The sequence below is a fragment of the Artemia sp. Qi Xiang Cuo genome, chromosome 16 (genome assembly GCF_049724085.1).
Source record: "Artemia sp. Qi Xiang Cuo chromosome 16, ASM4972408v1, whole genome shotgun sequence".
Taxonomy (NCBI): Eukaryota; Metazoa; Arthropoda; class Branchiopoda; order Anostraca; family Artemiidae; genus Artemia; species Artemia sp. Qi Xiang Cuo.
Genome location: NC_142809.1, coordinates 36,258,523 through 36,402,701, shown reverse-complemented (window position 1 = coordinate 36,402,701; position 144,179 = coordinate 36,258,523). Strand labels below are relative to the sequence as shown.

Here is a 144,179-nt window from a genome sequence, read left to right as displayed (position 1 = left end):
GCAGTCCTTCGATTTTCCATGAACCAAAAAGCAGCATAAGTTTTTGCAAGAGAATCAATTAGGAATCAAAAGTAAAAGTAAAAAAAAGCAACCAAACTTATAAAGTAAAAAGTCTGGTTTGTTGTTGTTTAAGTTCATGGTTGATTTCAATTTATCCTAAACATATCAGCAGAGGTTTAAAAGGTCTGATCCACAGGGGCAGACGCTAGGCCATGTTGAGCGGCTACCAGGTTTGGATCCACCCAACCCCCCGCAATACTTCTATATCTAGTAAAATCGTCTAAAATCCCTAAAAAAGACATAAATCTCAAGAGAGACAGTTTTTTCTTGCTAAACATCTCTATCATGGTAGCAAAATCTCTAACACGACCCAGTTTACGGCTCAGCCATTCATGAAAATCCTGATTTTCTACATCTCAGAATTCTTTTATACCCAAACAAGCCTGAACGTATTTACCATATACCAGTCGTTCATCTTTCCCAATGGGCTTGCAAAACACTGAAATGATTTGCAGCTTAAACCATCTAATTCGTTTGATATACATAGCCCTAGAGTCACTTCACAGCATACACCTGTACTGTGATTTTGGCTGGATATGATTTTGGCAGATTTCTCCTACATTTTTCTGGTATCTGGGAAAATAAATTTGAAATTCCAGTTGAATTGACTGCCTTATTTCAGCTAACTGTGCATTTGTCCTTCAGAGTGTTTTTTTGCCAATTCTGTGTTCTTTTTGTCTGAAACTGCAGAAAAAGGTGTCCTACCACAAGCACTCAGGGAACCTTGTCTGTACACTGTAAACTGAGAGGATACAATCAGACGTTTCGTAAATCACCAAGAAACACAGTTTAACCAAAAATATATTGTAAATGTACACAAATTTCATGCTATTCTCATCAATCAATAATCAATTTGCACTGGCTAGAATCATTAATCAATGAGGTACAGCAAAGGAAGTACAAGTTACAAAATATTGTCAAAACTGATGCTAGTTATTGAGAACATAATATTTTGCTGGAGGCAGAAGCCTACCCTTTGGGATTTTAGTCTAATTAAAATTAAAGATACGAAGAAATGCTGGAATTCCTAGTAAGCTCAGAGAAATTTTTATGGATTTATTTTTAAAAATATCATTTCATTATCTATTCATTGTCTAGTTCAATCTTACGTTTCTCATTACCATACTCTATAGATGTCAACTTTTACTTCCAGTCTGATATTTTTGTATAAGGTAAATGACAAAGCAAAGAGCCTCTCCCTTGAAACAAATAGTTCTGTTCATAAGCTGTTGCTTGATTTGAAGTCACTTTATATTCTTTCATGCTTGATTTGAGCAGCTTTCAGAACTATGTTCATCTCTTGTCTCTGATCATTCTGCGTATCTTCTTCTGAATTCTAGTAGCATTCGATTTCAATTCAGCCAATCAGCCAGACCAGACTTCAGTCCTTTTCATGCTGCCTGGGATACTCTGGAAGGTGCCACTTGTATGTTTAGACGAGTTGGAAAGGCATTGTTGGTTGCTAGATAATTCTTATTTATTTTTATTATTACTTGTTTAATGATCCTATGCGGTTGGTGACTGGGCTAAGTTGGAAATGCATGTCAGCATTGTTTATTTGTACATTGCACTTAGCTCTGGCTTGGTATTTGGCAAGTAGCTAGTGAAGGGCAGTTGCCTATCGTTTTCTTTTCAGTATTATTTTTTCCTCTTATTTCTTGTTTCCTACATTCATGGCCATAGAGCCATGTGGCGGGTATACGATGATGTACTTGGTTACACTGTTTATATTTATTGCTGAATTGTTTAGTAAATCTTCAATCTTAAAAGGTTTTTTAATGAAATACATGGCGACCAGATTATGAAAAAAGGCATCTTCTTTCTGCAGCCAATATATTATGCATGTTTATCCAATAATTCTTGGCCAGATTGCGTATAGACAGTTTCGTCAGTGGTTCATAATAATAGCTATAATAAAAAAAAAAAAAATATGCAAACCCATAAATTTCAGAACTTGCTGATGAAACAGCAGGCATTCCCAATATTGAGCAGCAATCAATTTGCATCTGCTAGACCTCTGCTAGAAATTTTCGTGAGTAATTTCTTGGTTTTATGTTGGCTATTAATTTTGGGACAAAAGCCTAGTGTATACACAAAAAATCGATTTTGAGTCTTTCTCATTTGATTCGACTCGACCCTGTGACAGCACAGTAGATGAAGAGGTAGTTCCTCATTAAAGGTACTCTGGTTCAATCCCGCCTGTCACAAAGAAAGAATTCTTTGTTGTTTAAGCTTTACTATAAATTTTTAGTTTTTTTTTTTAATTGGGATGGAGGAGGAGCATGCGTAACTGTAAACCTCAGGCTGCTTGGAGCTGCAATGATTGTTAGTAGTAGTGATAGATGGACCTCTCCTAATCTTGACATAGAATTCCAATATCTCAGTCAGTTTTCTCATCTGCTATACTCTCTTAGATATAAACTAGTATCTACTAGTAAAAAAAGATTTGGAAACACTGGTTCTCGGCAGCCAAAACCTAATGCAAACATACTAGAATGACAAAACCTAGTATTCACATGTTGATTAGGTTGTGAAAATGGAAAGAAAACAGACTTTCGAAAACCTATTCGCAAAACTCTGTGTTCAATTACGTAAGTCTATTTTTCTCATTAAAAAAAGAAAAAAAAACATTTCCGATTTTCTTGAAAATTCAAAAAAAAATTAGACACTAGGTTTTGGCGGAAGACAGCCACTTTAACTGAACAAAATCTTATTTCATCAATTCTTTAGTTTTTCGAATGCTTTGAGCTTGATTGGAAAAAAAGATGGTTGGTCAGTGTTATGATAGAGTATCTATAGCAGTATCTGCAGGTCCTTTATATACACTGTAGTCCACACAGTTTCAGCCAAGTCATTTCTAGCTATTCAGCATTTATTTTGGAGCCTTAACGATGTTGCTAACTTATACAGTGCTTTAAGCCAAAGAACCAACAATGTCATAAAAATAATAATAAAATAAAATATAAAAATAAAAGTCAAAGAATTATTACTAGTTTAGAAAGACAGAATCTGACTGGACTATGAAACAAAATTGGCCAAACACCCTAATTCTATCATGCATTTAGTTGAGCTCTTTCAATGCATCCTGTGCTCTCTCAGAATGTTAGAAGGACATCTTCAAAAGCATTGCAATTGCTAGATACCACAAAACAATTGCAATTTACAATATGTCTCAATTTTTCAACCTGATACTTCCTTTGAGAAAGTCTTCAGATCGCCAACTATCATTTGACTAATGAATGCAAACATGTAAAGACTGTCCTTAACAGAACCAAAGAAAAAAAAATGAGAAAATACTGCTTGCTTATATTATGAATAAGCTTAAAATTTTCTAATGCTTTCAATTTGGAATCCCTTGTAAAAGAACAAGAGATCGAAGAATTGTGCAATTGAAGAACTATGATCTACTTGCTCACTATAGAATCTCTCTACTTAGCCCTCCCCTAGACTACTTTGAATAACAGATGAAACAATGTTTTGAACTTCACAAGACAAGTAGTCTCAATTCACAAAAAAAGTAGGGAGAGGGACACAATGTATTTTTCAAATCTAAAAGAGGGAGGGCAATGTTTCTTTTTTTATCATGAAAATACCAAAAAGGGATTTTGCAATGAACATACCAAAAAAAGAATTTTCAAAATATAGAAGGGGGAGGGGATTGACACCACTGTACCAGAATTTTGTGACATCTCAGCATCCTTGTCCCTATTAAGATGTTTCTATTGATCCCAAAAGTATAAAATTTGTGTCTGTTCGATTTGTAGAGCAATATTCTACCAAAGCTAGACTGCTTGAAGCAAGAAGTTGAGTCCTGGCACAGCAAAGAGGAAAATTTTTCAGTCACAGAAAGGCCTTTTGTACTGTGTTGTCTCTCCAGAAATAGAGCTCTACATTTATCTTTTAGTTCTTGCAATGTTGCCACTTCAGGAAGAAGCTTCTCTACACCTAGAATTCACTTTGTTTTGTAGAAACTCAACCAAGTCAACCTGAACTTCCTGGTTGACTCATTTTTGAAGAAAAATTCCATGACATCAGGCTGCTAAAAACCTTTAAACCTACCACATTGATCCAGACTTGAGCTTTCTAGGAGCCCAAGCATATAGTATTTGGTAGCCCCACCCTAAAAAAATAAAAATAAAAAAAATTACAAAGATGGGAGTGGATGTTAAAACATATTATGTATTTAAATACTGTCCTTGCTGAGGGACACGAAATATTTTCATTGAATGAATTATGACTATCCAGGGTACATTGTTCTTTAAAATAATCAGGAATAAGCAGAAGTATTAATTGTTAAATTAATGTTAGATAAAGAATAATAGAAAAGAAAGAAGAAAAGGGCTAAATAAGCTCTTAAATTATTGAATCCTACCTCTTCTATTCCAGGTATATTATTAACTGAAAGCTTTTTGAGTGAGCCTTGCAATTTTTTGTCATCTGTGGTAGCTGTCCTGTGTATGACCTTCTTCTTCCTCCTAGCAGTACCTGGTCCACCAATTCTCACCTGAGATTGAAGTTTTGCTAGTCTATCAGCATTCATCTGCAAAGAAAATGGTTTCTTTAAATATGCAACAACAGTTGTATTAGATGGGTGATACAAAGACAATCTAAACTAGATGCTTTACATTAACAGAACATAAAGGAATTCTCATATAACATTTCATCACAATCAGTTGGTGCAAAAACAGACAAATTCTTAAATTAGAAAAAAACATGACCCTGATGGTATTTGCTTAACTCTAATGACATCAAAGACCCTTATATTTATATGGTAAGACAAATATAAATACAATACCCTTATATTTATATAGTAGTAACAGCTTTTGATAAAATACAGCATCAACTTCTTCTCCTGAAACTGGAAGCATACAGAGTGCATGATAATATAGTTGCCTGGATTGAAGCCTTTCTTACTGGAAGAACTCAATGGATAGTAGTTTATGACACCACAGGTAAAACTGTTTATTCAGATGAAATTCCTGTCATTAGTGGAGTTCCACAGGGCACAATCCTTGGGCCCACATTGTTTAGCATGCATATTAACAACTGTACAACTGACCTGGAAAATCCATTAACACTATATGCTGATGATTGCAAGCTCCTAGGACAAACCCAATTAGGACCCTGATCACTCAACAATGCAAGAAGATTTGGATGAACTATCTAGATGGTCATCTGAGAGGGGTTTGCAGTTCAATGCATCAAAATACAAATTTCTGCATCTTGGACACAACCATAGACAACTTTACCATATTGGAGATGACCCACTTGAGGCTGTAAGTGAGAAGGACCTGGGGGTTATTGTTGATGAGGAATTCAAGTTCAACAGCCACACAAGCACAAGCTGCTAAAGCAAACTGAGCCCTAGGACTCATAAAACAAACGTTTACCACCAGGAAGCTGTGTGCGGTCAAGAAGCTGTACAAAGCTATTGTACATCCACATCTGGCATTTGGAATGACCCTGGCATCTCCCCATTATAAAATGGATGTTAAAGCACTTGAGTGTCTAAAGACACAGAACAAAGCTCATACCAGCTCTGCAAGACAAGTTGTATGAGGAATGCATTGTGTCCCTCTAACTCCCTATCCTATTCTATCAAAGGAAGAGGAGACACAATTGCCACCCACAAACTGCTTGAAAACGACCTCTCAAGTCAAGTTTTCTCCTCGTCCCTTGCAAGTACAACAAGAGGTTACACAAAGAAGCAGCAAGTCCCCTGTTGCCATTGACATGAGCACTGGCACTTCTTCTCTGTATGTGCTGTCCCTCAAAGGAACAGCCTCCCAAAGCCACCATCCAGTCACAAACCATAGATGCATTCAAGAAAAAAGTTGATTATGACTGGGCCAATACAGAGTGCAGGCTAACCTGGGATGCCAAACCATAGTCATATCACCAGCAAGATATTCTACAGGATGCTCATCACCACCTTATCTTACTGGACATGTGATTTAGGGTAATCTCAGGTAAGACATAAAGAGTCCAATTCACATGTCATTACCTTTGTTTCTGTCTTTCATTTCCTTATAAAACCAATTTTAGCCAACATCTAAACTGGTTGCACTTGTGGTGGAATATGCTGGTTCAAAAACTGTAACTTACTTCTAACTATGTAGATAGTTGTCTACATCACAAAGATGAAGAGGACAGGGTAGACTTTTTGGCTTCAACTTAATATCCAGCTGAATTAATATAGCAAGCCAAAGACAAGGAATGGGGAGAAGATTGACCTACCACTCAGCACTATAGCTTCTAATATCCACTAGGATAGAGCAATTTTCCCTTCCAACACCTTTATTATCAATTAAACCATGGTTTCATCTGGCAATAATTTAGGACCTGCTGGGACTCATGCAACTATTACAAATGATGATTCTGGAACAGTTTTAAAGACTCAGTGAACACTGGTGCCAAGATTTGCACCAAATGAACAATGAAACAGTTAAACTTTCTGTGGAACTTACAACTGTTTTTAACATCTGAGCACTTTATATTTTGTAAACATATTTGTATATTCAAAGGTCCCTTGTGAACTATTGTCTAAATCATATTGTCCTTTTTCTAAGACTTGTCTATATTTATATCCATGAACACATAAGATTCAATTATGTTGCCAATGCCAGTGTAAAAACCAATTTTAGCTTCAGTTGTAAGAGATTTTTGTCAACTTGAAAAGTAGTTGAGTTAAGTGAATAAGATTTTCAGGAATAGATCTCAAGCTAAACTGTATCCCAGAAAAAAATCATCAGGTTCTGTTCTGTGACGTTAATGCTACTATGAGTCATCATCATAGGATACTACTTTTTCTTAAGCACCAAGAAAAATATAAATGAAGTCTGATTGCTTGAATTGATAGTGCAATTTTCAAAACAGAATGATTGTGATAAATTTGTCACATGCCAAAATAAGTTGCACAACATGACACAAACATTCCCACTATCTAAGTGACCACACAGATGCTACCTACTACCTTTACCACTGATGACATTTGCAAGAATAAAAAAGCTGAATGCAAATAAAGCAGCTGGGCCTGATAACCTTTCCCCAAGGCTTCTTAAAAAAACAGCCCAGAACATATTAAATGCTGTTACTCACATCTTTGTATGTCAAGTGAAAGGAAACAACTACCCCAAGATTAGAAGCTTGCACATATCAAACCTACATTCAAGAATGGGAACAAGGATTGTGCAGAAAGTTACACATCAATAAGTTTTACCTAAATGATTTGCAATATCATGGAAGGCATTGTCAATGATGCTCGTTTTACTTATTGTGAAAGTATCAGATTATTTATTGACAATCAACAGGATTTTCATAAAGGTTGAAATTAACTTGATTCCTTCTTATGATACTATTACGAAATTTAGGGAAATGTGTAAACCCATAGACATTCTCCTGCTTGATCAAGTATAACACTCTTACCCAAATCTAAAATTAAGAGTCTATTAAGTAGTGGAGGATGTTGTTCTGTGGATTCAGGCTTTTTTTTTGTCTGGAAGGTCTCAAAATATTATGATGTATGATGATGATGGCAATATTACCTATTCAACAATGTCTCCTTGTCATCAGTGGTGCCCCACAAGGAATCATGCTTGAACCATCTCAGTTCAGCATGTATGTTAGTGATTCTTAACTATTTAGCTAAGTTGAAACTGAAGATTTTTCACCCACAATAGGTGATGTCATGATGATGATGATGAAGTGTTACTGTGAGGCCAAAACTTAACAATCCAAAATTATTGTTTTTCGATGTGACAAAGTGGTTTTTTCATAGGCAGCACAAAAGCACTGCCTAAACAATGTGGGAACAAGGTATTATTTTTTTTTTTTTTTTTTTTTTTTAGACCAGGGCACTTTGTATCCAAGGAGTTGTCATAGAAACTTCAAAAAGGGCTCAATCAATTGGAAATTGGAAAGGCTAGTGCCCTTTTTAATAGTCAAAAGCAATTGGAGTAAAACTAACACCCCTCTCACACCCACCATTTCCCCAAAGACATCCAATTAAAATTTTGAGATTTTGGCGATTTTGGTTGACATGGTTGCAAGATCCGGAAATTATGTTTTTAAGGATGACACTCCCCCCACAGCCCTCAGGGCAATGGTTGTAAGTTATCCCCTGGGGGCATTTAATTTTTTTTTTTTTTTTTTTTTTTTTAGAAAGCATTGTTGTAGAAACTTCAAAAAGGGCTCACTCAATTGGAAATTGAAAGGGATAGTGCCCTTTTTGATAGTGAAAAGTGATTGGAGGGCAACTAACCCTCCTCTCATGCCCACCATTTCCCCAAACATATCAAATCAAAATTTTGAAATAGCCATTTTGTTCAACAAAGTTGAAAGTTCTGGAAATTAGGTCTTTGAGGATGACAACCCCCACAGCCCTCAGGAAAAGAGTTGTAAGTTATGCCCTGGGGGTATATAAGGTATTCAAAGAGAGCCTTGTCATAGAAACTTCAAAAAGGGCTCATTCAATTGGAAATTGAAAGGTCTAGTGTCTTTTTTTAAGTCAAAGTGGTTGGAGGGAAACTAAACCCCCTCTCATGCCCACCATTTCCCCAAACACATCCAATCAAAATTTTGAGATAGCCACTTTGTTCAATGTAGTTGAAAGTTCTGGAAATTGCGTCTTTGAGGATGACAACCCCCCCAACAGCCCTCAGGGCAAGGGTTGTAAATTATGCTCTGTGGGCATATAGCGTTTTTATTGAAAGTGTGGTTGTAGAAACTTCAAAAAGGGCTCATTTGATTGGGAACTGAAAGGGCTAGTGCCCTTTCTAACAGTCAAAAGTGATTGGAGGGCAATTGGAATATCTAGTTCCTTTTTAAGCATCAAAAAGTGATGGACAGAATTTAGTCCCCTCCCCACAACCCCCTTTCACCAAGTGCATCTGATTTAAATTACGAGATAGCTAAATTTTCAAAATGGTCCAAAAAACAAGTAATACTGCCTCTAGGGATGACACAACCCCCAGTGGCCTTGAAGCAGGTTTGTAAGCTGTTTTATGAGGGTATTTAAGGTTTCAATTTAATGGACAATAATATAAACATCAGATTGTACTTATTTGATTGGAAACTTGGAGTTATAGTACCCTTTTTAAGAGTCAAAGTGATTTAAGATCAAACAGCCCCCCCCCCCCACCTATGCTGAGTATTTGCCTTAACACCTCCAATAAAAATTTGGAGATAAAAATTTTATTCTTTGTAGTTGAAGGTTTTGAAAATTATGTCTGTGAGGAAGACACCCCTTCCCCCAATAGCTCTCAGGGAAAGGGTTGCAAGTTATGCTCTTGGGGCATATAAGGTTCTTATAAAAAGGGTGGTTGTATATACTTTGAAGGGGACTCATTGGATTGGTAATTGTAAGTTCTAGTGCCCTCTTTAAGAGTCAAAGCAATTGGAGCACAGCTACCCCCCCCCCCACACACACAAACACTTTGTTTTTTCCTGAGATGTATTCAATAAATATTCTGAGACAGTCCTTTTATTCAAAATAGTCCAAATATCATAAAACAAGGCTTTTGAGGTTGATACAAACCACCAGAGCCTGAGGGTTGTAAGTTATACCCCAGGGGCATTTAAGGTAATTATGCAAGGGATGGTTGTATAAGCTTTAGAGGTGGCTCATTTGGTTGAAATTGGAAATTCTAGTTCCCTATTAAGAGTAAATAGTGATGGAAATCAAGTAGCACCCCACCCAACTACCCGTCTTTTCACCAAAAATGCATCTGATTGAATTTGTGCAATGGCAATTTTGTTTAAAGTAGTTCAAAGAACATATAACAATGCATCCAGGGTTGTCACAACCCCACAAAGCTCTTCAATAAGCACTTTAAGTTATACATTAGGGGAGTGAAGATTTGCTTTGATATGGGTGGTCGTATTAAACTCAGTTATGTGTCAATTTATATTAAACTGCAATTTATTGTTTCCTTTGTATGTTTCAAAGGGAATTGAAAGACTTCCCCCCCCCTGCACATCAATTAAAATAGATAACAGAGTCAAACTCAAAATGAGCAGAAATTAATGAGTAGGGTTCAAACTCCTATGATTTCTAAAAGCCATAATATAATTTGTGCTTTACTGAAAAAATTCTTTTAAATATTTTCAGTTTTATAACTTTAAGAAATAAAAAATTAATTAAGATTTTAAGGAATAAATATCAGCATAAGTATATTATACTGACAATGCACATTTTATTCAGTAAATTCATTTGCATTTTTTTTCATTAAAGTACAAATTACATTCTGGCTTCTAAAAAGCATAGGGCATTTTGAACCCTACTCATATTAATTTCTGCTCATTTTGAGTCTGACTCTGTTATTTATTTTAACTTCTTATCAAATGTAAGCCCTATATTTGCAACAGATGATGATGAGTCATTTTGCCAGTGCCATTTCAAGTGCTTGTAGCAGAAAATCTTCAAATAGTTCTATTTTACAATCTTGTTAGTCAGAATTAAGTTATATTACTGATGTCTATACTGAAGATAAAGATGGACTGTTAGTACTTTACAGCAATGTGGAAGCATCACAGCAAATATAGATGAGATAAAGATTGTGCTGTCAACTAGCCCTGAAGTGAGTGTGTTTGCTTTCATTGAAGTTAAACCAAAGAACCCTTTGGTGCTACTTACTGATGCCCAGGTTTACAACAGCTTCAAATCTTAGACATCCTGAAGGAAGAGGAATTGTCTTATGCATCACACCAACCATGAATGTAGGAACTCTTAATCTTGATTCTCAGTATGGGTAGAGCAGGTGTGAATCAAGATTGAGCAAAAGGGTAATCCTTTAATTATGGGATATATTTACAGAAATCCTAAGCTCCTCCTGTCAGACAAGTTCCCACCTAGCAATTACAAATTCAATAAATTCAGTGATGTTAGTATCCAATGCTAAGCTTAAGCAGTAACAGATAAAACAAAAAACATGCAGACTTAAAAATCTTCACTTTATTTGGTCAGTGAGGGGTGAAACTGGATGCTTGCAATTTGCTAGGAATAGCCCCAGAAGGTAAAGACAAAAACAACAACTACAGTCTAGCAAGTTAGCCAATGAACATCAGAATCACTCCATAGAGAATACAAAAAAAAGCCTATACACTGGCAAGAATACAGAATTAAGGCTGTTTCAATTAATGCAAATATATGTTACCAGCCTGCTATGTTCCAATTTCCAGCAAAAACTTCAGTGGTTGTTGTAGGTTATTTGAATTTTCCAACTGATTTAAAACTTATGCCTATTTAGCACCCCATCAAGGCCATCTACCATGAATTTTGTGTGTAAAAAACTGACATAACATGCCCCAAAATCAAATATTCAGTTTAACCCTCTGTATAATATGGCCCCCTCTCCCCTAAATGACAAATGTATTACCAAAGAAAGTTTTTTAACTCCTATAAACAACTAATTGAACATCTATATTATTTAAAATGATTTAAAAGCATAGATGAAAATAGAATGAAAGATGAGAATTCAGGTCAATAGAGTAACTCTACATTATATAGTAAGAATTTCACAACAGATGTTTCATTTGAGTTTTGTATAAACTAGGGCCATATCTGACACCACTAGCAGAGAGGTGGTACAGTTTTATCACAGCAGCAAATAGGGTAAGAAACCCAGCAGTCAGACAGCTAATAACTATTTTAACAATCAAGTTATCATAAAACCTCTATTACACCATATGGAAAATAGATTGCTTGACTTTTGGATTTTCCTTTTTTTTTTTTATTAAATAATTGATTAGCTTGAATACTTTAACCATAAACAATATTAGCAATTTTAGTTGCAGTGACAATAAACAGTACAGCTTAATCATGGACACGAAATCTTAAAGTAAAAACAAAGGATCAAAATATACTAGATTCAATAACTGACATAGGGACAAGATGGATATTCTACCTGATTTTTTGTATAGGCTATGCTCTTTTTAAACATCAAAGTCAATTAACTTATAAATGCAACCCACTACCAATGAACCCACCTACCCCTTGATGGTACCATATGTAGCCCAGAACAATCTAATAACTAGCCTAAAGAAAACACTAAAACAATGCAATTCTTACTTTTTAAGACACAGGAGAAGATAACTAGTTTAACATAGGAGCTAGACAGGTATAGAACCAGAGCCTTAATTTGGGAAAAGTTACAGTATTAGGAGATAAAAGCAATATATAACCTCTCTATCTAGTTGTTTGAAAGAAGTGAATTACAGTCATATTTAGTAATAACATAATGTAATGAATGTTTCAGTAAATTTTTTGTTGTTCATATTATTGACTTAGTAGTAAAGTAAACATACCACTTACTGCCTTTTTTATGCTCTTTTCAAATATAATGATCACTTTTACTGCAAATGAATTTTACCCCCACTCCTATATATACCAATTCATGGTATATATTTGCACATTAGGGGTGGGTGGGGGTAAAGTTTAATCTTACCTCTCATTTGCATCAGAAATAAATACCCCCCTAATGTGCAAATATATACCTTGAATTGGTATATATAGGGGTGGGGGTAAAATTAATTTGTGGCAAAAGTGATTATTACATTTAGAAAGAGCATAAAAAAGGCATCAAATGGTATGCTTACTTTATTTCTAAGTCAATAGGCTAATATGAACAATGAAAAATTTACAATGTTTCAATAGGACTAATCAAGATTAATGGATCAGGTTGCTGTTACACAAGCCAACAGTAAACTATGTTGAGGTCAAGATTGCTGTAAACTGTCAGTTCCTGTTGGCTGACAAAACAACCTTAGTCAAAGGGAAGATCTTCAGCAAGGGAAGATCTTCAAACAAATATAATTATTATTTTTGTTGGAAATGAATGAAAAAAAGGCATCAAGTGGTATGTTTACTTTATTCATAAGTCAATAATATGAACTGCCAAAGATTCACCAGATTTTGCATTGATGTCTGTTAAATTTGGTGTGTTTATGAAAGGCTCCTCTAGAAATAGGACAAAAAGAGATCAATTAATCCTCAATAAAAATACAATGCACAAAAATACAGCAATAGTTTAACCTACTATGTTTGAGTTTGAGATTGTCCCTAGTGTTGTTACCAGTACTGTTGGCAAAGGTAGCCCATTCAAAAGTACAAAAAATAAGAAAAAGGCTGGTCAGTCAGCTGAGAAAAAAGAGGGTAAAAATCTACTTTAGCTATCCTGGAAAGGGGTTAGGTTAGGAAAATGAAACTTGCAGGGATGGGTCTATAGGCTAAAGTATGGGTACTGGTGCATTATGTGGACACTGCTAAAGAAGTCAAGTTTGGTTAATGCCAATGAAATAAAATAGGATGAATATATAATAGTTTATAAACAAATTTGGGCTATATATTTGCTTATTAGGGGGTGGGGGGTAAAGCATACCATCTATTAAATACATAGCCTAACCTAGGTACCTTTTCCCCCCTTAAACCCCAAAAAACAATCATTTAAATACTGTAACTCATTGAGAAACCACAGCTTTGTATTCATTTATATATAGCAGTCTCTTGAGAATAGCCTGTTTGATGATTTTTTTTTTTTACTGGTTTCCTTGCACAATATACAGCAGTGTCCACATAATGCACCAGTACCAAAGTATGTCCTGGGAAGGTATTTTGAAGTACCTAGCTCTACTCCTTCTCCCTTGAGAGGCTTCTGAAATTTTCCTACACGACAGGTCTATCTATACCTATTGAAATTTGGACAAAACAACATTTTACCTTAATTTTCAGTTATCAGTTTCTTTTTCTCTGGCTCTAGTTCTGAAAATACAATTCCTGTTATTTGAGTAGAATTTTAAGCAGTATCACTAACTTTTTTTCAACATTTAGGAAATGTATTTGCATATCTTTAAAATCTTATAAATTGGGATTGAGCAAATGATCTGTTTTGCAAGGTTTCACTTTTATAACACACAGATTTTTAAAGATTATCAAAGGTCAGAACCCTCTAGAGGGAGAAAGAGTGGAGGTGGGTACTTCAAAATACCTTCCCAGGACATACTTTAGCCTGTAGACTCATCCCTGAAAGTTTCATTTTTCCTAACCTAACCCCTTTCCAAGATAGGTACATTTTTCACAAATCATATTATTGACTTACAAATAAAGTGAATATACCACTTGATGCCTTTTTTATGCTCTTTATGAATATAATAATTGCTTCTATCAGAAATTCAAATTCAAGCCCTTTTTGAGCTCTTGAAAATGACAAAAATATATAGGGTGTAAAAAGGCTTAAAACATCTGTTTTAAACCTACTGTTTCATAATAAATCCTTTCTTTAATCCACAAGCACTGACTTTCCACAAGTAAGTTGGATAAATGAAAATTGTAACAATAAATTTTGCAGGTACTCCTTTGATATAACCACTCTTTTATATATCTCAATCTCAATCAATATCTCAATCAAGACTAAATGAAAAAACCCATTTTGATGGGATGATGCAAGACACCACTGTAGAGAAATACAATGTATAGTGTGGTTTAATAGAGTATACAATATTTAAAGTGTTGTTTTTTTTTTGGGGGGGGGGGGAAGGTACCTAGGTTAGGTTTTTATATTTTTGTCATTTTCAATAGCTCAAAAAGGGCTCAAATTTGAATTTCCAATAGAAGTGATTATTATATTTGTAAAGAGCATAAAAAAGGCATCAAGTGGTATATTCACTTTATTTGCAAGTCAATAATATGATTTGCAAAAAATTATGGGTAAGGTTTATATTAACAGACTAATCAGATAGATAAAAAAAACACCATACCACTAGCATCAGAATTTCATTTTGAGTCCAAATATAACACTCATTTCTGTCACAAATTATTTTCAAAATTACTTCTAAGCTTCTTTAAGTTTCTTCAATTTTCCTGTTTTTTTCACAGAAATGGTGATTCAATTTGAAAAATACTACCACTAGCTTCAGAATTTCATCCTGAATCCAAATATGACATTCATTTCCATTGCAAATTATTTCCAAATTGCTTCTAAGCTTCTTTAAAAACAGAAAAACTTCTTTCATCCAAACAAACATTTATGGCAGCTACATATACAGTTTTATAAATATCAGATAAATAGCACTTAATGTAAACAAACTAATAACTCATATCTAACTCTTCATCATCACTTTCTGATGCACTAGGGGTGTCACTGACTGGTGCTCTATTGATTCCAGGGGGATAGAGCTTTGCAGCTTTAATCAAAAGATTATGAAGTTGGTCTTTTTGCTCAAAATTTTGCAGAAATATAAAGTGCAACACATACTGCTCCATGTATGCTGTTTGCATTTCTGGTCTTTTAGAGTGCATTTTGAAGTGTCTCCACAGACTTTCTATATTTTGGGTATGAATGGAACAGTCCTGTGGATCAACAAAATTGGCTGAATGATTGATTTGGTAATGAGTATAACCATGGCTGGACAATGTACTATAAGCTCCCAATTTATCACTGTAAATAATACTTCCAGGCTTAATATATTTTTTAATAACAGGAATTAAAGTTTCCTTGTTTCTTTGGAGGCCTTCTTGGCCATCAGTCAGGGGTACAATAATTTTTTTTGCTCTTTCTCTCTCTCTATTCCTCCAAAAACCACCAAGTGACCTAATTTATTTAGTGGTATAAATTTGGATTAGGCCCTGGCACTATGCCAGCACATCAACTGAACGCTGCCAACAAAAGGCCTGGTTGACTGCTGCTGAAGTGTTGCAATGTCGCCAGCATGCCACACTTGCACCAGCAGCATTGCAACACTTTGGCAGCAGTTAGCCAGGCCTTTTGTTGGCAGCATTCAGTCAATGCCCTGGCATGGCGCCAGAGTCTAATCCAAATTTATACCACTAAACAAATTAGGTCACTTGGTGGTTTTTGGTGGAATAGAGAGAGTAAAAAAAAAAAAAAATATTGTACCCCTGACTGATAGCCAATAAGGCCTCCAAAGAAACAAGGAAACTTTAATTCCTATTATAAAAAAATATATTAAGCCTGGAAGCATTATTTACAGTGATAAATGGGGAGCTTATAGTACATTGTCCAGCCATGGATATACTCATTACCAAATCAATCATTCAGCCAATTTTGTTGATCCACAGGACCGTTCCATTCATACTCAAGATATAGAAAGTCTGTGGAGATGCTTCAAAAACCACTCTAAACTTCTTATTTCTGCAAAATTTTGAGCAAAAAGACCAACTTCATAATTTTTTGATTGAAGCTGCCAAGCTCTATCCCCCTCAAATCAATAGGGCCCCTAGAGCACCAGACAGTGACACCCCTAGTTCATCAGAAAGTGATGATGAAGAGTTAGATATAAGTGATTAGTTTGTTTACATTAAGGGATATTTATCTGATATTTATAAAACTGTATATGTAGCTGCCATAAAGTGTTTGTTTTGATGAAAGAAGTTTTGCTTTTTTTAAGGAAGCTTAGAAGCAATTTTGAAAATAATTTGCAACAGAAATGAATGTCATAGCCTATTTTCATTCAGGATGAAATTCTGAAGCTAGTGGTAAGTTTTTCCCCCAAAAAATGAATAATTCAAAATGTTTAGTATATCTCAAAGACTGTTTAGTATTTCTCAAGTCAAATCACTGCTCAACAAGATTTAATATTTTTCATAGGCTATCAAATCACTGCTCAACAAGATTTAGTATATTTCAATTCAAATTGGAGCTTTCAGCAAAATTTAGTATTTTTCAAATTGAATCACTGCCATGACATTTCTGTGAAAAAAAAAACAGGAAAATTGAAGAAGCTTAGAAATAATTTTGAAAATAATTATTGACAGAAATGAGTGTTATATTTGGACTCAAGATGAAATTCTGATGCTAGTGGTAGGCCTATGCTTTTTTTTAGGCCTATCTATCCGATTAGTCTGTTAATATAAACCTTACCCAAAATTACCCCCCAATAGCCAAAGTAAATTTTACCAAAAAAGAATAGCCTATAAGTTTTGCTGAGGCTGCAAAGCTTAACCTAAGCAAGGTGATAAGCAGATGAGAGGTTGAAAGAAGACAAACAGCACATTATTGGTGCACTGGATGACAAACTCTTAATTTTAAGTAGATTGTTTTCTAAACATGTTTTCTTCTCAACAGGCCTAATTAGGCTATGTGTTATTGCAATAGGTCATCTCAGGTAAATACCCGTCAGAGGGGGAAGCAGTTGTTGAGGGTTTTAAAATACCTTCCTATGGGATGATTGAGGCTCAGGATTTATTCCTGAGTTACACTTAGGCTACCTTCCTTAACTACTTTAAAAGATGGACAAGGGGCTCTCATGCAGAATTTTACTAAAAAAATAGCCATTATCAGCATGGGCATAGGCAGCATATTGTCTAAGGGGGGAGGGGGCAGTCAATAGTGTGATGGAGTATTATCAACTGGTTTTTCCAAACCATCTGCTTTTTCAGCCATATCTAATGTAAATTTGAAGGTATAGGGGGGGAGCAGCTGCCCCCCTCCCTACACCCATGATTATCAGTTGATTCCCCATTCAAAGTTCTTGCCAGATAAGCCAGTGGAAGTACACATCTGGCATGCAGAACTTCAGCAATTAGGTAAGAGCGAAGTAACAATGAGAAGTCCAGACTTAAGCAAAGACGCTTTTACACTACCACATTAACTGAAGTGACTACTTACATTAGATAATATTGAGAATTTATCCTGTAAATCTGAATAAAATACCGGCCTCTCAAAATATTGCAAATGGCTGTGCAATGTGTTTCCTGAAGAAAATATTGAAGAAAGGATTTTGGGATAGATTGCGTTTTGAACTGCAGATCAAACAGTTCGTGGTAACGAACTGTAAGTAAGGAGCGACCCGGCTCAATGGTAACCGAAACTGTAGAAAACGGAATTTTTATACCAATATATACATCAAAAGAATCAGATTTTAATGCTGATTTAAAATATATAAGTTTCATCAAATTTAGTCCTACCTATCAAAAGTTACGCGCCTAGGAAAATTTGGCTGATTTTCGAAAAAAGGGGGAAAGACCCCCTAAAAGCTATAGAATCTTAATTAAAATCACACCATCATATTCAGTGTATCAGAGAACCCTACTGCCGAGGTTTCAAGCTCTTATCTACAAAAATGTGGAATTTTGCATTTTTTGCCAGAAGAAAGATCACGGATGCGTGTTTATTTGGTTTTTTGTTGTTTTTTTTCCAGGGGTGATCGTATTGACCCAGTGGTCCTAGAATATCGTGGGAGGGCTCATTCGAACGGAAATTAAAAGTTCCAGGGCCCTTTTTAAGTGAACGAAAAAATGGAGGGCAACTAGGCCCCCTCCCACGCTCAATTTTTTCCCAAAGTCACCCGATCAAAATTCTGAGATAGCCATTTTGTTCAGCATGGTCGAAAATATGATAACTATGTCTTTTAGGATGACTTAATCCCCCGAAGTCCCCGGGGGGAGGGCTGAAAGTTATGAACTTTACCCAATGTTAACATATAGTATTGGTTATTGGGAAGTATACGGACGTTTTCAGAAGGGATTTTTTCTGGTAGTGGGGGGCGAGGGGGGGGGTAGTGGGTCGGGGGTTATGTGGGAGGATCTTACCATGAAGGAAGTTTTCATGGGAGAAGGGACATTGCTATGAAGGGGGCGCCGGATTTCCCAGCATTATTTAAATAAAGATCAGAAATTATATATATAAAAAAACAAGTTTTTCAACTGAAAGTAAGGAGCAACATCAAAACTTAAAACGACAGAAAACATTACGTATATGATTGGATATTTGTATATGACCACTTCTAAATATTCAAATTTTATCATTAGATGCACTTCCGATGACAGTGCAATAATACAACATTACCCCCCTCTCTTTTATATACTTCCGTTTATATAAAAAAAACATTAACGGGTGAATGAACACAGCAGAAAGTATAAAACGAATCAAACAGTTCATGGTAACGAATTGTAAGTAAGGAGCGACCCGGCTCAATGGTAACCGAAACTGTAGAAAACGGAATTGTTATACCGATAGATACATCAAAAGAATCAAATTGTAATTCTGATTTCAAATATATAAGTTTCATCAAGTTTAGTCCTACCTATCAAAAGTTACGCGCCTGAGAAAATTTTGCTGATTTTTGAAAAAAGGGGGATAGACCACCTAAAAGTTATAGAACCTTAATGAAAATCACACCATCATATTCCACGTATCAGAGAACCCTACTGTAAAGGTTTCAAGCTCCTATCTACAAAAATGTGGAATTTTGCATTTTTTGCCAGCAGAAAGATCATGGTTGCGTGTTTATTTGTTTTTTTTTTTTGTTTTTTTTCCCCAGGGGTGATCGTATCGACCCAGTGGTCCTAGAATATCATAGGAGGGCTCATTGGAATGTAAATTAAAAGTTCTAGTGCCCTTTTAAGTGACCAAAAAAATGGAGGGCAACTAGGCCCCCTCCCACGCTCATTTTTTTCCCAAAGTCACCCGATCAAAATTTTGAGATAGCCATTTTGTTCAGCATGTTCGAAAATATTAAAAGTATGTCTTTTAGGATGACTTAATCCCCCGAAGTTCCCGGAGGGAGGGCTGAAGATTATGAACTTTACCCAATGTTAACATATAGTATTGGTTATTGGGAAGTATACAGACGTTTTCAGGGGAGATTTTTCCTGGTAGTGGAGGGGTGGGTGGGCCGGGGGTTATGTGGGAGGATCTTTCCATGAAGGAAGTTTTCATGGGGGAAGGGACATTGCTATGAAGGGGATGCCGGACTTCCCAGCGTTATTTAAAAAAAGATCAGAAATTAAATATAAAAAAACAAGTTTTTCAACTGCAACAGCAGCAACATCAAAACTTTAAACGAAGAGAAAATATTACATATATGATTGGGTTCACCCTCTAGTCAATACCTCGCTCTTTAAGCCAAAGATTTTTTAGTACTTTCATAAGAGCTATTTATTCCAATAAACGGCCTTTGTGATTAAGCGGTCATTTTTAAAGAATTGGAACAAAATTCGAACTTTCGCTTAAAGAGAATGGTATTGATTGACTAGGCGGCGAACCCCCTAATATACGTATTAAAAATATATGAATATAGAAGTTCGTTACGCAAGTTAATTCGTAAGTTACGTATATTTATTACTAATAAAACGTTCGTAAAAAAAATTAAACAAGTTTCGAGAAAGGCATTTAACCAAATAAAAGTAAATTAGTATACAAATTTTGTTTTAATTATTCATGTACGGTGAGCCAAGATCAAAAGCTGCATTTTTTCAAAAACGTTCAAAAATTAAATAAAAAAAAAAAAAGTTTTTTTTTAACTGAAAGTAAGGAGCGACATTAAAACCTAAAACGAACAGAAATTATTCCGTATATGAAAGAGGCGCCTCTTTCATATACGGAATAATTTCTGTTCGTTTTAAGTTTTAATGTCGCTTCTTACTTTCAGTTAAAAAAAACTTGTTTTTTTTTTATTGAATCTTATCCAAGAGCGAAGCTATCCAGTTTAAAATGTTAAAGATCGCCAAATATATCATGGTTGCAGCAGTAGGTGCACAAATATATCATGGTTGCAGCAGTAGGTGCAACCTAGTAAAAAGGGAACCACAGCTCATAGTAACCAAAAGTAGAAGAAGGCCTTTTTTTTAGAAGACTGCCTTGTGAAAACAAATTTCTATCTGACACTGATTCAGGAATGGTAACTATTGTTTCTGGTTAATCTTAAAAGCAAACTCTTGCGAAAACAAATTTATGGTAATTTCGAAAAAGAGCCCGAAACCCTTCAAAACGGTATCGAACCGAAATAAAATGTGTACATTGGAATCAGCATGGTCGAAAACGACACATAGGATAATTATAGCACTCCACCTTGAACAACAAGAAAAATCACTTTTTTGCATGGGTAGCACTAATGTCTCCTTTTTCTGTACCAGGACTAGCGGGTGACCAGAATACCATAGATAGATGTTTAATGGATCATTCAAACGGAAATTAAATTTTCTAGTGCCCTTTTTAAGTGGTTGAAAAGGTTGGAGGGCAGCTAGCCCCCTCCTAAAAAGGCCAGCTCACTCCAAAGTTGTCCGATAAAAAAAATTTTAGATAGCCATTTTGTTTAACATAGTTCTAAGGTCCAATGACTATGGTTTTGGTAATGATATGAAAAATTATTTCTTCTCTGTGGATTAGGGTCTCCTTGGCTCAAAGACTTACAGAAGTAAGTTTAAAGCAATTTTGTATTATGGCCTTTTTTCGGGTGAATCAATATTTTTTCTTCAGTCATTTTATTATGCATTAGTTCCCCTTGGCATAAACTACTACTACTACTAGCGATGCACCGCAGTACCAAGCCACCTGAGGCCAACTCAGCTACTCACGCTCTTCTTCCATCCCAATCTATTCAAAGCCTCCCTCTTTACACCCTCTCAGGAAGTTCCAATTTCCTTTAAATATTTTTTTATGACATCCTCCCACCCCAGACGAGGACGACCTGCTTTCTGTTTAGCCCTAGACGGTTGGGCGAAAAGAACAATATTCGACAATCTGTCACCTTTCATGCGCAGAACGTGTCCCAGTCATCTCAACCTTCCTTTCATTTTCGCCCTAGAAATTGGAATTGCGCCAAATATTTCATACAACCTACATTTTGAACCACTGTCAGCCAGCGGGGTACCGAGAAGAGTTCATAAGCAATTTCTCTGGAAAACAACTAGTAAATCTTCATCCGCTGTTCGGAGGGCCCATGCTTGAGAGAGATATTTGACCACTGTCATCACTGTACCTTCCAACATTCTAATCTTCGTTTACAGACTTATCTTCCTTTTCTTCCAAACTTTTTTTAACTGTGAAAAAACACCCTGAGCCTTGGTTATTCTACTTTTAACATCTTCACTACTCCCACCGCCTTTGCTAATAATACTACCTTTCTTAATAATACCTTTCTTATACAGTGGTTTAATTAAGGTTTTCCTAAGATCGTTAGGTACTTCTCCTTTTTCAAAAATCATATTCAGAATCTTCAGTAACTTATTTCTAACCTCAGAACCACCATATTTAAGAAACTCATTTACCACACTATCAGCACCTTGAGGCTTACTATTTTTTAATCCTTTTAGTACTGTCACTAATTCTTCCTCACAAAAAGACCTTTCTTCAAATCCAAGGTATCACAAATTTTCATTTTCTACTGTATCTACTCTTACAACTCCATCTCGGTTGAGCACATTCTTAAAATGTTCTGCCCATGTCTCTTTAAATCTTTCCTTATCACTAATTCTGGTCCCGCTCCTATTTTTAACTGGGACAAGTCCGGATTGACTACTCCCTCTCAATTTATTAACATCACAGTACAATATTTTACTATTATGCCGTCTAGCTGCATCTTCCAGATCCTCGGCAATTTTATCGATGGCCTCCACTTCACACCTCCTTAGTTCATATTTTAATGCTTTCTCCACTTTCTTTACATTCCTTTTGTTTTCATATGACCTATCACTCGGATAATTCTTATACAAAACTTTTCTCCTCTGTATTAAACATAAAGCTTTTTCACTAATATTCCTAGCTGCAGTCTTAACTTTCTTCCCTAAATCACCATTGTCAACTTCACAAATTGTTTTTCTAAAATTATTCCAACCATCTTCCAAATTGTCAAGACAATACTAGATGGTGATCTTTAATTTTAACATAAATAACAGCATTCATATATACCCTAGTATCTTGTATTGATCCTGCCAGTCTTCGGTTTACTATTGTATAATCAATAAGGTTTGCTGTCTTACCATCACATGAATACCATGTCAACTTATGGGCTATTTTATGGCCATACACCATATTGGTTATAACTATATTGTTATTCCTACAAAATTGTAAGTCTGTAGCCATTACTGTTTTCTTTTCCTATACCAAATTTACCTAGGCTAGGATACCATCTATCCCTATTTCTACCGACCTGGGCGTTAAAATCTCCTAGTAAAAACACCGTATTTCTTCACCTGTCTATTTGCTCCTGTAACTGTAATTAAAATTCATCTGAGTCAGTGTCGTTACTAGCCTAAATGTTTGGCGGGGGGGGGGGGGGCAAGAGATTGTAGCTACTGGCTGGCCATTTTTACCAACAGTTTTTTGTCAATATAATTAGCATAATGTCCGTTTCGAATACAATACGTAAAATTACTGCATGAGTCAGTAAAAACACTGCATATACCAACGGAGATTTAGATTTCGGTACATATCATGTCACTATTTTAATGCTGTTTATTTAACCAAATGGAAAGTTGTGGCACAACCTATAAAATCACGGCAGGAGTCGGTAAAACTGTTGCGTTTACCGACCAAGTTTGAAATTTCTGTAGGTGACATGTCAGTATTTCGTGGTCATTATTGAACCAAACGAAAAAATTTAACGGCGTCGGAAAAGTCGTGGCACAAAGAAAAATCTTTGCGCCACGATTTTACCGTTTTTTGGGGGGTGGGTAGGGGGGAGGGGGGCGTCCCCTCCCCCCCCATACGTGATGACCCCAGTCAATAGTATCTCCGTCAGTCGGTTCAACAGGGGCACATGCTGCTATAACTGATGCCCTGAACTTTTTAGTCATAAAATGAGCAATTATTGTTCTATTATTAATAATAGTTCTATTATTATTAATGTTCTATTATTCTATTATTTTAAAAAATCTTTGGCTTAAAGAGCGAGGATTTGACTAGGGGGTGAACCCAATCATATACGTAGTATTTTCTGTTCGTTTTAAGTTTTGATGTTGCTCCTTACTTTCAGTTAAAAATTTGTTTTTTTTATTTAATTTCTGAATCTTTTTCTTTAATAATGCTGGGAAATCCGGCGCCCCCTTCATAGCAATGTCCCTTCCCCGATTAAAACTTCCTTCATGGAAAGATCCTCCCATGGGATATGGGATAAGAGAACCCACAAGAGTCGGCGAATGCAAGGATGGGATTCCAAAAAGTGCATCTAAAAAAAAAATGTTATATATATGGGATGAAGAATCGGAATCGCAATAATGGTGGTTTTTCAAAGGATAAGAATCGTATTAAGAATCGAGTTCCATACCTACCGTTGGCATAAAGACCAAAGAATATATGTTTCGAAAAGATCAAAAACAATTAGGCTCTTTTTTAGGCCTCTGTCTTTGGGAGACTGACTGCTCAGCCTTATATTTTAGGTTCCTCTCGGCCCAAGGACTTATGGATGTAAGTTTCAAATTGATCAAAGAAAGAAGTTCTTTGGCTCATTTTCCAGCCCCCGTGCAAACTCACCTTCTATTAAAAATTGGAGGTTTCCTTAGTCCAGGGAAAGATCCTTGAAAACTTCAAGCAGATCAAATAGCCAAGATTAAACATGTCTGTCTTCATTTCATTATAAAATTCATGTGAGAAGAATGGGGATTTTTTTTTTGTTTAGGATTTTTGCTCATAGGTCTGCGATGGTTATTTTATCCCCAGACACATGTTTTTGTGAATTTCCAACTATTGTAAGTCAAATTGTCATTCGGAAATTTTGGTTTGACAATGTCAAGGGTAATCAATGGGTGTTCAGGGGTGTGAAAGAACAGGGAATGGGGGCTGATTATCTTTTGCCCGTTGAAAGGATGCTAGAGCTTTTCATTTTTAGTTTAATGAGCCCATTGACTATTTCCATACTAAATAACTGGAGGAAAAATATCTAAAAAATCAAAAGCAATGCATGGAAATCACTTTGCTCTTTACTAAGTAAAATAAGCAATTAGAATGTTAGCGTTGATTCTTATCAAGGCAAGTGAAATGGCATTTATTGAAAAGTAGAACTTGCAAAAATGTAATTTTTTGGGCCCTCTACATTCTACGAGCTGAATTACCAAATGAGCTTTCCAAAACTTCTAGAATGCTTTTGAAATTTATGTTACTTTTCAAAAAGAATTACAACTCGATGTAGCACAAAAATTTGAAAATAATATTAGGCTACCAACTTACATTATAATTTGCTAATTTGACCACTAAATTTTCAAGTAATGACTAGATTTGTTTCAATAATGTTGAATTAAATAAAAATAGTTGGAGCTTTCAGATTTTTGTCACTTTTTTTTCATTCGTCTTCTGAGTCTACTCCTCAGTAGGGACCTCCCCCAAGCCACTCAGCGCGTCCTCAGGTGGCGGATAGGGGAATACTCTTCAAATATGTAGGTTACCTCGATAGGAGGTGCGGACCGAGGGGAGACCTTGTCCCTAGGGGTCCATAATAAAAACTGGTGCGCCCTCGATAAAGGGCCGTAAAACATGTGGAGGAGGAAGAAGTCCCCTCAAATATGCACTCAGCAGGGCCCACCGGTGTGTTTATACGTCCCATGAGTTGCGAACCTTCTCCTAGTAATAGGTTAAATTGCATGGTGATACAAAACACCATCGTGGGAGGCAGTGTCGTTACTATCCAAAATGTTTTTTTTTGGGGGGGGGGGAGCTAGAGATTTTTCTGACTGGCGAGTCATTTTACCAACTTTTTTTTCAATAATTGGCATAATGTCCGTTTCGAATACAATATGTAAAATCACGGCACAAGTCGGTAAAACCGCTGCATTTACCAACCGAGACTTAGATTTCGGTACATATCATGTCCCTATTTGAATGCTGTTTATTTAACCAAATGGAAAATTGTGGCGCCATCCGTAAAATCATGGCAGGTGTCAGTAAAACTGCTGCGTTTACCGACCAAGTTCAAAATCTCTGTAGATGACATGTCAGTATTTTCTTTGTCTTTATTGAACTGAACAATGAATTTTAGCGGCATCTGAAAAATTGTGGCGCTTCGTGCCAAGATTTTATCAACTTTTTTTTTGCGAGTGACCAAAATATTGGGGGGGGGTGTCCCTCCTCCCCCCATTCGTGACGGCCATGGTGGGAGGACCCTCTATAGCCGTCCTGGAAAATTTTAAAAACTTTGGGAAATATTATCAGTTGGTTTGAATTGCACTAGTTTTACGATGTGTTTAATAGACTGTGAAGCAATAATTTTGTTCGTTTTAAGTTTGAACTTTGCTCTTTACGTCCCTCCTTATTATTTAACAAAACTTTGTTTTTTTTAATGATATTTGCCCGTTTTTAATGTAAATTTGATTTAGAAACTAAACTGCAATGATATGTTGGTTTTTTTTTCTGGAGGCGCAGCTCCCCCTCCTATATAGAATAGTTTCTGTCCGTTTTAAGTTTTATGTTACTCCTTACTTCCAGTTGAATCTTTTTATTTAATTTGTGACGGTTTTCAAATAATGCCGGGAAATGCCCCTCCCCTTGTAAAATGTCTTCTTGAAAGTTCTCCAGAAACTTTCCTTTCCATGGAAAATTCTTAACGTGAAAAATCCCCCCCCCCCTTGCAAAAATCCCACCTTAAAAATGACCGAATATTTCCCGATAACAAATACTAGGCTATATGTGAAACTCTTTTTTGGAGACTATGGGAACCAAAAGAAACAATGAATTGACGAATTGGAATAACTTGATTTAACTTTTTTTCTCAAATACTAAAAGAAAATGTAACACACATGAAGAAATTTTTTTTTATCCAGAAATTATTGAAAAAAAATCAAGCTCGAAATCGCTCAAATTTCGGCAGTTAGTCGCAATTTTTGTTGCAGTACGGAAAAAGCTTTGATTAAGAATCACCGTAGTCAGCCTTAACAAGTACAGGTTATTTCACATAATTATATAGAAGGCACAAAACATGATTGAAAAAAAAAATATTCCCGATTAGGGAATTAAACCCTTGACATCCTGATTTAAAGTTCACTGCTCTACCGATCGAACTACGAGTTCGGGTAATCCAATTTAATCTATTGACTTTTTTAGGACCATAGTTGCATAATTTAAAGCCATTTTCCCAGGGATTATGAAGGGTCATGTCATCACCAAAAGTATATTTATTGGACCTTTCAACTATGCTGAAAAAACTGCTATCTCAAAATGTTGATCAGACGACTTTAGGGGAAGGGGGCCTTCTAGGGAAGGGAGCTAGCTGCCCTCCAATCTTTTACTACTACTACTACTACTACTACTACTAACAACTCACCGCAGCACCAAGCCACATGAGGCTAACAAAGCTACGCACACTCCTCCATACCAATCTATTCAAAGCCTCCCTCTTTACACCCTCTCAGGAAGTTCCTATTTTCCTTAAACCTTTCTTTGTGACTTTTTCCCAATCCAACTACAGATGACCTGCTTTCCGTTTAGCCCTAGACGGCTGGCCGAAAAGGACAGTCTTTTACAATCTGTCATCCTTCATCCGCAGATCGTGCCAACCCATTTTAACCTTTCTCTCATTGTAGCCCTAGAAAGCAGGATTGAACCAAACTTTTCTTTTAGCCTAATGTTTGAAATACGGCCAATCAGCCGGGTACCCGGAACAATCCGTTGGCAATTTCTCAAGAAAAAATCTAGCAAAACTGCATCCGCTTTTCGGACCGCCATACTTTAGAACCATATTTGACCACTGTCATCACTGTAGCTTCCAATATTCTTCTTCTTCTATTTAACAGCAGGCAGGCTTTTCAGTAACACTATTTAGCCGTTTTCCTTTTGCTTCACTCTGTGGGCTACAGAGCTACTGGCTTGATTGCCTCATATTTATTAGATAATTTCAGATATCTTTCAGTAGATCTTTCGACTCTAGGAGTTCAATTATGAGATGATAGATGTCAATTTCTATGCTCTGTGTGCAGGTATGCTAGGCACGGCTCTTGTTGGCTAGGCTCTTGGCTGATAGTGAGATTTTGTGGTGTTTGAAGCATTTTAACACTTTACAAAGCAAGGTATGTTGTGCAGACGTCAGCATATTACATTCAAATAGGCAATTGGCAATTGTTTCATTATTAATATTACAATGCTTGCAAAGAGGCGACAGGGGAATTCAACTACTTGAATTAGAAAATTTATACGAGAATGCAAGAAAATTTTGTCCATTTGTTCCACAACGAATTCTATGATAAATTTTAGAAAGATACTTATTGGGAAAGGGGGAAAGGATAGGATTAATCTTATTAAAATTAATATCTGATAGCCTCCTTCGGTAAATATCTCTGATCGGGATTGGTCTCCCACTTGGCTGGTCAATATTTATAGTATTTTTTTGCTATTTCATCAACATTATGATTACTACTTATGCCAGAGTGGCTAGGAATATAGTGAAAATAAGTTCTTATGCCACTTGAAGCAATATTATCTATAATACTGAGACAATGTTAAGGGTCAATGTCCAACTTATACTGAGGAGCTGAGGCCAGCAACTCAAGGCTTGATAAAGAGTCAGAATATACAACAATATTATTTGAATTTGCAATCAAAGGTTGGTTTTCCTTAAGGTGTTCTAATGCCATGATTATGGCATTTCACTCAGCAGACATTATAGATAAATTATTATATAATCTCTCGCCCATTGCAATTTTTAGGTGAGGAAGGAAAGCACCACTTGCTACCTTCTCATTCATTTTTGACCCATCAAAAAATATTTGGAAGTGATTTTTATAGGTAATTGTATTAAGTTCAGCAATTTTTTTCTTGACAAAAGCAATGGGGGTTAAATCTTTATTCCACTTTGAGAGATCAGTATTTATTATAGGACTTGACCAATTCCATGGAAGGGATTGGGGGAAAGTGGGTGCAATAGAATTTGCTGGTACGGGAAACTTCTTCTGAATGTTGGCATACTCATCTGCAATGCTATACATGGCTGGATTTCTTAACCAATTATGTAGGGTATGTGAGCTATTTGATTCAATTTTTGAAAGATGTTTTGTCAATAGAAAGCTACATCTCTACCTTATTGTTGTTAATCCACTCTCCATAAGCAGAAACTTGGTGCTTGTGGGTTTCCTAAGACCAAATATGAGACGTATTATATCATTTTGTGTTGTTTCAATTTTTTGCATCTGGGTATTTGCACATGCACCATATACAATGAGCGCATAGTCAATATGGGGTCTTATATGTGATTTATAAAACTGGAGTAAGGTTTTCTCCTTACAGCCCCAGGGCGTGGAAAGACGTCTTTTTAGTATATTTGTTTTTCTATAGCATTTTTTTATTGTGTTTGAAATGTGGAGGTGGAAATTAAGTTTTTGGTCAAGCATAAGACCTAGGTAATTAATATGATTATCTTCTGGAATAGTTGTTTTATTTAGAGTTAGTTTTGCATTAACATGGTTTCACTTTTGGTGAAATTGGATTATTTTTGACTTGGTGGGTGCAATGGGTAACTCTGAATGTTGAGAGAATTTTTCAATTTGGAAAAGTGACTTTTGCACATTTGACTGTGCTATCTCAAAGGTGTTGCCAGATGACCATAGCACCAGATCGTCAGCATATTGTAGATTCGTGTGGGGTAGGTTCATGTCCCAGAGATATAGGGCAAACAGGAGGCAACTGAGGACTGCTCCCTGAGGTAGGCCTTTGGTTGTTGTCTTTTGGGGTGAAAAGGCTGAACCAACACAAACAATGAAACTTCGCACTTCTATGAAGGATTTTATAAAAAATACTAGCTTGGGGGGGTAGTCCAAGGTTTGCAAGTTTGTTTAAAAGGATTTGGTGGTTCACATTGTCATATGCCCCTTCAAAATCTAGGAAAGCTGCAACTAGGACATTATTTTTTGAGAATGATTCATTTATTGTATTTGTGAACAAAATGAAAGCATCTGTTGAGGAGTGGTGTTTCCTGAATCCAGTTTGAGTGTGAGGGATCATATTATTTTTTTCAACAAACCAGAGGAGTCTGTGATAGATCATTTTCTCCATTATTTTCCCCATTACAGGAGTAATCATTATGGGCCTATAGGACTCAGGGTTCTCTTTGGGTTTATTTTTCTTTAGGATTGGTAAGAGGAACGAACATTTCCATATATTGGGGAACATAGAAGATGCCCAAGCGTGATTATAACAATTTAGCAGTTCTTTTTTGTATGAAGGGGGGAGATTCTTTATCCATGTAGGGTGTATATTGTCATAGCTGCCACTAGTTTTGGTCCTAATATGATGTATTGCATTATTCATTTCCTGGATTGAAAATGGACTAGTTATATACTCGGATCCTGGGCGTGGTTAGTAGCTTTGGTTCATAGGAATTGGGGACATTTTGCTTCGATTATTTGATGTTAGCTTTTTAACAAAAAGAGTTGAAAATAGCTTAGCTTTTTCATTATCATTGTCATAATGGGTATTATTATGTATAAGCTCATACAGGAGTGGGTTGGGGGAAGTCTTTTTCCCACAGATGTCGCTTATGACTTTACGTATAATTGGCTCATGTGTTTCTCTGGAGAGATTATTTGCAAAATTATTCCAGTAATTATATTTAGCATCTATTATAGTCCTTTTTAGATTAGATTCTGCTTGTAATTTTTTTAAATATGTAGTAGGTGATGGTATTCCTATGAATTCTTTCCTAGGTGCCTTTTTTATTCTCCATTTATTTTGGCACTCACCTGTCGACCATACTTCAGAAATGTATTTAGGGAAGGTTTTATTGGGTATTGTCCTCGGGATAGCATGATTAGCTGTATTTACTAGTAAAGATGTCAATACTTCAGCAAATGTGTCAACTGTTGTGTTTGAAATGCATGAATTTTGGGTGAAACTTGTAATTTCATCATTTAGCTTATTTTGGAACATAGACCAATTTGCTTTAATATTGAGTTATTTGGAGGTATGTGGTAGAGTTTCAGCAGGTTTATTTAGGGAGCAAACTATAGCAAAGTGGTCAGTACATAGACTATCAATTTTATTTATATAAATTTTATTCAAAATATTTAATGGTTCAATTTGTAGGTCAATTGTGGAGAATCTGCCACTTTTGGGGTTGAAATAAGTATTCAGGTTTGGAGGGGTAGCAACAGCTAATTCATTATTATTTGAAGTCATATACTTAATCAGTTTACCAGCTTTATTTGCTGGTTTATTCCCCCACGAAAGGCTGTGGGCATTGAAATCTCCACAAATAATGATATTTTTTAACATATTAGAATTATTTATATAATTAAAGAAATCCATGGCATCTGTAGTTTGGCCATTAGGGTTATAAAAGCTTATTATGTAGGTTTTTATATTATTCAGCCAAACACTGATACCAATTGCATCAACATCATTTGCAAAATCTGGAAAATTGATGCCACAGAATTTTATATTATTTTTAATTAATAAAGCTACACCACCTCCTTTTCTCTTTGACGATCTATCCTTTCTCAGGATAGTATATCCCAGAGACTTAATTTATTGATTTTGGGTTAAATGAGTTTCCTGGAGGCAAGCAATATTAATTGAATTATTATTCATAAAAGATATTAGTTCATTTAGCTTATTTTCTCTGAGTGATCTCACGTTCCACTGGAGTATTGATATGTGTTTTGTTGGTGATTTATTTTTCATATGATTGTGCATCAATGTTTAATTTTGTAAAAAGTAAAGCAAGATCTTTTTTTGCTTGAATGAGCATATCATCGGGGATGTAAATTTTTGCCAATTCTGCAATGATTTTTGTTTTCTGTAGTTGATGTATGTTCATGGCCTGAACTGCATTACAGTTTAGAAGGAATAAGTATATATTTGGGGATTGCATGTTTGGTTGTGCATCCTGTTTGTCAGTTAAGGGATCAATTCCTGGTAGTGTTTCTGGTTTGTTTCTTCTTGGGAGGGGGGGCCAGGCTGACCTCATCTCACCGGACCAGGAGGCTTGTTGACTTGGTGATTCCTTCTGATAGGGATGTGAGCTAGGGGGCTTAGAAGATGGTGTTTTATACGGGGAACTTGATGCATTGGGGGCGTTTGACTTGGGGGTTTTGATTGGTTTCATTACGGGCTTTATTTGGTATTATTGGGCAGCATTTGCTTCCATTGCTGTAAAGGGGTATGGGATGGCCTTCTCTGTTGCTTTTTGGAGTGTTAGAGCTCTTTTCTTATATGCAGGGCATGGTGATTTATTTGTAGATTCATGTGGGCCTTTGCAATTGATAAATGTAGGCTGAGTGTTGTTGCAAGTTGTCAACTCTTTAGGATGGTATGCTTTACAATTACTACACTCTAGGAGAATTTCATTGCATTTGTTTGTTGTGTGTCCCAGTTTGAGACACTTCTGACACTGGATAGGCTTAGGTTTGTATTCCTTGTGTGGCTTGATTTGCCCAAATAGGAATAACTTTTCTGGGAAATTAATTTTTTCCTTCACTGTAAATAAGAAGGATCTACTTGTTTTTAGGCCATTAGAGTTAGGTTTGCGAAGTTGGGTAACATTTTCAACTGGGATTGTGTTGCCAGCCCTATCTGAGAGCCCTTCTTTTAACTCCTGAATGGATATTTCTGGGGGAACATTATAAACTACTATTTTTGTTGGTGATTGTTTTGGGTTCCATTTAGATGCAATAATTGGGGTATTCAGAAGGGATTTTAGGTTAATTATTGTGTCTGCTGATTTCGGATCTTGGACAGCTATTAGCAGAGATCCATCATGGTTAATATTGAGGGAGAACATTGATTTTAACAATTTGAAAATTGCAACTTTTATTGCAGTAATCTTTTTTATTTCAAAGGGGGTAGTAGGAGAAATTTTAAGGTAAATTCCTAAGTTTTGGGAGGGAGGATCTTCGGCAGGGAGAGGGGAACAGCTTTTGATTGGGGAGATTTTTTTTTCTTTTTTAGAGCTTCTAGAAAGGACCTCTTGAAACCCATTATCATCATTTATAGTGACATTAGCCCCTACACTGATCATTGTTCTATTTTCAGAATTGGAGCTATCATTTGATCTTTGAGATAGTGAGCTTGACCAGCCAAAATGGGTATCAGTTTCACTGGTATTTGGGGTGGGATCTGGGGGGATTTTTTTTGGAGGACTTCTAATCATTGCCTATTTGAAAAAGCATTAAACTAAAACAAAACTAAAACAAGAAGGGATAATATAATGATATCAAACCGTCTGCACTATACTATGGGGAAGAGAATCACCACAGTATAGCCCTGAGGATGATTTGAGCAGGATTGGTTCGGTACAACTGCTGACTAATTGAGATAATATTTAACAAGAAAATTTATTTTAAATTTCTTAAAATGTTGCTGTTGCCACCAGAATTGAAATGCAATATTTTCTATGATTATATTCTAATCTTGGTTTGCAGACATATCTTCCTATTCTTCCAAAATTTTATAGGTGTCAAAATATAGCTTCCACCGTCTTCACTAATAATACCACCATGGTAAGTGAATCTATTCACCTGATCAATCTCTTCGTTACCCAACGTCACCGTTTCATCTTCACTAATTCACTAATGTGCTCCTTAAGACAAAGCCCATAAAAATGACCCATATAAAGCGGGATAGAACACAACCCTGCTTAACTCCTGATTTAAAGTGAAACCAGCTGGTAACCTCATTTCTCGCCTTAACCGTAGCAGTTATATTCGGGTACATAGCACTAATTGCTTTAACGTATTTGTCTGGTATATCATACAAGGATAAGACCTTCGTTGAAGCTCTTCTGTCAACAGAATCAAACGCTTATTCATGATCTATAAAACTGAGGACCAAAGGTGTTTGATAACTCAGGCACTTCTCAATTATTAATCTGAGAGTGAAAATTTGGTCGATACATCCTCTACCCTTTCTAAGACCGCACTGCTCTTCTCTTATAACTTTGTCTACAGCATCTCTCAGTCTAAAAAGCATCATATTACTATGTAATTTGCTACTTACAGAGACCAGGGTAACAGAGAGAAGGGACTTGTACAAGGATTATCTTAGTGATAGATCAACTGAAAACAAGAGGATTGTAAAGAAAGTGAAAAAAAACATTAAAATATTAATTAAGGATGTTTGAAGTGGAGGCCATGGATAAAATTGCCAAGGATCTGGAAGATGCAGCTAGACAGCATAATAGTAAAATATTGTACAGGTATGTTAATAAAGTGAGAGGGAGTAGTCAGTCCAGACTTGATCCAGTTAAATATAAGATCAGGGCCATAATTAGTGATAAGGAAAGAGTTAAAGAGAGATGGGCAGAACATTTTGAGAATGTGCTAAACCGAGATTGAGTTGCAGGGAAAGATATAGAGGAAAATGAAAAAAGTTTGTGATACCTTGGATGTGAAGGAAGATTTGTTTTAAAGGAAGATTTAGCGACAGTACTAAAAGGGTTAAAAAACAATAAGGCTCCTGGTGTTGACAGTGTGGTAAATGAGTTTCTTAAATATGGTGGCTCTGAGGTTAGAAATAAATTACTGTTTACTACGAATATGATTTTTGAAAATGGGGAAGTACCTAGCGATTTTAGAAAAACCATAATTAAACCACTGTGTAAGAAAGGTGATAACTTTTCAACGTAATGCCTTAAACCAAGTGTCCTTTTCCCAGACCACAATGCCTTTTCTGTGATGAACAAATAAACATTCAAATAGGTATAAGTTCATTTATTTAGGCAGTGAAAACAGGTACAAAGGTCTAGATATTTCAAACACATATACAGCGATCGTAATCAGTAGATTTACTAAAGTATTAAAATTAAAAGTAACATATTTAGACAAAACAAAATAATTAACTTCCGGTTTATTTACTAGATTTTTTCTGAGAGAGTTCAATAAACAGGGTTCATTCAAAGTCTTATGATATAAATTTTCTTCTATAATCTTGCCTAAATGTAAACTGAATTTTCAATGAAGGTGGCAGTCTTCTCTGTCTTCTAATGGCAGAAGAACTGTTGAATTTATAGTTGTATACTTGATTGGTCTCATCTCACCATATATACGACGGATTTTCGACGTAATACCTTAAACTAGGTATGTTTTTCCCAGACCACACTGCCTTTGTATGACAAAATAATAAACAAGGTGATAAGAGTTAGTGTGGTAATTATCGAGGCATTTGGCACGGCCATGAAAACCTGAGACATAAAAATTACCCAAAAAGTGTTTTCTTTTATTGGCCTGAAAGTTAAATCATTAGATTCTTCGGCCATGGAACTTAAACACGCACAATATATATATTTATTTTAATATTGTTCACCAAAACTGGGATGTCAAAAATTGGCCAAAAATATTTTCTAATCTTGGATTGAAAACTAGATTCATGATTTCCTGAGCCGAGGACCCTGATGTAAACACAAATTTTTAGGCTTGGGGCCAAGTTTCCCTCAAATTGGCCAAAAAAATTATTTTTCCATCAGCTTAAAACTTTCAGGGATCGTTTCCGGGGTCAACGGGATAAACCTATGAAAAAATAGAATGTCTTTAGAGGGTTTGAAAAAAACGAACCACTTTTTGCCTTTGATTGATTTGAAACTTGCATTTGCTAGATTTTGGGACAGATGGACCCTAATCTACAAAATGAAAATAGATTTGAAAAAGGAATTTTTCTAAGACATGGTAAAATAAAACCTTTCGAAATGTTTTAGCCATATGACCAATAGTGGTCACATAAAGCAGAAGAAAAAAATAAATAAAAAACTAAACAAAAGAATAATTAAGGATCAAAAAGCTTTTAGACAGTAGCAAACTAAAAGCCAAAACTAAGGACCAAAAAAATTTCAGCTTAATCAGCGGAATCAAGTTCAGCATGGATTGGGTGATGCCACTTGCCTTTAAATACCTGAACACTAAATCATGGTAATTCGGATCAGCACCCTTAGAATATTCATCCTCAGCTAAGTTTTATTAGCAAAATCTCTCCATTTCTGTAGATGGTCTAAAATTCAAAAATGTAGTCTCAATCTGCCTCATAAATTAGGCCTGACGATATTTAATATGTCTATAAAACGTCCTTGCTTCTCAAACTGTTCTTATTATTCTTTACTACTATTTTCTGTATAGATTTTCACGTGGCAGGTCTGTTTGATATGATTTTTTTTGTGAATATTGGTCTTTAATAAAAATGAATTTTCTTTCTCTCTAAACTTTCGGAATATTCCGAGATATAAGGCATTACAAGCCATTATCGTGTTGGTAAAATTAGATGAAACAGGACTGTAACCTTAAAACCACGGCGTTTGCATGGATTTTGTGCTGAATTGTTGAATAATCGTTAAGGAGTTTCAATAGCGGGACTTTTTTGTTCTTGTTAATTTAACGGCAAATGTTAAACAAGCGGCAAGAAGAATGAATTCGCACTCTTGAAAATACATCAGTATAAAATAACTATAAAGTATAAAATACTTGCTTTGAAGGCAGCTTGCACCAATGACTATTCATCTTGGAATCAGTTTCAATTGTAGGTCCCAAATTGGAGTCAGTGTTCCCCCTATGCGTGCCCCTTTACTTAAACTCCACCGTGGGAAATGAGTCGATCTATTTGTCAAGCAGAACTTATTCAAATAAATAAAAACCAAATCACCAATCATGAGATTCAGACAATTCTGGCTGAACAGATTTTGAAGTTTTACCCTAATCACAGGAAAATTTATTGAGATGGATTTGTTCAGGGTGTGAGAGCTGGAGCAGGAGTATGGATTCCATCACTGAACCTTAACCTTTTTTCACCCCTTCCTTTGGGATCTTCCATTTTGTCAGCTGAATTATGTGCTATTCGCTTGGCCCTATATGTTCTCATAAATTATAGCATTGAAGAGGAGATTATTCTTTGCCTTTTTGACTCGAAATCGGCAATACTGATGCTAAAAAAATCAATAGAATTGCCAATGATAAGGACCTATTCAACATTAGAAGATAGCTTCTGATCCTCCAGGCTAAAGGCAACCAGATTTATTTCAAACATGTTCCAAGCGATAAAGGTATCAAATATAATGATACTGCTTATTTACTGGCAGCCAAGGCTTCTTTATTAAGCCCAAGTCCTCTCTCTGACTTCAATTCACCTGATATTATTAGGCATAGATCTAGTGTTAATCACAGTAGATTGACTTTATCTCCTTTTGTTACTAGATTACACACAGTGCTATATTACCTTTTGAAATCAGGTGCCTTTCTTCTCGATAGTATGTTATTAAATTGGAAGCTACATAACTCTCCTCTATGCTGGGTCTACTTTGCAACTGATGAAACTATCCAGCATGTCCTATTTGATTATCAGCCACTGAGTGTGGAGACTATTTTCCTTAGGAATATTAGCCATAGCTAATATTCCAAATACCTACACTGCAATCCTGAATTCTAATCTGACTTGACGCGTGGATAGAAAGATTTTTAAGGCATCTTTTGATATTTTAAATAAGAGTCTAATTGATTAGTGTTTATTATTGGATAATGAAGTCATTAAAAAGAAGGAGGTTATTCATCATTTGTTTTGGAGAGTAAGAAAAGAGCAGGAGTGAGCGTGAAGAGCCGTATTGGTACCGACCGGTCAATAGGTCTCAAACTGCTGAGGAAAGGTGACTCTAGTACCCGCACTTCCCACAACCCATCAATAGAGTTAAGAAGTTTAATTGGGATGATTGGCTTGTTTTAACCGATATGAAGACTTGGTTACAGATGAGGACAAGGGATTTGTAATATCTGATTATACTTTTTGGAGAGTCATAGGGGTGAAAGGACTTATGGGTAGTTCATTTACCCCGCTATAAATTTTTGGGACTGGAACTGGGCTACATATATGTCAATTAAGGGGCGGGCAAAGCGAAATACGCTATGATGTGACTAAGTATTTTAAAATGTTATAAAAATATACTGTTTCCATTAGATATGTTCAAACACAAGAACGTCACCATGTTTCTTGTCTGTGCTGTCAGATTATGGACTTAAGTCCAAATCTATCATCAGATTATAAATAGAAATCAATTTTTGATGATCACATTCTGTATTTGAGAATCCAGCATGTCAATAAGAAAGGACTAAAAAGAGAATCGCACAAAACGCAATCCTATCGCGGGAAATATTTAAGTTTCCAAAAATTTACCCCAATCTGCCAATCACCTTTAATCAGTTTTGTTTGGAAATGGAGGGAACATCAAATGTCCAGGAAAAAACTGAATGGTAACATTAATATTGCTGACATTATTTTCTAGGGACCTGTTTGCTCTCTTCAATAACCTTCAGTTTGTCCTCCATTTCTTTACTTGAAGGGTAGATTAGGGTAAAAAACCAGTATCCAATTGAGCAAAATTATGTAAAACTAATGCCCTCACACCTTGTTACCAAAGAGGAATTGAGAAGAATTGTATATATCAATGAACAGCTAAAAATCTAAGCTATGCATCAATATGGTAATTATTAAAATTATTTAAGATCAAACACTTGAAATTGTTAGTTTATTCACTTACCTACAAGGACCTCTTTTTGGAAATACCTATTATCCTATTCTGACATATATACCCTTTAAGTGTTTCAGTTTTATTCACATATTAACAGAGATCTGAGTTTCTCTTGATTTTAAAAATTTAACTTTTATTGCTTGATATTTAGCCTATTCTAGGCTATAGCCTAAATCACAAATATTACATAGGCCCTATAGTTATTTTTTTTAATTGCTTGTCAAAACAGAGACCACATTTTTAATTTATGCTGACAAATTATTGGTAGAGATTTCACCAAGAAGGTGGGGCTCTTGTAACTAACCTCTCTTTACATCATGCTGTAGTAATATAGGGTTGGTCCAAAAATCCATCTCTATTATTCCTGAATGCCAAAGAAAAGTGGTATTTCCTAAAAAGAGGTATTTTACCCTAGGCCTAGTTATTTGATTTTGATTTCAAATATAAAACAGTTCAACATAAGGTCTATAGTAAAATTCTAGTTTAGCTACTTTTTGCTATCTTTGAAAGGGGTTAGGTTAGGCAAATGAAACTTTTAGTAATGAATCCAGGGCCAAAAACAAGGAAACTGAAACTTTCAGGGATGGATCTACATGCTAAGGTATGTCCCGGGAAGGTACTTTGAAGTACCTACCTCCGCTCCTCCCCCCCTCTATATAATGGTAAATTACTGCACATTACTAGTTGCTTTAGCTCACATTTCATCCTATATTACTATCATAATTATAAATCACTGCTTACCTTACACAACTTAAGCTTTTCACCTTGTTCATTAAAATATATTCCAAAATCCTATTTTCATTTAACAATCCATTTAACTTATTTACTATCTAGCTGACAATCCTTATGGAACCCATTTTTGATGTCACAACTTTGCTTATCATAACCCCTTTAACAGTAGCATGCAGGTGCCATGGGGTAGAAGTCAACTCTGTGTTGATAAGCTGTTTAAACTTTATTAATTAGGGAAAGGATTTGACAAGAGATAGACCAGAAAAAAAATCAAATTGTTTTTAGAGGACAAATAATGTTATGAGAAGATGTTTTTATTTTTATAGGTCCATGCACTCATGAAGGGAAGAGGTTTTTAAAATCCCCCTTCCCCCCAAACTCAAAATTTTCTAAAATTCTACTTTAGAAGCTTTTTAAATATTTCTAAAGCACTAATTGATAGAGGGCTACAAAAATCAGAATTGACTTTAGAAGACAAGTTATTTCATGGGAAGATGTTTTTGAAATCCCCCCTCCCCAAAACTCAAAAATTTCTAAAATTCTACTTAAGAAGCTTTTTAAATATTTCTAAAGAACTAATAGATAGAGCACTACAAATATCAGAATCAACTTCAGAGGACAAATTATGTTTGGGAAGATGTTTTTGAAATCTCCCTTCCCCCCAAACTCAAAATTTTACTTTAGAAGCTTTTTTAAATATATCTAAAGCACTAAGACATAGAGTGCTAAAAACATCATGATCAACTTTCAGAGGACAAATTATGTCATGGGAAGATGTTTTTGAAATCTATCTTTGCCCCATACTAAAAATTTTCCAAAATTTTCTAAAGTGCTAAGACATAGAGCACTACAAACATCAGAATCAACTTTAGAGGACAAGTTATGTCATGGGAAGATGTTTTTGAAACCCCCTTCCCCCCAAACTCAAAATTTTCTAAAATTCTACTCTAGAACCTTTTTAAATATTTCCAAAGCACTAATAGATAGCGCGGTAAAAACATCAGAATCGACATTAGAGGCCAAATTAATTCTACAATAATTCCCCCTTCCCCCCAAACTCAAAACTTTTTCGAAATCCCCCTTTGCCCCAAACTCAAAATTTTCCAAAATTCTACTTTAGAAGCTTTTTTAAATATTTCTAAAGCGCTAAGACATAGAGCGCTACAAACATCAGAATCGACTTTAGAGGACAAGTTAAGTCATGGGAATGTGTTATTGAAATTGCCCTTCCCCCAAACTCAAAATTTTACTTTAGAAGTTTTTTTAAATATTTCTAAAGCGCTAAGACATAGAGCACTACAAACATCAGAATCAACTTTAGAGGACAATTTATGTTATGGGAAGATATTTATGAAATTCCCTTTCCTCCCAAACTCAAAATTTTCAAAAATTCTACTTTTGAAGCTTTTTTAAATATTTCTAAAGCGCTAAGACATAGAGTGCTACAAACATCAGAATCAACTTCAGAGGATAATTTATGTCACGAGAAGATGTTTTTGAAATCCCCCCTTGCTCAAAATTTTCCAAAATTCTACTTTAGAAGCTTTTTTAAATATTTGTAAAGCACTAAGACATAGAGCGTTAAAAACATCAGAATCAAATTAAGAGGACAATTTATATCATGGGAAGATGTTTTTTAAATCCCCCTTCCCCCCCAACTCAACATTTTTTAAGATTCTAATCTCGTAGCACTTTGAATATTTCCAAAGCACTAACAGATAGCGCGCTAAAAACATCAGAATCGCCGTAAGTGGCCAAATCAATTCTACAATAATTTCCCCGTGCCCCCACCCTCAAAATTTTTTTGAAATCCCCCATCGCCCCAAACTCAAAATTTTCCAAAATTCCACTTTAGAAGACTTTTTAACTATTTGTAAAGCGCTAAGACATAGAGTGCTACAAACATCAGAATCAACTTTAGAGGACAAGTTATGTCATGGGAAGATGTTTTTGAAATTGCCCTTCCCCCCAAACTCAAATTTTTCCAAAATATTACTTTAGAAGCTTTTTTAAATATTTCTAAAGCGCTAAGACATAGAGCACAACAAACATCAGAATCAACTTTAGAGGACAAATTATGTTGCGGGAAGATGTTCTTGAAGTCCCCCTTCCCCCCCCCAAACTCAAAATTTTCCAAAATTCTACTTTAGAAGCTTTTTAAATATTTCTAAAGCGCTAAGACATAGAGCACTACAAGCATCAGAATCAACTTTAGAGGACAAGTTATGTCATGGGAAGATGTTTTTGAAATCCCCCTTCCCCCCAAACTCAAAATTTTCAAAAATTCTACTTTAGAAGCTTTTTAAATATTTCTAAAGCACTAATAGATAGAGTGCTACAAACATCAGACTTGAATTTAGAAGACACATTATATATCACGGGAAGATGTTTATAAAATCCCCCTTCCCCCCAAACTCAAAATTTTCTAAGATTCTACTTTAGAAGCTTTTTAAATATTTCAAAAGCACTAATTGATAGAGTGCTACATACATCAGAATCGACTTAATAGGACAAGTTATGTCATGGGTAGATGTTTTTTAAATCCCCCTTCCCCCCAAATTCAAAATTTTCTAAAATTCTACTCTAGAAGCTTTTTAAATATTTCCAAGCACTAACAGACAGCGCACTAAAAAAATCAGAATCGAATTTAGAGGCCAATTTAATTCTACAATAATTCCCCCTTCCCCCAAACTCAAAATTTTTTTGAAATTCCCCTTTGCCCCAAACTCAATATTTTCCAAAATTCTACTTTAGAAGCTTTTTTAAATATTCTAAAGCGCTAAGACGTGAGCGCTACAAACATCAGAATCAACTTTAGAGGACAAGTTATGTCATGGGAATATTCTTTTGAAATCCCCCTTCCCCCCAAACTCAAAATTTTCCAAAATTTTATTTTAGAAGCTTTTTTTAATATTTCTAAAGTTCTAAGAAATAGAGCATTACAAACATCAGAATCCGCTTTAGAGGACAAATTATGTTATGGAAAGATTTTTTTGAAATCCTCCTTCCCCCAAACTCAAAATTTTCCAAAATTCTACTTTAGAAGCTTTTTAAATATTTCTAAAGTGCTAAGACATAGAGCACTACAAACATCAGAATCAACTTAAGAGGACAAGTTATGTCATGGGAACGTGTTTTTGAAATCGCCCGCCCCCCCAAACTCGAAGTTTTCTAAAATTTTACTTTAGAAGCTATTTTAAATATATCTAAAGCGCTAAGACATAGAGCGCTACAAACAGCACAATCAACTTTAGAGGAAAAAACATGTTATGGGAATATGTTTTTGAAATTCTCCTTCACCCTAAACTAAAAATTTTCAATAATTTTATTTCAAAAGCTGTTTTAAATATTTGTAAAGGGCTAAGACATAGAGTGCTACAAACATCAGACTCAACTTTAGAGGACAATTTATGTCATGGGAAGATGTTTTTGAAATCCCCCTTTGCTCAAAATTTTCCAAAATTTTACTTTAGAAGCTTTTTTAAATATTTCTAAAGCACTAAGACATAAAGCGTTACAAATATCAGAATCAACTTTAGATGACAAATTATTTTTTGGTAAGAAGTATTTGAAATGCCCCGTACTCCCAAACTCAAAATTTTCCAAAATTCTACTCTAGAAGCTTTTTAAGTATTTCCGAAGCATTAACAAATAGCGCGCTAAATACATCAGAATTGACTTTAGAGGCCAAATTAATTCTACAATAATTCCCCCTACCCCCCAAACTCAAAATTTTTTTTGAAATCCCCCTTTGCCCCAAACTCCAAATTTTCCAAAATTCTACTTTAGAAGCTTTTTTAAATATTTCTAGAGTGCTACAAACATCAGAATCAACTTTAGAGGACAAGTTATGTCATGGGAATATGTTTTTGAAATTGCCCTTCCCCCCAAACTCAAAATTTTCCGAAATATTACTTTAGAAGCTTTTTTAAATATTTCTAAAGCGATAAGACATAGAGCACTACAAACATCAGAATCAACTTTAGAGGACAAATTATGTTACGGGAAGATGTTCTTGAAGTCCCCCTTCCCCCCAAACTCAAAATTTTCCAAAATTCTACTTTAGAAGCTCTTTTAGATATTTGTAAAGCGCTAAGACATAGAGCACTACAAACATCATAATCAACTTTAGAGGCCAATTTATGGCATAAGAAGATGTTTTTGAAATCCCTCTTTGCCCCAAACTTGAAATTTTCCAAAATTCTACTTTAGAAGCTTTTTAAATATTCCTAAAGCACTAAGACATAGAGTACTAGAACCATCATAATCGTCTTGAGAGGACAAGTTATGCTATTTGGCGATGTTCTTGAAATTCCCATTACCCCCAAACTAAAAATTTACAAAAGTTCTTCTTAATCTTTTTTTTAATATGTCCTAAAGCACGTTGAGGTACATGGATTAGAAAATCATAATCAACTTAAGAGGACACATTATATCATAGGAAGAGGTTTTTAAAATCCCCCTTCCCCCCAAACTCAAAATTTTCCAAAATTCTACTTTAGAAGCTTTTTAAAATATATCTAAAGCGCTAAGACATAGAGTGCTACAAACATCAGAATCAACTTTAGAGGACAATTTATGTCATGGGAAGATGTTTTTGAAATCCCCCTTTGCTCAAAATTTTCCAAAATTCTACTTTAGAAGCTTTTTTAAATATTTGTAAAGCACTAAGACATAGAGCGTTAAAATCATCAGAATCAAATTAAGAGGACAAGTTTTTTAAGGGGAAGATGTTTTTTAAATCCCCCTTCCCCCCAAACTCAAAATTTTCGAAAATTCTACTGTAGAAGCTTTTTAAATATTTCCAAAGCACTAACAGATAGCGTGCTAAAAACATCAGAATTGACTTTAGAGGCCAAATTAATTCTACAATAATTCCCCCGTCCCCCCAAACTCAACATTTTTTTTGAAATCCCCCTTCGCCCCACACTCAAAATGTTTCAAAATTCTACTTTAGAATCTTTTTTAAATATTTCTAAAGTGCTAATACATAGAGAGCTCCAAACATCAGAATCAACTTTAGAGGACAATTTATGTCATGGGAAGATGTTTTTGAAATTGCCCTTCCCCCCAAACTCAAATTTTTCCAAAATATTACTTTAGAAGCTTTTTTAAATATATCTAAAGCGCTAAGACATAGAGCACTACAAACATCAGAATCAACTTTAGAGGACAAATTATGTTACGGGAAGATGTTCTTGAAGTCCCCCTTCCCCCCCAAACTCAAAATTTTAAAAAATTATAATTTTTAAGCTTTTTATATATTTCTAAAGCACTAAGAAATAGTGCACTACAACCATCAGAATCAACTGTAGAGGACAAGTTATGTCATGGGAAGATGTTTTTGAAATCCCCCTTCCCCCCAAACTCAAAATTTTCAAAAATTCTACTTTAGAAGCTTTTAAATATTTCTAAAGCTCTAATAGATAGAGTGCTAAAAGCATCAGAATCGACTTCAGAGGACACATTATATCGCGGGAAGAGGTTTTTAAAATCCCCCTTCCCCCCAAACTCAAAATTTTCTAAAATTCTACTTTATAAGCTTTTTAAATATTTCTAAAGCACTAATAGATAGAGTGCTACAAACATCAGACTCGAATTTAGAAGACCAGCTATATCACGGGGAGATTCTTTTTAAATCCCTCTTCATCCAAAATTCAAAATTTTCTAAAATCCTGATCTTTATGATTTTTCAATATTTTAAAAGCACTCGTAGATAGTGTGCTACAAACATCAGAATCAACTTTAGAGGCCAAATTAATTCTAAAATAATTCCCCCTGCCCACAAACTCAAAATTTTTTTGAAATTCCCCTTTGCCCCAAACTCAATATTTTCCAAAATTCTACTTTAGAAGCTTTTTTAAATATTTCTAAAGAGCTAAGACGTGAGCGCTACAAACATCAGAATCAACTTTAGAGGACAAGTTATGTCATGGGTATTTGCTTTTGAAATCACCCTTCCCCCCAAACTCAAAATTTTCCAAAATTTTACTTTAGAAGCTTTTTTTAATATTTCTAAAGCGCTAAGACATAGAGCGCTACAAACATCAGAATCAAATTTAGAGGACAAATTATGTTATGGGAAGATGTTCTTGAAATCCCCCTTCCCCCAAACTCAAAATTTTCCAAAATTCTACTTTAGAAGCTTTTTTAAATATTTATAAAGTGCTAAGACATAGAGCACTACAAACATCAGAATCAACTTTAGAGGACAAGTTATGTCATGGGAACGTGTTTTTGAAATCCCCCTTCCCCCCAAACTCAAAATTTTTCAAAATTTTACTTTAAAAGCTTTTTAAAATATTTCTAAAGAGCTAAGACATAGAGCTCTACAAACATCAGAATCAACTTTAGAGGACAATTTATGTCATGGGAATTTGTTCTTGAAATCCCCCCTCCCCCAAAACTCAAAATTTTCCAAAATTCTAATTTATAAGCTTTTTTAAATATTTCTAAAGCGCTAAGACATAGAGTGCTACAAACATCAGAATCAACTTTAGAGGACAATTTATGTCATGGGAAGATGTTTTTGAAATCCCCCTTTGCTCAAAATTTTCCAAAATTCTACTTTAGAAGCTTTTTTAAATATTTGTAAAGCACTAAGACATAGAGAGCTACAAACATCAGAATCAACTTAAGAGGACAATTTATGTCTTGGGAAGATGTTTTTGAAATCCCCCTTCCCCCCAAACTCAAAATTTTCTAAAATTCTACTCCAGAAGCTCTTTAAATATTTCCAAAGCACTAACAGATAGCGTGCTAAAAACATCAGAATTGACTTTAGAGGCCAAATTAATTCTTCAATAATTCCCCCTTCCCCCCAACTCAAAATTTTTTTGAAATCCCCCTTTGCCCCAAACTCAAAATTTTCCAAAATTCTACTTTAGAAGCTTTTTAAATATTTCTAAAGCGCTAAGACATAGAGTGCTACAAACATCAGAATCAACTTTAGAGGACAAGTTATGTCATGGGAATATGTTTTTGAAATTGCCCTTCCCCCCAAACTCAAAATTTTCCGAAATATTACTTTAGAAGCTTTTTAAATATTTCTAAAGCGATAAGACATAGAGCACTACAAACATCAGAATCAACTTTAGAGGACAAATTATGTTACGGGAAGATGTTCTTGAAGTCCCCCTTCCCCCCAAACTCAAAATTTTCCAAAATTCTACTTTAGAAGCTCTTTTAGATATTTGTAAAGCGCTAAGACATAGAGCACTACAAACATCATAATCAACTTTAGAGGCCAATTTATGTCATAAGAAGATGTTTTTGAAATCCCTCTTTGCCCCAAACTTGAAATTTTCCAAAATTCTACTTTAGAAGCTTTTTAAATATTTCTAAAGCACTAAGACATAGAGCGCTACAAACATCAGAATCAACTTTGGAGGACAAGTTATGTTATGGGAAGATGTTTTTGAAATCCCCCTTCCCCCCAAACTCAAAATTTTCAAAAATTCTAATTTAGAATCTTTTAAAATATTTCTAAAGCACTAATAGATAGAGTGCTAAAAGCATCAGAATCTACTTCAGAGGACACATTATTTCATGGGAAGATGTTTTTAAAATCCCCCTTCCCCCCAAACTCAAAAATTTCCAAAATTCTACTTTAGAAGCTTTTTTAAATATTTCTAAAGCGCTAAGACATAGAGTGCTACAAACATCAGAATCAACTTTAGAGGACAATTTATGTCATGGGAAGATGTTTTTGAAATCCCCCTTTGCTCCAAATTTTCCAAAATTCTACTTTAGAAGCTTTTTAAATATTTGTAAAGCACTAAGACATAGAGAGTTACAAACATCAGAATCAATTTAAGAGGACAATTTATATCAAGGGAAGATGTTTTTTAAATCCCCCTTCCCCCCCATCTCAAAATTTTCTAAAATTCTACTCTCGAAGCTTTTTAATTATTTCCAAAGCACTAACAGCAAGCGGGCGCAAAACATCAGAATTGACTTTAGAGGCCAAATCAATTCTACAATAATTCCCCCTTCCCCCCCAACTCAAAATTTTTTTTGAAATCCCCCTTTGGCCCAAACTCAAAATTTTCCCTAAATTCTACTTTAGAAGCTTTTTTAAATATTTCTAAAGCGCTAAGACATAGAGTGCTACAAACATCAGAATCAACTTTAGAGGACAAGTTATGTCATGGGAATATGTTTTTGAAATTGCCCTTCCCCCCAAACTCAAATTTTTCCAAAATATTACTTTAGAAGCTTTTTTAAATATATCTAAAGCGCTAAGACATAGAGCACTACAAACATCAGAATCAACTTTAGAGGACAAATTATGTTATGGGAAGATGTTCTTGAAGTCCCCCTTCCCCCCAAACTCAAAATTTTACAAAATTCTAATTTTTAAGCTTTTTTAAGTATTTCTAAAGCACTAAGACATAGAGCAGTATAAACATCAGAATCAACTTTAGAGGACAAGTTCTGTCATGGGGAGATGCTTTTTAAATCCCCCTTCCCCCCAAACTCAAAATTTTCAAAAATTCTACTTTAGAATCTTTTAAAATATTTCTAAAGAACTAATAGATACAGTGCTAAAAGCATAAGGCTCGACTTTAGAGGACACGTTTTTTCATAGAAATAGGTTTTTTAAATCCCCCTTCCCCCCAAACTCAAAATTTTCTCAAATTCTACTTTAGAAGCTTTTTAAATATTTCTAAAGCACTAATTGATAGAGCGCAACAAACATCAGAATCTACTTTAGAGGACAAGCTATGTCATGGGTAGATGTTCTTGAAATCCCCCTTCCCCCAAAACTCAAAATTTTCTAAAATTCTACTTTAGAAGCTTTTTAAATATTTCCAAGCACTAACAGATCGCGCACTAAAAACATCAGAATCGACTTTAGAGGCCAAATTACTTCTACAATAATTCCCCCTTCCCCCCAACTCAAAATTTTTTTGAAATTCCCCTTTGCCCCAAACTCAAAATTTTCCAAAATTCTACTTTAGAAGCTTTTAAAATATTTCTAAAGCTCTAATAGATAGAGTGCTAAAAGCATCAGAATCGACTTCAGAGGACACATTATATCACGGGAAGAGGTTTTTAAAATCCCCCTTCCCCCAAACTCAAAATTTTCTAAAATTCTACTTTAGAAGCTTTTTAAATATTTCTAAAGCACTAATTGATACAGGGCTACAATCATCAGAATCAACTTTAGAGGACAAGTTATGTCATGGGTAGATGTTTTTGAAATCCCCCTTCCCCCAAAACTCAAAATTTTCTAAAATTCTACTCTAGAAGCTTTTTAAATATTTCCAAAGCACTAATAAATCGCACACTAAAAACATCAGAATAGACTTTAGAGGCCAAATTACTACTACAATAATTCCCCCTGCCCCCAAACTCAAAATTTTTTTGAAATTCCCCTTTGCCCCAAACTCAATATTTTCCAAAATTCTACTTTAGAAGCTTTTTTAAATATTTCTAAAGCGCTAAGACGTGAGCGCTACAAACATCAGAATCAACTTTAGATGACAAGTTATGTCATGGGAATGTGCTTTTGAAATCACCCTTCCCCCCAAACTCAAAATTTTCCAAAATTTTACTTTAGAAGCTTTTTTAAATATTTCTAAAGCGCTAAGACATAGAGCGCTACAAACATCAGAATCAAATTTAGAGTACAGATTATGTTATGGGAAGATGTTCTTGAAATCCCCCTTCCCCTAAACTCAAAATTTTCCAAAATTCTACTTTAGAAGCTTTTTTAAATATTTCTAAAGCGCTAAGACACAGAGCACTACAAACATCAGAATCAACTTAAGAGGACAAGTTATGTCATGGGAACGTGTTTTTGAAATCGCCCTTCCCCCCAAACTCAAAAATTTCCAAAGTTTTACTTTAGAAGCCTTTTTTAAATATTTCTAAAGCGCTAAGACATAGAGCACTACAAACATCAGAATCAACTTTAGAGGACAAATTATGTTATGGGAATATGTTCTTGAAATCCCCCATCCCCCCAAACTCAAAATTTTCCAAAATTCTACTTTAGAAGCTTTTTTAAATGTTTCTAAAGGGCTAAGACATAGAGTGCTACAAACATCAGAATCAACTTTAGAGGACAATTTATGTCATGGGAAGATGTTTTTGAAATCCCCCTTTGCTCAAAATTTTCCAAAATTCTACTTTAGAAGCTTTTTAAATATTTGTAAAGCACTAAGACATAGAGCGCTACAAACATCAGAATCAACTTAAGAGGACAATTTATGTCTTGGGAAGATGTTTTTGAAATCCCCCTTCCCCCCAACCTCAAAATTTTCTCAAATTCTACTCCAGAAGCTCTTTAAATATTTCCAAAGCACTAACAGATAGCGTGCTAAAAACATCAGAATTGACTTTAGAGGCCAAATCAATTCTACAATAATTCCCCCTTCCCCCCCCAACTCAATTTTTTTTTTGAAATCCCCCTTTGCCCCAAACTCAAAATTTTCCAAAATTCTACTTTAGAAGTTTTTTTAAATATCTCTAAAGCGCTAAGACATAGAGTGCTACAAACATCAGAATCAACTTTAGAGGACAAGTTATGTCATGGGAATATGTTTTTGAAATTGCCCTTCCCCCCAAACTCAAAATTTTCCGAAATATTACTTTAGAAGCTTTTTTAAATATTTCTAAAGAGATAAGACATAGAGCACTACAAACATCAGAATCAACTTTAGAGGACAAATTATGTTACGGGAAGATGTTCTTGAAGTCCCCCTTCCCCCCAAACTCAAAATTTTCCAAAATTCTACTTTAGAAGCTCTTTTAGATATTTGTAAAGCGCTAAGACATAGAGCACTACAAACATCATAATCAACTTTAGAGGCCAATTTATGTCATAAGAAGATGTTTTTGAAATCCCTCTTTGCCCCAAACTTGAAATTTTCCAAAATTCTACTTTAGAAGCTTTTTAAATATTTCTAAAGCACTAAGACATAGAGCGCTACAAACATCAGAATCAACTTTAGAGGACAATTTATGTCATGGGAAGATGTTTTTGAAATCCCCCTTCCCCCCAAACTCAAAATTTTCAAAAATTCTACTTTAGAAGCTTTTAAAATATTTATAAAGCACTAATATATAGATTGCTAAAAACATAACAATCGACATCAGAGGACACATTATATCACGGGAAGAGGTTTTTAAAATCCCCCTTCCCCCCAAACTCAAAATTTTCAAAAATTCTACTTTAGAAGCTTTTTAAAATATATCTAAAGCGCTTAGACATAGAGTGCTAAAAACATCAGAATCAACTTTAGAGGACAATTTATGTCATGGGAAGATGTTTTTGAAATCCCCCTTTGCTCAAAATTTTCCAAAATTCTACTTTAGAAGCTTTTTTAAATATTTGTAAAGCACTAAGACATAGAGCGTTACAAACATCAGAATCAAGTTAAGAGGACAATTTATATCATGGGAAGATGTTTTTTAAATCCCCCTTCCCCCCAAACTCAAAATTTTCGAAAATTCTACTCTCGAAGCTTTTTGAATATTTACAAAGCACTAACAGATAGCGGGCGAAAAACATCAGAATTGACTTTAGAGGCCAAATCAATTCTCCACTAATTCCCCCTTCCCCCCCAACTCAACATTTTTTTGAAATCCCCCTTTGCCCCAAACTCAAAATTTTCCAAAATTCTAATTTAGAAGGTTTTTTAAATATTTCTAAAGCGCTAAGACATAGAGTGCTACAAACATCAGAATCAACTTTAGAGGACAAGTTATGTCATGGGAATATGTTTTTGAAATTGCCCTTCCCCCAAACTCAAATTTTTCCAAAATATTACTTTAGAAGCTTTTTTAAATATATCTAAAGCGCTAAGACATAGAGCACTACAAACATCAGAATCAACTTTAGAGGACAAATTATGTTACGGGAAGATGTTCTTGAAGTCCCCCTTCCCCCCCAAACTCAAAATTTTCCAAAATTATACTTTAGAAGCTTTTTTAATATTTCTAAAGCACTAAGACATAGAGCGCAACAAACATCAGAATCGACTTTAGAGGACAAGTTATGTTATGGGAAGATGTTTTTGAAATCCCCCTTCCCCCCCAAACTCAAAATTTTCAAAAATTCTAATTTAGAAGCTTTTAAAATATTTTTAAAGCACTAATAGATAGAGTACTAAAAGCATCAGAATCGACTTCAGAGGACACGTTATATCACGGGAAGATGTTTATAAAATCCCCCTTCCCCCCAAACTCAAAATTTTCTAAGATTCTACTATAGAAGCTTTTTAAATATTTCTAAAGCTCTAATTGATAGAGTTCTACAAACATCAGAATCAACTTTATAGGACAAGTGATTTCATGGGGAGATGTTTTTGAAATCCCCCTTCCCCCCAAAGTCAAAATTTTCTAAAATTCTACTCTAGAAGCTTTTTAAATATTTCCAAAGCACTAACAGACAGCGCGCTAAAAACATCAGAATCGAATTTAGAGGCCAAATTACTTCTACAATAATTCCCCCTTCCCCCAAACTCAAAATTTTTTTGAAATTCCCCTTTGCCCCAAACTCAATATTTTCCAAAATTCTACTTTAGAAGCTTTTTTAAATATTTCTAAAGCGCTAAGACGTGAGCGCTACAAACATCAGAATCAACTTTAGAGGACAAGTTATGTCATGGGAATGTGTTTTTGAAATCCCCCTTCCCCCCAAACTCAAAATTTTCCAAAATTTTACTTTAGAAGCTTTTTTTAATATTTCTAAAGTGCAAAGACATAGAGCTATGCAAACATCAGATTCAGCTTGAGAGGACAATTCATGTTATGGTACGATTTCTTTGAAATCCTCCTTCCCCCAAACACAAAATTTTCCAAAATTATACTTTAGAAGCTTTTTTAAATATTTCTAAAGCGCTAAGATATAGAGCACTACAAACCTCAGAATCAACTTTAGAGGACAATTTAAGTCATGGTAACGTGCTATTGAAATTGCCCTTCCCCCCAAACTCAAAATTTTCCAAAATTTTACTTTAGAAGCTTTTTTAAATATTTCTAAAGCGCTAAGACATAGAGCACTACAAACATCAGAATCAACTTTAGAGGACAAATTATGTTATGGGAATATGTTCTTGAAATCCCCCATCCCCCAAACTCAAAATTTTCCAAAATTCTACTTTAGAAGCTTTTTTAAATATTTCTAAAGGGCTAAGACATAGAGTGCTACAAACATCAGAATCAACTTTAGAGGACAATTTATGTCATGGGAAGATGTTTTTGAAATCCCCCTTTGCTCAAAATTTTCCAAAATTCTACTTTAGAAGCTTTTTTAAATATTTGTAAAGCACTAAGACATAGAGAGCTACAAACATCAGAATCAACTTAAGAGGACAATTTATGTCTTGGGAAGATGTTTTTGAACTCCCCCGTCCCCCCCAACTCAAAATTTTCTAAAATTCTACTCCAGAAGCTCTTTAAATATTTCCAAAGCACTAACAGATAGCGTGCTAAAAACATCAGAATTGACTTTAGAGGCCAAATCAATTCTACAATAATTCCCCCTTCCCCCCAAACTCAAAATTTTTTTTGAAATACCCCTTTGTCCAAAACTCAAAATTTTAAATAATTCCACTTTAGAAGCCTTTTTATATATTTGTAAATTACTAAAACAAAGAGCGCTACAAACATCAGAATCGACTTAAGAGGACAATTTATGTCATGGGAAGATGTTTTTGAATTTGCCCTTCCCCCCAAACTCAAAATTTTCCGAAATATTACTTTAGAAGCTTTTTTAAATATTTCTAAAGCGATAAGACATAGAGCACTACAAACATCAGAATCAACTTTAGAGGACAAATTATGTTACGGGAAGATGTTCTTGAAGTCCCCCTTCCCCCCAAACTCAAAATTTTCCAAAATTCTACTTTAGAAGCTCTTTTAGATATAATAATAATAATAATAATTTATTTTTGACCCACTAACAATTATAAAAAAGTGGAGTAACAAAAGAAAATAAAAAAGTAAAGACATACAAAAACAAAACACATGCAAAATAATATCAATATAAAAAATACAAATCAAAACAATCGCTCAAGAGGATGAAAAGGACCCACCCGCTTGCAGGCCTCATGTTATAACTTGGCGTCCAACTTACTATATGACGTCAATATATCAGTTGCTATAAACATTCGAATAATCTTACGGTTTCTATACCAACGAGGCAAATACAAAATAAATTTACAATAACGAAAATACAAAACTCTAATATCCTGCATATCACTATTATTAAAAAATGGGCGCTAAGACATAATTAGCGCATTGTAAAGCGCTAAGACATAGAGCACTACAAACATCATAATCAACTTTAGAGGCCAATTTATGTCATAAGAAGATGTTTTTGAAATCCCTCTTTGCCCCAAACTTGAAATTTTCCAAAATTCTACTTTAGAAGCTTTTTAAATATTTCTAAAGCACTAAGACATAGAGCGCTACAAACATCAGAATCAACTTTAGAGGACAAGTTATGTCATGGGAAGATGTTTTTGAAATCCCCCTTCCCCCCAAACTCAAAATTTTCCAAAATTCTACTTAAGCAGCTTTTAAAATATTCCTAAAGCTCTAATAGATAGAGTGCTAAAAGCATCAGAATCGACTTCAGAGGACACGTTATATCACGGGAAGAGGTTTTTAAAATCCCCCTTCCCCCCAAACTCAAAATTTTCTATAATTCTACTTTAGAAGCTTTTTAAATATTTCTAAAGCACTAATTGATAGAGGGCTACAAACATCAGAATCAACTTTAGAGGACAAGTTATGTCATGGGGAGATGTTTTTGAAATCCCCCTTCCCCCCAAATTCAAAATTTTCTAAAATTCTACTCTAGAAGCTTTTTAAATATTTCCAAAGCACTAACAGACAGCGCGCTAAAAACATCAGAATCGAATTTAGGGGCCAAATTAATTCTACAATAATTCCCCCTTCCCCCAAACTCAAAATTTTTTTGAAATCCCACTTTGCCCTAAACTCAATATTTTCCAAAATTCTACTTTAGAAGCTTTTTTAAATATTCTAAAGCGCTAAGACGTGAGCGCTACAAACATCAGAATCAACTTTAGAGGACAAGTTATGTCATGGGAATGTGTTTTTGAAATCACCCTTCCCCCCAAACTCAAAATTTTCCAAAATTTTACTTTAGAAGCTTTTTTTAATATTTCTAAAGCGCTAAGACATAGAGCGCTACAAACATCAGAATCAACTTTAGAGGACAAATTATGTTATGGGAAGATGTTCTTGCAATCCCCCTTCCCCCAAACTGTCCCACGCTGTCCTATTACAGTTCCAGACTAGCTCAGGCTTCATGGTCTCCAACAGAGGGTATCCCTTTTGTTTCAGGTAAGTTTTATGATTCTCAAACCAACCTTCTATTCTCTCCCTTGTCACCTTAGAATGTCCGCCGTGCACACTTTCTACTGGTCACGGAGAAAGTTCCGGGTGTCGTTTCATGAAGTTATAGTACCATCTTTTAAATATAGAGGAAAATGAAAAAGTTAGTGATACCTTGGATGTGAAGGAAGATTTGTTTTGTGAAGAGGAATTAGCAACAGTACTAAAAGGATTAAATAATAATAATGCTCCAGGTACTGATACGGTGGTAAATGATTTTCTTAAATATGGTGGCTCTGAGGTTAGAAATAAGTTATTGAAGATTATGTATATGATTTTTCAAAAAGGGGAAGTACCTAACGATTTTAGGAAAACCTTAATTAAGCCACTTTATAAGAAAGGTGATAAAAGTGAGTGTGTTAATTATCGAGGCATTAGTCTGGTCTCTGTAGGTAACAAATTGCTTAGTAATATGATACTTTTTAGACTGAGAGATGCCGTAGACACAGTTTTAAGAGAAGAGCAGTGCGGTTTTAGAAAAGGTAGAGGATGTGTTGACCAAATTTTCACTCTTAGGTTAATAATTGAGAAGTGCTTAAGTTTTCAAACACCTTTGGTCCTCAGTTTTATAGATTTTGAGCAAGCGTTCGATTCTGTTGATAGAGGAGCTTTAGTAAAGGTTTTATCCTTGTATGGTATACCAGACAAATTCATTAAAGTGATTAGTGTTATGTATGAGAATAACACTGCTGCGGTTAAGGTAGGAAATGAGGTTAGCAGCTGGTTTTGTATTAAATCAGGAGTTAAGCAGGGTTGTGTTCTATCCCCCTTTATATGGATTATTTTGATGGACTTTGTTTTAAGGAGCACAGGAAAGGCAATGGGAGACCACGGAATCAAATGGGGAGGAAAAAGTCTCCTGGACTTGGATTATGCTGATGATTTAAGCATCCTAGATGAAAGTGTGAGCAAAATGAATGAAGTTTTAGAGGTTTTGCGAGTTCAGGGTGCTAGTATTGGTTTGAAAATTAATGTTAGGAAGACTAAGTCACTAAGGCTAGGAATAAGTGAAGATGAAAAGGTGACGTTCGGTAATGAAAAGATTAATAAGGTGGGAAGTTTCACTTACCTTTGTAGTATTATTAGTAAAGATGATGGGAGCAGTGAAGTTGTTAAATATAGAATAAGTCAAGGCTTAGGGTGTCTTTTCTCAGCTAAAAAAAAGTCTGCAAGACTAGGAAGATAAGTCTCCAAACCAATATTAGAATATTAGAAGATGCAGTGATGACAGTGGTCAAATATGGCTTTGAGGCATGGACGGTCCGAAAAGCGGACAAAGCTTTGCTCGATGTTTTCCAGAGAAATTGCTTAAGGATTGTTCTGGGTACCCGGCTGACTGACCGTATTTCAAACAATAGGCTATACGAAAAATGTGGTTCAATACCGCTTTCTAGGTCTATAATGAAAGAAAGGTTGAGGTGGTTAGGGCATGTCGTGCGTATGAAGGATGACAGATTGCCGAAGACTGTTCTTTTTGGCCAACCGTGTAGGGCTAAACAGAAAGCAGGTCGTCCTTGTCTGGGGTTGGAGGACGTCATAAAGAAAGATATAAAGGAAATGAGTACTTCGTTAGCAGGTGTAAAAAGAGAGGCTTTGAATAGATTGGGATGGAGGAGGAGCGTGCGCAGCTGTGTTGGCCTCAGGCGGCTTGGTGCTGCGATGAGTTGTTAGTAGTAGTAGTAGTAGTTTTATCTTTTGACCAGACTTTTTAAGGCAGGGTTTGGCCTTGTCAATAATATTGACTTTCACGCTAGGGCTCCATTTTTGGCAGTCAGAGCGAACTCGACGATTTTTTCCTGTTCTGATGCACTGAAATAAATCGGTCCCATATGAATATGTTTTCTGTTGCAAGAAGCGTCTCTTTGCATAGAAAGCACCCGTGTAGTGCGCAATGCACAGAAAGCACCCGTAAATTCGACAGCTATAGTTTTGTCAATGGATCCTGGAATTTAGACACCTATCATTTCTCATCTGTTTTACATGTTCAGTGAATTTTCGACAGTCACCTATATTTCGACAGGGCCTGTGGCTGTCTGTCGAAAATTTCGTCAAGGTTACTACGAAATATACCCAAAGGGTATAAATTCCTTGATAGAAGTCGGTATTTACGACTAAATGTGGCCGAAGGAACATTTATAGTCAGCATGGTATTCCACTACGTTGAACATGAATTTCGACGCTTGGAACCTAGTTTTTACAATTCAATTTTCGTCGCCATTTTCATTTAATTATATAATGAAAGCTAATGTTCATAGAAGATCAGATGTGTCTCGACAAATTGAGGCTTATCCCAACTTTTTTGTTTTTGCAATGGATAACTAAATGATGAAAGTTTGAACATCACATATCTGAAAAATTGTCAGGAGCTCCTTTTCTTGTCGAAAACAGGAAACACAAAAAATATAAATACGACAAAGGGGTCTATGGCCAGTAAATAAAAACGAAGAAAAAACAAAAACGAATATTTCGCCCGTATCTAACAAGCCGTCTTCAACTTAGAGTAAAAAAAACCAAACCAAAACTAAAAAATATACATAAAACTAAAATAGACTCACCTTAAAAATATAATATACAATTGCTTAAAATTTACAACAGGAAACTGTCTGAATTGAATATTCTTTTTTATTTGGGTGTAGTGGATATATTATGTCCAAGTTTCGCATTGCCGAAATATACTGACGGCTGCAAAAGATGGCAAAGTTATCACGTTTTGAAGGAAAATTTCGACAGTGGTTTCAAAGTTACACTGTCCAGTCGTTGATGCCTTTACCCTACCAGCTGAAAAATTATCCCTGCATGAAAAGAAGAACCAAACAGAAGGGATTCTCGAAAGATTTTTACCAATATATTCCAAAATACTGGTGAAATATATGGTGTAGAATATCTTTAAGATTTATTATCTTTTAATTCTTCTTTCTCTGTTTAGGGGGATGGGACCCCTCCCCCACTGCACAATTTCTATAAGAAAAAAACCTGTAACTAGTGGATTTAAATACTCGAATACTTCTCATTTCAATTTCATATATTGTTGAAACCTTTATTCTGCTTTTTCAGTCATGAAATATAAAAATCTTAGCAACATACTTGTATTTAGTTGGTAATAATTGAACAACTACTCCGATTGGCAATTTGATATTTTGCAAGTGCTAGAAGCTCACTCCAACGGAAAAGATATGATTTTTTTTAAATTTTGAAAAAGTACTCTTTTGAAAAATTTCTTAAAAAAAAACTTTTTGGGGCACCAAAAATTTCATATTTTCGAAGGTACTCATGTTGCATATCATAAAAAAGCTTATTTAAAAATCTTTCAGTTGACACAAATTTCATGCTCTATCTTAATTGGAAGCTGAGATATTCCTTTTTAAAGATAATATTGTTTACCAAATGTACGTTTTTTTTTTAACTTTATTATTTTATAACTTAAAAGATGCACAAAAGAAAAATCAAACTTGGCAAATAAACTAATTTCATAGCCTATAATAAGTTTCTAAAATTTCATTTTGGTCTGCAAAGGTCGCGTGGTTTGCTGTGTTGATCTGATATGGAGTTTTTTTGTTCAAAGTTGCTGTGGAATTGTGCACCCCCACACATAAATTAATGTGCTCAAACAAATCAACCCAGTAACATGAATCATAATAACAATAGTCTATACTAACCATTTATTTTGCATGGACTGCATTTATCTTTAGGGAAAATTGTGCCACTATGTAGCATTATGACCAGTGAAATGGGAGACTACATTAATGGATTTTTGATAATCCTCAAGTCAAAAGGCTGTCTTGTCATTCTCTCTTGATAGTATTTTGGCTTTTTTCAGTCCGACATCGTTTTAGTGTGCAACATAGTGCAAAACGCTGGTTTGCTGTGGTATGATCTCTTTTATCACTTCGAAAGAGCACTGAAATTTTATATTTCTATTTAAATGAACACTTTCTTGATAGTATGTGACCTCTGGTTCAATAGAATCATCCAATGGTGGAAAAATGTATCTGTTTAATCTGTAACCAACTTTCTCCGAAAAAATATAAAATTTGGATTTTCCTATAGAACTTGAAACCTCCTGGAATGGGCTCTTTAATATGCTAAATATGAGGGTGCAGCTTTTATTCAAACTGTAGCCTACTCATATGAGAGAGATTTTTCTCCCTTTTTCTAAAATCACAAAAATGTTCTCAAGCTCATTACTTTTGATCGGGAATATTAAACTTACTGAACTCTGAATATTTCGAATCTCATTGAAATTTCTGTTTTTAGAGTTTTGGTTACTGTTAACATGCATAACTGCTTGAAAGAACTTGTTGAAAAAAAACTTGATTGTAAGAAGGCTAATCATTCTAATTGACATAAACATTTTTTTTCTGAAAAATGCTGACAACTTCTAAATTTTATATAAAGCGTTTGTTGAGTCCCCAAAAATTAGGTAGGTATGATGTTTAACTATTGGACGAGGCTATTATTTTTTTACTGTCAAGTGTGTATTTTGGCAAGACATTTTTTTAAACTTTTTTTTAGCAATTATTTTCATAGCATATCTGATCTTCTGTTTTGGAAAGAACAATAAAAAAAAACAACATGAAATAGTGCTATACTAATTAAGACCTAGAGATAGAGAGATTGGGAGGAAGGAAATTAGCCCCTCCTGCCAGTACCTATGGGGGGCCATAGAAACTTGGAGGTGGATTAAAATTGTTGTAAATTGAACTTTCTAGTGTCCTGTTCATGGGACAGAAACAATAGGACGGGACTTTGTACCTCCTCCAGTGTCAAATATGCCCTCCCGCCAGGCAACCCTGTCTACTCCAGTTGCACTAGGTCAACAGTTTTAGATGACCATTTTGATCAGAACAGTCCAAAGATCTAATAAGTGCAACTCTAAAATTGATGTAACCCCTGCAGCCCAAAGGGAAATGGTTCAAAACTAAATAATCTACTCATTGTTCACTGATAGGTTTTAGCAGAAAGGGTGGGCATGGCTGGTATTGGCATGGGGATATTTTCTAAGCCAAATTTTCCCAGAGCTTCTCAAGGGTACGCTCCTGAAATGAGTCATGTACCTGAGCACATCAAAAGTTTTCATGTGCACCAAAGTTTGCAAAACATGTTATCTGTGGTGTATCAGGAACAGTTTGGGCATCAAATTAAAACTTTCAGAGAATGGGGGCATGGGAGTTTGAAGGGGGGGGGGGGGTGAGAGGACTTTGTGGATTTGGAAGAGGGTGACCAGATAATCTTTTGTTGCTAACTGGTTACACGTTTTTGGGCTATAAGATCCCGTGGAACTTTTTTTGGGAGGAAATGCTGAGGTTTGTCAAAATACTGCATCTGCATTATTTTGGAATTTCAAGTGTTGGCGTCTAAACAAAGCTTCTGAATGATAGTCTCCCATGATGGTTGAAACATTCCAGGTTAACAGATTTCGTTGAAAATATATAAAAAACTCAGAAAAGTGCATTGTCAATCTTATTATTGTTTTGAAACCTACATTCGTTAACCCCCATGGCTAAAGGGACTCTGATCACAAAAAAGGTGGGGACCATAGCCCGCAGTCCCGAAGAAAATGAGAGAGACAGCTTTTTTTTGTATTTGCTTGAAACTTATATCCGTCTTTGAGCCATGAGGGCTTTGGAGCACAAATCTGTATGCTTAATATCGATTATTTCTTTATGTCTGTTTTTTTTACGGATTCCTTTAGTATATAAAAAATTTTAATATCAAGTTACATTGTAATCTGTTAAATCACAAAAAGCATAGTAGTCAATTGAACAAATATTGCTTGCTGTTACCTCAGCCCTATTGCAAGTACAGTAACTTGCTCTTGATAGCTTACATGCAACTCCCATCACCATCCACACATATCAAAGGCCTTACAACAGCCTTATAAACTTGTTCTCCTGAGATTTTTTAGAAGATTTTGCGAAGCTTCAGTCATCTAGAGGCAAAATTTTCTCATTTTCATAGCAAGTTTTGATCATTCTCTAAGAAACAGTCCAAGTAATGTCAAATTTTGGCTTTGGGAATCTACGAGTGGATAGATTGGAAAGTATTGAGTACAATAAGCATCCTGTCCTTTCAGTGCAAGTTACAGCTGCAGGCTTGTAAAAAATTCCGTGTTTTTGGGAAAAAACCTTTTCAACATATTTTTCAATCTAAAGCAAATTTATAAATACAGTTCAGCAGATGAGTAAAACTGATTCTCAGCTATCGACTGAAATCGAAATTGTTCTTTCACGTCGAAATATTACTGTATACTGGGAGAAAAATACCATACCAAAAGCTTGCAAAAGGAACATATTCATAATAGCAAATGTTGTTTTTAAATATCAAAGTTCTTTGAGAATAACGGTGATGATGGGGGTGGCAGCCTCTTTCATAGATGTTATTCTATCCTGTAGTCTTTTGTAAATGAGCCGAATTCAGCCTTTTATTTTCAGAGTGTTGTTACAAGCAACTGACACTTTAGCATAAAGAGTTGAGGGGGCAGGTTTAGCTCTCCCTCATTTAACATTTAGTTAGATGAGGGGACATTTAGCTTAACTCTGAATATAATAGTAAGAACAAACATAAATAAAAAAAAACAGCTTTTTCTCAAAAGAAAGTAAAGAATGGTGTTGAAATTTGGAATCCAAAGTCAATATTGTATGTACAAGGCGGAGGGGGGCTAAAATTCCTTCAAGACTCTTTATGCTAAAGATTCAATTTTTTCAATACTTAAGAAACATGATACAAAGTTCAAAGCTTGTATCATAATGCTTTGAGGCCATTTTGTTGCTCATTTAGTTGTATTTGATTAAAAAAAAGAAAAAGGAAAAAAACTGATCAAGCTTGAGCATTAAGAGCAGCAGACTAGAGGGGGAAGCCCCCCTAATATTTAAGGGGCATATCTGTTAGTTTCGAATTCCTACATTGTTCTTTACTTTCTTTTGAAAAACACTAGTTTTTTTTATTTATTTAGTAATGTATAGAAGTCAAGGTATTAGGGTTGCTAAAAATATAGAAATGTTATCATTGCTTGCATGGGCCCTCTTGACTTACACACACAAGCGTATGTCTATATATATATATATATATATATATATATATATATATATATATATATATATATATATATATATATATATATATATATATATATATATATATATATATATATATATATATATATATATTATTTATACTTATATGTATGTACTCAAGGAGGGTGTTAAACCCCACCTCCACCATTATGTGCTGTGATATTGCAGCCTAATTCCATTTATGCAAAGACTAAAATCAAATATCATATTTCCAGTGAAGATTTACAAAGAGCTTATGAATTGGAAAGTGTTGGGAAGAAGAATTTACTATCAGAAAATTATGCAGATGCAGTTGCTGATCTGAGTGAAGCATGTCAAATATTTTCGGAACTATTTGGTGATTTATCTGAAAAATGTGCTAGTGTCCAATTTGCATATGGAAGCGCATTACTTGGGCTTGCAAGGGAAGAAAGTGCTGTACTTGCTAATGAAGGTATTTTATGCAATACATTTTCAGACTTAAAAACAAGTTTTCATATAGAGGACTCAATATCTAAAGTAATTAATTTAAAAAATATGTTTTCCGAAAAAGAGGCTTTGCAGAGAAAAATAAAGTATCATATTAACACCTAAGATGAGCAGAAATAAGAGTTGTATTAATGATTCAAACTTAAAATGAACAGAAACTACTATCAAACAGTTCGTGGTAACGAACTGTAAGTAAGGAGCGGCCCGGCTCAATGGTAACCAAAACTCTAGAAAACGGGTTTTTGATACCAATAGAAACATCAAAAGAATCAAATTTCAATGCTGAATTAAAATATATAACTTTCATCAAGTTTAGTCATACGCATCAAAAGTTACGCACCTGAGAAAATTTGGCTGATTTTCGAAAAAAGGGGGAAAGACCCCCTAAAAGCTATATAACCTTAATGAAAATCACACCATCATATTCAGCGTATCAGAGAACCCTACTGCAGAGGTTTCAATCTCCTATTTACAAAAATATGGAATTTTGTATTTTTTGCCAGAAGAAAGATCACGGATGCGTGTTTATTTGTTTTTTCGTTGTTTTTTTTTTTCCACATGGGTGATCGTATCGACACAGTGGTCCTAGAATATCGTGGGAGGACTCATTGGAATGGAAATTAAAAGTTCTAGTGCCCTCTTTAAGTGACCAAAAAAATGGAGGGCAACTAAGCCCCCTCCCCCACTCATTTTTTTCGCAAAGTCACCTGATCAAAATTTTGAGATAGCCATTTTGTTCAGCATGGTTGAAAATATGATAACTATGTCCTTTAGGATGAATTAATCCCCCGAAGTCCCCGGGGGGAGGGCTGAAAGTTATGAACTTTACCCAATGTTAACATATAGTATTGGTTATTAGGAAGTATACAGACGTTTTCAGGGGGGATTTTTTCTGGTAGTCGGGAGGCTGATTGGTCGGGGGTTGTGTGGGAGGATATTTCCATGCAGGAAGTGTTCAGGTGGGAAAGTGTCTTGCTATGAAGGGGGCGTCGGATTTCCCAGCATTATTTAAAAAAAAAGATCAGAAACTAAATATAAAAAAACAAGTTTCCCAACTGAAAATAAGGAGTAACATCAAAACTTAAAACGAACAGAAAATATTACGTGTATGATTGGGTTCACCCCCTAGCCAATACCTCGCTCTTTAAGCCAAAGATTTTTTAGTACTTTCATAAGAGCTATTTATTCTAAATAACGGCCTTTGTGAATAAGTGGTCATTTTTAAAGAATTGGAACAAAATTGGAACTTTAGCTTAAAGAGCGAGGTATTGACTAGGGGCCGAGCCCCCTAATATATCTATTAAAAATATATGAACACAAATATTCTCCACGTATGAAAGTTAATAAGCGACGTGGTTATATTTATAACAGAAAATATCGCAATTAAATTCAAAGAAGTTCCACGAAAGCCGTTTAGTCAGGTACAAGTAAAATTAATATAAAATCTCGTTTCTGATAATTCATATACAATGAACCAATAATGAATACAACCAGATTTGTTTCCTTAATTCTTTGTCTTAAATGACACTTCTTGCTCCTGACCTTTGAATTGAGATGTCTTTGTGGCCTAAAATAATAAAGCAGAACAGCATAAAAAAAAAGAAAAAAAAAAAAAGAGTTTTGTGTTAAGAATCAATGTAACCATATTTGTCTTCCAAAATCTATTGTCTTCGTAAAAATGTCCTTGGTCCAGTTTGCTTACTTGAAAGTTTCACACTAGTTGGAGGAAAACAATGTCTAGTCCATTTGGGGTTTCACAAGTCATCACAACCCATTTTTCTCTTTTTGTCTTCGGTTCGTTTGATCCAATATACATGCCCAGTAAGTTACTTGCCGATCAGAGAAAAACTAATTGGAGCCACTGGCGATCCAGGTGGGGACCCGGCCCCACCAGGGTTTTTTCTGGCGCCCTCAATACTTGTTCTTTTTTCTGTTTTTCATTCTTTTTAAAATAAATTGGTCTATTTGGTCAATTGGCGCCCTTGTCACATTGCCCCCTCCCCAAGATTTTGCTTATTGGCGCCCTTGTCATATTCCCCCCTCAAGATTTTCTCTATATCCGCCCCTGATTGGAGCCCATTTTGGGCGTCAGAAGTCAGAGCAACATTTTTTCAGCACAGGCTTGTCTTCATTGACGTCCCCTGTCTTTGTCATTCCATGCAAGTCTAAACCGATCTGAGACAACAAAATTTGTTGGCCAGACTTTAGGGACAAAATGTCGACTCGACCAATGCTCAAAATAATACATGTCTTCATTCAGGTCTAGTTGACCCTGTCAACATACCCTGTATGTTACAAGACTAATAGAGATAAGCAAAATTTGGGTCCATTTTTGGGTATCGCCAGCATAGATTAGTTCCGAATTTATTTTCTATTCCAAAATTTAAGGCCCCGTTTTTGTTTGTCCCAAAGCTTTTAGTCATTTGGTCTGATTATGCTGTTTTGATAATCTGGATATGTAGTTTCTTATGATTTACTTTTGCCCCTACTTCTATGTAAAAATTCGAGGCCTGCTTGTCCTTCCCCCCCAGTATCTTTGGAAAATTTCAGTTCGATCCCCCAAGCCATTCCTGAGATAATGCGAATACGCTATTTTTATAACCTGGGTGCGGATAGTTTCTTTTGATATACATCATTACTTCACCAGGGTTCTAGTTCAACAGGGGATCTAGTTCTAGTTAAAGTTTTAATACAATAAAATTGGGGCTACGAGAGAGAGCAGGTGAGCAGGAGAGCAGGTAGGGAAGTAGTGGGAACTAGAACTTTCAATTTCCACCCAGTTTCCCCCATCTTCCCTATACAAGGTGGTCGGTAAAAAATTTCTTGGCCCTTTGTTGGGCCTGGTTTTAGTTGAACCAAGTTTTTCTCTATTTTTCTTTCTGTATTAAGGTTTCACTAGCACACGGACTTAAAGGTATCAGTTTCAAGCTGATTTTGAATATGTATGCTGCCTTATTTTCGTAATGGAAAGCATGCCTTACTTATGGGTATAAGCTTCAAGAAGAACAGGGACAAAGGGTTTTGGGTGGATTTATGAGCCCTCCCCCTAACCCTGCCTATTACAAAACGTTTGATCTTTCTGACCCAGAGAACAATTCTTCATAGTTTATTTATACTTGTAGTGAGACCATGCGATTCCGCCTCACCCGACATCTGAACAAAGCTTCTGAATTATAGTCTCCCACGATGGTCGGTCTTGTGTCAAACCTTTGGCGAACCTCAATAGCATTTGTTTCATCTGTAGCCAAATTTTCGAAAACCTTCAACTGGCTCCATATCTTGTTTAATTAAAATCCACCAGTTCTTTAACTGCCCTTTGTCTTCTACGCATTGTTGGTAAGGTTTGAGCAAGAAGTATTTGTTTAATGGGGGGATTGTCAGGGCGACGTAAAGCGTGTCTAAGCTAGCGAAGCTATGAAACTTAAACGTCACAATCGTCTTCTGACGAATCAGAGAACGATTCCTGAAAACTAGTGCTTTTTTTAATAGTCGAAAGTTATTGGAGGGCAACTAGCCCCCCCCCCCCCCAAGCCCATCATTCCCCCAAACACATCCAATCAAAATTTTGAGATAGCCATTTTGTTCAGCGCACTCGATTTCCCCCTAGAAAATTTGTTTTTGAGGAGGAAACTCCCCCACAAACCCTCAGGGCAAGGGTTTTAAGTTTTCCCCTGGGGGCATGTAAGGTTTTTATAGAATGCGTTGTCGTAGAAACTTCAAAACAGGCTCATTCGATTGGAAATTCAAAGGGCTAGTACTCTTTTTAATAGTTGAAAGTGATTGGAGGGCAACTGGCCCCCCACGCCCATCATTCCCCCAAACACATCCAAACAAAATTTTGAGATAGCCATTTTGTTCAGCGTAGTTGATTTCCAGATTGAAAATATGTTTTTGAGGAGGATACTCCCCCAAAACCCCCAGGGCAAGGGTTTTAAGTTATGCCCTGGGGGCATATAAGGTATAGAAGGCGTTGTCTTAGAAACTTCAAAACAGGCTCATTCGTTTGGAAATTCAATGGGCTTGTACCCTTTTTATTAGTCGAAAGTTATTGGAGGGAAAATAGCCCCCCCCCCCCACGCCCATCATTCCCCCAAACACAGCCCACCAAAATTGTGAGATAGGCATTTTGTTCAGCGTAGTTGATTTCCAGCTATAAAATATATTTTTGAGGAGGACACTCCCCCACATCCCTCAGGGCAAGGGTTTTAAGCTATGCCCTCGGGGCATATAAGGTTTTTATAGAAGGCGTTGCTGTAGAAACTTCAAAACAGGCTCATTCGATTGGAAATTCAAAGGGCTAGTACCCTTTCTAATTGTCGAAAGTTATTGGAGGGCAACTAGCCCCCCCCTACGCCCCTCACGCCCATAATCCCCCCAAACACATCCAATCAACATCTTGAGATAGCCATTTTGTTCAGCGTAGTTGATTTCCAGATAGAAAAACATGTTTTTGAGGTATTTTGAGATAATTTTGAGATACCTATTTTATTCAATTTAGTTTTTAGTTCTGGAAATTAGGTCTTTGTGGATGACAACTCCCCCCCCCCCACAGCCCTCAGGGAAAGGGTTGTATATTGTGCCCTGGGGGCATATAAGGTTTTTATATGCCACATAGTAAAGAACGATGTGGTCACAATGTTTTTTTTTCTCCATACCCGGGCACTTCGTATCGAAGGAGTTGCCGTAGAAACTTCGAAAAGGACTCATTCGATCGGAAATTGGAGTGGCTAGTGCTCTTTTTAATAGTCGAAAGTTATTGGTAGGCAACTTACCGTCACCGCCCCCCCCACAATCCCCTCACCCCATCCACACGAAAATGTAAGATAGCCATTTTGTTAAGCGTAGTTGATTTCCAGATAGAAAATTTGTTTTTGAGGAGGACACTCCCCCACAACCCTCGGGGCAAGGGTTTTAAGTTATGCCCTGAGGGCATATAAGGTTTTTATATGCCACATAGTAAAGAACGATGTGGTCACAATGTTTTTTTTTCTCCATACCCGGGCACTTCGTATCGAAGGAGTTGTCGTAGAAACTTCTAAAAGGACTCATTCAATTGGAAATTGGATTTGCTTGTTCCCTTTTTAATAGTAGAAAGTTATGGGAGGGCAACTCGCCCCCCCCCCACGCCCATCCGGTCCCCCAACACATCGGCACCCACTTTTGTGATAGCCATTTTGTTACGCGGAGGTGTTTTCCAGATAGAAAATATCTTTTTGAGGAGGACACTCCCCCACAACCCTCGGGGCAAGGGTTTTAAGTTATGCCCTGAGGGCATATAAGATCAATTTTGACGCAATGTACAGTTTATTATTATTATTTTTTTTTAAAGCAGGGCACTTCATATAGAAGGGATCGTGGTAGAGACTTCAAAAGGGGTTCATTCGATTGGAAATCGAGAGTTTTAGTGCCCTTTCTAATAGTCGAACGGGTTTGGAGGGCAACTAGCCCCCCCTCACGCCAATCATTCCCCCAAACACATCCAATCGAAATTTTGAGATAGCCATTTTGTTCAGCGTAGTTGATTTCCAAATAGTAAATGTATTTTTGAGGAGGACACTCTCCCACAACCCTTACGGCAAGGGTGTTAAGTTATGCCCTTGGGGTATATAAGGTTTTTACAGAAGGCGTTGTCGTAGAAACTTCAAAACAGGCTCAATCGATTGGAAATTCAAAGAGCTAGGGCCCTTTCTAATAGTCGAAAGTGATTGGAGGGCAACTAGCCCCCCCCGTGCCCATCGTTCCCCCAAACACATCCAATCAAAATTTTGAGATAGCAATTTTGTTCAGCGTAGTTGATTTCTTTAAAGAAAATGTGTTTTTGAGGAGGAGACTCCCCCACAACCCTCAGAGCAAGGGTTTTAAGTTATGCCCTGGGGGCATATAAGGTTTTTATAGAAGGCGTTGTCGTAGAAACTTCAAAAAAACCTCACTCGATTGGAAATTCAAAGGGCTAGTGCCCTATTCCATAGTCAAAAGTTATTAGAGGGCACCTAGCCCCCCCCCCACGCCCATCGGCCCTCCCAACAAATTCATCTAAAATTGTGATATAACTATCATGTTCAACGTAGTTTATTGACAGACAGATTATAAGTTTTTAAGGAGGACACTTCCCCACAATCCTCATCGCAAGGAATTTAAGTTATGCCCTGGGGGCATATAAGGTTTTTATAGAAGACGTGGTTGTAAAAACTTCAAAACAGGCTCATTCGATTGGAAATTCAAAGGGCTAGTACCCTTTTTATTAGTCGAAAGTTATTGGAGGGCAACTAGCCCCCCCCCCTCACGCCCATCATTCCCCCAAACACATCCAATCAACATTTTGAGATAGCCATTTTGTTCAGCGTAGTTGATTTCCAGGTAGAAAAACATGTTTTTGAGGTATTTTGAGATAATTTTGAGATAGCTATTTTATTCAGTTTAGTTTTTAGTTCTGGAAATTAGGTCTTTGTGGATGACAACCCCCCCCCCCCCCCACAGCCCTCAGGGAAAGGGTTGTATGTTGTGCCCTGGGGGCATATAAGGTTTTTATATACCACATAGTAAAGAACGATGTGGTCACAATGTTTTTTTTTTCTCCATACCCGGCCACTTCGTATGGAAGGAGTTGCCATAGAAACTTCGAAAAGGGCTCATTCGATTGGAAATTGGAGTGGCTAGTACCCTTTTTAATAGTCAAAAGTGATTGGAGGGTCACTAGCGCCCCCCCCCCCCCCACACACACGCCCATCATTCCCCCAAACACATCCAATCAAAATTTTGAGATAGCCATTTTGTTCAGCGTTGTTGATTTCCAGATAGAAAATATGTTTTTGAGGAGGACACTCCCCCACAACCCTCAGGGCAAGGGTTTTAAGTTATGCCCTGAGGTTATATAAGATCAATTTTGACACAATGTACAGTTTATTATTTTTTTTCTTTAAAGCAGGGCACTTCATATAGAAGGGATCGTCGTAGAGACTTCAAAAGGGGTTCATTCGATTGGAAATCGAGAGTTTTAGTGCCCTTTTTAATAGTCGAACCGGCTTGGAGGGCAGCTAGCCCTCCCTCACGCCAATCATTCCCCCAAACACATCCAATCGAAATTTTGAGATAGCCATTTTGTTCACCGTAGTTGATTTCCAGATAAAAAATGTGTTTTTGAGGAGGAAACTCCCCCAAGACCCTCAAGGCAAAGGTTTTAATTTATGCCCTTGGGCTATATAAGGTTTTTATAGAAGGCGTTGTGATAGAAACTTCAAAACAGGCTCATTCGATTGGAAATTCAAAGGGCTAGTGCCCTTTTTATTAGTCGAAAGTGATAGGAGGGCAACTAGCCCCCCCCCCCACGCCCATCATTCCCCCAAACACATCTAATCAAAATTGTGAGATAGCCATTTTGTTCAGCGTAGTTGATTTCCAGATAGAAAATATGTTTTTCAGGAGGACACTCCCCCACAACCCTCCGGGCAAGGGTATTAAGCTATGCCCTGGGGGCATATATGGTTTTTATTGAAAGCGTTGGTATAGAAACTTTCGATAAGGCTATTTCGATTGGAATTTCATAAGAATATTGCCTTTACAATGGTCAAAAATCATTGAAGAGCCCCTCGCCCCCCCCCCATGGCTCTCATTGCCCAAAACACAACCAATTAAAATGGTGAGAAAGCCATTTTTTTCAGCGTAGTTGATTTCTAGATAGAAAATGTGTTTTTGAGGAGGAGACTCCCCACAACCCTCAGATCAAGGGTTATAAGTTATGCTCTTGGGGCATATAAGGTTTTTATAGAAGGCGTTGTCGTAGAAACTTCAAAAAATCCTCACTCGATTGGAAATTCAAAGGGATAGTGCTCTTTTTAATAGTCGAAAGTGATTGGAGGGCAACTAGCCCCCCCCCCACGCCCATCTGTCCCCCAAACACATCCAATCAAAATTGTGAGAGCCATTTTCTTCAGCATAGTTGATTTACATATAGAAAATATGATTTTAAGGAGGACACTCCCCCACAGCCCTCAGGGCAAGGGTTTTATGTTATGCCCAGGGGGCATATAATGTTTTTATAGAAGGAGTTGTTGTAGAAACTTCAAAAACAGCTCATTCGATTGGAAATATAAAGGGCTAGTGCCCTTTTTAATAGTCGAAAGTGATTGGAAGCAACTAGCTCCCCCCCCCCGCCCCTCATTCCCCCAAACACATATAATAAAAATTTTGCGATAGCCATTTTGTTCAGCGTAGTTGATTTATAAATAGAAAATATGTTTTTGAGGAGGATACTCTGCCAAAGCCCCCAGGGCAAGGGTTTTAAGTTATGCCCTGGGGCATATAAGGTTTTATAGAAGGCGTTGTCGTAGAAACTCCAGAAAAGGGCTCTTTCGATTTGAAATTCAAAGGGCTAGAGCCCTTTTTAATAGTCGAAAGTGATTAATAATACTTTTGTTGTTGTTGTTGTTTAGACCAGGGCACTTCGCATCGAAGCTGTTGTCGTGGGAACTTCGAAAGGGGCTCATTCGATTGAAAATAAAAAGGGCTGATGCCCTTTTCAATAGTCAAAAGAGGTTGAAGGGCAACTTATCCCCCTTCCACTCCCACCCTCCTATTTGCCCATTATGTTTAAAAACTAAATGTTGCCTTAATATTAAATTAAAATGCACTGTGATAATGCTAATTCCCTATTAGGCATCTCAGCAGTATCCCAAGAACGACTGAGGGTATTATATTCGAACTTTCGAGGCTACTTCTGCTCTTAAAATTTAACCAAATCAAAATAGTGGAAGTGTATCCAAGCTATCAAAGAAAGTAAACGGATTTTTTTTCGAATGGTATCAAGTTTTCCATTTCGGGTCAACTAGAGGAGGTATGAAACTAAGTTAAACAGTACTATTTGTGTCCAGATTATTAAAAGGGTGTATTTTGTTAAAAATTTCTGAAAATTTTTCTCCAGCATACAAATAGCAGGCCAAACTATAAAGTCTTAAAAACGAAAAGATTTAAGGTGTTATTTTCTTTTTACCTGAAAAGACTATGCCAATATAAAACAAACAGAAATTAATTAAAAAAAAACTTTTTCCACAAAATAAGTTTTTCAAAGAAAAGTAAAGAACTCCATTAAACCAAAAATGAGTAAAAATAAAATCAAATAATCTACCAAGCTCGAAACTACCACAAATCAACATCGATAAATAAATTAAATCCAAAACGATCTGAAATTACAATAATTAACCGAGTCAAACTCAAAACAAGCAGAGATTAACATAAGTTGGGCGCAAAACCCCTTTGCCTTCCCAAGGCCAGAACAAAATTTGTACTTTACTGTAAAAATACAAATGAATGTGCATTATCAGTTTAATATACATATACTGATATTTAGTAATCAAAATGCTAAAATCATTTGATTTATTAAAGTTATAGAAGTAAAAACATTTATATTAATGAAGACTGTGCCATTTATCGTACTGTTTGGAGAGACCTCAGGTTGAGTCCCTTTTTTTTGATAAAAATATCAAGAAAAGGTATGTTTTATTAGAAGTACAAAAAACCAGGTCTTTGTTTGAAATTTAGGTCCGAATTTTTATTCGGGGTTTAGTTGTGATACCTTTTGTACCAGGAAGACACAAATAACACATATACATAAATGTATCTACATTTAAACTGTTCATATATTTAAACTGTTCGTCTCGGTCATCCCGAGCTGTGATCCGCTTGAATGTATGCATATACATATGCCATTTTAAAGTTCTAATCAGCACCTGTCAAAGTCACTGAACCAATTTGTGTGTCGTAACATAGATCGTATCAAAATCACTTGAGTCAAAAAATTGCCAGGAATCAGAGGCAACGCTATAGCGTTGCCTATAGTAAAGGACATAAGGCTTCAATGTTTTATTATTGTTCTTTTCCCAGAGGCACTTCATATGGAAGGGGATGGTCGTATAAACTTCGGTAGGGGCTCATTCGATTGGAAATCAGGAGTTCTAGTGCCCATTTTAAGTCAAAAGTAATCGGATGGCAACTAGCCCCACCAGCCCTTTTTTGCTCAAATGCATCCGATAAAATTTTGAGAAAGATATTTTGTTCAAAATCATTCAAACATAACAAAAACTACGGGGTCGACACAACCCCCTAGAGACCGTGGGCAAGTCTTTCGGGTTATGCCCAGGGGCCACATAAGATTATATTGGGTGGTCATATAAACTTCAGAGGGGCTCACTTGATTGGAAATTGAAAAATTCTAGTTCTCTTTTTAAGACTCAAAGTGATGAGAGGGCATCTAGACCCCCACGCCCTCTTTTCCCAAAATACATCCAATCAAAATTTTGAGATATCCATTTTATTGAAAATAGTCCAAAGATCGGATATCAAAAACTTCAGGGTTGACACAACCGTCCAGAGCCTGGGGCATAGAATGTAAGTTATACCCTGGGGATATATATAGTTTTTATGGAAGAAGTGGTCGTATAAACTTCAGAGGGGGCTCAAATGATTAGGAATTGAAATTTTTAGTCCCTTTTTTAAGAGGCAAAAGTGATCGGAGGGCAGCTAGCCTCCACCCCATTTCCACGCCCTCACCTCCCCAAATTCATCCGATTAAACTTTGAGATAGTCATTTTTTCAAAATTTACCAAAGGTCATAATAACATGACCTAGGTTTATTCAACTCCCCAGAACCCGAGGGTAGGTGTTGTAAGTTATGCACTGGGGGCATTTACGATTTTTATAGAAGGGATGGTCGTATAAACTTCGAAGGGGTTAGTTCGATTGGAAATTGAAAGTTATGGTTCCCTTTTTGAGAGTCAAAAGAAGTATGGATGGCAACTAGCCCCCTTACCAGTAGATTGTATCTATGGAATTCCACGAGACGTATACACCTTTTCAAAGAGAGTGAGTATCCCCTCAAATGGTATACACTACAGTTTGACGTGCACATTGCAAAAGCGGGCAAACTTATAAAGTAATCAAACACGTTTTGAAACTATAGTTGAGATTGTATAACACAATCAAACTGTTTTTTTGCTATTGATATCAATTTCACAAGAATATGCAGTCCAGTTTCACGTGGGCATTTTAAAAAAGCTGGCAAACCTATAAAGTGGTCAAACATGTTATGAGAGTATAGTCGAGATTGTATAAGACAACCAGACTGGTTTTTGAGGCAACACCTATTTTTTAGCGCCAATCAGAGACAGCAGAGGTTACTCCATATACAATAACTTGATTGGTAATTGGATTTGAATAAAAGGAGTGATTTACATTGCAATTCATATTAGTAAGAGAATTGATTTCAGAGAGAATAGTTTATTTGAGAGGATATTAGTAGAAAAAACAAATGGAACATTGACACTATTAAAGGTTGATGATGAAGCCGGCAGCAGCAAAGATATACGAGTACCAAACGTGGCTGTAGAAATAACAGGAGGCTGTAGACTATACCTATAATGGAACGATTTTTATGCTAGATACTTAATATCATTAAGCAAATTTAAACTGGTGAAGCAACTATGCTTTGCTGTAAAACTGAATATTGTGCATACCGATAAACTCCCGGCAACATTTCGCGCTCTAGTGAAGTATATTGATGAAAACAAAATGCATCAGTGATTATTATTGTTGTAATTATGCTCAATAAAACTGTTTCTAAATCAAAGGTATTTTTCTTTCTATAGTAGACTAGCGTATATTCGTAGAGTAGAAAAAAATTCTTGTTAGTCTGAAGTTGGTTGTGAGAGTGTTAGGACTCTAAAAAATGGATAGATTTTTGAGAAAAGAGCGAATCATGGGGAATCTAGTGTATATGGAAAAATGTTTGATTCTAGATGATGATTTTCTAGAGCTGTCTATTCAAAGGAAGATATTTCTAAGGGAATGCTTGTCGATATAATGAAAACTGATTCTCCATCATTAGACTTATGCATGAAGCTTTTACATTGTGGTCCAAATGCATTTACACAATTTATTGATATATTAATCACGACACGGCAAAATGATATTGTGGATATGTTTTTAAACACTAGTTTAGAAATTTAGGACTTTTTTTTTCATGAGACAGATGGTGTTTAAGGGTGACTTACTCCTCTCTATCTATCCTACTCAATTTGTTGTTGTTGGTAGCTCAGTTTCACTGTGGCAGTGAGAGTGTCAACACATGAAAAAATGTTCCATACATGTCCGCTATGCATGTACACATTGGGCAGCTGGTCATCATGTGAGAATTGTACAATGACTGATGAGTGTGATGAAAAGTGCAGATTATGCAACCCGTGTAAATTGCATAGAAAATATGCTGTACAAATTAAAGGTTTTAATTCCTGTCTTGAAGGGGTGCGTGACTCATCCTAGAGGGCACCTATGCTCGAATTGCCACTATGATAAATGTAATCAGTGGGAGAATACATATCCTGGTATGATCGGAAAGAATCCTAAGCGTCATTTTAGTTTATTGCTAAGAGATTGGTATCGTCGTGGTTTTAGATTGTTTTGGGAGGAGGAACCGGGACAGCGATTCAACTGTTGGAACAACAAAAGAATTTGGTTTCTACGTCATCGCTGTGAAGACAATGAGTATTATGATTATAAGCCCACTGATTTTTATTTGGCTGTGACGGAATGTGATTCACCACTTGAGGACACTGTTTGTGACATTGTTTCAAATAAGCAAATTGAAACATGTGAATTCTACAGAATGAATGAGAATAGTATCATTGACTATACAAAGAGATATGACAAGAGTGAAGTTACACTCTATTGTAGAAAATGCGACCCTGACATCGCAGCACATCAGGACCAGTATACTGTGAATTTAGATAATATACTTACATTAGTTGTTATCGACAAATACCTATAGCTAGTAGAAGATGAAATCTAAAGAGTAGAAAAGTCGTTTTTATCATATACATACATTTTCCATTTATTAATAAACAATTTCACATACATTTTTAGAACATTTTATTCGTAGGGCACTAAAATCAATACTCAAAACGCTTGCAAGTATACTTTCCACTAGAAAGCCGTTCAATCGAGGTAAGTCAACGTGAATGTTGATAAATGGTTTTTTAGTATAGCCATGACATCTGAACATGAAAAGGAGTAGTGAATGAAAGCCACATGTCTTAGTCCATAAATCCTGTATTCTTCGCTGATTTTGAATAATAGTTTTCCCACTGCTTCCAATAAAGTTGCTGATGTATGGAGTGTAGAATTTATGTGATAGGCCAAGAGGATCAAAAAATTCCATATTCTTCGCTGTTTGAAAGATGCAAAGCCAATGACCATTCTTCAAAGTCGATTGATTGCTATTAACCATGGTTAAGGTATTTTTAACACTTAGAGTTTTTTTCTTAAAGTTTAATGGTATGCAGTAGGACTTGTATTGAGATATGTCTGAGTCCGTATTAAATATGCTGGTTGATTGACTCGAGTTCAATGTGCTAGGTCTAGCGGAACACTACCGTTGGTTTTGATTTCCCAATAGGTTTCAAATTGACTCAATGATATTAGCGTGATACTCTCAGTCAAAGCATCGGCAAATGTACACTCTAAATGTACATTCCCTGTTCGTACTATGCTCATATCCTGGTTCCCCAACAAGTCCAAAACAATTACGCAATGAATTTTTGAAAACATTGAATCGGTTATTCCATTTTCCAATTGTTGGGAGTCATGATCTAGGGATTGCATGGTCAACCCATACAGAGTTCTATAGGATTTTTTGTCAAATGATAGAGTGTACAGTTCAATACCATCCACTTTGCACATAAGGCTAGATAGACCGAAAAAATCAAAATCATGGGGGGATTCAGTCCAGGATCCAACGGCACTGCCACTCTTCACAAAGGCCAAAGCCAATTTCAATGGGATTTCTCCATTGATAAATGATGAATCGGTATAGCTACGAGAACCGGTGGCAATGTGACGTTGATAGGTGATCATACGGAGGATAAGAAACTGAATTTTGCGGCCATTGGCTCTTGGCTTATCTCCTGCAAATTACACAGAACCCATAATTTGCTGTTTTCGAAGGTGGAGAATTGCCAATGTGATAATGACATTGGCATCGGGTGCTGTAGGAAGTGTTTTTCTCAAAATGAAATTCGATGGGGCTAGTTGCAACTTTATGTCAATCTTGACATTGAGGGGTAACCATTGGGATATATTGAATATCTCATGATTTAATTTTCCAACCAGATGATACTCCTGGCTCACTGCAGTAGTCAACTTACCGTCAGTATCAACACCTGATCGATATTCATAGCCCAATGATTGTCCTCTCAACTCCTTATAAGTCTTTGGTATCATCATTATAAATTGTATGTAGCTTGCATAGTTGGATAAGTTATTGCTAGTGCTCACCAATGTTCTATTAATAAATACATTAATTTGTTTGAACAGGTTGTGTAGAATGCAGTTTTCGTAGGAGAGACCATCGGCAGCAGTTGGTGTTGTTTTATATGACTTTTTCTTTACCGCAACATTTAAATAAATAGATATTGCTGACATATCAATGAAATAGCCTTCATCAGAAAATATTGGAAAGTTTATATTTTCAGAGAGGGGTTTCTTGGGATGAAACTGGTCGTAGTGACCATACTTGAAACTAATATCAACATGTACAGCATTGAACAGACTCAGTGAGTAACTGAATGATGGATGTGATTCCTTATGAGGGAGATCAGTCATCTTAAGAGAAGAAAACCTTCTTTGATCCAATAATCTTTTTCTTTTTCTTCTTCTCATTATTGGGCTTCCTTGTTCTATTTTTCAAAGTCGTTGTTGATGTCTTTCGCTTCCCGCCTCGGTAGAGACTGATGAGTGAATGACGCGCACGCAGCATTTTCAATCCCTTCCCAGTTTGCTGAGATTTTAATTGCTCACCAACGGCTCTTGCTGAAGATCTAATATTTTCCTTAACACTCTCGTCGAAATTCTTACCCGACACCCAGTCCTGTAGTGTTGAGGCAGCAAAATTTGATGCAGCAGGTACAAGATATTTTCCGGCAAGGGGTAGTGCAGAACGAAATAGCCTAATAAACCAGCTACAAAGACCATAGCCAGACATTGTAGTACACCCCTTGTAGTAGTCCAATCCATTGCCTATTTGACGTGGACTCAGAGCACTAACATAGCAATTGATATCGGGACAGACAAATGGACTTCTTCTATTTTTCGTTTTAGGTAGTGTTGATGACGTTAACGATCGGTCTAGAATAACATGTAATCATTACTAAGCCCTTTCTAGTTGCTAGAGAATCAATCAATTCACTTCTTAGTGTTAGCTGACAGAGCTCCGAATACAAAGTGTTTACGGGAACATGCTGAAGATGCTTTATATTATAGTGATAAACAAGTTCATGGGTTGTTTTTCGTTCAAGAACACGTAGGAGGGGGACATTTGAATTACCAACTCTCGATGTTTCCATATAAAATACATAGAGAAATATGCAAGAGTCCGAGGCGAAACCAGGTGGATAATCAGCAAAAATAACTTGATCCATCCCGTAAACAGTGCCAGCGTTTTTCCCGTTGATCATATTCTGTTTAAAGCCAAGAACTTCTCTTAGATTATCATTGAGAATAATCATTTCAGTGTCAACAGGTGAGGTAATGTAAATCCTATCGTGTTCCATTGAATAATTAAAATGGAATGTACCATTCCTACGATATGAGATTTTTCTATTTATTTACGACACAAATCTTTCATATTATCATATTCAATATATTTCAATTTGTCATGTGAATATTCGCTAGATTTAAGTGCTTCAACCCACTCATACTCGACAAAGAGTGACCAATCGAATGGTATAAATTTTATGTCATACCCGCGATCCCTTATCAGAATGTTGAAAGTGTTTTTGAGAATATGGTCGACAAGAGCCACTTCTTACTTTCCCTCATTGAATTTGATGGCGGGGGAGAGTTTCGTCCAAAAATCACATTTTTTATTCAAATCATTGTAGAGAGGATCGGAAACGTTGGACATAAAAGTTACATAGAAATCATTGGGCATTGTCAATATCTTCAACACTGATCCAAGAATCAAAATCAGAGTTGTATCCTAGCCACCGAATAAGTAACTGTTTTTTACACCTGTGAGTGCAAGTCTTCAATATCCTTTCAAATCGATAGATTTCACCATTATTTTTAACTTTTTGTATTTCATAGTCATTAAAGCCACCGAGACTCTCTTCATCTTTGGAATCATACTAACAATAAACTGTGGGTCTGGTGTCTAGGATATTTGCCACTTCAAAAAGTTCGGTGCTCCATAAATAATTACCCTTTTCAGAAACATTAGTTGTTCTATTAATTCGAACAGTATCACCAACATTGAATTTTTTCTTCTTGACAATCATTTCATTGGAATATTGTTTAAGAAAAGTATCAATTGTATCATGATCAGAATGATGAACTTCCGTTGGGGTTGAATTGGACAATGATCGATGAGGTTGTTGATTATAAATCAACATGATTTTATCTTAATTATAGATAAAAGCAGATGTATTTTGCAATGTACAATAACTTGAAATTTAGATTAGAATAGTTCTTATCAATCGTTCAGCCAATGCAGCCTTTATAGGGCTATGACTATGATAGAGCAGTTTATCATATTTTGCTATTACTTTTGAAACATGGGGGTCAACATATTCAATACCGCTATCTGTTTGAATTTTTTATACGCAACTTGTTGAAGAAGACTTTCAATGACTAGAGCAGCTTCAACATCTCTCTTCGAGTTCAATGGACTGGCATATGCATAGCGACTAAAAGCACTGATTGCAAGTAGAATGTACTTGTACGGTGTATTGTGACGTCTTTGAATCTCATCTAGAGTTAAGAGATCTGTTTGTATTATATTCAATTGGGAAAAGGCTTCAGTTTTTCGGTAACGATTAACACAATGCCTGTGATTTCTATCCAGAGTGTTGCTTGATTTATTATGCAGACAATTATGAAAACTCTTACTGTGAAAACTATTGACTTTTGAAAGAGTGGTTGGGGAATTTAAGCTCCCAACTTCACCAATAATTTCATAAGTACCTTTCAGAACTTCCACCATTTTGAATGTAAACGTATAGTGTAACGTCCACTACCCTTTTTATACTGATGGCTGGTGGTGGTGGTGGTGACGTTGCCTTGATACGTCTTCACTATTGTCTAGCCATCAGTTGTGTACACCCCCTCCTTATTGTAAAGTTTCCACTAGGTGTACTAGTATGTTCCAAAATTGATTTAAGTTCTTCTTCTTACTCCTCATTTTCATATTTTAATGGTGTTGAGGGTGCATGTTCTTTTTTTTTTTAGAATTTGCCTATTGCTAATAAGGCCTTTGGGGAAGTTTAATGTATTTAGAAAGTTGTATAGATGAGTGTCAAATGAAAAAAGTCCCTAAAGAAGTGTAACAATATCGTGGATTAATTAGAGTAGATTATTGCTCTTGCCTTGAATCATGATCTCATTTCCACTGTTCTCACTGGAAAGTTATCTTGACCATTTTATGAGTAACTTCTTTTGAGCTATGTTCATTGTTCAAGATAATATTTGGGGAATATATTTCAAATTTTAGACAAAAATTAATCCATTTATTCCTTATTTAATTGTGTTCCAGCAGCAACAGAAAAATAATCATGAGGGGATGATTCTTTTTTGTGATCAATACCAGTGGCCTTCGCATGATATGTTTGTCCACTCGGCGAAGTACAACTTGAAGTAAAAGCAGTTTTTATCATCCTCAATATTCTCGTTGTCAATGAATTTACTCAGATTGTCCTCGAATTGTTCCACGGGTGAGAAAGCGAGTTCTATTGGAGTCAATTTATAGGGTTTGGCCATTCTCTCTCTCTAGAGAAAACTGTTTACAAGTCCTGTAATTATTGTTAGTAAAAGTGTGAATAAGTTACCACCCGCCTGAAGAAGTCGTTTCCTTTTAAAATTCTTTCCTTTGTTTTTAGATGCCAATGTACGTACAATGGAACGATGTTGCTTTGCCTGCTGCTTAACTACTTCTGGCAGTTGAACATTGCCCTCGGTCAAATTTAAACAAAGCTCAGATATCAGATTAATGAAATTATTGTCAATACCATGTTTGAGTATGGCTTTCCTAAGCGAGGGTTTTGAAGTGCTTAGAACTGAAAACAGATGTCTATTTTCATGTAGTGTCTTCAGTGTCATGATAGCGACTAATAGGTCTTTTTGGTGTTCACGGGGAGATATACTGTAATTTCATTGTCAAAAATATTTGTGACTGCGCACAAGTCTTCGAGTGTATTTTGATTAAGATCCAATATGATATAACCGTGGGGTTTATTAGTTGCCTGATTGTATGCTGAGAGCCGAAATTTGGGGGTGCCTGGATAGATTTGTTTATTGAGAGTTATTAGTGAGCTAGAATCACGAACAACTCTGTAGATGATATAGTGGATGTAGTCTAATGCTAGTGGTCGCATACATTTGCTCTGGCAAAAGACATTGTTTAGAATCAGAATAACAAAAATATGTTCATGACGACAGCAACTGTTGAACAATTGCAGCATTTCCTGTGCCTCTTATTCAACAAATTCAGCCCAATCATCAATAATCAACCAAGAGTTTGCTTCAATAATGTTGAAAACATCAAACATCATTGGCCATTTCCTAGAGAAAACTGTTTACAAGTCCTGCAATTATTACGGCAGTAAAAGCGTAAAAATGATACCGGCCATCTGAAAAAGTGGTTTCTTTTTAAAATTCTTTCCTTTCTTTTTAGAGGCCAATGTACGTAAATTGGAAAGATGTTGCTTTGCTTGTTGCTTAACTACTTCAGAAAGTTGAACATTGCCCTCGGTCAAATTTAAACAATGTTCAGATATTAGATTAATGAAATCATTGTCAATACCATGTTTGAGTATGGCTTTCCTAAATGGGGGTTTTGAAGTGCTTAGGACTGAAAATAAATGTCTATTTTCATGTAATTTCTTCAGTGTCATGATAGCAACTAATAGGTCTTTTTACTGTTCACGGGGAGATATACTGTAATTTCACTGTCAAAAATATATGTGACTACACTCAGATCCTCGGATTTCTTTTGATTAAGTTCCAATAGGATATAGCCGTAGGGTTTATTAGTTGCCTGATTGTACGCTGAGAGCAGAAATTTGGGGGCACCTGGATATATTTGTTTATTGAGAGTTATTAGCAAGCTAGAATCATGAACAACTCTGTAGATGATATAGTAGGTGCAGTTCAATGCAATGTTCGCATACATTTGCTCTGATGAAAGAGGTTGTGTAGAACCAGAGTAATGGAAATCTGTTCATGATGAGAGCGAACGGTGAACAATTGCAGAATTTCCTGGGACCATTGTTCAATAGATTCAGCCAGAGCGTCAATAATCAACCAAGATTTTGGTTCAATAATGTTGAAAACATCAAGTCCCTGTAGGAATTGTATCTGCACCAATCCCGGCGTGCCAATTGCTTGTATTTTATCATATGACTCCTGCCAAATACTGTAACAATAGTAGATTTTTTTCGGCTTTTCCACAAACATTTTATCACATATTTTTAATTATTTTAGTTAAGAGTGTTGTTTTGCCTGACATTGATGGCCCACACAGAAATTATCTGAATGGTGTTTTAAATTGATACATGTTCCCTTTAACAGTTCACCTAGACAACTAACTGTAGACTATAGTTGTCTAATGACTAAATAATTTCCCTACTAGTCCGTTCAAGAATAATGAGAAGAACAAAATCAATAAAGAATCATAATTTCTTGTATTATAAAAAAACAGCACTTTACAGAAAACAAAGAAAAATACACTTAATTTTTTTTTTAATTTATTTATAATAAAAAACATTTTTTTAAATGCACTATAAAAAGCACTTTAATAAATATACTTTATTTCTAAAAAAATACAACATTTAATGAAAAAAAATACACTTTGAATAATTTCACCTTTTTACATCATTTTCAATTTGAATGCAACATGTATATTTACAAAAAAAAATCTGCTCTCAGTAAAAAAAAAAGATAACTTTGACAGTGGTAGCGCGCCCCCCGCTGGCAGCCGGCCGGGCGCGCCCCTCCCCCCGGGCCGCGAGGCCCCCCCCCCAAGGTTTTGGGAAATTTATTGGACTTTACTCTAACCCAGACTTTGTCATTGGCTAACACATTCGGCTCGGTCGGAAGTTAAATAGTGCCCTAGGGGGAGGGTAGTCACACCGTCTTGACAAACATAGACCTTGTCGGAAATGGTACTCATGGCAATTTTTTCTATATTTACAGTGAAATTCCTGTAGTTCAGTGAACGAATTGCCAGCAATTTTGCTCGTGGAATTGTATTTTCAACAATACAATTCCTATAGATGTCCATGTCGAAATTCTTATCCACATAGCGCGTGGGTACTCCTTTGCAACGTTTTTTGATTTCCTCGTCGTGTGTCTGTATAAAGTACACCCTCGGACTTATAAAAATACCACGGGAAACCATGTCGCTTCACGTTTCTGCTTTTCAAAATTAAAGCTTTATTTGGTACCAGACATTTCACTAGCTCTGTGTAAAGTTCTGTTCAGTCAGTGTAGTCTATATATCAGCTGCTGCTTTTGGCTTTTGCCGAATAATCAAGTAGGTTTGGGGTTTTTACTTTCAGCAATAGAGAATCTGTGTCTCCGTAGCAGACCTCTACTTGCTCCTTCTCCGGACACTGTACCCTAGCCACATTGTAGTAGAATTCGTACATGAGCTTTTTAGAGACTTCTTAGATGAAACTGCTAGCAGTAGTACTTCTATTTAAAATAATGCGTCTTTTTTTTCAATTCCTTAGTACCATTTTCGGCCCAATGTTTGTATAGGAAGGGTCATTTGGATTTACAATAAATTAAGCAAACTGTTCGGGATCGGTCACGACGTCACAACGATTCCTATTGCGAACTTTCTCGCACATTTTACCAAAAGCCGAATTCAAAATGAGCTTATAAATTTCTTTTTCGGCTTTCTTCTGTACGTCAAATTGTGTCTTGAAAAAAGTTTCAAGAAATATTTTCAGGATGAGTTTTTGACTAAATTGGAGGACTTTACGGGTGTTTGTGACGTGGAAACCATTGGTGCAAATCCATTTTAAAGCCACATGATGTACAACATTATTTTTCTTCGGCAGAAGGTCAGCAATAAGTTTTTGTTTTGAAGGTGACCAATGCAATCCGTCCACCTCGACTAAACGTCTGTTGTGGGGGCTCAAAGAGTCCCTAGACACAGGTATATAGGTGCGCGGGAAAACGCAACCTTCTACCAACTCGTGAATCTAAAGTGGTATGTCTCCGTGGATTCAAAATAGACCGTATACCTGTCGCCTTTCCTCACGACGCTCAATGCCGGGAACCGGAGGAACCTGAAAGTTATTACGCCTGTCAATTTCATCGCAAGGTAGTAAGTGATGGGACATGGCCAAGGGGTAGAGGGAATTCATATCAAGGAAAACTGCATCTGATTTTGTCCCCGTCTTCTCACCAGTTGGATCAGTTTCCAAGATACGATCCCCGTGAAAAACGTATCCACCCCTCATTGACCTCTCGATGAACAGGGGCTGATCGATGTCGGTGATCAGCCCGATTTTTTCCCCGCTAATTTTTAGGATGAGGTCCATCACCAGATGAGGAGATGAAAAATAATACCCTAAATCAAGATTAAATTCCTCATAGATTTTGTCCGTATTTTTACACATAATGTCAAACAAAGTTAACACATCACTCGACAAATACAGCTTGCAGTAGTCAAACCCATTTTTACGCCATTCCTCTGCCAAGACTTTTTTAGCAAAACTGTATTCATCGGGGGTGCGCCTACGTTCGTATAGACTGTCGTAAAACGATTCGATCGAGGGAATAGTTTCCTCGACGAATCTCGACATGGAACATTAATAATCATAACCTTCGCCGTCAACAGTTCCTATATATCATTTAAGAGTCGCTGACTTAGAGGGGAGAAAGTGTTTCAATTCTCATAGTTATCCTGCATTTTATTTAATTCACTAACAGGACTGGGGGAAAAACTGCGGAAATCTAAAAAGTAAATATAATTTATGTACCCAATTTCGTTATCAGCACATCTCCACATAAATTCCAAAACAAGCAACTTTTCTAACGATTTAGGAGTTCCAATTTTTTGAAGATGTGCCAATGCTTGTAGCACATACTTCATATTGTAGTTGGAATTATGTAAAAAAAACGGAAAAAAGAGTTGCTGTTTAATTTTTAAATTGCATGCATTGTAAGCCCACCCCCGAAAATTACTCTTTACCATTGAATTGGGATCAATAAGATGATTATGATCCTGGACAACGTCCTTTGGGGCAAGGGTACTCCTACAAACCCAACAAATGTTACCCTTTTCTAATGCCAGTTGTTCCTTATCTGATAATGACATTGGGTAGTTGGTGTGACACAATCGTGAAATTACACCGTTCGCTGTTTTTATTAGAGACACCAATAACTTCTCCATGCTACCCTCCTCATCCATAGTAAAAAAAAAACTCTTGCAATTGCATTTTATTATTGGAATCGCGACGGGCATGCGCCTAAGAACACGCAACTGTTTTGTGTTTTTTGACTGTATTTGGCCTTGATGGATGTGACACCTCCGCTAGTCTTAATTCACAATCCAATGATACTTTATCAACCTGTAGCAGGGAATTTTGGAAGTTTTAAAATTGTAAAGTATCTTTGCCTTCTGCCGGCACGTGTATTCTTTGATTGCCATTAATTTTACAATATCTCATGTGGTCCGAGAATGTTCTCACGTATCTAAATGAGAGATGGCACAAGGGGTAATAGCGACATTACTCTTTGTCCGTCCTTTGAGATAAAAATTGACGTATTGCTTTGACGGGGAAAAAATTACTATAGGAGTTTACATTTTTGGGGGTCTTGTAGATAACCCAAGCCCAGTTTTTAACATTATCTACCAACGGTGTCCTAACTGAATATAAAACCCCTTTTTTATTTGGTTTCTTTCCCCATTTACAAATTCCGTGTCTTACTGGAGAACAACCACCCCCAACCCAAGATTTTCGTTTGCTTTTTCAAATATAGTTATTTCTTTTAAGGACACCGGATACTTTCCCTCTAAACAGTCAAAATTGACTTTAGGGAAATTGTCTCCACCGTTACGTGCAAGTCTGTCGAGATTTTTCATTTTTGACTCATTTTTTAATGTCTTATGGGCTGCAGCTAAAAGCGTGTACTTAATGCACTACAGCCCAGTGTCAAATCGGAAGCTTTGCACCCCTCCTGTAGTTGAAAAATAGTGGTGTCATTTTATTTTGCTTTCTCGCCCACTACATGAACTAAGTTATTGTTTAATCCATTGAGATTAAGATCCATGTTTTCAATATATAAAATGGTGAACCCACTCCCCCTCTCGTTAAATGGGTCCAAAGTTGATATTAATTGATTAACACAATTGAAAAAGCTACCCTCAAATTCATTTAGACCAGGGTAAAAAGTTTGGTTGCCAGTTGAAAAATTAAAATAAAAAATGTCCCCAGATGTCCCCTTTTGTAAATAAACTTTTTGATTTAATGATGCCTTAATCCCCCCTGACCCCCCCTCCCAATTCTGAGTCTGAATCTCAATAAGTGCTCGAATTCGGTCGATGTATGTATGAAGAACATTTACAGGATATGTTAAAATGACACCCCCGTCAACCAGGTTTTCCTCGGGGGGATTAAAATCTACCCTATGTGTATTCAAGTGACCTAGAGCTGATTCCAGCAAATTAAATTCACTTAGTTCTAGGGAGGTTACGCTATATTTATGTCCCGCACCTATTTGCACAGGTCACAATTCACTAATAATAAAGTCATCGTAAAAAATTTTCCTGGACAAATTAGATCCAAGAATTTCCATAAGACTAGTTATTTCATCCGTTGTGAATTGAAAATCCAGGGAAGAACTAAACGACGTACCTTCAGTAACATCATCTGGCGCCAGTGGACAATTACCCATGATATTCTGCAGTCCTGGGCCAGGGAAGGCAGTTGTTTTTGTAGCTTCCCCCTGAAACTAAAATGAATGGATTGAGTTTTTTTTCTTTGAGGAATGTTTTATCAAAATTATAACACACTATTTATTTTTTTCTTAGTCGGATTTGTATTCATATTATTTATCAAACAAATGCTGTTTTTTTCTTAATTGGATTCATATTTATCAAACGAATGCATAATAAATTAAAAATTTTAGCTTATAGCATTATTTATTAAACAAGTGCATAATAAATTACAAATTTTTTTAATAGCACACACGCACACGTTCACACACTCACGCACACACAAACACACGTACATGCTCACACATACATACGCATGCGCACACACTCATACGCATACGCATTCACGCACACACGTTCACACACACACACACACACACGTACACGCTCACACACACACATGCGCACACACATCGCAACGTTTGACTAATAGCAATAAAATACAGTAAAAAAAATCAACTCAATAATTGTCTTAATACCTCATTAAAAAAAACTGACTCTTTATTCATACAAATCTAGCCATCCATAAAAAATAGCGATCAGACTAGAAGCAGATTCCTTTTCCTACAAATCTACTCGTTTACAAATCTACTATTTGTAATAGCAATAAAGTAAAGTACATTATGTAAAAATGTTTACATTTCCAAATTCAGACTGCACTTGTTTGCCGGATGGTCCTGGCAAAGCATGATGAGGGATAAATGGGACGGTGATGTCCGTTTCTTGCATAGATGTGGTGACGATGTCACTGGCTTGTACAGATGAGCCAGCAGGGTTCACCATTCTGTGAGCAGCCGCCCATTCTCTTTTCGGTTTTTTACCAGACTGTATTCGTGTGGCCCTGGATGGCTCAGCTATCTCCCGTTGTTGCATTGGAGTAGCGCCATTAGCCTTAGCTCTCTTTTGAGGGGGAGGCAGGCATTCTTCAAAATTGTCATGAAAAAGAAAAAAAAATTTAGTATGGAAAAACGATTCCCCTTTTTACGGAAGAAAAATTAGTACCCCCGCTGCATCAAATCCAATAGAATGATTTAAAATATAGATCTAAAAATAGTCAGCCACAAATATGGTATAATTAAAAGCTAACCAAACACTAAACTTCAGTGTTGCGTGTCGGAATGACCATATTAGTTTTCTTGTCAAAGGGTATACGTGTGCACAAAGAATCCCCCCTCCCCCCTTACTTTTCATGCGAAGAAATAGTTTGTTTTTCACCTTACAACGAAGGTGTTAGAGTTGATACATTGCCCCCTTCCTTGCCTTATATTTTTATAAAAGCCTCTTAATCATCTATGAAATCCATTTGCTTTCATCAAATACATTTGAAAATAGAATATCTCGTTTAATTTGACCAAAAACAATCTCTTTTTTCAAAGTGTCTTGAATTACACAAACGCATGTGGCATTAATCTATGTCGATAACACAAGCGTGTAAAGTCTGTTTCTAAAACCGTCCCTTTTTGTAACAGGATTAAACACAGATGGTTTTATTTAGACCGGAAAAGAAAGCACATTTTAAATGCACGATGGGAAATGACATTTTTTTAGCGATAGAATTATTTGTAATGAATGAATTAAACTCGTAAACAGAGGGGGGAGGGAAGATGGGGTTTACGTAGTGGAAAAAAGAGCGTATTTTACGTTTTCTATAGACTATAATCATCATATTGTACAAAATCTCAAGGACGAATGAAAATCACTCCTTTTATTTGAATCCAATTACCAATCAAGTTATCGCATATGGAGTAACCTTCACTCTCTCTGATTGGCCCTAAAAAATGGGTGTTGTCTCAAAAACCACTCTAGTTGTGTTATAGAATCTCGACTATACTCTCAAAACGTGTTTGACCACTTTATAGGTTTGCCAGCCTTTTAAAATGTCCACGTGAAACTGTACTGCATATTCTTGTGAAATTGACATCAATAGCAAAAAACCAGTCTGATTGTGTTACAATCTACAATACAATCTCGAATATAGTTTCAAAACGTTTTTGACCACTTTATAGGTTTGCTCGCTTTTTGCAATGTGCACGTCAAACTGTAGTGTATACCGTGTGAGGGGGTACTCACTCTCTTTGAAAAGGTGTATACGTCTCGTGGAATTCCATAGATACAATCTACTCTTACCCGCCCTTTTTTCCCCAAATGCATCCGCTCGATTTTTTTAGATAGCCATTTTGTTCAAAATAGACCAAAGACAATATAACAAAATTCCTGGGGTCGACACAATCCTCTAGAGACCATGGGCAAGTCTTTCAAGTTGTGCCCAGGGGGCATATAAGATTTTATGGAAGGGGTGGTCGTATAAACTTCAGAGCGGCTCATTTGATTGGAAATTGAAAAGTTCTAGTTCTCTTTATAAGACTCAAAAGTGATGGGAGGGCATCTAGACCCCCACACCCTCTTTTCCCAAAATGTATCCGATCAGAATTTTAAGATAGCCATTTTGTTGAAACTAGCCCACAGATCAGATATCAAAAGCTTAGGGGTTAACACAACCCTCCGGAGCCCGGGGCGAAGGGTTTTAAGTTATGCCCGGGGCATATATGGTTTTATGGAAGAAGAGGTCGTATAAACTTCGGAGGGGACTCAAATGATTAGAAATGGAAATTTTGAGTTCCCTTTTCAAAAGTCAAAAGTTATCGGAGGGCAACTAGCCCCCCCCCCCGCCATCACCCTCACTTCCCCAAATTCAGCCGATTAAATTTTGAGGTAGTAATTTTTTTCAAACTATACCAAGGATCATAATAATAAAAATTGGGTTTATTCAACTCCCAAGAACCTGGGGGTAAGTGTTGTAAGTTATGCCCTGGGGGCATTTATGGTTTTTATAGAAGGGGAGGTCGTATAAATTTCGGGGCTCATTCGATTGGGAATTGAAAGTTCTAGTTCACTTTTTAAGAGTAAAAAAGGAACCGGATGGCAACTAGCCCCCTTACACTCTCTTTTCCCCAAATGTATTTGATCGAATTTGTGAGATAGCCATTTTGTTCAAAATAGACCAAGATCATATAACAAAAATCCCGGGGTTGACACAACCTCCCAGAGTCTGAGGGCAAATGTTGTAAGTTATGCCCCAGAGGCATATAAGTTTTTTATGGAAGGGGTGGTAGTATAAACTTCGGAGGGTTCTCATTTGATTAGAAATCGAAAGTTAAGATACCATTTTAAGATTCAAAAGTGATCGAAGGGCAACTATTCTCCCCACGCCCTTTTTCCCCAAATGAATTCGGTCAAAATTTTGAGACAGCCGTTTTTTCAAAATAGTCCTTGTATCATATAACAATGTCACTGGGATTGACACAGCCCCGCAAAATCCGGGGTTAAGGGTTTTAAGTTATTCCCCGTTGGCATATAAGGTTTTATGCAAGGGGATGGTCGCATGAATTTAAGAGGAGGCTCATTTGATTGGAAATTGAAAGTCCATGTTCACCATTTTAAGAGCCAAAAGGGATCAGAGGGGAACAGGCCCCTTTCCCACACCCTCTTTTCCTCAAATGCACCTGATCAAAGTTTGGGATAGCCATTGTGTTCAGAATAGTCCAAAAATTATATAACAACACCTTCGGAGTTGGTGCAAACCCCAGAGCCTAGGGCAAGGATTGTAAGTAATGCCCCGGAGACATATAAGGTTTTTATAGAAAAAGTGGCCGTAAAACTTAGGAGGAGGCTCATTTGATTGGTAATTATAAGTTCTAGTTCCCTTTTAAAGAGTCAAAAGTAACCAGAGGTTAAATAGCTCTCCCCACGCCTTCTTATCCCCAAATGCATCCGATCTAACTTTTAAGATGGCCATTTTGCTCTGATGGCCATATATCTTCTCTGTTTATATATATATATATATATATATATATATATATATATATATATATATATATATATATATATATATATATATATTTATATTTATATATATATATAAATAAGGGCTCAAACTTATTAGGCCTTTATTTCAAAACGTTATTGGGATGTTTATGAAAAAGATGATTAGGAGATATCTTCCTGGAATTTGAATAAAAAAAGGGAAAAAAAGCTATGCAATAGTACTAAAAAAAGAAATGATCACTTAAGTGGAAGAGAGAAAGACTAGATTTCTCGAATTTTTGCTAAATATTCAAGTAATGAATAGTGGGAATGGCTGTAAACACCATCTAAACTATCGAAAAACTACTTTAGGTGAATCTTCAGATGAAGAGGAAGAGAACCCAAGTAAAGGAGATGAAGAGCCTTCAAAATTAGAAAAGAATGGAGAAGCAGGAAATCTGGATAAGCAAGAAGTAGAAAAAGAATCAGTAGAAAAGGTAGAAAGTGAGAAGACGGAAGACAAAGAGGAAAATCCAAATGAAACTTTAGACCCCAACGAAGAAGAAGAAGTATCGAACCTCCAGGTTGCTTGGGAAGTGTTAGATCTGGCTAGGCAAACTTACGAAAGGTTGGTAGCATTTAGAGTAAATATAATGGCTGAAACCCCTTCCTTATACGACTTATTTAAGAAAAAAAAAAAAAAAAAAAAAATCGTGAATACCACAGATATGCTAAAATTTTTGATAATAGTAGTAAATTGTTTTTTTTTCACTAGTGAAATGCTGTAAAAATATTTGGAAAAGTAAAAATAAAACCATTAAAAAATAAAAATCTTTATGCCGGGCTATTATAACTTGGTTTTAATCAACTAACTTCTGCTGTTTTTGTCAATTTCTGACAGAAAATGCCAAATCCTGTTAAGCAAAAACGACCAAGCAACCTGACTATGTGGGTTTTCTCTTGTATGTTTACTTGGAAAAAAAAAAAAAAAAAAAAAAAAAATCAATATCATTCTGGAAAGAAACCTAGAAAGTTTCTCAAAAAAACTAACGGAAGATCCATATCAAAGGTGCACATTCAGTGCTAAAAATAAAGGCAAATCACAGATTGTCTTGTTGTCACATTCCGTCTTGTTTTGTGTTTGGAAAATAAAAGTGCATTTTTATACTAGCAATCTTAGTATTGTTCGAGAAGTGGGTGGGGAATAAGTATCCGCATAAGGAAATACATATTAACGAATAAAATATACATAAAAATCACAGAAAAGATAAAATATATGGCGGATCCAAATTGTATGCTAAAATAAAATGAAGGCAAATTACAAATGATATGAAATCAATGCTGAATATGAATAATGGAAAATTAAGTCATTCCAGTTACATGATATAGATGTTTGCTTTCAAAAGCTAGATGAAAAATGCCATCACAAAATTGTTGTAAAGGAACAAAAGAATTAATCATTTTCCAAAACCATGAATGCAGAAGAAAAAATGTCAAGTATGAGAACATTCATTTTTCGCTATTTTAAAAATTTGTTGTTTTATGAACCTCTGAGGGATGGATCCTCATCCCAAATAAGGCCCTGGAAAGCTGTTTTAAAGATTAAATAGCCTTTTCAGGTTTAAATACTTTTACAAATAAAATCAGTAACACAGTATTTTTCTCAAATTAAATACACCCAGCACCACAGTATAAAGATATAGCAGTAAGTTTACCGCAGATAATTTCTGGCTCTTCATTCTCGGTGCGAACAAAAGGCTCCTCCCACTTATTCTTGCATTAGCGCATACAAACAGCTCCTCTCATTTGATCTGCCATCAGCGGTCCAATTACCCTGGAACACGTGTTTTGGCAGAAACTTTCTCAAAATGCCTTTGAAACCAACTTGAGACTTCGAAACCTACTTTTATTTCCTAAAAACATCTACTAATAACATTGCACAACCAATTATCGATTTTCATATATGTATTGTAATAAATAAATTTAAGATTAGTTTCTTCAAAATTTAGTGTTCCAACGTTGAAGCCAAGTTTCGCGTTCAAGAGAAAACTGACTTGTCTACCCGTGGAAAGATCTAATGTCGCTTATGTTTCTACGTTATCTGGAGCACATCCAAATTTTGCTGAATTGAATCTTCTTTAAATCTTGCATTGAATTTCGCCACTGTAATTTAATTAGCCAATTCAAATTCAAAATACTATAGGTAAATAAATATAACGTATTCTAGAAGATCAGTAGTGTATAAGGGATAATTTTCTCCTAAAAACTCTGCTCAGTGGGATTTAATGCTTGAAAAAATTTAATTTTTAAGGGAAAGTCCAAATGTCCGAGTTCTATTATGTTTTGACTTATATTAATTATATTTAGTATTAGTAATTTTATATTTATATTTAGTATATTTAGTTTACTTAGTTTATTTTGACTTATTAGTGCTATATTTAGTGCTACTCGATAAATCTGCAAAGACGTAGATTCACCCTATCACTTTCCCTCATTCAGAATGTGCATTTAAGAAATCTTGATTTTTGGACGCAAATAACCTGAAACGCAGATGATTTTTGTTGTTTTCAAACAATGATTTTTCCTCTAAAGATTATATTCTAACGGAGAAGAGGATTCTGGAAAAAAGCTGGCAAATACCCTAAGAGCCCTTGGTGAAGTAGCAATGGAAAGCGATAATTATCCTCAGGCTATAGAGGATTTTGGAAAGTGCCTTGAGATTCAGGTATTTGTTCTTTTGTTTTAATATTGTTAATTTCTGTTGTATTATTTAGGCTATATTATATCAACTCAAATTGGGCCAGAAACTCTATCTCATTTGAAAATATGGAAACATTTTATTTTTGTGGGGTATTGAAGAGTATAGATAGATAGGAGACGTGGAACTTGAGCGGGTTTTATTTAGTTTTTGCTGCTATGGTATATCGCGGAGAAATACCGTGTAATACTATTTCGCGGAGAAATACCGTGTAATACTAGGTGATGAAATTAAGCTGGCGCAGAAAAATTTTAGTATCAAGTTGTCTGAGCACAGTAGGTGTCTTCAGAACAAAATAAGTTCCAAAATGTAATTTATTGCATTTCTTTCTCCATGTTTGTTAATTTGAGGAGCCGAAAGAGATTCTCAACTAAGTCATTTTTATTTTCACGTGTGTAGTTGACTCTTGCAAGCTGAAAACATTGCCTGCCTGTCTGCTCAATGGGAGTTGTTCTAAAGCAATGCCTCCCGTGGGTAATTCCTGTCTTTTATAAGGGATAGGTGTCTATATATCTGTGTTTTTTTTATTATCTAGAATGATTATTGTAGATAGTAGTATCGTATCAACAAGTAACTACTGCGTCTAAAGGTTGCAAAAAAAAAAAAAAAAAAAAAGAAGAAAAATCTTGAGGGGGCACAGACTGGAAGTAAGCCTGAATTTTTCAGTTGTAAAGATATTTATCTCTTTTTTTAATTCTCATTTTTATTAATTTATAAACATGTATGCGGTCTCTTCGAATCCCTTTTAAATAGTGTTCCTGTTTGAGGTCTTGCATTAAAACCTTAAATCATGTTTTTATTTACCTGCTTCTGGCGAACTTGTTTAAGCAAGATAAACTACTTGCAAGAATATACATGGAAGGATTAATTCAACCGGTCTGGGTGTATTTTAGCTGGCAATTCATTCTGATGTACTTGATCCTTTATTGAAAATCAAGTAAATGACGGTTTCCAACTGATGATGCTTACGCCCCTACGGGTGAAACATTTTAGAGATGCTCCCTATGCAATATCCTAATATGGAACATAGATCAAGTTATATTTTAGAAAAATATTGATACCAAATTTGACAATGGGAAGGTGCAGGATCGTGTGACAGGATCTAAAGGGTGCTGACTTGGATTAATGTTAGGAACCCTGATTTTGCATGAAATTAAATAAAAAAAACAAGTTTTTTAAACTGAAAGTAAGGAGAGACATTAAAACTTAAAACGAACTGAAATTATTCCGTACATGAAAGGGGCTGTCCCCTCCTCAACGCCTCTCTCTTTATTCCGTATATGAAAGGGGCTGTCCCCTCCTCAACGCCTCGCTCTTTACGCTAAAGTTTGACTGTCTCACAATTTTTTTTTTAAAACAATAAAAAACTTTAGCGTAAATAGCGAGGCGTTGAGGAGGGGACAGCCCCTTTCATATACGGAATAAAGAGCGAGGCGTTGAGGAGGGGACAGCCCCTTTCATGTACGGAATAATTTCTGTTCGTTTTAAGTTTTAATGTCGCTCCTTACTTTCAGTTTAAAAAACTTGTTTTTTTTATTTAACTTCTGATCGTTTTTTAGTTAATGCAGCTTTTATTTGCATAAAAATTTTACTTTTCTTTTGCTAAATGAATGTCTTTACAAATTAACTTACGTAACTAACTTCTATATTCGTATATTTTTCTTCTGGCAAAAATTCAAAGTTGCAGATTTTTGCAGATATGAGCTTGAAACCTATGTAATAGGGTTTTTCTGATACGCTGAATCAGACGTTGTGATTTTCATTAAAATTCTTTCACTTTTAGGGGATGTTTCCCCCCTCTTTAAAAAATCGAGTAAATTTCCTCAGGCTTGTTGCCTTTGATGAGTAATACTAAACTTTATAAAATTTATATATTTAGAATCAGTATTATAAACACATTCTTTTGATACATTTATTGACATCAAAATTCCGTTTTTAAAAGTTTCGATTACTATTGAGCCGTATTGCTTGTTTTTTTATTGTTTTTTTTTTTTATTACGTATATGTTATTACGTATATGATGGGGTTCTCCCCTTAGTCAATACCAAGCTCTTTACGTTAAAAGTTAAAAAAAAATTTGATTAACAAACCCCTGAATCACAAAGGCCGTTTAATTAGAATAGATAGCTCTTTTGAAAGCACTAAAAAAAAACTGTAGCTTAAAGAGCGAGGTATTGACTTGGAGGAGAACCCCCTCACATACGTTATAATTTCTGTTCGTTTTAAGTTCTAATATTCCTTCTTACATTTCAGTTGAAAAAACTTGGTTTTTTTTTATTTAATTTCTGATCGTTTTTTAAATAATGCTTGGAAATCCGGCGCCCCCTTCATAGAAATGTCCCTTACCCCAAAGAAACATCCTCCACGGAAATATTCTCCAGAGTAACTCCCTCCTCTAGCCCCCCTCCAGAAAAAATCCTTCCTGAAAATGGTTGTATACTTCCCAATAACCAATAAATAATGCTGGCAAGTCCGGCGCCCCCTTCATGGCGATTTCCCTTCCCCCATGAAAACTTCCTTCATGAACAGATCCTCCAACATAACCCCCGACCCACCCTTCCCTCCCACTAGCAGAAAAAAAACCTCCTGAAAACTTCTGTATACTTCCGAATAACCAATAGGGGAGACCCGCCCACGTTCAGCACTTTTTTAGAAAATAATTTTTTTCTACTATGCTTGTCAACCTACAGTAAACTTTTTCCCACCAAAATGTACCTACACATTCAGGACATCAAGCAAATTTTTGATATTTTTTTTAGCCTATCAGTTATAGCCATAATTCAAAGAACAATGACCTTGGTCAGATATGGCAACCCTGTACGACCCCCGTACAGCTTCGGCATCCCCCGGTTCTGGTTCGCCAAGCATTGAAAACCACTTTTAAAAAGATCAGAAGAGCCATTCTCATTTAAGAATATGTTTAATACTCATCAGCTATTGGTATAAGAAAATTTAATACAGGTAACTCGTATCATATTTGTCTGATCATTTTATTTTGTATGCGGAAAGATCGACACCAAATGTCAGCTTTTCTGATTGCCTTTTAGTCCCTCCGCATGAGACGGGTTGATCAAGTTTAATTTCCACTAATTGTCTCTCTACAAAATCCTGTTCATCTGTATAAACAAACTTGTCTGGTTTAACCTTTTTGAGAAATTTGACATCAAGATCATCACCATTGATTTCTATCAACGACGCAACATAGTATGTTTTCCCACTTCTTTTCCCATCGATTCCAGTGAGAATGAAATCACCGACTGTAATCTCTTCAGCTATTTCAGTTTCAGTCTCGACATCGCCAACATTCAGACTCTCGTCGCTGCAACAATCAGAATCAACTACAAAATCTTCAGAGCTGCTTTTATACTCAACTGTTTCGCGATGCAGCTTCCTTTTTGGAAACTTATATTGATTTGCAACTGTCTTGCTTAATTTCTTCATTTCTAGCACTCTGTGTTTGTTGTTTTTCTTCTCCACCTTTTGCTGAATTCTTTCTTTTACTGGAGTATGTGTTAGGATTTCTGTTTTCTTTCTATTTGCAGTTCTTCTTTTCTGCTTCCTGGGAGATCCTTTCGGCAATGGGAAAAGATCTATAATTTCTGAATAGCTATCGTTAACAGAACCAGACATTGTAGCAGGCAGCTGTTCTGGACTCGAGTTTCTCAGGGGTGGTTCACTTGCACATGGTGCTTCTGAATATCGTGCAGAGTTACCTTCTGAGCTGAAAGGGGCCAGTGGTGATACTTCTGGTCTATCGGAAACGTATGAACTTAGGTATTCGTGGTCTTGAAAAATTTCTGGGTTGAATGGATGAATTCCTATGCAGCGGAACCCGCTGATTATGCTTTCTTGAGTAACAGCCTTGAAGTAAGATGAGCCAAGAATTTCTGCAACATTAGCAATGGCTATAGTTTTGCATTTGTTTCTGCTCATAAAAGCTGCGGCTTCTCGATTGTAGTATGCCTTAATCGGAAACATAACGGAGTGATCCAGAGGCTACAGTTTATGAGTCGTATGTGGGGGCACGGTTAAAAGATTAACACCGCTCTCCTTAGCCAGCTCAAGCAGATCGCTAGAATATCTGGTAATATGATTGTCTAAAATAAGAAGAACAGGTTTTGATTTTGTTGGTGTTACTTGACTAATAAAGTGGTTCAGCTAAATTACACAGAGCTCGGTCATCATTCATCCAGAAGCTTGTTCATTTCCAAACCCAAAGGTCCCTAATGGAGCTCCCCTTGGTAGGATATCAGGGCACGTTTTTCTGGGAAAAATCATCATTGGAGGAACTGTATTTCCAATAGCGCTAACACAGATACAAAGCGTGATATTCTGCCCTCTTTCGCCGGACATTACCTTTCCGACTTGCCTTTGGCCCTTTTCAGCAATGACAGTGCCTGGCTTGTGAACAGTCGATAATCCTGTCTCATCGACGTTCCAAATATTTTCTGGGCTAAAACAGTGACGATCGTATAGAGTCTGAAGATTGTTAAAGAACTGCTGAACTGTAAAGCGGTTGAAGGCAGTAGCCCTTCCCAGACTGGTAGCTTCTGCCTGTCGGATTGTAAGCTCGGGGTGTCGCTGCATAAACCCCCGATACCAATCCTCTCCCACAGCTTGATTTTTCTCACCACAAGTCCATGAATCTGGAATTTTAAGCTGCTTCGACGTGGCGTATTTGTAACAAAGTTGACGTAGCTCGAGTGGTGATAGTCCATAATGCATATGGCATATTATTTGCAGGTATTTGACAAGAGCCCGTTCTTGTTCGTCGGTAAAAATTCTACGAGTGGCGTATCGTGGTGAAAAAAAAGAGAGAGGCAAACTTCTAACCTCCAGGCTGGTCTTGTTGATTCTTTTCTCATAATCTTGTAAGGTTCCACAAGGAATCTGGTATTTTCTTGAAGCTGTTGCCTTTGGAACTTGCTTCTCAATGACTTCTAGCACAGTTTCACGAAGCAGCTCTGGTTCAGTCGTACCTTTTTTCCTGTTTGTAGCAGGCTTTGGCGTTTGCATGATGTCTGAAAACAAAAGAAAATATACTATTAATAAAATACAGAATAGTGCACCAATATGCTTGATGTAACATTGAAGATTATTGCAGAAGAAGTTGAGACTATATATCCAGTCTTAAATTTTTAAATGTTTTCAAACTTGTCTTTTGTCATGGTGTATAACCTACTTATTTTGGCAATGAAGCAACATTGACTACTTCAAACTTTTAGAATATGTTAGTTGGATTGCTCAGTTTGTTTTTATCAGAAATATGATGTGTTCTGAACTTGAAAGATCAAATAAAATTTCAAGAGGTCTTTTTTACGTAGTAACCTCAAGGTAATACGTTTCGTCTCAATATTCTTCGTCGAATATTACATCAACATAACAAACTCTTAAATTTCGAATCAATGTCTCAACTTCTGGGCATGCAAATCGACTCGATCCAATTGTTTTTATCCTATTATTATTGCCAGTAACAAATCTTCATTTAGATGGGCTAGTAAAATACAGAATATTACAAGTAAAATACACAATATTTCTGAAAATTACAGAACTAGTAAAATACAGAATATTACAACAACACATAACAAAATACTGCAATGAAAGCAAAATGAAAGTTCACCAGCCCAGGTTCGCCAGCCATGGTTCGCCATACCCTAGACTGGCGAACCTGAGCAGGAAATTTGTGGTGAACGTGGGCAAAGGGTCATCTACATGAAGTTTTGATCTACTCTGTAATTCTTGATAGATGGCGCCAAATGCTTTTGAGGAGAGTGGCAGCATAAACTGAGAGATATATTAGGTAACAGACAATTACCAAATCTTTTAATATAGCTCTTGAATAGCTTTTTTTCTAAGACATAAAATATAGCATTCTGCAGGAAAAAAATATACCTATTATTAAAAAAATTTACTTACAACTGAAGGCAAAGTCTCTGCACTAATAAAGTATTGCTAGTAGATGGCTCTTCCATTGGCAAAGTTTCCTGGGTTTTGAACACTATGTGTTCGAGTAATTTTGAAATGACGAACCTGGGCCGTGCTGAAGGTGAGCTGGTCTCCCCTACTATATGTTAACATTGGGTAAAGTTCATATCTTTTAGCCCTCCCTCTGGGTACTTCGGGGGATTAAGTCATCCCAAAAGACATATTTATCATATTTTCGACCATGCTGAACAAAATGGCTATCTCAAAATTTTGATCGGGTGACTTTGGTAAAAAAATAAGCGTGGGAGGGGGCCTAGTTGCCCTGCATTTTTTTTGGTCAATTAAAAAGCACACTAGAACTTTTAATTACCATTCCAATGAGCCCTTCCACTATATTCTCGGACCACTGGGTTTATACGAACACCTCTGGTAAAAAAAAAAAAAAAAAAAACAAACAAATAAATAAACACGCACCCATGATATTTATTCTGGCGAAAAATTCAAAATTCCACATTTTTGTAGATAGAAGCTTTAAACCTCTACAGTAGGGTTTATGATACGCGGAATATGATGTTGTGATTTTCATCAAGGTTCTATAGCTTTTAGGGGTCTTTCCCCCTTTTTTTGAAAATCAGCCAAATTTTCTCAGGCGCGTAACTTTTGATGGGTAGCTCTAAACTTGATGAAAGTTATATATTTGAAATCAGCATTGAAATCTGATTCTTTTGATATATCTATTGGCATCAAAAACCCGTTTTCTAGAGTTTCGGTTACCATTGAGCCGGGTCGCTCCTTACTTACAGTTCGTTACCACGAACTGTTTGACAACAGGGAAAATATGGCTTGGGAACATAAAGATAGTAAATGAACACAGAATGTTAACTACGCGTTGAGCTACAGGACTTTATTTTGCCGTTTCTGACACCGACGAAGTTCGGCAGTTGGTACTAATTTAGTTTTGTCGGTAGCCATAATTATTTATTGTCATAAGATTAAGTTGAGTCTTAAGTCTATTAATTAAGGAAAAAGTTCGGACTCTATGTATTTACAATTGACTTGGGAGAGAAAGGAAACCTAATAAAGGTTGCAGCCCTGCTTATACACTTAGTGGTGTCCGTATATACCTGAACCTTGTTCAACTTGACCCTCTTTCAGCTTAACTCCCGTTTCACTTAGCCCCGTTGAACTCATCCTCCGTGCAATTCAACATCATTTAACTCGACCCATGCAACTCAACTGCTGTTTAACTTAACTCTCTAACTCAACTCTCATGTAACTCAACCCCCATTTAAATCAACTCCTGTTTGACTCAATTCAATCTCCCGTTCTATGAATAAGTTTGAACTAGCGGTGACTAGAAGCTCAAAATTTGCTTCTCACTTCGCCTGCAGTTTCCAACTTATATTGTAATGCCCTAAACTGAAATTCATGCATGGTGTTTTAATGATTTTAAAGGGTTTAAGCTTTAAATAAAATCAAGCTCTTAAAAGTTTTTGTGGTTGAGATTTTGGCGGTAAATTTTTCGAACGTTCAATGAACTCGCTAGCTGAAAAATAAACTGCCCTTTGATCTATGATCCAACGTTCTTCCAAACATAATAATCGCCACTGAGTAATTGCGTCCCAGTTCCCCTGGTGCCTGAATGTAGTCGTAGACTATATACAGTATATCGCTGATTGATTTTTTTGAAGGATATTACTTGCGTTATGAACCAACTTTTTATGAGAAATTAGAAAAAAAAAAAACAACCGACAAAATCATCAAGGTTTTGTTTTCGCCAGGGATATGTCTCGGCATTAGGGAGACTGAGACTGGGACGCAATTGTAAAGGTAGTAACTATAATATTCAGAAACAGCATTGAATGATGAATCAGATGGTACCTTTCAGCTAACGAATCATAGGTAGCGCAATAGCGTTGCTTAAGTAAAGAACGATGTTGGCACATTGCATAATTTTTTTAAAATTTTTGTCTAATTTTTTCCCCCTCCTACAACCCCTCCTTTCACACCACGCATCTGATCGAAATTATGAGATAGCGATTTTTTTTCAAAATAGTCCAAAGAACATATAATAATGTCTTTAGGGATTACACAACCCCCCAGCGCCCTGGGGATAGGGTGATAAGTTATTTTATGAGGGCATTTAAGGTTTTTGTTGAATGGACGGTCGTATAAACATTAGATGGGGCTTATTTGGTTTTAAATTGGAACTTATGGTGTCCTTTTTATGAGTCAAAATGATTCGAAATCAAACAGCCCCCCCCCCCCTCCACGCTCAGCATTTGCCTTAACGCCTCCAATCAAAATTTGGAGATAACTATTTTATTCATCGTAGTTGAAAGTTTTGGAAATTATATCTATGAGGAATACAATCCCCCCCCTCTACAGCTCTCAGGGAAAGGGTTGTAAGTTATGCCCTTGGGGCATATAAGGTTCTCATAAAAAGGGTGGTCGTATATGCTTTAGAGGGGAGTCATTGGATTGGTAATTCTAAGTTCTAGTACTTTTTTTAAGAGTCAAAGTAATCAGAGCGCAGCTACCCCCCCCCCCCCTCCACACACACACACACACACATACACACAAACACGTCGTGTTTTCCTGAGATGTATCCAATAGTTTTTTATTCAAACAGTCTTTTATTCAAAATAGTCCAAATATCTTAACAAGGCTTTTAAGGTTGATAGAAACCACCAGAGCCTGAGGGCGAGGGTTGTAAGTTATCCCCCAGGGGCATTTAAGGTTCTTACAGAAGGGATGGTTGTATAAGCTTTAGAGGTGGCTCATTGGTTGAAATTGGAAGTTCTAGTTCCCTTTTAAGAGTCAATAGCGATGGAGGTCAAGTAGCACCCAAATCCCCCCCCCGACCCAACCATCCCTCTTTTCACCAAATGCATCTGATTGAAATTGTGCGATGGCACTTTTGTTAAAATAGTCCAAAGAACATATAAAAATGCTTGCAGGGTTGGCACAACCCCCCAGAGCCCTGGGGCAAGGGCTTTAAGTTATGCCCTAGGGCATAACTTAAAGCCCTTGCAAAGCCCTTAAAGCGTTGTAAGTTTTAATTTCATACATGAAACTGTTCCTAAGATATTGCTGATATGCCCTTATGACAACCTGCATACGGATGGCAGGTTGTCATCCATACAACGGAAATATTTTCTGAAAATTTAAACTTCACACCTTCATAGGTTGTGGATTTTGAGCTAGCCAGAAGACATTGTGTGTATTCATTTAATGCTGCTTCTACGGCAACTGTAACTAACAATACTAAAGGCATTAAGTTGGAACTTTTAGGGAACGTTTGGGAGGTGTTTCAATTAAACAAAAAACATATATGCATGCAGGTGTTAAAAGGGAATATAAGGACATAGGCAGCGATGCTCTATCATAGCTTATAGTATCATTGATATTTTAAAAGAGCTAATTTGATTGAAAACTAAAAGCTATAGTGCCATCTTTAGAGTCAAACGTAATTGGAGGGCAATCATGCCCTCCTTTTTAGCTCATAATTTTCCAGACACTTCCAATCAAAATTTTAAGACAGCCATTTTGTTCAGCATAATTGAATGGTCTAGTAACTAGATCTCTAGGGTTATTGGGTAGGTCAACCCTCCCACAGTTATGTAATTTGCCCTTTATGCTTAAAAACTAAATGTTGCTTTAAAATTAAATCAAAACGCATTGTGTGTATGCTGGTTGCCAATAAGACATCTCAGCAATATACCAAGAACGACTAAGGGTATTAAATTCAAATATGTGGGGCTACTTCTATTCTATTGCTACCTCTGCTCTTAAAATTTTACTACATCAAAAGAGTGTAAGTGTATCTAGGCTGTGAAAGAATATAAATATAATTTTTTGGGAATGGTATTAGCTTTTATTTATCAGGTCAACTAGAGGATGTATATGCCTAAATTCAACACTGCTATTTGTGTCATAATTTTCAAAATAGTTTAATAATAATAATAATAATAAAAATTTTATTTCAACCCTTCATACAAATACAATGTAAATGCTCGAAGGAGTTATAAAAACGAAAGAAAAATAACTAAAAAATCACTCAACGCTACAAAACAATATTAAACTGCGATAACTATGGAAAAGAGAAAAAAAACGAAATCAAAATCACGATTTTAATTAGACCCCGGTGCCGCGCCGGCGGATCGACCGAACGCCGTCGACGAGAGGCCCGGTCGAACGCCGCCGAAGTGTCGTAACGCCGCCGGCGCGACGCAGGCGCGCCGCCGCCGTCAGAGGCGGCGGCGTTTGGTCGACTTCAAATTAATTTTGCGGCAATTCTTTATTTTGTCAACCGCAAAGTCGGAGCTTTTCCTTCTCGTGTGGTTTAGTATTTCGATTTTCCTGATTAGAAATCAAGCAGGGCTTGCACTATCCTCGAATTTTCGGGTATTTCCCCGAAAATCTATGCTTCACCCCGAAAAAAAGTTTGGTTCCCCGAAAATCACGCAATCATGGTCCGCAATCAAGCGATTTATCACCAGTGACTTTCCCTGCCAAATATTACTTTGCATACCATAATTCTTCACTACTCTCTTGTTCATGAATTTTCGTCTCTTTTGTTACTTTGCATAAAAACCAGACAGATGCAATATACAATTGCAAATATTGCAGTAGACACAGTTCTTCATATGTTGACAAAATAAAGTATCGTCTTTATGAAATGAGTTTAAATCATTTCGAATGCAGCTTCCCAATCGCCATTTCTTACATACTTCGTAGTCAAGAATTTTTTTTTCAAGTTGAATAGAATTATAGAACGCATTCACAAGTATACAGCTTCAGCCTTCAGTTTGGTTTTGAAATTGACAGGCAACAGATTGCTTCTACAGCTGAATTGTATGTTTGTAGATTTTTTTTTTGCTGTTTTTAGATCAAATTTTCTTAATTTTTAACACTCAATTTTTGAACGCCGTATTGAAAATAAAAACTTTTTCATTAAACATTTTTACCCCCCCCCCCCCCCAAAAAAAACAACCTTCGATTGAGACAAAATTTAGCTATAGACGAAGCTAATGTACAAGGATGGGGAAATTAAGATTGAAACGGAAGTTAACCCAAAAATATGATTTATAAATAAATTTTAAGTGACTGCCTGTAAGAGGGGGGGATAGGGGGCTATGATTTTTAAATGATAATACCTCATTTTTTTTATTGAAAGCAGGGATGCCAAAAAGATAATTATTTTTTTCATTTAAAGTGGAGACAGAAGAAAATGATATCAAATTCCCTGAAAAACCATTGAAATATTTTGATAGACCCAGGACCCCCCACTAGTACTTGTTCATTGTCTTGGGTATTTTTCGATTTCTCATAGGCTACCGGCCTAATTTGGCTTTTGTGTGTGCTCCCTTTTAATTAGATCCTTTGGGTCTTATTGAATGCAACGGCGAATCTATGACTCAGTTTTCCAATAATTTGAGGTATATCTGAATAATTTCGACATTTTTGTTGTTGTCTTTGTACCCCTTTACTCATACCCTCAATTTTTTTTTTTAGGAACACTAAGCTGTTTAACGTTAATTTGCATGTTTTTTTTAACCCTATAGTGACCTAGTTAATTATTAAGTAAATTATTTTTCTATTGAAAGCTGAGACGGTATCCTATCAAGGTGGTATCCAGAGGGGGGGGGGTAGGGAGGTATTACGTTTAAATTATAATGTCTCGAATTTTTTTTATTGAAAGCAGGGATCCCAAAAAGTTAATTTTTTTTTCATTTAAAGCAGAGACGGCATCCTATCAAGGTGGTATCCAAGGGGGGGGGGGGGTAGTGAGCTTTCATATTTAAATGATAATGCCTCGAATTATTTCTTTTGAAAGCAGGGGTGCCAATAATTTAATTATTTTTTTATTTAAAGCAGAGATGGTATCCTATCAAGTTGGTATCCAGAGGGGGGCATTGGGAGATTTTATATGTAAGTTATAGCACCTTGATTTTTTTTTATTGAAAGCAGGGACGCCAAAAAGTTGAAAAGTTGAAAAAAATTAACAAGATTTTAGTGAGTTATACTTGATACAGCACTCGCAAGGTTTTGTCGTCCAAAGGGAAAGGAACATATGCGTCCAACCCTTTTTTTTTTTCTTATTGATGAAACGGGTTTACTTTGAAAAGATTCATTCATAAGTACCAAGCAGATTCACACTAAAACGAATTGGTGTGACGAAAGCGATATCGACATCCCCCACCTAACGTTGCGCTCGAGTGACAATGGTGCCCTTGGTCCAGTGCCCAAGTTACATTAAAATGCCAGGTCATAATAAAAGCTTTCAATTTGGGAGGTTCAAGGAGGAGTCTTTGACAGTCTTATGACCTCGGGGTACTAGATGTTGAAACTTTCTTAAGTATTAACTGTGGTTTAAAAAATTCGATCAACCCACAAATGATAATCAAAAATATGCACAAATACAATAAATGAAACATTTGGAATGTTATCACACTTTTTTCAAAGCTTTGAAGAAAAGCAAAAAAGGCTAAATACCCCTAACTATGCTTGAAAGCTATTTTAAACAGAAACTCTCTGGAGATTTCCATGGATATGACCATAGCAAAAGCTTTGAGCCTGAGTGAGGATCAAAGAGGAGTCCTTGAGTATTTTGATCACAGGTGACTTATTGTTGCGACTTTCTTAAATTTGGTCATTCTTGTGAGTATTTGGAAATCAAAGCTTAAACTTAATAACTGATACTAAGTATCCTAACATTTTGCTTGAATTAAAAGTGACGAACTAGGATGAAAATCTCAACATCTTCCTGGAGCTACTTCAGTCTACATATTATTTCATTTAATTATATTTAAAACGGATGAGCTTTTCATTTTTTACCTAAGAAAATAGGTGGCACTTCATTTTTCTTCATACCGAATAAACCAGTAAGTGTTTTTTGTTTCATTGTAATTGAAGTGTTCTTGTGTGAAGTGTTCATCATGTATTTCTCAGTTTGATAAATGTACTCCTTTTAGATGCAGTTTATAATTTGACTGATATTAGGTATTTATCAGTTTATAATTTGGAATGAATCCCCAAAAGAAAAAATGAATAATATTCAAAAGAGCAGCCAAAAGGGATAAAAAAGCAGCAGTTCAGCCTTAGCATAAATGAAATATATTCTATAAAGAAGCCAAAAAAAACTTTAAAATTTTTTTTTTTTAAAATTTTTTTTAAAAACCATTTTTAATTAAATAAGGGTTTTTAGGAATCCAAAAAAGAAAAAAAAAAAAAAAAAAACAATCAATATCAAAGTCGCCCATTTCAACTGGTTTAAAGGTCACAAAACAGATATAGGCAAAGGGTATTATGAAAAAATTAAGCTTCTAAGTTCAAAGTTATATTCAAAGTTTTTACCCAGATAACTGGCGAATTTTGTGATACGGTATTTGAAGTTTTGTATGCAGTATTGCTCGATGAAAAAAAATTTCTAATTTTGATAATTATTTATGTTAAGAATACATAGCTAATAGATACTTCAACTACTCGTATTATGAAAGGGTTCTGGAGCGCCACAGTCATTTCGTTTCTACCAGCTTTCTACGTCTCTTGATGAATAACGAAGAGGACCAGTTTCCAGCCAGCGACTTGTGAATTTTTGAACTCATGAATAGGCTTGAATCTGTTGTAAATTTAAGCTGTGATTTGAGAAAGACTGATGAAAACAGTTATGTTTGCGGTCAACATTGATCGTACCGGAGGCGCGCCGCCGACATCTTACCGGTGGCGCCGCACGGCGTGCTGTTTTTTGCCCCGCCACCGCCGGTTTTCCCTCATGGGCGCGGCGCCGGGGTCTAATTTTAATGCACATGACTAGCCAATGGAAAGTCGTGGATTGTTCTATTTCGACTTTTGAAACGGGTATACAATTCATCCATTTTCTTACTTATCTCAAAAATATAGTACCTCTGTCAAACATAAGAGTTTCTCAAACATTTGGAATTCCCCAATAAATATTTGCAAGACCGAAAAAAAATTGAACGAATTTGGTTACGTTGGGTTTTACTAAAGCACTTCCATAAAGGGGTTAAAAAAAGACATGTGGCGCGAACATGGCGTTATAGAGACGACCGAGCGTAATTTTGTCAAATTGACCTTTAGTTCGTGCTAGCATACCGTAAGTTTTCCGCAGTTTTTCTTTAAGTGTCGCAATAACTAGATTTTTAGTAGCTTTGATAGAATTCCCATATCGGAGTCCGAGATACTCAAACTTATCCTTTTGGAGAACTGTCTTCCCGCAAACATCAACAACACGGTTTGGCAATGTTTCGTCGTTCAAAGCGACGAATTCAGTCTTAGACCGCTCTATTGTTAGCCCAATATCACCAAGTGCAGACGACACGGCATTAATAGCTTTCTGTAAAGATTCTAAATTATCACTTATCAAAAGTAGATTATCTGCGTAAGATAGATGACAAGCATCAATTCCATCATCTATCAAAAAATCTTCTATCGATTTTGTCGCAGAACGTACTGCATTGTTAAATATCACAGGGCTGATTACTGAGCCTTGTTTAACACCCCTACGTATATCTATAGGTCCAGAAAGCTGTCCCACAGACCGAATTCTTACTTGAGATTTTCGATACCATTGCTATATACAATTACAAACAAAGGGATCAACTCCTGCCCTTAGTAGTGACAGGACTGCTTGCGAATGTAAGAAAGAATAAAATGCCTTAGATATGTCTATTGCGCAGACAAATAACGGAGTTTTTTGTTTCTTAAACTTTTCAAAAATTGAAATAAAAATTGAATGTGCATTCTGAACACTGAAACCGGACCAGAAACTGAACTGATTGTCACCCACATCCGCTCGCGCTGCCACTATAGGGCACAGTATCTTCTCCAGTAACTTTGCTAGAACTGAACAATTAGTGATGGGCCTGTACGAAGAACAATCTTAAGGGTCTTTCCCCTTCTTATGTATACAGGTAATGACCCCCTGACACAAACCTTGTGGGACAGACTGTTGCGATACTATTGCTTGGAACAATAAAGCTATGTGACTAAACAGTTTAGGGGTACCATACCTCATATGTTCCGGCTGAATACCATCTGCCCCAGGCGATTTTCCTAAAGGAAGAGGACGAACAAAAGATTCAACACACGACGGGGTAATAGTAATTGGTTTAGTCGATCAAAATGCTGTATCAGAATGTCCCGGAAATTACTTTCTAATAATGGAGGATCAGCCGCAAACATTGAAGAAAAATATTCAAACCATCTATTTATTTCAATGCTATCAGGCGGCGACGAAGAAGAGCGGATAAGTTTAGACACTTCTCGCCATAGCTGACGAGGATTATTTTTTATTTCCCGCCATAGCTCCTTAACCCGACTTCTTTTCCAAGATTTCATCTTCTTTTGATATTGGTGTTTACTCGACTTCATAATTTTAAAAACCCAAGTAGAGGGGGGGGGGTCCCACTCCGAACGGACACCCCTGCTGCCACCTACAACTTTTTTACATAATTTATGCATGTTTTTATGTCTGTTCGTTGTCAGTGAGAATTAAAAAACAGGGTTTTTCTCACTTTTATGGATGTTTTTTTTGGACGGTTATGTGTGTTGGTCAATTTATTTGTTGTTTTTCATGGATGTCAACATCAATTTATGTCTGTTTTATGGTTTTTGTCAGTGAGAATGGAAAAATATGAATTTTCTCACTTTGATGGATGTTTTTTGGACTGTTATGTGTGTTGGTCAATTTATTTGTTGTTTTTCATGGATATCAACATCAATTTATGTTTTATGGTTTTTGTCAGTGAGAATAGAAAAACATGAATTTTCTCACTTTTATGGATGTTTCCAGGAATTAGGAAACAGTTAGATCACGTGTTTCCTTCTCAGCCAATCAGCGAGTCGGTTACATCTCCTTTCTCAGCCAATCAGAGGCTTGCTTACATATTAGCGGCGGAGGTTTGCAGAGAATACAAGGAAAGGATTTTTGCTATAGTTTTTTTTATTAGTCTGTGAATAGAATTCAAAGGAGTGAGAAGAACTGTTTGACTTTACTCATTTGTATATATATTTGTGCTGATGATGAGTGGAATGTTTACCCTATTAGAAGTTGAAAGTGGAGTTGAGTACAATAATACAAGAGCATAAAACATTGCGGTGAAAATCATGAGAGAATCACGGCTTTGTCTGGAATGGGATGAAGTATATGCAAGATATTTGTTATCCATGAGCAAATTTAAAATGTAGGATCAATTATGTTTCGCTGCAAAATTTGATATAGCACATGTTAACAGACTTCAATGTGCTTTAAGTGCGTTGGTGAAACATATCAAAGATAATAAACTGTATAGCTAATTGTATATGCTTAGTATTATTGTTGTTGTTGTAATTATTCAATAAAATTGTTTCGAAATCGAAAATGCTCCCTTTCTTTACAGGTCAGGTTAGACATGAGCCTAGCGAATCTGGTTCATTCTAAAGACAGCAGTCAGAGTGAAAGGATTGAAAAATGAATAAATTTGAGAAAGAGAGAATTAGATCAAATCTAGTGTTTATGGAAAAACATTTGATTTTGGATGACGATTTTCTCGAGTTATCTCTTTAACGCAGGATATTCTCTCGTCAGGGAACACTTGACAATATAATGAGGACTGATTCTCCCCCATTGGACTATTGTATGAAACTTTTAAAATGTGACTCAAATTCTTATACTCAATTTATTGATATATTAATTAGAACAAAGTAAAGTCATTTCGTGGATATACTTTTGAAAACATTGTCAATGGATTCAGTGTAGATGGCTCCTCCTTTGAAAGAGGTGCCGTCACAGCTACTCCTCTCCAGATTCCTCCACCCTGAATTTATCGAACGAGGACGATCAGTTTCGTTTTAGCAGTGAGAGAGTCAAGTGACATTGGAAACCAATAATGTTCTATACATGTCCATTGTGCATGTACACTCTTGGCAGTTGGACTCAATGTGAGAATTGTACAATTATTGATGACTATAGTGAAAAGTTTAAATTATGTAATCTTGGTAAACTCCATAGATAATGACAAATAACAACGTCGGGAGATAAATCGAATTTTTAGGAAGTGTTTGACTCTCACCCTAGACGATATCTGTGTACCCACTGTCATATTGGAAAATGTTATGGGTGTGAGAATACTAACCTTAAAAAGATCGAAAAGAATAATAAACATGATTTTAGTTTATTTCTACGAGATTGGTATCGTCGTGGATTTAAATTATTCTGGGAAGAGGAATCTGGTCTACGATTCAACTGTTGGGGTAACAAGACAATTTGGTTTCTACGTCATCGTTGTGACGACACTGCCTACTATGACTATAAACCAAGTGATTTTTATTTGGCAGTTACCGAATGTGATTCACCATTTGAAAACACTGTATGTGATATTGCTTCAAATAGACAGATTGATGCTCGTGAATTTCATAATATGAATGCAAATAGCATCATTGACTATACAAAGAGATATGACAAGAGTGAAGTTACATTGTACTGTAGAAAATGTGACCCTGACTTTGCAGTCAATCAAGATCAATATGCAGTGAATCCAAATGATTTACCGGCATTAGTGGTTCAAAGTTGCTTTTATACCGATGAAGAAATCTAAATTGAAGATTTAAGGAAATTGTTGTATATATATATATGCATTTTGTTATAAACAATTTTGCATACATGTTTTAAGCACTTTACTCGTAGGGCACTGAAATAAAGACTGTAGAGGTCCGAGAGGATATTTTCTACTAGAAAGTCGTTCAGACTTGGAGCATTACTATAAATCTGAAGACACTGCTTTTAAGTATAGCTACAGTATCGGACCACAAAATATAGTGGTGTATGGAAGCCTCAGCTTTTAGTTGTTAGATCCTGAACCCTCTACTGATTTTGAATAATAGTTTTCCCACGGCTCTCAATATAGTTACTGATGTGAGGTGTGTAGAATGTATAGGGTAGACCAAGAGGATCAAAAAATGCAATCGTCTTCACTGTTTGAAAGATACACAGCCAATGATCCGTCAGCACAGTCGATGGACTGCTATTAACAATAATTAAGGTATTATTGACACTTTGAATTTTTCCAAGATAGTCCAAGGGTAGACAATAGGATTTGTACCGTGACATATAGTGGTCCATATTAAATACATTGATTATTTGTCTGGTGTTCATGGCGCCAAGTCTAGTAGAAAACTGCCATCAGTAGGGATTTCCTAATAGTTTTCGTATTTATTTAGTGATATCAGCGCACTACTCTCAGCCAATGGATCGGCAAATGTACACTCTAAACGCACACTCCCCGTACGTACTATACTCATATCCTGTTTGCCAGACAAATCCAGTACAATGATACCATGTGTTTTAGGAAACATATCTTCGTTTATACAATTTTCAAATAGTTGCGAATCATGATCTAGGGTTTGCATTGTCAACTCATACAATGTTCTATAGGATTTACCAAAAGATAGTTTGTAGAGTGGGATACCGTTTACTTTGCACACAAGAGATGAAAGTCCAAACATCTCGAATTTATGTTTGTATTCAGTCCACGATCCTTTTGCACTGGCGCTTTTTTACAAATGCCAAAGCGAGTTTTGACGGAATTTCACCATTGATAATGGAAGAACCGGGGAAGGTACGGGTCACAATGACACTGTTATGTTCAGGGGTGATTCTATGAGAAACATGCGGTTTGATATTATCCCCATTGGATCTCAGTTTTTCCACGGCAAAAGCAACGGAACTCATGACCTTTTGTTTGCGTATATGAAGTATTGCCGAAGTGAGAGAGAGACTTACATCAGGATTGGCTGCAAGTTCTTTTCTCAATATGAAATTGGATTGTGCAAGCGTCAGTTTTATATCCACTTTAACATTGGGCGGCAGCCATTGGGGTATATTAAATATTTCATGATATATTTTTCCAAATAGATGTAATTCACTAGTTGTAGCATTTTTAAGTGCATCTGTACTATCAGTATTAGTAAGATATTCATATCCATTTGAGGTGCCTCTCAATTCCTTATACGACTTGGGTGTCATCAGCATGAATTGCATATAGCTAGTATAATTTGAGAGATTGTTGCTTGTGCTCACCAGTGTGCCATTGATGTAGATACTGATTTGACGAAATAGATTGTGTAATATATAATTTTCATAGGATATTACATCGGTCCGAATTGGTGTTGTATTATCGGATTTCTGGATTTTCATTTGTAAATCTATGAATGTTGAAGACATGTCTATAAAGTAGTCTTCATTGGAATATATTTGAAAGTGAATAATATCGGAGAGGGGTTGTTGAGGATAAAATTGTTCATAGTATCCATGCTTGATACTCACATCAAAATTTTCAGCATTGAATAGATTCAATGAGGCGGTGATTTAGGGTTGAGAATCCTTATTCGGTAGATAGGACATCTTAGGAAAAGAAATCTAGTTTCGATCTAACAATTCTCTTCCTGGGAATTCTTCTTCTGTTTACAGTACGTTTTCGCTTTTTCCTTCTTTTTTTTGACAAGAGGGATGGTGTGTTTCGTTTCCGACCTGATTACATACTGATGAGTGATGCATTGCTTCTTGACCTTTTTAAGCCTTTACCATTTTGTTTTAATCTCTCGCCAAGGGTTCGCGCACTGGACCTAAGATTTTCGCGCAGCACTTTTTTTAAAATCCTTGCCAGAGCCCCAATCGTATAGTGTAGAGGATGCAAAATCTGTCGCAGCCGGTCCAAGATATTTTCTAGCCAGTGGTAGTGAAGAGTGAAACAGCTTAGCAAACCAACTGCCAACACCATACCCAGACATTGTATTACTCTCCTTGTATTGGTTCATTCCATTGCCCTCTTGTCTTGGACGAAGAGTATTAATTTAGCAGTTAATATTAGGACAAGTGAGTACCACTTTTTTATTAGACATTTTGTTGTTGAACGATGGGACGAAAAAGACATGTAATCACAGCCAAGCCATTTGATATCTCTAGGGGATCAGCTAATTCAGTTCTTAGTGTTAACTGACAGAGTTCGAAATAGGAAGTGTTTACGGGAATATACTGAAGATGCTTTATATTGTAGTGGTGAATATGTTCTTGATTCGTTTTTCGTTCAAGAACTCGTAGGAGGGGGACATTTGAATTACCAACCCGAGAGGTTTCCAGAAATGAGGCGTAGAGAAATATACAGGTGTCTGTGGAGAAGGCCGGCAGATAGTCGGCAAAAATAAAGTCAGTGTTTCCTTCACTTTTACCATTGATTTTATTGATCTTAAAGCCAAGAACATCCTATAGACTATCGTTGAGAATAACCTTATCATTGACAATAGGTGAACTAATGTAGATCTTACCCTCCTCCTTTGAATAGTTGAAATGAAAAGCTCCCTTTTTACGAGCAGCAATTTTTTTATCGTTGGTATGACCTAAATCGTTCATACAGGTTAGTTCTTCGTAGGGTAATTCAATATATGGATTATCTATCCAATTGATCTTTTGAATTTGTTCTTGATCACCTGAGGGTGTTGGTGGCCAATCATAGGGTCTAATATTTATTTCATATTTACGATCTTTTCTCAGGATGTCGTAGGTATTTTTGAGAATACAGTCGACAAGAGCCACTTCATACTCGTCGAATTTGATGGTGGGGGAGAGTTTCGTCCAAAAATCACTTGTTCTATTCAAGTCATTGTAAAGAGGATCAGAAACATTGGACATGAAAGTCACATAGAAATCATTGGGCATTGTCAATATCTTCAGCACTGACCCAAGAATCAAAATCTGAGTTGTATCCTAGCCAGCGAACAAGCAGCTGTCTCTTGCCCCTTCGAGTACGACTGTTTAATATCTTTTCGGTTTGATAATTTTTGCTAGTGTTTCTAACTTTTTTCAGTTCCTAGTCATAGAAACCACCAAGAATCTTATCATCTTGGGTGTCTCGCAGTCGATATTTCTCGGGCTCAGTGTCCAGAATATTGGACACTTTGAAAAGTTCGGTGCTCCATAAATAATTCCCCTTTTAAAAAATATTGCTGGTTCTATTCATTCGATCACTTTCACCAACATTGAATTTTCTCTTAACATTTTTTTTTTCTTTTTCACCATTGGAGTATTGCTTTAGAAAAGCATCAAATGTATTTTCATTGCAGTGAACATCCCGAGGGCTTGAGTTGGACAGAGATTGATGAGGTCGATGGTTGTATATCCGCATGATTTTATCTAAATCATGAATAAAAGCCGGTGTATTTTTCAAGGTACAATATCTTGAAATTGATAGACGAATTGTTCTTACTAATTGTTCGACCAACGCGACCTTTAACAGTCTGTGACTATGATCGAGTTTAATATTTTATTTCGATAAAAGCTATTGCAAACTGGGATTACCAAATTCATTCCCAATATCCGATTTAATATTTTCATACAAATCCTGTTCAAGAATACTTTCAATGGCCGGGGCAACTTCAACACCTCTCTTTGATCGTAATGGAATGGCATATGCATAGCGACTAAAGACACTGATTGCCACCAGGATATATTTATAGGGGGCATTGTGACACTGTTGAACTGCGTCTAAAGTTAAAAGATCCGTTTGCATTATATGCAGAGAGGAAACGTCTTTAGTTTTTTGAAATTGCTTGCTATGAATTAAGTAAGTTCGGTACAGAGTTTAACTCAATTCATGCTCTAAATGCTGTTTTGATTTCTTTAACTTACTGACGGAGACAATCCTTGAAAGTGTTTTGGGAGAACTTAAGCATACCACTTCACCAATATTTTCAAAGACACCTTTCAGAACTTCATCCATTTTGAACGCAAACACGTAGTGTAATGTCCACTCTCCTTTTGTACAGTGGAGTGTGAATCAATTCATCTTCGCTTTTGACTAGCAGCCACAGGTGTTATAAAATCATTGCTGCTGCTGTTGCTAGTATTTTCTAATATTGAATCTTCTTCTTCTTTTTTAAATGGTGTTGGCGCTGGTGTTGTTGGAGGACTATATTCTCTTAGTTTCTTAAGAATTTTCTTATTGTCAATAAGTCTTTTGGGGAAGTTTGATACACTTAGAAAGGTGTATAGATTATTGTCAAAGGATAAAAGTCCTTTACGATTCGTCACCATATCACAAATTAAATCAACTAGATTATAACTTTTTCTATTGTTTTAAAGGTGTTTATTTAAATGAGGGGAAAAGCGAAGTTTATTACCATTATGTACATTCCGAGATGCGCGTGATTTATCCGAATTTAGAAAATTTTGAGGGTGTTTTTTCGGAGTGGATAGGTCAAATTATTGCGCATCTCGAGAACTTTAACGAAAACGGTAGTGGGTCTGTAGTTTTATTTATTGAAAATTTAAGCGTTAATATCTGTAAATTTTAAGACAGATTTTCTTTTAAGAGGGGGTGGTGGTGAGAGGGATGCCACTTAAAATTATTATCCTGATCTAATAGGATGTAAAGGTGTCCAGTGGATTTGTTTTGAAACAGATCAAAAATGTTTCAAGTACGCTTTCCTCATATAAGCATTTCATTCTCGAGCACTTGAGGCTACTAAGACAAATTTAGACAATTGGGATATGCATGGTAAGTACTGGCCTAATTTTTCCACTGATGAATTTACTATTTTAGAGGAAAAATATCCAGTGATGCTACGATCCATTGATATTTCCCCTTTCGTGAATCAATCATTCCCCTCGATTATGTAAATCACCCCATTTTCATTACACCTGGACAAACAACATCAAATAAATCGACCTTGAAACATCCATCAAAGTGAGAAAAATCCTGTTTTTTCATTCTCACTGGCGAAAAACCATAAAACATCCATAAATTACTGTATTCGTCGCTGTTTTTTCATTCTCACTGACAAAAACCATAAAACAGACATAAATTGATGTTGACATCCATGAAAAACAACAAATAAATTGACTAACACTCATAACCGTCCAAAAAAACATCCATAAAAGTGAGAAAAATCCTGTTTTTTAATTCTCACTGACAACGAACAGACATAAAAACATGCATAAATTATGTAAAAAAGTTGTAGGTGGCAGCAGGGGTGCCCGTTCGGAGTGGGACCCCCCCCCTCTACTAACCCATCCTAAACGTGGTCTTTCACAATCAACCCAAATGTGTCTCCAAAACACATGGCGAGACTTTTCAACCTTCAAACAAGGAAAATCTGACCAGCCTCTCTTACGGGTATTCAGCTTTATTTTTCCGACGGAACTGCAACGGATGCAGCCATTTTCATACTATGCACCAATTCAAGCAAATACCAATTGAAATGGAGAAGCCGGTCAGATTTTACCCGCGAGAGCAAATGAAACGGAACCCTTATCTTATCTAAGTACGAATCAAGTAGTATCTGGTAAGTAAATATATCAATACGACCCCAGTTCTGTTTAGTGAACCACTTGGGTCTAGAGGGAGCATATGTCTCAAAAGAACTGAGTGATAAATGAAACTCAAGATGCGAATGGTCACTTAAAAGAAGGTCGTCAGAAACATTAACTATCTGCCGCTGGAGATCCCCCATATCAGTAAACACGAAATCGAGATCAGAAGTGCTACCACTATTATGTACATAGGTAAATGATCTGTTTTTCTGTAGACAATAGAAATTTTGCGGCAATGTAGCATTTAACATTTGTGAGTGACCAATGGTATTATCATTAATGTCCGTTTTAAAATCACCCATAATAACACAAGATTTACGGCTAAGAGCTATTCTTTCAACTAGTTTCGACAATGACGAGCAGGCAGACGCAAACTTCTGACTCGATCGGTCATTTCTATAGTTTGTAGGCATATAAACACAAACAGCAATAAAACCACTAAATTCTACCACAAGACATACATCATTAGACTCAAACAGATTACAATTATTCTTATTTCTAACAACTATCATTAAGTCCCCCGAGGGTCGACCCCCAGTACTTTTAGCTGGGTAGATAAAAAACTGATGATCAGAAGAAGTAATCAGTCTTGTGCTATTATCTTCATTAAGCAGATGCTCATTAACACAAATTATATTGAAAGCACCATACACTATTTGAAGTATGTCTAATTTTTCTCTAGCACCGTTTATGTTTTGACAGAACACACGTACTTCGCCATTTATCGAGCCTGTTTACGATTTAAGTTATTCGGGGCAGCTTGGTCTGGAGTTGTGCCACGAGCTGGATTTTTCAGGTTCGGGCACCGAAAGCTGTTACTTGCATGGTTGGATCCGTAGTTGGCACATTTGAGCACATCTGAGGTGCACTCGGAGTAGCTATGATCACCATTACACTTGCTACATTTAGTGTCCTTCTGACACTGGTTTTTACGATGACCGAAACCTTGACATTTATAGCACTACAGCGGCTTTGTAAGGGGCTTTGACACAGAAAACATGGTGTATTCCACTTTGATTCCAAACTTGAGAGCCTGATCGAAGTCTATCTTAGTAACGAACGTGAGCTGGGCAACTGAGGAATTTTCAAAGCGCTTGGCTTGGGAAACACCGCAAATTAGGTTGGGAATAGTTGAAACGTCGTAATCTTTGTCAACGTAAATGATCCCGAGGTATTCTGAGCGCAGTACCTTGCTACGTATATTTTGCTTGCCTTGGGCTCCGGTGGCGACAACACTTGCGGATGTTTCGTCTTTCATATGTACAAACAGCCTGTCTCTTCGTTGTTCGATTCTGTCTATTTTATCAGCGGGTCCAATTTTCCTTAAGAACTCCTTTTGCTTGGTAGGATTAGCACTCAAGCTTACCGGTAGATTCGACAAAACGACTGGAATAGTCCTTTCTGGTCGAGGCACAGATGGCCATATTGATGGCGGGTTCTCTGAGCTAGGTGCTGCAGAGGCTTCGTACGTTTCAACAAGAAAACTTAGTATCGCTTTACAATCATTCAATCGTGAGGCAACAATCCTACTCATATCTTCAGGACTGGTTGGACCGTCAGCTGTGTCGAGAATGGCAAAACGAGGGGTCGGAACTTCATTTGCGAACCTTTCTGACATAACCTCATAAATATTGCCATAAAAGGCAGAAGCCGAGTGAGAGCCCCTACGACTCTGATTAATATCTTTGTCGAGCACTGCTTTGCATATATCAATAGCATCTTTCAGAGCTTCATTTGAGAAAAACTTCGACTGCCTGATAACATTATCCTTGTTCGTTTTCTTTTCAACATGCCTCTGTGTAAAGTTCAACACTGGACTTAAAACCACGGTATTTTCCGTCATTCTAGATCCAGCTATCACCCCAAAAGACAAGGGAAGCGTCAGCCCCCGTTACCTTATCCCCGCAGTTTAAGGGAGACTCTCCCGGCAGGTTTAACGGCACTTGCCACGGGTTTACTGCCCCTCTTCTGCTTGTCAATTAGGGTTACGCAAAATTGAAATCAACACGAATCTATTTTTGTAAAGTGTAAATAAATGTCCATAAACTAGGTCAGTAGATTACAACATTTTTAATCCGTATAAAATGTTTTCAAAGAATGGTCACACAATTAACTCCGGTCACTGAATTAATTTAAGATCCTACCGAGTTTCAAGTTGACAAAATACAAAAAAGGTGTTATCACATTCAAGACTAAATGATTTTTAAAAATTGCTGAAAAAGTTTCTCCAGCATATGCCAAACTATAAATTCTTAAAGGAAAACCGGAAAGAGAACTATTTTTTCTTCCTGAAAAAGACTTATAAAACGAACAGAAATTAATTAAATAAACTTTTGATACGTTTTTTCAAAAAAAGGTAAAGAACTCCATTAAACCAAAAATGAACGAAAATAGAATCAAATAATCTACCAAGCATACAACTACCGCAAATCAGTATCAATAAATAAATTATACCCAAAATGACCAGAAATTTAAATAAATAACAGAGTCAAACTAAAAAAGAGCAGAAATGAATATGAGTAGAGTTTAAAACCCCTATGCTTTCTAAAAACCTGAATATAATTTTTACTTTACTGAAAATAATTCTTTGAAGTGTTTTTCTTTTATAGCTTTAAGAAATCAAAAATTAATTAAGATTTTAAGGAATGAATATCAGCAAATGTATTTTAAACTGACAATGCACATTTTTTTCAGTAAATTCTTTTGATTTTTTTTCAGTAAAGTACAAATTACATTCAGGCTTTTAGAAAGCACGGGGGTTTTTAAGCCTACTCATATTACTTTCTGCTCGTTTTGAGTCTGACTCTGTTATTTATTTTAATTTCTGTTTGTTTTGGGGTTCATTCCTTTATTGATTATTTGAAAAAAACTACGTTTTCTAAAGAGTTAAAGAGGCTGAGTTACAAGGTCGAACCTTAAAACGTACAGGGATTAGGAGGCACAGTTGGGGGGCTGCCGCCCCCAAACCCCCGCTTTCGCAGCCTTTAAAAAAAAGAGAAAAAGTTTTTTAAACTGAAAGTAAGGAGCGACATTAAATCTTAAAACGAACAGAAATTATTCCGTATATGAAAGGGGCTGTGCCCTCCTCAACGCCTCGCTCTTTACGCTAAAGTTTTTATTGTTTAAAAAAAAGAGTTGTGAGAAAGTCAAACTTTAGCGTAAAGAGCGAGGCGTTGAGGAGGGCACAGCCCCTTTCATATACGGAATAATTTCTGTTCGTTTTAAGATTTAATGTCGCTCCTTACTTTCAGTCTAAAAAACTTTTTTTTTAAATTTAAAGGCTGCAAAAGCGGGGGGTTTGGGGGCGGCAGCCCCCCAACTGTGCCTCCTAATCCCTGTACGTTTTAAGGTTCGACCTTGTAACTCACCCTCTTTAACTCTTTAGGAAACGTAGTTTTTTTCAAATAATCTATGCACGTTTTTGTATAGTTTATTACTTATTATTGCTTGACTAACTGTTAGCTGATTTGACAGCTTGCGGGCTCTTATAGGAAAACGAGCCCGCGTTTTCGCGGGCTCGTAGAGGAAAACGATAAGAGCTCGCTTATAGCGGGCTCTTATAGGAAAACGAGGTTTTTCGGAAATGTAAATTCGGGGGAAATTTTTTTCGGTCTGAAAATATCAAAAGGCCCTAAAAGGTCGAATTCTGCTTCGAATGAGTCCTCATTCACCCGGATCAGTTGCCAACTGTGGCCTGTAGGCGTGGATAACAAAAAAAAAAAGAGAAATGAACTTTAAGTGGCTATATTTGGTTTTTTGAAAACAGGGAAAGAGTGATCGGATTGAGCTGAAATTTCGAGGATAAGCTCCCGGGCCCTAGGAAAGCTTAACCTCTAAATTTCAGCCCAATCGGACAACGTTAAAGGGGGGCTGTGGTGGGAGGGTCGTAACTTCCGGCCCAGTTTACCCCATGAAGATAAAGTCGGAGGAGGATGAAATTTTGCACGTTTCTTAGTTTGAGCTTGGGCTACAAAATGCGATCACCGCCGTCTCTCTGCGATCTCTAGGACCTGAAATCGCTTAACATTGTGGTGGGTCGCCTCATTATAGAGGCACAAGTGTGCCTCCTTGATACCGATTCGTGGTAGTTATATGCTTGGTAGATTATTTGATTCTATTTTGTTCATTTTTGGTTTAATAGAGTTCTTTACATTTTATTGAAAAACTTATTTTGTGGAAAAAGTTTTTAAATTAATTAATGGAAAACACGACAAGCTTACCTATCCGGCTAACCCGAGAACCTATTCCAAATTGGAAGAAATTTTCAAGAATGGATTTATTTATTGGTTTTCTCTGTACTAGGCTGAATCTATTCCTGGAACCATGAAATTTAAGCACGATCGAGCCCTGAGCATGAAAAGTCTTGCTAATTAAGAAACATATAAGACGTGAGGATAAATTTTTGTTTTTTTTTTAGAAGGGGGAGTGGAGGAATAGTTTTGTATTAAAGCAGAATAAAAAAACAAGCACTTACATAAGAATAAACCAATGAATAAAGCCAATTTCAGTCGAGTCAATTTATCGCTTCCGGCATCAAGGGTTGAATTACATTTTTTTTTAATATTGCTGTTCTAAGGACGGTTAAGCTGAAGGAGGGTTGGTTTAAAAGGGGGGTGAATTGCATTACGGTTGAGTTAAATGATGGATGAATTGCACGGGGGTTAAGTTATACGAAGTTGAATTGATGGAGCGCTGAGTTAAATGATGGTTGAGTTCCATAGGGTTGCGTTGAATGAGTGTCGAGTTGAATGGGGGTTGGCTTAAGCGGGGGCTAGGTTTAACGAGGGTTAAGTTAAAATGGGGTAAACTGAATAGGTTTGAGATAAACGGGGGTTCAGTTGAACAGGAAAGAGTCTTGGTACGCCAACTTTGTTTATATGATTCAATTCATTCGCCAGTTACTTTTCTTTTTTAGTGTTTTATAAAGGGGGCATTGATTAGACTTGGGTGCACTTTCTTTTATATTTCATTTCATTTTTCTCACTTTTTTTATTCTATTTAAGTTGTTATTTAAATTTTTAGGTGAAAGTACTTCCGTCGGATGATCGAGCTATATCTGAGACTCATTTCAATATGGGCTCTGCATATTCTTGTATTGGTGAAGTAACTAACGCTATCAGCTCTTATAAAACATCTGTTAGTATTCTTGAAGAAAAGATGTCTAATCTTAAGAAAGGAGCAAGTAGCCCTGAAACAGGTATGCTCTTTGATTTTATAATCTGGTTTCTTAAATTACTGTTTGTATTTTTCTGTTTTTAACAGAGGTGGTGAATGATTTGGAATCTAAATAGTTCTAACTTTTAGTAAATAGGATATTTATTTTTCTGGCTACTGCTTCTTATCGCGTAGCCTTGTTTTATTGTTACGCAACTTCATGAACTTTCATTTATGTGGTAAAACATCGAAACATATTTTTCCTCTTTTTAATTGGTTAGGTTTGAGTTCCGAAGAAATGCAAAAAGATATTTTTACTTGTAAGAAGGCTTTGGGTAAAGTTCTCATCAAGCTGCTTAACTCTGAAAGGTAATAAGTTCAGTAAAACGAAAGGAACGCCTGAGTACTAAAACATTTTTGTCCTAATAATTTATCTTCTGCCATTAGGGAAATAAGATCTTAACATGTTTGTTTTACAACAAAAAAGCCAGAAGCACTTTTTCTCATCGGAAAATAATCGAACAATGAGAAAATCCAAATGCCGTGAGTACGGCAGACACAGGATTGGTCGGAACTTTCGCTTGGCTTGATAACATTACCCTATAGTGTACATCCTCAGTTAAGCCTCGTCTTTATTGGCGTCTTTCACCCTGCCATCAGCATTTTCGGAGGTGGATCATTTCTAAAGATCGGGACTATTTCGAAAATTTCGAAGGCTATGATTGGCTGTCCAATCAAAGTTGGTCCCGCACAACTGGCAGAGTGAATGATGTCAATCAATACGAGATTTACCAACGATCTATAGCATCATTCTTTTCGTGTTATCAGAGAAGTAAAGTCTGGTGACAATGTTAGTATGTTAAGTAAAGAAGAGGTATTTTATTTTGCGTTTTGATGATTTTTGAAGTTGTTTTCCATGTAAGAAACAAAATAAAAAGGATTTACCTACTTTTCTTGAGATGAAAGCTCTTCAGCTCTCCTTGGCCCTTTAACTTGGCCGATGGTTCGGTACAAAGCTGTTTCCTTCATAATGTGTCGTTGTAATAAATTCCCAACACCTCCCTAGTTTTTGTACTTGACTTAGTGACTCATTCTTTCTAGAGTAGAAATACTCATGGGAGGAAGATAGTTGGTTAAACTGTGAAAATCTCTGATGTAAAGTCTTAACATCTCCTAGTCTTAGACCTAGTCTTAGGTCTTAGAGTTGTTCTTAGACTCTTTTAGACCATGAAACTTAAAATAGAAAACTAAGAGTAATGTAGTCAAACAAATTTAAAGTTATGTTTAGTCGAGCAAGACTTGCATGTTTTTGTTAAATATCTAGCATTGAAAAGGTGGTTTGGACACATTGTGTACGAATTTATTGAAAAAAAAGTCATTAATATACATTGTGATCTAAAGATTTGTAATGGTAAATAATTTATTGGTGTAAATGTATGACCATTCGACTTCATAAGGAGATATGTTAAGAAAACAATTTTTACTTCATAATATGCAAAATAATCTTAGTTAACATATTTTCTAGCGGGAGAACCTTTGTCTTCACTTCCTTTTCCAGTTTTGCAATAAAATTTTTTTGAAAATGTCATGCTGTTGATAAGCGTTTTATCTGTTTTCAAATTTGTGATGAAAGATATGCCATCCTACAAATTCTTTCATAGATGGCAAAATCCTTGCTGCAAGAAGTTTCTAGAATTTTTTTTTAGTAATGATATGCCATAGCACGTATATTTCGGTACTTCCGCCACTGTGTTTTCAATAGCGACGCGTATAAAGTATTTTTTAAGATGGGGCGGCATTTAGCGCATTTACCCGATTTTTCAAAGTTGAACCAAATGTTATTGTGAAAAATTATGAATTCCTTAAAAAAATAGGAAAAAGAAGGAAAGAAGTGAAGATAAACGTCCCCCCGCTGAAAAATATGTTAACTAGGATTGTTTTGCATATTATGAAGTAGGAATTGTTTTTAACATGTCTCCTTATGAGGTGGAATATTCATACATTTACACCATTTTATTTCTAAAAGTAATATCAAGATGCTGTAATTAAAGTAGATTTAGTAGAGATAAATATTTTTTTTTCTTTTTTTTTATTAACGCCTTTTATAAAGCATTAAATGAATTTGGTTAGTAGTTTTTCTCCCGCCAATGTTAGGCATCCATACAAGACAGGCATTAAACAACCTCCCTCACCACCTAGGGACTGTGATATTGTTCTATTAGAATATTGATTATAATTAATCTGACATTGACCAAATATTACAGATCATTTTGTATAACCTTTTCTTTATCATTTTTATAGCAGAGATCATATGGCGATAAACATCAAAAAAAATCTCCAGTTTATCATTATTTTCATCATGGTTCAAGAGACTGGACAAAAGGCAATGTTCATCCTCTTCCAGAATGGAAAAGAAAAAAGCTTGGTTCATGGCCTCCGTGTGTTCTCAGTAAAAATAATACGGAAGGCTGCCCCCTCCTCCCTACCAAAAACGAATGGGATTTGTTTTCCTTTAATACTTACAAGGCTTGTACAACCTTTTTTCGCCGTCACGTTGAAGCTTTATTTAATTATTGTCCTTACGTGTACTTTGCGTCTTGAAAAAGTCAGGCGAAAAAAAAAAATTGAAATCTTTTTACGATAAATTCGGATAGGCTAGTAAAAAGAAATAATTATTCTTTAAATTGGAACCACCAAAAAAAATGGTAAAACGACAAATAAAGCAATAAAAAGTAAAACAAGTAAAAATGCAATAATAGCCATAAAAAAGAAAGATACAAAAACAGATACAACGAAACAAGCAAAAAATAGAAATTACGACTATACAATGAGCTTGATGAGTGATACAAACTTTCAGTAAAACCATCTTTTATCCTGTGATAGCAGTCATTGAGATTCTGAGAGACTGAAAACGAGCCAATAACCACAATAAGTGGTGCTAGATAGAGACAGCTCTGGCACTCACAGACCAATCGAAAGCCTCACTAGATTGGGAATAGTTCAAACTCTTAGGGAAGAAAGCTCACAGACTAGCTAAGAGGGATTAGCACAGAGACTAGACGAGTATTGCAACTGGCCTTGGAAACCGCCAGAAGGAAGGACGCCCGTAAGCCATACCAGGGTCTCTAAAACCGCAAGAGAACGGGAAATCTAATAGCTGAAAACGTAAAGAAGACTGATGATACTGTAACTTGACTGACTAGAAAGAATTTGTCGTTGGGCAGAACCTCTGAAACCTCTTAGTAAACTCAACCAGCATTTCCTACCACCTATACCGCCGAGAAGTGGACTTGAACCATCCCAGCCGAAAAATAAGTACCCCGTTGATATTTCTCCACCTATGCTAAAAGAAGTAATGACAGCCATAAAATTGTTATAGACCTATAAAGGCCAGCTATTAAGAGTTATAAAGTGCCAGGAGAAGGATTACCACCGGAGTTCCATAAAGCAAATCCGTCCTTGGCCAGCACACTCACGGACCTCCTCAAGAAGATCTGGAGGAGCGACTACCTCTCCAAAGTTTGGACTGATATATTACATCATTCATTTTCCAAGAAGGGCAACAGGAGCGATTGTAATTGTAAGGACTACCGAGGCATCTCGGTCATAGACATGGCTGGAAAGATTTAAGATTTAGAGCCAAAAGAGATCGCAGAGCTAGAAAAAATCAAGCTGGTTTCCGCCCAGGAACGGGTTGCCTAGATCACATTTTCTCACCTTGGATCTTCCCACACTAGTGCTCTATCCATAATGGAGAAACCATTTTCATCTTTTTGGATTTATAGCAGCGTTCATCTCGGTGCTTCATCCGCTAGAATAGGAAACCGTGCGAGGAGACTAAGTACCACCGAAACTGGTTAGCCCTATAAAATTCTAATATAAGAACATGCGGAGCGACATTTGCATGCATGTAGAGCTCATGGAGCTCTTCCAAATCGCCATTGGTGTGCGGTAAGTCTGCTCAGCTTCTCCAATCCTCTTCAAATACGCAATTGATTGGACCTTTAAAAACTCCACATGATTAAGAGACGGAATAGAGCTAATCAGCGGTAAGAAAGTAGGGATCTTGAATACCTAGACGATGGCACACTTCTCGCTTAACCAACCATCCAAGCTATGAATATGTTGGAGAGAGTGGTAAGCAGTGCTGGCCTGACAGGCCTGTCCATTAGTGACCCCAAAACCAAGAACCTGTCTATGGATTGAAATTTGTCAGTCACCGTAAATGGACAACAGCCTGAACAAGTAGCAAAATCCAGGTGTCTCAGGTCACTGATTACTATCAATGGTGGAGCCTCGAACGGAATGAAGGCTAGTAAATTAGGCATGAAGTACCTAAGGTAACTCACAAAAGCCATTATGGTCCAGGAAAGAGATCAACTATATGACAAAATTCTAAGTCTCCGTGGCGTGTATTCGCTATATTTTGCTGTATGGTCGTGAAACTTGGCTACTAAAGGCAGAAGGAGAACGTTGACTCGGCATCTTTGACTGGAAGATTCTTAGGGCCATTTTCAACCTCAAACTTAGCCAAAGAATAAGCAGCAAGCACCTAATGCAAATATGCTATCAGAAGCATTCACTATCCGCCATTGTCAAGAGCAGAAGGCTCAGCGCATGTTATGCAGTGCCCAAGCGAGTACCTGACTCGCAAGTCCCTAGAATATAAGCCCCGTACACAGTGAAAGAAATAGGAAGGAGGTCAACATGGCATGCCGCAATGAAGGAAAACCTTGAGCCTTTAGGTAAATTCCGGAAGCGCGTAGGAAAATGGGACAAATCGTTGTTGGATACGATCAGCCCCAAACAGAAGATCGAAAGCAGTCGTAGAATGCGCTTCAGCGTATTCTTGGTGCCAAGTTGGGCTGAACAGCCTGTACCTTGTCTCAAGCACAAATACAAGTAAGTAAACGTAGTGAGAAAAAAAAAATCATAGTTTATAGAATGCATATATGCAGTTTACATAAAATATAGTTTATTAGAGATAACAACTATATAATCATTTTTTTTTAATTACAATGAGAAATCAAAGTATTTTTCTGAAGCGAGTCAAATAAAAGCTGTCAAAATTAATAATAAAAAAAAATTGTAAGCCATTATTTTGAAGTTTCCGGGGTTGATTCATCCGTACTCTCTCCCCCCCCCCCTGTTTAGACTTGATATTAGAATAAATTTAGTTAGATGGGATGTAGTAGATGTAAGCTAGATGAAGCTTTTGATGAAACTATATTTTGTGGTAAGTAAAGAGAAATAGGTAAAACAGTCTCGGTCCGTAAAAACCTTTATGGATAGTAAGTGAATATTCGAAATCGGAATGGAATGTGTTTTAGAGGCGGGTACGTTTTGCTTTGAAGAAATGCTTTTGCATTCACATGATTGTGTAACGGTTAGATTGAGTCTTTTCTTACTTAAAAAAGGAAAATTCAAAATTTTTGCATTTCAAGGTCACGTAACTGCTTTTTAAATGTCTGTAGTCTGTTTTTTTCATTGTGCCTGACATTACCATGTAATGCCGAATATAAATTTTCCGTAATAACTTTGAAAAGACAAAAATTAATTTACAATTTTTATGAAAAAGTAGATTGAAGACACAATTTTTCTTTTCTAGGAATTTTTAACTTCTTTCACTGACAACCAGGGCAGGATATGACTTAAAATGACTATGATGCATCGCATCCTATCTTTTTTCTTTTTTTTTTAAGTGATGGCCGCTTTACAGTGAGCCCTTTGTTTTTCTAGAAGAAGCAGCAAAAAAGGCAGCAATCGAAGAAATAGAAGATATAACGAGAGTAATATCAGACATAAAGGAAAGAATGGAAGACACAGTAGAAGCAAAAAAAGAAGTAATGGAAACCATTGATTTAGTGAAACCTGTAAGTATTTCATCCTATCTAAAAGGCTAATGTTTTGCGATCACTCAAGTAACAATCAGAAGTTATTGACATATGTCAGTTTTCTAGAGTGTGCGGCAATTTTGGCAATGGTTGCTCATTACAGCCATTTTGAAATTGAAACTTTACATAATCTTGTCCTAGATGTTTTTTTTGTTTTTTTTTCTGAGCGCCACAAATGTAAGTTTATGGGAAAATTTGAATCAACTGTATGATCAATGTTATGCACTTTATTGAGGCTGTGCGATTTGGCTATTATTAGGAAACGTTAAGATTGAGCGCACCGATTCATTATATGTATACTAGAAATATACATTAACACAGACAACGTCCCAAATACCAAAACGCATACTATTGGGCCAAAAACATTTTACGTTGATCAAACACATTTCGATTTATAACAGACGACAGACAGCATGGCTTTTGTGAGCTTTATGTGCTTTACATTCATGGCACATGCAAAGATTTACCAGGGTTTCTTTCCAGAATTATCACTGTTATTTAACGATCACCTGGAAAATCCAGCAATCTTGCCAGGTGCTGGGTGGCGGTTCTACCCTTCTCATGTATTAAAAGATTTTCTTGTGGTATCTGGTATATATTCTGGTAGCAAGAGTGTGATATTTCTATATTGTATAGATAATTTCTATTTTGGATTATTCTTCAGCTCTTCTGTTATTTATCGTTTGCTTTATTCTTTTATGTAAGTTTTTTTTTCTTGTTTTTTTGTCAGATTTTGATAATAAAATTTGTATAGCACATATTGATACAGATTTTAAATCAGTTATATTGATTCAAACACCCAAACTTAAGTAAATTGTGGTATAAAAAAGCTCAGAAGGGGTGATGGTCTGGAAAATAAACCCTAGTTAGAAAATGTATGTCACATGCGTCTGTACTTACTAGCTATAGCAATCTCTGACTTGTATAATAATACACCTGTCCAGCCATTTTATACATACCATTATTTATGTCATGGGATATGTGACAAGAAGTAGCCTTTTGATAGTAATTTTACTGAACACCTGAAAATACACATCAATATAAAGCCATGCAAGTGTGACGTTTAACAACGTGGATATGGAATACGTGGGACTTGGAAAGGCTGAGGAAGTTTCATTAAATGTTTTCCAAGGGGATCGTCTAAAGATAGTCTTAGGTAATTGTTTGACTGACGGTATATCAAACAGTAAGTTGTGGGGAAATTCACTTTCTTGGGCTATAATGAAAGAAAAGTTAAGATGGCTAGGCCATGTTTCAAGGATGAAGAATGATAGATTGCCCAAGACTACACTTTTTGCCCATTCATCTATGGCCAAATAAAAAGCAGGTCATCTTCAAGTGCTGTTCAACATTGCATCCGTTGTTGAAGTATTAATGGCATGATATGATTCTTTTGATCTTTAATTCCGTTTTTTTTCTTAATTTTCTCAGTTTTTAGCGCTTGATTAGGTCTTAGATTTTGAAGTCCATTTGGTTATTCCCTAAAATAAGGATTAATGATAAAACGCACCACAAACGTTTTACCCAAAAGCTTTAAACGTCTGAGAACCCAATTCGATACAATTTTATGGATAATAAATATATTTGTGTGATTACCCTATTTTTTTCGGTCCGGATTTTACTTTTAAAACGTCGTACAATTAAGCCTTCTAACCTTAATGACTGACTTTTTGGTCATTTGATTCCTGACACTGGAGCAGCAAAGGAATGCTGGACATACGTATAGAACCTGAAAATAGTATGATATTTTGTATATCCAAAAGACTGATTAGATGGGTCGTATCGCTTAGAAATATTGTGTTTGACAAATTTTTCAATGAGTTAAAAAACAGACAAGGGGGAATCAAACCAAACGACACTTTTGTTTAAAGTGAATAATATTAAAGTGGGTGAATGACCAACTCTGTGCTTATTAGAGCCGTGTCAGTGTTGGTAAAAGTTGTCGGTTGGCTTTATCTCTCTTTCTAGCGCTAGAATAAGAGAACGGTTGAGATGGCTAGGACACATTTTGAAGATGAAGGCCGACAGATTGCCAAAAATTATCCTTTTTGGCCATCTGTTTTATGCCAAACAAAAAGCAGGTTGTCTCCGATTAGGGTGTGGAGAGATCGTAAGAAAGGATTTAAAATAAATTCAGAAATTGGAACTTTTTTTGGGGGGGGGGCGGAGGGTGGTCAAGAGGGAAGCTTTGAATAGATTGGGATGGAGGATGAGCTTGCGCAGCTGTGTTGGCCTCACTTGGTTTGGTGCTGCAGTGAGTTGCTAGTAGTAGTAGTAGTAGTACCTATTTACGAGATTTTAATCTATTCTATGAACTTTCCCCCTCCCTCCAACCAGCAAAGCCTATTTTTACTTGAACTACTTTTTTTTAAATGAATTATCTATTTTTACTCCAATTATTCTCCTTAGCCGTGATTATTCTCATCTGTCTTGTTTTGTTTGTGAATGGGTGCTTGGTTCCCACATAGGTAGTGATAATCTTTCCTAGAATAAATCTGATATTGTCCTGATAAAGTAAAGAGATAAAACAAAGTAAAAATTATGCAACTAAAAGTATTTTATTCTCTAGGCAGTTGAGAAGAAAGTTTATTCAGCTGTTTTTGGTGGTGACATGTCCGAATTCGGTGAGACGACTTCAGGTTTTGGTACTCCTTTGACCGGATCGGCTGAGTCTGTTGCTACATCGAGCAGCGTAAAGTCTGTCAATCTTATTACTTCATTGAAAAGAAAAGCTCCAGTAAGTATAGTTAAGTTGGACTTTTTTATTGATGTCTCAATGTGCATGATGCCTGAGACATGGCAGTAAAAATTCAAACTTCCAAGTGGCGACTAACTTGCGGTATCAGAAGGTCTATTTTTAGGATTCGCACAAATATAGAGCTTGCCTTAACTCGTCTGGATCGGATTTCGGCGTCAAGTGTACAACCTTCTTACGATTTTTTTTTCCTTTTTAGATAAGACACATTTCATTCCAAAAAACGACTTTCAGAAGCAATAAATTCTGAATTTGAAACTCATATCAGTAAATAACAATGAAGAATCGTTGTTAAAAATAAATTGTCTAACTTGACTACAAGTTTAATGGATGAAATAAATGTATTATTAACACAAAAGAAAAAAAAATATTAATTTCAGAATTGACTATAAGTAGGCCTAAAAATGAAAATCATTGTAGGAGGTAATTATATTTTACACAAGTTTGACACTTTATGTATTTTCCTCATTCCCTAAAAAAATAAAGAAAAACAAGATCAGATGAGCGCTGAAAAATAACAAGACTAAGACAGACTAAAATACTTTTTTTATTTTTCCTCGGAAATTTTAGACGTCAGCGAATGACAATTTTAGTTATTACTCAACTGCATAATTACTTATTTCATAGTACTATCTTTCAACCTACTACAACTAGTTTTTCCTTGCTGTGTTTAATAGCTTAATAAGCTTCATTAAGCCGTTATATAGAAACAAAATTTCCGTTGTGTTTCCATAGTGGCAGCAAACTTATCAAGTAGAATTCGTTTTTACAAGTAAAGACTCTTCTAAGTTTACTATTTTAAGTGCTTAAGGCTTATAATGGAGTTTTAAAGACTTAAGCTCTTGCAATAATAGGACTCATTTGCAGAAATTCAGTTTGGCAGTCGCTTAAAGAGAAGTAATGAAGTTGAATTCAGTGTACTATTATAATTGTATACAGTAAGCGCTTGAAACGCAGCCTTTAATCGTTAATATATTTTTAGGTTCAAATAGCAATTTTAAAAACAAAAACAACGATATGACAAGGTCTATCTTCCAATAGGAACTAGAATAGGCATATTGTTGATAGAAAAATCTTTTTGCATGGTAGTTGACTTGGTCAAAGAAATACTTGATTGTTACTGCTCATTCACCAATTTTTCCACACATATTTAGTAGTAGTTATTTATCCACCCTGAAGAATAACGTACATCGTAGTTCATTTGGAAATTTTCATTGTACTGCCCAGACACTAGCACATATTTTTGGAGTGAAGGGGAGGGGAAATTAAAGAAAGGAAAAAATATAAGCAAATTGACTCTAAGCGTGTTAAATTATTGGAAAATCATTATGATTTCAAAAAATATATGGGGACAGAGTAGGTTATAGGGAAGGAAAGAAAGGGTGTTTGCCCCTGGCGGAGAAATTTTTGGGGCGTAAAATTTCAAATATATAATCTAATGGTTATAATAATTTTCGACGTAATACCTTAAGTTTGCTATTTTTCCAAGACGACACTGGCTTTCTATGACGAACAAATAACGGTTCAAATGGGGATAAGCCCATTTATTAGACAATGAAAACAGATACAAAAGTCTGGATATTTCGATCACATGTACAGCGATCGTCACCAGCCGAAATACTGAATCATTAAAATTAAAACTTATATATTTATGCGGAACAAAATAATAGCTTCCGGTTCATTCACTAGATTTTTCCGAGAGAGCTCAATAAATGGGTTCATCTGAAGTCTTGAGTTGCACGTTTTCTTCTTTAATACTGCTTAAATGTAAGTTGACTTTCTAATGAAGCTGGCAAAATTTTCACTGTCTAATAAATGGACTTATCCCCATTTGAATGTTTATTTCTTTAAAATAATTTTGTATTTTTAATTTTATTAAAATAAAGTAGCGCAGCTGGTAGTAAGTATAAGCAAACTGAACCTGACATTTTCATTTTTCCCATACTTTTATAACAATTCCTTGAAAATAAAAGCAAGTCACAATAAAAGTAAAGTATTGCGATGATTTAGATCCCATTCAGTTGTTCCACGAACTCCAAGATATGAAAAAATATCACTCAACACCGCCATATATCCTTACAGAAGCCTATATATGTGTTAAAATAAATTTTGCAATTTGAATTTTAAGGGTTCTTCGCAAGCGCAATTTTTTCCTAAAAAAAATTTTTTGGGTTTGCATTGTGGGTTACCAGTAATTAGTTTTTTTTTTTTTTTTTTTTTATTAATAAGATTAAATTAATATTAACTTACCTCATAATGACTATGGCACACGAGTGACTATATGATTTAGTGTTAATGAGCATAGAACGCGAATAATTAGAAGCAATCATTTGGAAGAGAAAATTAATAATTTTACGGAGGCTAAAGTAAGAACAGACAGATTTAAACAAATGGAAAATTTTGTTAATAAATGAATTTTTTTTAATTTGACTTGAAAATTTTTGGGAGACAGGGGGGGGGGGGGCTAATCAAGATTTTGCCCCGGACGCAAGAGCAGCCAGAACCGCCACTGAAGGGGAGGGGGGGGGCAGAAATCTAAAGGCATTGTCCCACTGTGCACACACTGGATAATGGCCCATCTTCTCGCTACGTAAAATCTTCAGGATTTGTCTGGGTATATTGTTTTGTTAATTAGTTCTGAGGATGGCTTATTACAGCTTATTATTTGGTTTATCAGTTGTTTAGTTCGTCAGTTTTTTAAATTCGACTTCCGTCAGAACCTAGCTTTTGATAATTAGCTTTTGATAAACACTCTGCAACAAGCTTTGATAATTGAGTAATCCAGGCTGTAGGTCTGGATTTGTTTTCTCTTTTTTAAATACTTTTGCAATATTATTAATCTTTGTATTTATTTCAGAAAGCCGAAGAAACTGATCGAAGTGACGAGAAAAAGCCCAAAGTAGAACCATAAAAGAATTTGGATGATTAAAATTTATTTCTCAATTTTTTTATCTTTCATTGTAATAAAATGATGCGTTTTTCATTGATTGTGCTCCAACTATTAAAATTAAAATCAAGTAGTTGTGGACGTCAAGCCATACGCTAATTGTAGAAAAAGCAAAGACAGATAGTCTGAGTCAGTGAGATGACAAATCCGGCATAAGCCCTTTTTAGGATTGTATAATAATGATGTCATTTCATTTGTTGATAGTTAAGTCTATCTATCATCTGTCCATACGTCATTCCCAGGGTAGAACTAAGGTAGATAGTCATAGAACTAAGGGGTGAAAGATTGGATGGATTTTGGGTTGACACGTGACGAACAATGTCCACTGGATCTGTATGCAAAATCTGAGATTGAATTTGCTTGGACTCACAGGCGAACAAGTGAAACCTAAGCCTAATAAGCTTGGCCGCTTGTTTGTAGTCTGAAGGGGGAATACAGTGACATAGGATGGACACATTGCCAACAAGTCCCTTAGTCTCGCAGGCGAATGGTGAAACCTATAGTTTTCCAAGTGTGGTTAAATGGCATGGGTAAACGGCGGGAGGTAAGTATGACTCTCTTATTGGGGAAATACTTGTTTGTTAGCTTTTGGAAAGGCACGACCGCCTAGAGTCTCAGGCAGGTTGACCGAAAATTTTAAATTGACATAGGACCGTTAGATTGCCTGTAATGAGAGGCAAACAAGGCACACCGGCCTATGGTCTTAGGTAGGTTGACCAAGAACTTAGAATTGACACAGGACCGTTAATTCGTGTAGACTGACAGGCGTCCAAAGCCACATTGGGCCCATCCGCGTAGAGTTTCAGGCAAGGCGAGTGATACAATTCATAAGCTCAGACATTTGCACTAAACTTAAACTTAATTCAATGTTAGTTGGTGAACAAGTTTCCTGGAATTGCAAGGCCAGTCAGCCTCCAAAGCCTAAAAGGGCCTGTCTGCTTAGAGTGTTAGGCGAGTGATCCCAGTTACAAGCTAAGACAGTTGTGCTAACAAGAAATTAATTAAATATTGGTTGACCAATATTTAGTTGACTATTTGCGTCTTGGGTTTGACTGTCTAAGCTTGTCACAAGCTCAGACAAATTTGCTAACAAAAATGCCCAGACAGTTAATAAAATGGTATTACGCCAGACTGTCAATGAAAAATTGACAAATAATTATTGACAAATTTTTAACTAATAATGAGTTACAAATTTGCAACCGGAACCCCTGATGATATTCCACAGACCTTATATGAGGGGGTCACTATAGAAAAAAATTGTGAAAATGAAATTTGCTCAGAACGCTGGACTGAGCTGAGGCAATGAATAGATACTAATTGGAAAGTTACAGGAGATGAGAACACCCCCTCCCCGCCTATCCTGAAGAGAGAAGCATCCGTGCTTTAAGCGGCGGACATGGGAATATTGGGATCCATATGAAAATGAATATATTGTTGGTATATGTGTAGAGCATGGTTACCGCTTGAGCCTTTTCTAGACTTTCTGGGCTCTTTTTTTTTGGGGGGGGGGGGGAGCAAAATAATAGTTTTCTTTTTGCTTTGAGGTCTTCTGAGTCAGACAGCTCAAGGATCTAAGTTTCTAGCCAATCAGAAAAAAGTCCGTTTGGCCCCTTTTTAGGCCCAATTTTGTTGTTGGGAGGGTCTACCCTGGAATATTTCTGTACATTATACTAATCTTGGTCTAAGGCCTTTGGGCTGTAATTTTCAATTTTTATGGTCCTTTGATCAGATTAAATAAAAAAATCAAATTTTATTCAACTGAAAGTAAGGAGCAACATCAAAACGAATAGAAATTATTCCGTATATGAAGGTGTTGCCCCCCTCCTCAGTACCTTGCTCCTCATGCGAACGTTTTTAGCACTTTTTAAAAAAAAACTTCTTATTCTAATTAAACGGCCCTTGTGTTTCAAGAGTCGTTCTTAAAAAATTCGGACAAACAGTCAAACTTTAGCGTAAAGAGCTAGGTATTGAAAAGGGAGCAACCCTTTATATACGGAATAATTTCTGTTCGTTTTGAGTTTTAATGTCAGTCCATACTTTCAGTTAAAAAATCTCGTTTTCTTTAAATTTAATTTCTGATCGTTTTTTAAATAATGCTGGTGATCTGGCTCACACTCTATGAAAAACTCCATCCCCTCAGTAAAATTTCTTACAGAAGATTCAGCCTAAAAAATTATCCTTGGCATACTTTCTTTTTAAAAGAAGTCTTTAAGCTCTAATCGTTTTTTCGATCACTCCGGAAATCCCGCCTTCCATGGATTTTTTTTTTCCAAGAAATGAAAACGCGCTGAAAATTTCCCCCGGAACATCTCCACATGCGAAATTGAGTGCCTTCTCAAGATCAGAACATAATTTGCACTTTACTGAAGACTAAATACAATGTATTTGTTTTGACTTTTTTTACTTTATTATATAAAAAATCAATTAAGCTTCAATAAATACTTAGCAGTATATCTATATTAAACAGACAATCCCTGGCCATTTGTTTTTTTTTTTCAGTAAAGTGTAAATTATGTTGTGGTCTTGAGAAGGCATGGAGGTTGTCCTCCCTACTTATGTTAGTTTTTCTCGTTTTGAGTTTGACTCGGTTATTCATTGAAATTTATGTTCATTTTGGGTTTTATTTATTTATTTATGGTGATTTGTGACATTTCCATGCTTGGAAGATTTTTTGACTTTATTTCGGTTCATTTTTGGTTTAATGGGAGCTCTTTACTTATCTTTGAAAAACTTGTTTCGTGGAAAAGGCTTTTTTAATTGATTTAGAATTAACTTAGTCAATTGCTTTCTGTAAATATTAGCCAGTCTTTGGTTGTATTAAATAAAAAAAAAAAACAAGTTTTTTAAACTGAAAGTAAGGAGCGACATTAAAACTTAATTCGAACAGAAATTATTCCGTATATGAAAGGGGCTGTCCCCTCCTCAACGCCTCGCTCTTTACACTAAAGTTTTTTATTGTTTAAAAAAATAAAGTTGTGAGACAGAGTCAAACTTTAGCGTAGTTGCCCTCCACTTTTTTTGGTCACTTAAAAAGAGCACTAGAACTTTTAATTTCCGTTCCAATGAGCCCTCCTACGAGCCTTTTCTGGTCTTTTTCTGGGCTCTTTTTTGTGGGGGGGGGGGGGAGCAAAATAATAGTTTTCTTTTTGCTTTGAGGACTTCTGAGTCAGACAGCTCAAGGATCTAAGTTTCTAGCCAATCAGAAAAAAGTCCGTTTGGCCCCTTTTTAGGCCCAATTTTGTTGTTGGGAGGGTCTACCCTGGAATATTTCTGTACATTATACTAATCTTGGTCTAAGGCCTTCGGGCTGTAATTTTCAATTTTTATGGTCCTTTGATCAGATTAAATAAACAAAACAAATTTTATTCAACTGAAAGTAAGGAGCAACATCAAAACGAATAGAAATTATTCCGTATATGAAAGTGTTGCCCCCCTCCTCAATACCTTGCTCCTCAATGGGCAAAGTTCATAACTTGCAGCCCTTCCCCTGGGAACTGTCGGGAATTAAGTCATCCTGAAAGACATATTTATTAGATTTTCGACTATGCTGAACAAAATGGCTATCTCAAAATTTTAATTGGGTGACTTTGAGAAAAAAAATGAGCGTGGGAGGGTCCTAGTTACCCTCCACTTTTTTTGGTCACTTAAAAAGGGCACTAGAACTTTTAATTTCCGTTCCAATGAGCCCTCCTACGAGCCTTTTCTGGTCTTTTTCTTTTATTTATTAGATTTTCGACTATGCTGAACAAAATGGCTATCTCAAAATTTTAATTGGGTGACTTTGAGAAAAAAGTGAGCCTGGGAGGGTCCAGGTTGCCCTCCACTTTTTTTGGTTGCCCTCCACTAGAAATTTTAATTTCCATTCCAATGAGCCCTCTTACGATATTCTAGGACCACTGGGTCAATATGATTACCCCTGGGAAAAAGAAAAAAAAAATAAATAAATAAACACGCATCCGTGATCTTTCTTCTGGCAAAAAAATGGAAAATTCCACATTTTTGTAGATAGGAGCTTGAAACCTCTTCAGGAGGGTTCTCTAATACACGGAATATGATGGTGTGATTTTCATTAAGGTTCTATAACTTTTAGGGGGTCTTTCCCCCTTTTTTCGAAAATCAGCCACATCTTCTCAGGCGCGTAACTTTTGATGGGTAAGATTAAACTTGATGAAACTTATATATTTGAAATCAGCATTAAAATTTGATTCTTTTGATGTATCTATTGGTATCAAAATTCCGTTTTTTTAGAGTTTCAGTTACTATTGAGCCGGGTCGCTCCTTACTTACAGTTCGTTACCACGAACTGTTTGACAATGGTTTTCATGCAGACATTTTCAGTTGTCAAGGATTTTTTATCGAGGCTATTTGATAGATATACCAATTGGATCCATCCATATCCAGGCCCTAAGTTGAATGTTTCACTTCCTAAATCCTTAGAAAATTCCAACTAGAAAAACTTTGTGAGGAGTGACTAGCGACTCATTTACATGTATTATGGTATCATATACTGAAAGTTTATTCTCTAACAGTGACCAAGATCAAACAGGTCCCCTCTTTACTACTAACGAACTGTATGTGTAAACAATGGGAAGCTTGCATAGCTTACAACCCTTAATCCAGGGGATGCGAGTGTCATAGCACCCCCAGCGGCATAGTTTTATTTTACATTCCGACTATTTTGAACAATGGCAAAATTAAAATCTCAAAATTTTGATCAGATTTCTGCGGGGACAGCAGCTAAAAATGGTGTTGAAGGTTTTTCTTGACAGAAGTACAGAGTTTCTTTAAAAAAATCTAAGATGTAAACATTGCAATTTTTTTAACACAAATATTCTTCAGTGAAAATTAAAAAAAACTTAAATCAAGGAGGAGGCCACAAATCAGGAGGGGTCAATCCTTCCTCAATTGCCTTCCTAGTTTTTTAAATCTTTCAAAAAATTCTTCATAACCAGTCTTATAGGGACTTGTTCGGTCCCTAGATTCCCTAGACAAGTTAAGTCCTTGTTCAGTCTCTAGACAAGTTCAAGACTTGTTCAGTTTTGATTTTACAGCCAGTTTGGTGGGCACAAAGTTTCTTAAATGAAAAGTAATTAAATTTCCATATACCCCACAGTAAACCTCAGTCAGCAAAATTAAGACAGTGGTATCTGTATTTAAAGAAAAAATTTTTGAGCATTAGACAAAAAATTAAATAAAGGATGGACACAATAACACTTTCTTGCGAAAACCAGGATTGAACCCTTCACCTTTCAGTTAAGCAACAACGGCTATAACCACTGAGCTGGCGCAAGGTATTAGTCCAATTGATTCTTCTGTAAATTTTTTTATTTACTTTGGACAAAATATTTTTAATATCGATGAATGGCCATAGCTCTAGTGTAGCCAACTGCAGATTATATCAATGGCTGATTTGAAACATGAAAAGGTAATTATTTGATATAACAGAAGAATCAGATGGCAGAAAAATGGCTTCATTTCGGTCCCCATTCAGCGTTTTTTCAAGATATATAATAATCTCTAACCTACTGTCACCTTTTTGTCATAGTTTCACTATATTCCCTGAACTTTCAAACACATCAGTACTGGGGGTCAATCTATTCATAGAGGGCCCTGTCCCTTTTCCTATGGGAGCCCTCTGACGTCACAACAACCATGGCAAGATTCTTATGAGAGCCCTGGCAAAATTCCCATGAGAGCCATGTTTCTAGGCGAAATTCCCGCCCAGACAAGATTTGGCACGACCAGGTGTCACAATTTTAGGTAAAATTCCCAGGTGTTTCAACTACTTGGAATGTGGTCCAAAATAATACAAAAGTTCCTAGCCCCTTGGACCTATTTCTAGGCGAGATTCTCACCCAGGCATGATTAGGCATGTCCAGGCAAGATTATGCAGGTGCAGGCAAGATTCGGCATGTCTAGCCAAGATTTCAAGGACACCCCTTTTCCTTGCTTCTAGGCGACATTCCCGCCTTGGCAAGAGTTCAAAGGTTAGGTGGCACACCCTTTTCCCTGTTACTAGGCAAAATCACGTCTAGACACGTTCCCCAGGTGGTTGAAACTATTGATCGAGGATCAGTTTCTTTCTGGAAATGGGACAGTCAACATGGATGCTTATACACTATTGAATATTAAAAGTGTTGATGAAACGGGACCTAAAGTGCCTAAGGTGGCGGTAGAAATTACAAGGGGTTCTCGACTAACCCTAGAATGGGACAAGATGTAAAATGGGTATGTTATAATATTAAGCAAATTCAAGTCGGAAGAACAATTGTGCTTTGCGGCTAAGGTGAATATAGCGCATATACAGAGACTACAAGATGGATTAAATGCGCTGGCGAAATATATTGAAGAGAACAATTTATAGAAAAATGTCTGTATTTGGTAGTGAGACTGTTGATTTGAGAAACAGAAAATCATGCCTAATCTAGTAAAATTGGAAAAGTGGCTAGTTTTGGATGATGACTTTCTGGAATTATCTCTTCAAAGAAAGATATTTTCTGGAGAAATGCTTAACGATATAATGGGAACTGATTCCCCTTCTTTGGACTATTGAATGAAACTTTGTCGTCGTGGCACAAAGGTTTTTACTCAACTAAAAGATATTTTAACTAAGGCAAATGATATTGTGGTTTTGCTCTTAACCACTACAAGGACAGCCATTTTGTAACGCTCCTAGGAGACATTGTTTGAGAGTCAGTTTGTTTTTGGAAGTGGACCAGTCAACATCCAAAAATGATTTACACATGCCCATTATGCTTGTATACTTTGGGTAGCTGGTCATCCTTGCGAGAATTGTACTTTTGCTGATGACTATAATGAAAAGTGTAAATTATACAATCCGTGTAAATTGCATAGAGGATATGCTGTGCAAATTAAAGACTGTCATTCTTGTCTTGAAGAGATTTGTGACTCTCATAATAGAGGATTCTTATGCTCCAATTGTCACTATGATACACGCGATCAATGGGAAAATACTTACCCCGGCATGATCGCAAAAAACCCTAAACGTGAGTTCAGTTTATTTTTAAGAGACTGGTATCGTCGTGGCTTTAAATCATTTTGGGAAGAAGAACCAGGTCTAATCTTCAATTGCTGGAATAATAACAGAGTCTGGTTCTTACTAAATCTTTGTGAAAATACTGGCTACTTTGATTACAAAACTACAGACTTTTATTTGGCTGTTACAGACAGTGATTCTTCATATAAGAATTTTGTATTTGACATTGCTTCAAATAAGCAAATTGAAACACGTGAATTTTATCATATGAATTAGAGTAGTATTATTGAATTTAAAAAGATATTTAATAAAAATGAAGTTACCCTATATTGTAGAAAATGTTACCCTGATTATTCACGTCAAGACGAGTACAAGTTGAATCTCGACGAGCTACCACCACTTATCGTTTTGGCTGATTACCTACATGTAGAAGCAGAAACCTAAAGGACACAGTATTTTGTACAAAATTTTAGTAATAAAAAAATTTACGTACATTTTTAAAGTATTTCACTCTTAGGCACCGAAATTTATACTATAGAGGTAAAAAAGAGTATTCTCAACTATAAAGTCGTTCAATCGAGGATTGTCACCATAAATCTTGATAAACTCCATGTAAGGATGTCCACGACTCAATAAATCTTTTAACCGCTTCAGATTTTGAATAATAGATTTTCCGCTCTACTCAAAAAAATTTTTAATATGAGGTGAGTAGAATGTATACGGCAAGCCAAGCGGATCAAAAAATTCTATACTGCTTCTTGTTTGAAAGATGCGTAACCAATATAATCTTTACACTCAATGGACTGTTTTGGCAAGCATGACTTGCAACTTGGGCACACAAATGGCAGCTACATTTCACAACTGTAACCCAGGGATATTTCCCTTCAACAAGTGTATTGACTGAGTGGTTTATCCCCATCATAGCATTCGTTGTGTCAGAAGAGAATCCGACCCAGTTTTGTAGAGGAACACCCGCCTTCTTGACATCATCCATCACCTTCACTAGTTGGTTGAATAGACCAGACGCTGATCCGTCGCTGCATTCGACAAGAGCGAGCAAATATACCTGCACATACATTGCTTCATCACAAAAGCTGACACAAACAGCAAGTTGTTTGGCTACAGAGGAATCTGTGGTCTCGTCAATTACTACGGAGAAAAGATTCGTTTTCAGGTTTTCAAGAATCTTTTCATGAAAATGAGGGACCAACGATTGTCGGGCAATATTATTTGCTTTAGTTGTACCAAGAGTGGCCTGGCTTAGAAGATCTGGCATACTTTTTACAAGTTTCAGCAAGTCTACAGAAAGCGAATAGGGTAGATCGTGCTCAACGAGAAATGCCACTGGCTTCGCTTCAACAGTGGCCACTCTTTCGATTTTTGAATCACCAGAAAAATGAAGACTCAATGGCATGGCCTTAGAAAACGAAGTTATCCACACTTTTTTATAATCTTTGTGAGCTTTGGTCAGTTTGTGCCTTTTTGCGTCATGTTTCCCCTTTTTACAGACGAAATCCTTTTTGCAGTAAAGACAGTGAGCTAAATATCCATTGTTTTGACCGGTCAGCACCTTTCCTTTTCGTAACCTTTCATTAAAGTCAGGTTCTCTTTCCCACTCAGTCTTGTATCTTTGGTCTGCCCTTTTCTTGGTGATCCTCGGTTTTTTGTTGGAGCGTTCACTATCGTCCGAGTCTTTATCACCGTCCTTATATTCCTGATCGATATCTATCACTTCTGCCATTATGTTGTAACACGTTTGGTCTATAAACAAGAGAAATATTTAGCTATTATGTCCTTTCTTTCATGGATTGACTTGCTGATGAAAGAAACGAACCTGTATTAATTTAATTTCTTCAAGCACCAGCCTGCTGAGAACTCTTTGTTCTTTCCGGATAAATCCTTCACTGGGAATCCGACTGAAGTCGGAAATTTAGCAGAAGTAAGGCAGGAAGTTTTGATCAGTTTCGTCAAAGCAGATAGGACGTCGAATCACAGTAGATATGACGTAAACACACATATGTTACGTTTTGCTGATACCCCTGTTACTACGGTAACTGCGGATCCGCAGTTAGTCGTTTTGCAGTTACCTTGATATTTGATATACAGTTTACTGCAAAAATGACTATTACATTGCCAAAATTGTACTTTTCAAAAGTTATACCAAAAGAAAAACTTATATCGAATTACATAAGTAGGTGCTGAACTTCTTTCTCACCAATTTGACAAAATTTGGTGAAAATGAGATGACTTTTCACATACCACGGTCAGACCGTGATATCTGAATATCAGTTACCGCGGTAGCTGGCCAATTCCAGAGCTACTCAGAAACGAATTTAGCGTATCTCATTACCCCTATTTCCAACATCTAGTCAACTTCAAATAAAAAATATACATATAACAAATTATCCAGTTTCAGCCGAATTCCGGACGAAATATATGTCCAGCTAAAAAATGATTGTCAGATACGGTTTCAGCATGCCCTCTTACCCCGAAATAGAACATCTTATCAACTTCAAATAAAACTTTTGCTTTTAACAAACTTTCCGGTTTGTGCTAACAAGGAAATTGCTAATTTCGAAAAAAATTATATTTCTTAGCTGTTTCATCAGCGTGATTTTCATGATCTCTTTTTGTGAGATTCGGGCTTTCAAAACTTTCGGTAAGAACTACACCTCTCGTTGATACCATATGAGGAATTCCAATTTTGAAATGATGAAGTAACGAACTGGCAACTAGTTAAAACACGCATTTTGGCAAACAGAAAACAGATCATAGAAGCCGCCCACCCCCTAGAATAAGCCAGTACTTTTTGGCTCAATAAACTCTTTCTGACCTGATTACATCCAGGGCCATAACGACTAGGTGGGACGCGGGGCGCCTCCCCCGAATATTCTCGGCCAGTCGTTAAAAAGTAGCCGAGTCAACGCGCAGCGCCGCTGTTTTTCGTGAAAACAGTCAAAGTTTTACTTGGAAACAGTAGGTTTTTCTTAAAAACAGTCGGTGTCTTCTTGAAAATAGTTGTTTTTCTTAAAATCAGCCGAATTTTTGTCAACACAGTCGTGTTTTTTCAATAAAATTCGTTTTTTTGTGCATAAAAAAGTCGGTAAAAATGACCAGCCAGTCAATAAATACATCCCCTCCCTCCACATTTTGGCTAGTAACGGTTCTTATGACACCAAGGCCACTTAAATATAGGTACTACTTACCATTAATGCCGTCAGACAATCCTGTGAAATAAAACAAGTCTGTCTGGTTCTTGCTGCTAACTTGAAAACACTTGGGCTGAGCTGACAGAGGTCATGAAGTCATGAGATGAACCGAGAAACTCAATCGTCAAAGTTTCGTCAAACCCGCAAAAATAACTCAACCCCCTTCAAACACACTGGCCTCCCAGGGGATAAGCTGCCGACCGCCGACGGGTCATTAATAAGGTCCGTAGTTGACTTCCACGAAACGAGTCAGACGCGTCTTTGAAATCCCCATTTTATGCAACAAAGACATTTGCGAAAGATAAGAAACTTAAAGTTTGACAAATTTTACATAGAGGAATAAATGCGGTATAAAAAACCATTTCGCGGCATAATCGTGGCGTGCGGCATGATCAAAATTTTATGCGGCATTTCTTTCAGAATCGCGGCGTAATGCCGCGAAATGCGGCATAAGTAGGAACACAGCACTCAGTATTCTTTGCTTGTGCCTACATTTGAAGAAGAAACTGGAGACAGAGGCTGGTTTAGAATTTTAATTGAATAATGATTAAAGGCCTTGTGGCATGGATTCTCAACAGATACATTGGAAAATACATTGAGAATCTGAATACTGAACAACTATCCTTCGCCCTTTTTGAAGGTAAGCTAAAGCAATTTGCTAAGCATGATAAATCACTTTCCAGAAAGTTTTCTTTAACCTGATGTTTTTAAGATAAGTAGTTAAGCCAGGGTTATCATCTGAAAATATCTCAGTGAAGAATATCTGCTCAAAGAAAAGGAGGTAAATTTCTAGTGGGTCACATAATTTAGCTAAGATGAAAGTGAAAACATCATTTGATGCCTTTTTTATGCTCTTTCATGATTCAAGAATTGCTTCTGGGACTAGTTGCATCTTGAGCCCTTAAAGGGGCCCAAAGGTCAATATATACCAAATCATATTATTGAGTTAGGACTAAAATGAATACACCATTCAATGCCTTTTTTTATGCTGATTACGAATATAATAAGCATTTCTATTGGAAATGAATTTCAGCCCCCCCCCCTATATATGCCAATTCAGGGTTAGGTTAGGTTAGATATAGCCTTTATAGGGGGGGGGGGCTGAAATTCATTAAAATTGTTTTCAGCTTCACAACTTTGCTCAATCCCAATTTATAAGGTTTTAAAGATATGCAAATACATTTCCTAAATTTTGAAAATAAACTATTTATATGTCTTAAAATTCTGCTCAAATAACTGAAATTGCATTTTCAGAGCTAAAGCCAGAGAAAAAGAAACTGATAACTGAAAATTAAGGTAAAATGTTGTTTTGTCAAAATTTCAATGGGTATAGACCTGTCATGTAGGCAAATTTCATGACCCTCTAGAGGGAGAAGAAGTGGAGGTAGGTACTTCAAAAAACCTTCCCGGGACATGCTTTAGCCTGTAGACTCATCCCTGAAAGTCTCATTGTCCTAACCTAACCCCTTCCCAAGATAGCCAAAAGTAGCTAAAGTAGAATTTTACCCAGGGTATATATTTCTACA

At 36.2% G+C, this 144,179-nt stretch overlaps 4 protein-coding genes across 4 annotated transcripts in view; 2 read left to right on the top strand and 2 right to left on the bottom strand.

Moving 5' to 3' along the window:
- Window positions 1-17,790, bottom strand: part of LOC148942854 (transcription factor BTF3 homolog 4-like) — a 23,696-nt gene extending 5,906 nt beyond the window's left edge. Inside the window, exons 1-2 of the mRNA XM_089102825.1 lie at window positions 17,682-17,790; window positions 4,433-4,600 (exon numbers count right to left, since the gene is read on the bottom strand). Of these exons, the coding sequence (XP_088958951.1) occupies window positions 4,433-4,600 (168 nt within the window). The 5' untranslated portion in view covers window positions 17,682-17,790. The remainder of the gene's footprint in view (window positions 1-4,432; window positions 4,601-17,681) is intronic.
- Window positions 17,791-37,839: 20,049 nt separating this feature from the next.
- On the top strand, window positions 37,840-132,483 carry Nasp (Nuclear autoantigenic sperm protein). Its single transcript, XM_089102188.1, has 8 exons — window positions 37,840-37,927; window positions 61,604-61,821; window positions 90,019-90,274; window positions 92,239-92,371; window positions 120,720-120,894; window positions 126,591-126,724; window positions 129,315-129,482; window positions 132,358-132,483. Exons 1-8 carry the CDS (start codon window positions 37,890-37,892, stop codon window positions 132,409-132,411), a joined length of 1,176 nt encoding a protein of 391 aa, XP_088958314.1. The 5' UTR covers window positions 37,840-37,889; the 3' UTR covers window positions 132,412-132,483.
- Window positions 96,401-97,224, bottom strand: LOC148942853 (uncharacterized). Its single transcript, XM_089102693.1, is given in 1 exon segment — window positions 96,401-97,224. A coding segment is annotated over 1 exon segment (729 nt). The 5' UTR covers window positions 97,130-97,224.
- Window positions 132,484-143,161: 10,678 nt separating the features above from the next.
- The window catches only part of LOC148942850 (intermembrane lipid transfer protein VPS13D-like), a 192,512-nt gene continuing 191,494 nt past the window's right edge, over window positions 143,162-144,179 (top strand). The window contains 1 exon segment of the mRNA XM_089102376.1: window positions 143,162-143,293. Coding sequence (XP_088958502.1) covers window positions 143,197-143,293 — 97 coding nt within the window. The 5' untranslated portion in view covers window positions 143,162-143,196.

What these genes read in the sequence shown, in the direction of transcription:
- Nasp (XM_089102188.1), top strand. Translation starts at nt 37,890, where the DNA reads ATGGAGGGAACATCAAATGTCCAGGAAAAAACTGAATG. An exon ending in GCTAGGCAAACTTACGAAAG is followed by an intron (nt 90,275 to 92,238) that starts GTTGGTAGCATT and finishes TTTCCTCTAAAG; the next exon opens with ATTATATTCTAACGGAGAAG. An exon ending in GAAAGTGCCTTGAGATTCAG is followed by an intron (nt 92,372 to 120,719) that starts GTATTTGTTCTT and finishes TTAAATTTTTAG; the next exon opens with GTGAAAGTACTTCCGTCGGA.